The sequence below is a fragment of the Apus apus genome, chromosome 2 (genome assembly GCF_020740795.1).
Source record: "Apus apus isolate bApuApu2 chromosome 2, bApuApu2.pri.cur, whole genome shotgun sequence".
In the NCBI taxonomy this organism is placed as follows: Eukaryota; Metazoa; Chordata; class Aves; order Apodiformes; family Apodidae; genus Apus; species Apus apus.
Genome location: NC_067283.1, coordinates 94,933,998 through 95,076,019, shown reverse-complemented (window position 1 = coordinate 95,076,019; position 142,022 = coordinate 94,933,998). Strand labels below are relative to the sequence as shown.

Sequence of the window (142,022 nt, the reverse complement as noted above, 5' to 3'; positions counted from 1 at the left end):
GCTCTGATCCAGCTCTGAAGAGAGCCCTGATCACATGGCTGATGATGACCAAGTTTGTTCAGAAAATGAAGTGATGCAGAGCAGGTATGAGAAGACAAGGCTATGATCAGAATATGAAAGTACTTTAACCAAAATCTCCAGTTCTCCTGCCTTTCACACTGGTGCCATTCCCATTCCTGCCTGTACACTCCAGTGCATTTACACATAGCCTAGCCAAAAGGAGCTCCACTTGAGACCAGAGTCGTATCACATAATTTCAACATTTTTAGTTTCCTGAGCTTGGGCTAGGAAACAGTAAAGTTGTACCTTACACAAGCAGTGCTCAGTCAAATTTAAGAACAAAACAAGCAGTGACCATGATCAGATGGCAGAAAATGAAAGGACAAAGTTAAACTTACTTCTGCTTACAAGCATTTCTTGTCTAGTCTATCATTAACCTTGGGTTTGGGTGAAGGTTGTAGCAACAGGTAAATTGTTGATCTCTAGATTATGCTGTGATAAAAAAAAAAACAATTAGGTTTTGCTTTCTGGTTATTGCAGGTCTGCTAAAAACTAACGTGAGCGGGCACTCCTATTGCACTGTAGGTGAAGTAAAAGCCTTTTTTGGTGTTTGCAGCATAAGCAGCTTCAGCATGCAGTATTTTCTGTTAAATGGAAGCTGTGGTGTAAAAATAGGCATTGGTATTTATTGGAAAGCTTGTAAGTTTGAGGAAGATCTACAGATTTAGAAAGCTTGCTAATCACTATCAGTTAAAAAGGCTGCCTCATTCTTGTATAAATTAATCAGAATTATGTCCTCCACTTCAGAGTCTGCTCAAAACGTTTATTTTGAAAAAGCATTATCAGATTTAGTCCAAGAATGGTACTTATAGTAACAGTCAAGTCTTCTAAACTGCTACAATTACAAGACTTTGAATAAAATTCTTATAAAACTTGGCAAGACAGTGTTATCAGAGTCTTAGCATCTCGTAACTATCAAGCAGGTTCTGAAAGGCAAGAACAGAAAAACAATACTTAAAGCTTCTTATGATTGCTCAGAAAACTGGAAGTGTATGACATTCCCATGAGACTTTCTTACATTAAAGATAATGATTGAGAACAAAAGTATTAATTCCACATTACTGCGAGAGAGAGTAACACAGCTCTTACCCAGTACACTGTTCCTGCAAATGCTTGAACATAAGAACCATCTCCTGGGTTGAATTCCTGTCTAGATTTATGCCAATGGAAAGGCTTCTCTTTTGTTATGCATAATCAGATTTTCATATATTGAATGTATGAAGTATATATCCAGAATATTTTCAGGAAGATAAGCTGCGTGTTTTAGTTCTGTACAGGTGACAGTGGTTTCATACAGAGCACTTCAGAGGTTTGTGCAACTTCAAGTCCATAATGTCTGACTTTGTGGGTTCCCATAACTCATTACTGCAAACCCTTCCCAAAAACTGCTGAAAGCAGGGGCCCTATGTGCCCATCCTAGTGCAGCGTGTAAAAGCAGAGACAGTGCACTAAGACTTAACAGCTGGTCTAATTAAAGTCAGAACTGATTGTCTTTTCTTGGAGATTTATCTAAAGCAATCTTTTGAGGATGGAAGTGAAAGATTGTGGTGCTACCTTCACTTGCAGCACTGAGTCAAACTAGGAAATCTGGATACTGCTGTTTCCTTACTCTTCCACTACAAGTATCCTGACCCCCCTCAAATGGCTCTTTGAGGGAAAATAGAATTGGCAGATACATTCAGCAAAGATAGTTAATGACCAATGAAGGCTGTCTATTAGAAAATATCCTGCAACGTATACATATAGATAAGAAGGTCTTTTTATGACACAAAACCACACAAGAAACAAGAATGTTTCAAAAATTTTGTTCATAGAAGGTATCATAGAAATATCCAACAATTTTCCCTGAGAACTTGAGAAACTTTCCTCTGTAAAGTACATTGAGAAATATATGTAGCAAATCTACCTGTCCTTTAATGAACATAACCTAAACTTTTCTTACGTGCATCACAGTTTCCTGCCTTGCTTTACAAGGGCACAGAATCTTTTGTAGTAACTGTATTATAGCAGGAAAGGAAACTAACAGACATGAGGCATCAAGTAAGAACATTTCACCATCTCCATATAGGGCTTGTAATTAATTTCTGTAAATGTGGGGAATGGAATCCATTTGACCAAAAATACATTTATGACATCTGAAAGACTATTTATTTTTTTATTTTATTCTGGGGATGTGCTGTATTGCGTAACCTCTCTTAAGTTACTGCAGTTCCCTCAGTCTTTTCAATGACTTCAGAGGCATTTGGCAATCATTGCCTCAAACAGACACAACCTTAGTTTTCTTAAGGCTGAAATCTTATAATAGATTCAGGATTAGTAACATACATAATACTGGTTGTTGTTTCGCAGAGGTTTGTTTAGTTTCATTCAATCTCTCCATTATTTGTGCAATAATCCAGTTCTTCTTTTACCAACTTTTTCAAAAGTAATTAAAGCAATGTATGTCTCCTTCAGCTGCCATAAAATGTAGCTTCATTTAATCTGAAGGCAACATTGTTGTAATTTCTAAAGAGATGCATTCTGCAAAACCAGTTTTATAGTAGTGCACTGAAAGAATTCTGAATGAATGTAATAAAAATGTGGTTACTTTAGGACTAGGCTAGAGGATTTGATAATATAATTCATGCTACTATTCCATGAGGAAGTTAATTTTTTTCTCCCCACTTTAGATTTTTAAGTAGTATTGTAGTATTTGTAGTATTCTTCCAAGAACTAGACAACAACCAAGCCAAAACTGCTGTCTTGTGTGTACAGATCTTCACCTTGCACACACTAAGGTGAGGATATATGAATTTCAGAACACTGAAAGGAAGTAAAATATCTCTGCTCTGCAGGTCTAGGGTGCGGAAAAATAGGAGATCGCTGATTAACACATTGCAAGCTAACAGCTGGTAGAGAAAGTTTGTTATTCTTTCACAGCCAGCAGTTTTCTTTGATCAAATTAACCCCGAAATGTCTGTAATAAAGTAGCAACACCCTACAAGACCTTACAAAAGGATGCACAGTAAATCTTTCAGTCAAGCTTCAACAACAATGACACAAGGTACTAGCAGATTCTTCTTCAGAAGAAGGAAAGGTAAGTTTTGATACAGCCATTTCTTAAAACCTTCTGAGTGTGTAACTTAGTCTTATGAGAAAGTTCAAGTTATGGATTACCTGGAAAAAGAAAAAGGGAGATTAACATCAAAGGTGTTTCATGGCTATAAGCAAATAATATGTGAGTGCATTTTACTAAGAGCCCAAACAGGACCAGGAATTCAAAGTGCCCCTGGCTCACCAACATATACATATATCATTGGTCTGGTGTAATGAAGAGAACCTGATAAAAATCACACGGTGACCGTTTTTCCTTTGCATTGGCTGCCGAATGGACAGAAACTGTTCCCTGCAGCCAGGCAACTATTGATCCAGCTCCCTCCTGCCAGCGGTGCAGTTAATGAGAATTCCACAAGCAAATCAAAGCTGCATTTGTCTTCATTTTCATCTGAAATACGGGTTGGTCTTTTGTACTGTAGACGGTCATTTACTACTCATTTTCCTTTATTGACGTTTATGAGCTGAAGCATACAATTATTCTCAAATGTAGTTTAACTGAGGCAACAGCTGACATTGTGACCATGACTACTGCTGCAACCATAGCTGCATTAAGTCTGATAAGCTGAACAAGGTTTGCTTTTTATTCATCTTTTAGGCAGCATACAGTAGCAAGTATCCTTAAAATGCATCTGTGCTGTAATTGAAGAAATTTATCGATTGGTCAGCGTAGGGACTAAGGGGGAAATATTGCTCAAAGTCCTTAGCCAACAGCAACAGAGCAGTAAAGTGTTTCTTACTACTTTTCATTTAAGGGCTTTTCCCACACTGTGTCTTCGAAATAATTTGCAAAATGGTCTTTCTTATATGTTTTTTAATATTTTAATCAGTGAATTATTAGTAACAAAATTAGTAGAAGGAAGAGCTGCCATACACAGTGAGAGGGAAAAGCCAAGGTGCTTGATTAATTTTTAAAATGGTAAAGGACAATTGATACTGTGGGCAAGTATTTTTTTGTTTGCAGTTATTAACTCATAAGCTACAGTATATCTCTTCTCATTTCAACAAGAGCTGATGACTCCATTTCCCCCTGGGAACACCTGAAGGTCCCATTATAAGAATCATAAATAATACGTGTTAATAAGATACGGATTGATTATGTTGGAAAAGGTGACATTTTCATCCATCACTCTAAATGATCTTTAACAATGGACTACCAGCTAGTAATATCTCTAACATGAGTTTAAATAAAGTAGCAGCCTGTTTCTTCAGGGTAGTCCAAGGAGATGGCAATAAATCTGCTCAATAATTGTATTTCCAATCCAGTTTTCACTGCTAAAGATATCATTATTTCATTTAGATTTGTTCGTGCATTGTATGCTATTTTATTTCAGTCAATGGGTGAAACTGCAGTATTTTATTTTCAGAGCTGCAAAGAAATGAGCTTTGAGAAAGTACATCAGATACAGCTTAGCGGCCTCAAGAAGAGACAAAAAAGTTACCCAGCTCCTATTAGGACAAAAATACACTGTGAAAACCAAATTTTTTAAAGTAGCATTTTGTTTTCAACCTAGCTTACTTATCTGAAAAGTCTCCACTGAAGATACTGCCTAAGAAGCTGAATCAGAATTATTAGGTCCTCTGTGATTTGTACTTCACCTTGGTCCTGTGGTATCTTGAGAACTAAGCTATTCAGATTATCTTTTGGTCTGGCAAATTAGATTGCAAGTACCTGTAACAAAAGTTTTCCCTGCCTCAGGCTCGGGAGGAGAGAAAGCATGCAAAGTTTATTAACAAAAGACTGTCAGAGAAAGTAATTTTCTTTGCCTGTCTGACTTTACAGTCCTGAATAACTCCCCTTCCATGCAATGAAATAAAAAACATTGCACTTTACTCAGTGCCCATGTTCTCCACAGAATTTTTTGTAACAGCAGATATGACTACAATATGGAGCATATCTAGTGCCCAGCTAAGCCACCCGGATGTGGGGGAGCTCCCAGATAGATGTGTAAGTTTTACCCATCTATCCCAGTCTGCAAATCAGTGGAGCAGGTGGTCTGTGGAAAACACATCACACATATCAGTGTGAATGACCCCTGTTATTTCACAGGTTACTTTCCTGTAAAAGAAAGAAAGATGAGAATAATGGTTCCCCCAGTCTCCAAACACCAGAAGGGCAACAGCCTTGCAGTGGCAAGTTGTAATCCATTCCTTGCTTCTGCAGAAGCATTATGCATTACAACTTGCCACTGCAAAGCTGCCCAATTGGAAATTTCTCCGGCCCTGATCCAAAACCTGCTTCCCAGATTTTTATAAACCTGACCTTTTCCCTGTGCTCATGGGCATCCCTAAAAGAAAGATATCAATAAGGTAGGATTTTCCTCAAGAACAAAAACACAAGATCACTTGTATTCTGCTTGTGGAAACTCACTGTAGCTAAATGAAGAGATGTATGGCATATATGAGTTTATTTCTTCCCTAGTCTTATCACTCTGGGGTCAGTCAAGAAGGGAATGCTGCTGAGGCACTATGGAAAATTTGTTCCAGTAAAATGTTTCCTCCCTGTCTTGTTCTTGTTTCTCAGCCCAACAGACAAGCTTTTATCTGACATAACAAAACAAGGACATGTTGCAGAATGGTGCCCCTGTGGAATCATAGCCTAAGTATCTATGCAGTGCTGGAATAACTTAACACTAATATGGGATTGTCAGTGTGGATAGGTCTTAGGAAAAAATGTTAGTTTGATTCTCATAATTGGCCAAAAAGGCAAAGAGAATTGTTACAAGTTATTGGAACAGGAGTTGAAGTAAATTAAAAATGTCATTATGTCACTGCATTGGCTAACATCAGCCGTGCAAAAAGGGTATAGCAGAATTAGAGAATGAAGTGAAATCAAGGGTGGAGCCAGACCTAACCTATGGAATAAATATTTTAAAAACTTCATCACCAGCAGGGCCAGATTCCAGCTGCTGCTAAGACATTAACAATTTCCTCCTGTTAACAGACCAGCAGCTAACTGCTCATTTTAAAAAGACAATAAACGTGTCACAGATGTCTCACTTCAAGGGTGCAGAGCACTGCAGACTTTCATTTTGTGCACCTTGACAGTGTTTACCCTGTACAGTTTTCTAAATGTATTCACGTTACTGATCTCCTAGAGGTTCACAGCCAAAATATTCACTCTAAACTCTGAAGATAACCACAAAAGTCAGATAACTCAGTTAAAGGAAAAACTCCACATGCCATATCCAAAGCCATGTACAGAAACCCTACACACACCTGAGTGTATTTATGATGAGGTTGCATTGAGGGCACAGAAACCCAAAGCTGTCCTTGGCCAGTCTTGTGGTTTAAAATCTCTGCGACTCCTGGCACAAGGAGCACAGCACCTGAAGACATTGCATCCTGCTGACTACCATGAAGAGAGGGAACAGGATTTTTGCCACCATGCTGTGCCTTGCTTGCCAAAAGAGCTTTGTCTGGAAGCTGCATAATGGAGTACATCAGCACAGACCTAAGAGCAGAGCCATGTAATTGCTGTGGCAGAATGAGCAGAAGGTATGAAAATATTGTAATATACGCAATAAACAGTAGATACTTAATTAAAGTTATCAGCAAAAAATGGTTCCAAGATGTTTATATTTTCCTAATCTGTACAACAATATATATATATATATATTCACAGTGTTATTGGTACTGCACTCACCAAATGAAGGCAGAAGTGTGTTCAATTGCAATCACTCTTAGAAGGGGGACCAATAAAATAAGTCTCACTTCACTGATGATCTTGTCATGGAGTCTGGAGTCAGCCAAGGTGTTACTGGCAAAGGTCCAGTCTGTCTAGGAGATATCATAGAAAAGGGTTTGCACACATAAAGTTCTTAGAAAGACAGGCTCCACTTTGTGTAAAAATTAAGTAGTTTTTATGTTGCAAAGACATAAGGGGGCATAGGACATCATCACCTGAAACAGGTGATGGGCACTGTTTATTTTCATTTTTCACCACTAGTTAAGGATGGTTTCTATTTTCTCAGACCAAATTCATAGAATCATAGAATCATAGAATCATAGAATCATAGGGGTTGGAAGGGACCTCGAAAGATCATCTAGTCCAACCCCCCCTGCCAGAGCAGGGTCACCTAGAGCACATCACACAAGAACGCATCCAGGTGGGTTTTGAATGTCTCCAGTGAAGGAGACTCCACAACCTCCCTGGGCAGCCTGTTCCAGTGCTCTGTCACTCTCACAGTAAAAAATTTTTTTCGTATATTCACCTTGAACCTCCTATGCTCCAATTTCCACCCATTACCCCTTGTCCTATCACTGGTCATCACTGAAAAAACCCTAACTCCATCTCCCTGACACTCACCCCTTACGTATTTGTAAACATTAATGAGGTCACCCCTCAGTCTCCTTTTCTCCAAGCTAAAGAGACCCAGCTCCCTCAGCCTCTCCTCATAAGGGAGATGTTCTACTCCCTTAATCATCTTTGTAGCTCTGTGCTGGACTCTCTCAAGCAGATCCCTGTCCTTCTTGAACTGAGGGGCCCAGAACTGGACACAATACTCCAGATGCTGCCTCACCAATGCAGAATAAAGAGGTAGGAGAACCTCTCTTGACCTACTAACCACACCCTTTCTAATGCACCCCAGGATGCCGTTGGCCTTCTTGGCCACAAGGGCACATTGCTGGCTCATGGTCATCCTCCTGTCTATCAGGATTCCCAGGTCCCTTTCTCCTACACTGCTCTCCAGCAGGTCAGCCCCCAACCTGTACTGGTGCATGGTGTTTTTCTTCCCCAAATGCAGAACTCTACACTTGCCCTTGTTGAACTTCATCATGTTTCTCCCCGCCCAACTCTCCAGCCTGTCTAAGTCCCTCTGAATGGCAGCACAGCCTTCTGGTGTGTCAGCCACTCCTCCCAGCTTAGTGTCATCAGCAAACTTGCTGAGGGTACATTCTATACCCTCATCCAGGTCGTTGATGAAGATGTTGAACAACACCGGTCCCAGTACCGACAATTCTATTTTTCCAAACTATTTTTCTTTCTTCCAGGTAGAACAGCCAATAGCAGTTGCAAATTCCTACCTTCTCAGGATGTTCCCTCCCTTTTCCAGACTATTTTTCACCTTTCCAGATGATAACCTGCTGCTACAGTTCCTCAGTTTTTTGCTTATTGATGGTATCTCAGGACACCTCTAGCTTGTTGGTTCTCAGCCACACACCAAAGATGCCAGCTGTGTTTCTCAAGGATGCTCCTAGTTCCCAGGCTGGCAAGCATTTTCCCTGTCAGTATTTGAGCAGGCATTTCTTCTGTATTTTTCCCCTTATAACCCGGTCAACTTTATGGCTACTCCCACCAACTGCTGAGTTCTGCTCAGTCTTTATTGACAATGTTTGGCTCAGGAGAGTGGTATTTTGCAGACGTTACAGGATGCATGAGAAAAAAAGATCTAAAAATGTCATCTCTTCATCACACAACTTTTTACTTCCTCTTTTCAGTTTCCTTCTGATTCCCACCTTACAGATGTTTTTAACAGTAGGCTGTATGACATTCCCTGAAGCTACTTAAATCTCCCTTGGGATGAGGAGCCAGTAATTCATGTTCTTGCTCTCTACAGCAAGGATTTCAATCTCTGAACTTTAATGCTGAATTGCTTGTGGATATATATGAAGGCGGAAGGAACTGTCTGATTGCATTTTTTTAAACTACTTTTTGGTGCTATGTTGTTATGTCAATTTTGATTCCTCTGTTTCTATGATTTCCATGTTTAGGCCAGACCCATGGAGGCTGAACTCTGCTCATTTGATGTAAAAGCAATTATTCTAATAAGAACACAAAAGGATCAATGAGAATATTATGGTTTTTCTGATGTTGACCAGATTGCTTGGCTTTGGAGAGGAAGTGTGCATGGAGAGAGGAAGCCTGGCTATTTTTCCTTTGGGAGGCAGCCCCACTTCTCATGCTTTGCAGCCTTCCTGTCAGCACCGGGGGTTGATTAACAGACCTGGTGGGGGAAGATGATTGTCTTCCAGTGCTTTGTATGGTTATGAGTTTCTAATTGTACTGACTGTAAAAGCACCAGACATAGCTGCACTATTTTTTAAATTCCTTCTGCAGGAAAGAATATTCATGGGTACAGTCAACGCTAGTGCTTTTTGAACCATCTGTGCAAGTATGCAAAAGACTCCTTTAGTGCACTGAAGGCTTAGGGGGAAAAGCTCTCTTCCTGTCAGGAGGTACCTCCCACCATCTTAGTGAAAGAAGGGGGAAAGGATGAAAGCAGCAGGTGTCCCTGTTTGCTTTCTCTGCACAGCAGTGGCTGGTCCAGTACCTTTGATTTTCTTGCACAGAGACTTCCTTCTTTGCTGAATGAACAGGATGCAGCCACTCCCATGCAAACACAAAAGCGTCAGAGCAAACAGCTCCTATTGACTCCTCAGAGCCTGTAAACTCCTGAAACGTTATGAAATAGACAGCAGCATTACCACAGACAGCTGAGACGGCATTTCCTTGCTGAGCCAATTCTTGCCTTTCATAACACTGATGAGCTGTGTTCAGGCTTAACACTGGTTAAATAATAGGCTGAGTGTGCTGTAATGCTATCTAAAGACCACTAAAGCTTCAAAATGTAGCCCACTAGGCTAATATTGATCTGGTTACCTCCAGCTCCTTTCCACAGCAGGTGCATTCAGCTGGTCAGACAATAGTCCTGTGATGCTGTCATCAGCCAGGACAGCTAACCCACTGCCAGACATCAAAGGCACTTGGATACCTGACAAGCACCTCCCCCATCACCACCAAATGGCCTCTCTGCTACCCACTTGGTGCTGGTGGCAGGGAAGCCCTGACTTGAGGCGTGGCATTACTGCATGTGCAGGAGGTTCCTCCCCTTGCAGGGGGCTGGCACAACCCCCAAGTGCCCTGCGCCCTGCTCTCCCTCCTGGCAGCCTGACCTTTGCTATCCCTCCCCTGCTAACCTAGCTTGTTTGCAACTCAGCCAGCTTTTTTGCATTATTTCACATGACATTTGTTCTAAATGAATGAGGTCTGGGAGATACACTAGGTTGGTTACCTTTGTGTTGTGCTTTTCCCAAAATAACCTTTTTCCTCACCTCCCAACTTAAATGGGTAAAAATCTTGATCTGTTCCAGTTCAAGGAAGTGTCTGCCAGTGCTGGAAAAAAGGATTGTATTCACCTCCAGGGCATCTGAGATTTATTTTCTTCCTAATTCTGTAATAATTGAAAGAATTTTTAAAAGCCAGAATGAGGTGAGTTCCCTTTTTTTGGCCATATTTGTCCAACATTGTCAGTAGCGCTTGCACATAACATCTACTACCACTTCCAGGTAAAGCTTCTGCCTCAACAAGTGATTTCTGAGTACATTTTAATTAGCTTCTCTGCCCCACCAGTAACAGTATTCAGAAACAGAATAGTGCAAAAGGTTGGAATGACATGGTGTAATCCTTTCCTTCTGTCACTGAAGTATGTTATCCTCCCTCAAGGCAGACAAATACTCTTACCCTTTTCCTTGGGCAAAATCATAGTTCTACTTTGTTTCCTTGTGTTAGTAGGCCACTACAAAATGTGACAACACAATCTTTGTGGAGTTTTTTAACCATGCTGAGTTGGTACAACTGAAAACTGTGCCATTTGCTCATCAAAACACAGCACATCTCTTTCTGTGTAATTATTCTCAGCTTTTGTTTTGTACAGCAACCATAACAATAGGCTCTGCAGGAGCTGCCATAATACAGGCTTTCATGTTTGCATTTTGAGCTAGTAATTTTGGATATGTGCTGTCTATTCTTGTATGAAATTGACTTCCAAACCTGTATACCATGTGTGATATTTATAGCTTTAATCTTCCACACACTTTCTCTTAATAAAACAAATTATTGAGTTACAATTTCAGATTACTTCTTGCAGTAAAAACATACATATTCTATAGGTATATACTTTCAGTCATCATAATGGAGTTTTCTGCTTTTACTATGGTTTTGCCTGCAACTATTTTTCTATTTTTTTTAATTCATCTATTTATTATTCCTCCCACAATGTTTAACATTTTGTTATTTTATTCTATGTATATCTCTGCTCTTTATTAAGTAAATTCAAGCTCTTTTGATGTAGAAATGTTTAAGAATGACTGGATCCTCAGAAGAAATTGCTTCTCTTCATACCTGAATCAAACTATTAATAAAATAATGATTCCCATAGTACATGATTTCCACAAGGCCCATTATTGATGTTGATTATTAACAGGAGAGAATTGCTGCATTTTTTTCACATTCACGTGTTTGTACAAATCCTTTGGGATGTATAGATACTGTGATTTTATGTTACTAATCAGGAAAACAAATCAAATTACAAGTGGTAGGCTAAGAAATCTTTTGCTTGGTTTGTTGTTTCTATCCCTTTTAGTTGCTGTATTCAGCAGATACTTTACCTTTTACATCACTGATTAAATTAAGAGGCAAATTAATTTAAGGGCTCTGGCTGCTCTTGATTGCCAGCAATTTGGTTACTTATTAAGTGGTTTAAGTATTATTTAACTAAAGATGTATTCTTTCACATCCAATAATGAGGAAAACATTTAGCATTTATTTCTTCTTAAATTTATTTAAGTATTATCACTTCCATAGTTCAAGAGGAGTTTTAAGGGCTCTAAACAACATTTCCTCATTCGGAAAGAATTACTAACCACTAATTGCACTGAATATAGTCTCCTTTTGCCTATGTTTTATATGTAGAAAAATGAATTGGCTCTTACAAAGTGTTATGTCATTGCTTGTTCCTAATAAAATTACTATGTTCCCACTCACTATCTATTTCAAAGGTCAAGAAAAACTGCTGATGAGAGGAGGGGTTAGTAAATGCTAGAAATGGGTCTAGAGTTTAGGTATCGAGCTAAATGACACACTGCTCTGAATCTTTGTTTTTTTCCCCTGTTGCTTCTTTCCCAAATTAAATACCTATTCTAGAGCAGCAGAAATCAGCCTTTTCTAATATACCTTCTAAAAAAATCCAGAAGCAGCAGCCATAACACAGAGGGCCACATAAACAAAAGCAGCCCTAATACAGAAGGCCACATAAACTGTTGTTTCTTGTGGCAACTAATGAGTTCATTGCGCTTTCCCCAACACCACACCTTTAGTAAAGTTAAACCATTATCTCCTGCATCCATCTTCCCCACAATCTTCCGCCTATTAACTATTGGGTAGGGGAAGGAGGTGTAGCTGGTGAAAACAAACCCTGTGACATATCTTATAAGGCTCTTGTTGAGGAGGAATAGAGCATGCAGCAACTCAGGTGAGACTGCATCACCCCATTTTAAACCTGGAAGGAAAATCCTGGCAGTTGTGAACATTTTTCAGTTGTTTATAGAACTATTTATTTAGGAATAGAACGAAGAGATCACAGTGCATGTTCCCTCCTTGTTTTTGAAGCTGAGTAATTACAAAATAATGGAATAATAATAATACTAATAATGCTAAGTGTGATCAGGACACCTTTTCCAAAACAGGACAGTCTCTTTTACTTTTAGTAAAAGGAATTTGATGTTTAAAGAAACAAAAGCAGAACTGGAGATTTCTGCAGCTGATTTCTGCAGAGATTAATTAACCTCCTGCAGATTATTTGGTTGTTTAGTAAGGTCACCTAGGCCTCCTGTGTAGTCAATGGAAAAGCAGATCTACCTCAGGCCTCCCTGTTCCTGGGACAAGAAGGAGCTGGTTGATGATCCTGACTATTTCAGGGTGGGCTCAACAAATTGTCTTCTCCTGCCTGGTAGTGCACCGAGTCCCACTTGCTGTGTTTTCAGGATGCATGACACTGGCAGGAAGGGCAATATTTGGACATATTTCTTCCCCTGTGCTTGGCTGGTCAGAGCATGTAGGCAAACATGTTACCCTAAGCAGTAACAGTGGAGTCTTCCTCGCTGGGCAGGAAGTACTGCAGGGGTGTGCCACCACTGTTTTCCCCACGTGAGATGCTTTTCTGTTTTTTTAAAGTTGCAGTGGGTGCAGGTGCCCGAGTGCTGGTAGCTGGGGCTGTGGGGCAGGAGGGGGCTGCCCCATACCAGACACAGCCAGTTCCAGCTAACCCACTGCAGGGCATAGCTGTCCCCTGCAGATAAGGTAGTGGCACCTCTGGGAAAGTGTGTAAGAAAGGGAAGAAAATGCTGGGCAGAAAAGGAAGGAAAAAAGAAGAGTTGAGCAACAACAGAGGAAACACCAAGGTCAAGGAGGAGGTGCTCCATACCAGAGCACATCCTGGTTGCACCCATGGAGGACCCACCCTGAGTACAGGAGAAGCAGGAGAGGGAAGGCATGGCCATGAGAAACATGTGTGCCAACCATAATCCCCTTCTGCCACTTCTGATCTTGCTGAAAGGACAGAGTGTGACCTGAGGCAGTAACAAGCATGAGAGGAGCCTGGAGCGACACTGAGCCAAGGAAAGGGGAAAGAAAAAGTGTGTTGCTTCCCAATACCCGAATCAGTAATTAAATACCTATATTAATTGCCTATAAACTAATTTCCCCAAATCAAGTCTGTTTTGCCCATGAGGGTAATTGCTAAGTGATGCCCCTGTCTTTATCTCAACCTATGAGCTCTCTTGTTCCTGTTTTTCCTGTTTCCTCCTCCTGTGTCACTGGGGAAAGCAGGACTGAGTGAGTGGCTGGGTGGGTGCTTGGCTGTCAGACAGGGCCAACCCACCCCATCAAAACACAAGTTGTTTGTAAGTTTTGGGCCTAAGACCAAAGCAAACAACAACAACAACAAATAAATAAAAGAATTGAGGCTGTCAGTCTCTGTATTCACTTTACATCATTGATATGGGTTGTTTATGATTTCTCTCATGCCCATGCACTGAACTTCACATCAGAAAGTCAGGATACTTAATTTTCAATCAGCTTAGTACTTTGCACATCTGTAAAACAGAAGCTTCTACGAGACTGATTACACAGTTCTTTTGAGTAAGAAGGCCTGTTTGAACTTTTGCAAAGTCAGGAAGACCTTGAGCTGCTCAGGCTTTGCACAGCAGTTTATAATAGCATGTTCCTAGAAGTTTGCTGGAAAGATAACACGTTTGAAACTGCAATTAGATTAATAAACACAAATTAAGGTATACATCATCCCAAGAAAAAAACTTCCATGCATCTGCCTATGTCCTTTTCTTGTTGAATAGAAGGCATATCGTTCTTAAACCTGTACAATATTAGTTTAGTTCTTGTTTAAGAAACCTTTATTCTGTGAGAATCTAGTAGTTCTTTCCTCAGCTCCTATACTGCCTTGCTTAAAGGCATACATAGGTACAGCACAAACTCCAGAAACTAATACAAATCACCCTACAAAAGACAAAGTTGCAAAGGATGGCGGAAATTATTACAAAAGAAACAAAGCAGGTATAATAAAAGTATTCTTAAAATTAAAAAGCAGCTTTTATTACGAGATTATAATACATACCAAAAATAAAAGTGTATTTTAAGACATTGAACACGATTATGAATTGTATTTACATGTTTTTCTTCCTGTTTTTAAAACTATATTTTGAGTATTTGCATACTTTGTTAAAAATAAGTATTTTAAAATGTGATTCCAGAACAGATGCATACAATAAGGAAGAGGCAACCATGGCTTGAAATGAAGCTCTTCCAGCATAAGTCAAGAGCAGGGAATGCATTAGGGTTGAAAATTTAAATATGTCCTTCTTATAGTGAGAGGGTAACATTTTTTTAAAAGAACAGATCACCTAAAAACTAACAATGCAAGCCTTTTTTTTTTTTATAATATCACATCAAAGTTACACAGAAGACCCCAGTGATCACTAGGGAATCTGCCACAGTCTAGTTTTTCCAATCCAATTAAGTCCATCTTTCGTGGAATAATATGTCCCTCGCCTGCTGCTGGCCGAAAGTAAATGCGGTCAAACCTCATCTTGCACTTGTACCCTGCATCCAGGTTGGTATTGGAGTGGGTGTCCCAAGTGTAGCGGCAGTGTTGAGGTTTACCCAAAAACTCCCAAATATCCATGATGTTGTTAGGTAAGTTACCTAGTTTAGTAACCTGAAAGCAGAAGTGGGAAAAAAATCTGTAAGATGCTGAATTCACAAATTTTACTGTCAAAACCCACAACTGGGTTGTCACAGTATCACTCTTTTTCTGCAGAACGTGGGTTCCTAAAAACACAGATACTGCAGATATTTCTTAATTGTGGTACTTCTCAGGATGCTTGAAAGCATGACCAAGTAGTACTTTCTAAATCCAAAACGTGTTACAAAATAAACATTCGGCTGTGAAAGTTTGAGGTATGGCAGTCAACAGTGTTCTCTGAAACAATGTCATTCCAGTTCACTGCAATGAAACTTCACAACAGGGAAAGATGAAATACTGACCTTCAAGTAATAACGCACAATTTTCACTTTTAATATCAACAGCCAAAAATAACTTCTGATTTTGAATGTCTGTGTGATGGGGAATTAATTTTAAACTCCCAAGATGTATTTCTCCAGAGCACCCTCTTCTTCCATTGATTCTTCAAGTATTAATTCTCTGAGAATCGGAGAGTTGAGCACATAAAGACCAGGTTCTCAACATGAGAAGGTGCATTTTGAGTCAAAACTTCATTGACTATCCCTGCATCTTCTCAATTATAAATACTGGCAATAAAGCATTTGGGGGGTGGCCTTTCATACACATCACCTCAGCTATAACAACACCTCAGCACAGCAATGCCACAGCTTCTACTCACTCACCCTTCCGCTTTTTAAGACTAACTGCTGCATATCTTTTTATGCCTAAGCAGGTAATTTCTCATAAGGACAAAAGAAAAGCATGAGAAGATTTTGTCAGAATATCTTCTCAAAATAACAAGTTGCTTATTTCTATCTACCTCACTGTCTCTCAGGTTTGTATCCCCTCCAAATATAACAGTGGTGGACTCAGACTCCTTCTGCATTTTGTTGAAGACCGTTCGCAGTTGCTTCACACGCTCCTTAGTGTGATTTTTAGTGCTCTCCAGATGAGAGGTCATAAGGCAGAGTGCATTACCAGATATGCTCACCTGTGCATGAAACACAAGCAATGTTACTATCCACACCATGATAAGAAGTTCAAAGAAAAATCTAATCACAAAGTAAACTACTGAATGACAGAGCTCTGGTTAATATTAGTTTTACATTGAAGAAAAGTGGCTTGTATGAAGATAACAGGCTTTTAATTTTGTTTTCAGAGGTTATGAGACTTGAAAGCCAGGTATAGCCATTAACTTGCACAAAAGCTTTAAGTTGGCTCGTACCAAATGCTACCAGGTTTGTATGGTTGGAAAACAAGTTTTTCTGCTGTTTGAGACTGTCATGGAGTAAAGCCTGTCCAGCCCTTCCTGGCATTTTTTTGTTTGAGGGCAGAAACACAGCTGTTTTAGAGTACATAATGACTCACTCACATGTACAACCAAAAGGTTTCTCATCATGGAGGTTGTTGGAAAAGGTATTATCTCATATTTCAGTAGCTTCACTCTTGTTTTCTTTAACATTATGGCAGTGAAATAGCCATCTGTGTTACCTGAAGTGGAACAGAGAAAGAAATGGTCAAATACACCTTCCACCATGCCATAAAGAAGTTAAGGTTCCGAAAGAGACCTTTTAACCACGATTTGGGAGCATCATGTTGATTTGGAAGATGTAAAAAATCATTAGTTAAAAGTTTCGTAATAATGCTGAGAATTTTTCAGATTCTTTTAAATGCAAATATTTAAGAAATTACTTATCTATCTATGGCACTTCTTCAGCTACCCTTGCTATCAGTCTTCAAAATGCAGAAAAAAAAAATACATGCAAGCCACCATGCAAGCAAGCTTTTCACATGCCTAATTTGTGTCAAAACTATATCCTAATATCAAAACAAGTAAAGTAATTTAAGTGCTCCCATCTTCACTTTACTCTTTTCATTCCTACAGGCAGTGATTTTGGCAAGGGAAAGTAAAACCAAAGTTACTTTTTCTGGTATCTGTCTTGAGAGATTGAGGGTTATTTCTTACCTGGAATAATATCGTAAATGCCTGATGTCGCCTGCAGGAGATGGAAATGGGGTGGGATGACTTCTTGTAAAAACACGACATCTGGACTGTATCTGAAATTGAGATAATGGAGAGTGTGACAAATAAGTTTCTTGCTAGTTTAGCCTTTTCTCCTGTACAGGTTGGAAGCATGAAGTATGCTTTTGATATATGACAGCAACTGAACAACACTGTTCATTATAATAAAGCTTTTTAAAATAGCGATCACAAAATACTTAGCTTTTGGGATCTGCATAGGTACACACCTCTTCCAACCAGTATATCAGCTTTCATTTAGCTATTTTGGATTGAAAAGCGGTCGTATTGTTGCATCTAATGTTAAGATAATTTTGGCATGAAGATTTCTAAATATCTAAACGAAGAAGCTTGCTTTTTCCTTTAAAGCTGGGTAGATGACAAGACAAATATGAAGCTATACTTACAATGTTAGGTAAGAGCAGACTCCTTTAGCTCGTTCTCTTAGATTTCTTAGATCCAGCCCATCAATGTTCCAGGTTAACAGTGAGAAGCTGCTGTCATCTTCTTGTTGCCTTGAGTCTGCACTATTGCCACTTGCATTACTAGTAGTTGCATCTGCTGTGAGGTCAATACTAAAGACAGAATTTACTTGTCTATCAACATGCATAATACTGTTCTTCCTGCAATTACTCCCCTATCTTCTAAAGGAAAATGTTTTAGACCCATCTTAGAGAGGCCACCTAAAACTTTCCCAACAAATAAGTTAGTATGTACTGATCTCAACATAATTTAAAAGCACTAGAATTGAAACATACAGACCTCTGTCATACAGAGCCTTAGTACACAGATGAAGTTTTTTCTCCCTCCTTATAGACACAAGATAACATTTACCATTCTGATTTAAGTTTATCATACAACAACCAATGTAATTGAAGGCACTTGAGTAATTCAACTCTTTCCCCATGCTTCAGGCAGGCTGTGTATATCAATTTTTCAAACACTTTCCACCATATTAGAAACAAAGAACTGCAGCCAGGACTTGCTTTTAAGTGCCCATCTGAGATGCTTTCAATTGCTGACCCCCCCTCCAGAGCAGTATCTGTGCAGTCTTCCTCTGTGACAAATTCAGAGTCCTTTTCTTTTGGAACATACACCCCAAATGCCTTCTCAAAAACACAGGCCCTGTCTACCCTGTTGATCTGATAAAGGCTGAACAACACTGTCAAAGTTTGATTGCCCAAAGTTTGACTGCCCAGTCTAAAAAAATGTCTGGGAATGAGAGAACCAAACCTCTACCTGTTAACACATGGTGGTGTTGGGTTTGGCTGGGACAGACTTATTCTCTTCATAGCAGCTCATATGGTGCTGTGTTTTGACTTGTGACCAAAACAGTGTTGATATCACAGTGTTAGCTGTTGTGAGTAGTGCTAACACCACACCAAGGCCCTCTCTGCTTTTCCTACTACCTTGCCAGCAAGTGGGCTGGGAGCAGGCAGGAGGCTGGGAGCCGACACAGGCAGGAGAGCCGACCCTAACTGGATATCCCCTTGTGCTGGTTTTGTCTGGTGGGTTTTTTGGTAGCGGGGAAAGGGCCACAGGGGTGGCTCCAGTAAGAAGCTGAGAAGCTTGAAGGAGCTGGGAATGTTTAGTCTGAGGAAGAGGAGGCTGAGGGGAGACCTCATCAGTCTCTACAACTACCTGAAAGGTCATTGTAGAGAAGTTGGTGCTGGTCTCTTTTCACAAGTAATTAGCGACAGAACAAGAGGGAATGGCTTCAAGCTGCAACAGGGCAGGTTTGGACTGGACATTAGGAAAAATTTTAGACACTGATTGACACTGGAATAGGCTGCCCATGGAGGTGGCTGAGTCACCATTCCTGGATGTGGTGTTGGTGGACATGGTTTAGGGGAGAACTTTGTAGAGTAGGGATGATGGTTGGACTTGGTGATCCCAAGGGTTTTTTCCAACCTGAATAGTTCTATGATTCTATGAAAAAAAAAATAGGTATGCTGTTATGAAATAGAGCTTATGAATAACTACGAAGATCACAAGAACTCTTCTATATAACATGCAGGTTTGTAATAAATAAATCTACAGGGAAAAAAAACCTATATAAATACACACGTATCTAGTATATTACATACATGTACAGTTTCCGCATATACAAATGTGTGTGTGTGCACAATAAAGTCTACATTTGTATTCCTGTACCAGACTATACCATGAAAAACAAAATTACTGTATCCCTTCTCCAAAAGGCTCACTATCCACTAGCCCAGAGGAAGGTGGCTCAAGCATCCACAGCGGGAACGCACAGCCTGCAAGCCTGGCAGCCTCGCAAGAGGAGCAGCCTTGGGAAGCAAAGAGAACTAGAATGGAACCATACAGGTGAGGAAGAGAAAGGACTCGCCTCCCATCTCAGCAGAGCTCCCAAGTCGGGCGGGGGAAGGGCCGCTACGACCCCGAGGGCGGCTCTCCCGGCAGCGGATGCCCCGCACCTGCCGGCCCTCTGGGATATACGGAGAGGGGGGAGGCAGCGCTCCCCCGACCCCCGCCCCGCCGAGCCGGGCGCCCCGATCCACCCCCTCCCCCGGGGCTCACCCACCAGCTCCCGGTCTCCGCGCCGGCCGGCGGCACCCCGCACGCTGCCTTCTTCTCCTCCTCCTCCATCCCCGCGCCCTCCGCCTCCTTCTCCAGCGGCGGATCGATATAGGCGTTCAGTGCCCTCTGGAACACAAGAGGCAGGCAGCAGGGAGCGAAACGTGCCGCCGAGGCCGGGGCAGCCCCGCGCCCCCGCCCTGCAGCCCGGGAGGTACCTCCACCTGCCAGTCGTTGCCGCTCAAGAAGCTGCGCGCCGTGGCCGCGTCGCTGCGGGTGATGCCGATGAACTCGGAGCACAGCACCTTCCTCCGCTTGGCGAGGTGGAACTCCTCCTCCTCCTCCTCCTCCTCCTGCCCCACCTGCGGCGACTGCCCTACCTGCGGCGACTGCCCCACCTGCGGGCACCGCCCGTCCTCGCCCTCCTCCTCCCGCCGCCCCTCCGCCGCCGCCTCCATGGCTTCGCTGCGGGGCGCTGCGGGCGGAAGGCGGGGAGAAGCCCCGCCCGCTGGGGTTGCCGTTCCGGGGCGCGGGAGAGCGGGCGGGCGGGACGCCGGCGGCAGGGCGGGCAGGCAGCATGGGATTCACCTTGGAGAGCCTGCGGGAGGCTATGAAGTACATGGTGGAGTCGCAGGGCTTCGACCGGGTGCTCCGCAAGGTAGGGGCGGGAGAGGGGCGGGAGAGGGGCGTGCGGGAGGGCCCTGGGCAGCCCGGCGGTGCGGGCCTGCCGTGGCTCTGCCCGGCTGCCGGAGCTCCCAGCGAGGGGGGCTGTGTGGCCGTGATGGGAACACGGGGTGGAAAAAACAGTCGTTCAATAGCGCTTTTAACATGCTGAAGCTGCCTTCCAGAACCTCTCTGAAGACGAGGATTTTGTGGAAGAACCTTCCATGAGTTATTTAGTAACTAGTATTCTTCCCTTCTGCCTGTGACTAAGGTAACTTTCAGGACTGCTAATTATTAAATAAATTGCTACTTTTCTCTGTTTAAAAATTAAAAAAAAAAACCTCGTTTTAGCCTCTCAAACATCACCTTTCAGCAGACTGAATGGACAGGCACCTCAGAGCTCTGTGAGGTTCGACACAAGACCTAGTATAAAGAAGTGTGTTTGGCTGGTGTGGCTCAACTGTAATGCTATGTTATCATCAAAAAGTTGAAATTAAGTGACTGTGTTGCCTTAAATTTTGTAGTGTGCAGTAGTGTAGCAGATGTGCTCTTGAGCTTCTGTGGAGCGTGGTCCTGTAAGGCAGTTTCAGTGTTCTCATTAAATTCCACAACACTAGAATTCACCATTTAATTTCTACTTATCTGTGTAAGTGTGACATGGAGCGAGGTAGTAAATACAACTAAGAAAACCAACTATGTCAAAATTTGTATTGTTTTGCATTATAGAGAAGCAGATGTAATCTCAGAAGCAGTGCTTTCCTTGACAGCACCATGATCCAATACATTTAATAGAAACCTATTTGCAAAACAACACTTACTGTCTTGTTTCCTCAAGACATTTTGGACTTTTATATAAAGCTTTAAGAAACTCATTTCTTTATAAAGAGTCCGGTTAGTTCTTAGGCACCTGTTCACTGTGATAGCTGTACTCTCTTTTACCTTTAAATCCTACCAAGTGGAGAGCAAATGCAATATTTCAGAGCATAAAGGTAACTGGCTGGAAGCGAGCCTTGGGAGACAGACTCCTTACCTTGCTCTGGAATGTTTTTAGGTTTTTTCTGCATTCTCCTTCTAGGGTGATGATGCCATCAACATAATCATAATAACAATAAAATATGGTTTTGTTTGAATTTTAAGTATCTGCTGCTTTTCTGGGAGATACCTGAACGTTTCTTACCATAACTAAATATGACTCAAGATTTTTCCTTTTCTGGAGAATACAGATTTTTAGCCTGAAACCTTTCGGCTCCAGCATCAGACTTAGGTTCTGGTTTCATTCCAGTGTGGTATCTACATAGATGGTGGGTGTTAAAGCCCTTTCTCCAAAGAAGTAGTGCATCACAGTAGTGACTGGAAGCCAAAGCAGCCTAGTGCTCCCTGAGGCAGGCGTGTCTGTTGGAGGACGGGCACAGAAGGGCTGTGAGAAGTGCAAACCAGCAGGCCTGGCTGTGTAAGACCTGGGAAGTGTTCAAATACTGAACTATTTTTGTCAAGGAGAGCAGGCAGCTAGTGCCAGATCAGAGCAATGACAAATGAAAGTTGATGTTTTCCTTGCCTCGTGGATGGATCCGGAACACTCCTTGACTGGCACTGGAAAGCCATCTGCTCCCGGTGTCAACTTTCAGTGAAGTCCTCATTAGAAATTCTGTCAGAAACTTAGGCCTCTGGTCAGTGCAGCTATTTCTGTATTAGGACAATGCCTCAGTGAGTGCCCCTCCGCTTAATTCCAGTTTTTCCCATTAGTAGATGGACTGTGTACTACATTATCTGTCTTAGTATCATTTCACTGCAAAATTTGGATTAACTTTAGCCTGTCAGAAAGGGGCACTGGCTGAAACTGAGCTTTTACACTGCATTATGAATAAGGAATAGTGAAACTGGGAATATTTCATTCTTAATTCCTTTTAAGATTAGAAAGATTCAACTCAACTCAGCTGATACAGTATGAAAACATGGAAGCTTAAAAAAAAAAACAAAACAACTTTGTAAAAACCCCAGAATATTAGTAGGATTTGTCATAAATATGCTCATGTTTCATTTGTGACAGTGTAAAAGTACTTTGAAGTCTTAGTTATAAATATGCTGAACTTAACCCAGTTGTGCATCTGCTTTCAAATTTTGAATGTATTTCAGATTTTTAACAAAGTGCTACTAACTGAAGAAACTATAAAGAAGATTTTGAAATACTGAATTGCAGTAACATCTTGGTCTGAAAAATCCAGCTTCTTCTGTTGGTTAAAGGGGGAAGCGTGGTATCATACGTGTACTGTAATTTTAACACCTATGGGCTGGAATAAAAGTGTATATGCAAGTCATGGTGCTGTACTACAGTGTGGTACAGCCTTGGATACTTCTACCCAAGAGTGTGAATTTTAGTTCAGGGAGGCCATCTGCATTAGCATTTCCAGTGCTTATTTCAAATCCTGATTTTTACAGGGGTTGCTTTAGTATGATGATTAATGAGTTACTGTCAGTCCCATTTCCATTTTGTGAGCTAACATTCGCCTTCACAGCTATGGTACACACAGAGCAGTTTTGTGTTCCCTCTAATCTGCTTTTCAGTCACAGATTAAAGCAAAAGGAAAATTGAAGAAGAATGTTGCAATTCCTGAGAGCACAGCAAGTATTGAAGTTTTGTTAAGCTGTCAGTTTAAGTACTTATCTGCATTAGAAATACAAATTTTTCTAAGGCAACAATCCTCTGCTCAAAAATTATGGAAGTACCTAATGTGACAGTTGAATTACTATGTTTTCCCTTTCTTAATTTGTCTCAGGAGTCCTAAATTAAACAAGATTTACTTAGTTTGATTCAGGGCAGCATTGGGTGTTGGTACTGTTGTCAGAAAGCTTTTTATTCCTTTTTTGGTTATACAGATGAAACTTGTTTCTGCAACTCCTGGAAAAATTGTTTGTGAAATGAAAGTAGAGGAGGAGCATACAAACAGAGGTGGCACATTACACGGAGGTCTGACAGCCACACTTGTGGATGTGGTGTCAACAGCAGCCTTGCTGTACACAGAAAGAGCATTGCCTGGGGTCAGTGTGGACATGAACATCACGTAGGTATCATCCACCATGTGTACCAGAACATACTAACTTTTCTTCTCCTGAAATGTTACTGACTCCATTGTATGTCATTTCTGTGCTGCAGTGCTCAAAAAAGGTGGGTTTTTTTCAGAAGTCTTGTATTGATAAACTGGGGGGGGGGGTGGGGGTGGTCTGTGTGGGGGAATATTGCCATTTGGTTGCAAAATTTGAGTTGGACTTTCCTTTATTGGTTATACACATTTAAGAGATGGTACCCATTCATTCATAGAATGTAAAGGGATCTTAATAGGTGATAAATTTTAGTCTTACAAAATGGCTGAACTTCTGTCTCCAATTGTCAGCATATGTTAGAGTGTGTCCTCAAAACACCAAAATCCAGGGTGAGCAGCTTTCTGTAAACCCTCTTTTATTATTAGTCTGTGAAATGTTAAATCAGGAAAAATATGAAAGCAGGAAAAATATTAAAGCAGGAAACAGTTTAGCTCTGTTGTGTGCTCATATAGAGGGTGAATTACAGATTGAATCACAATTTCTCACTGGAAGAAGATTCCTGTGTGCTAGGTCATTTTAAAGGTAGTTTTATATTGAGAATAGTTCTTTCTGTACTGCAAATTTAAAGCACAGTGTCTTGAAGAAAACCCAAGTTATTCTCAAACCTTTGATCGTGCTTTTATAGCTTGTCAGCTTTGCTTTATTACTTTTAATTAGGAGATTATGACTGGAACTGAAGTAATTCTACTTGGAATAACTAACACAGAGCATTAAAAATATTGGAAAAGTGACCCCTCATTAAAACTGCAACACTGTCTTATACATAGAAAAAAAAAAAAGCTTTAGAAGTGTGTTGGCAGTCATCTGTATTAAGTTCCCTCCTTTCCCCCCCAGCACCCTCTGAATTCTCCACTGAGCAGGTGGGACTGGAGCATCTACTTAAGCTTTATACTGCCACTGTGATGACCAGAAAATTACTGGAAATGAAAACCTGGAATTCTCCTATATTATGTTTTTTCCCCTGCAGTGGTATAACAAGAGGACAATACCTCAATATTTTACAGTATTAAGTATGTCTACCCCATTACACAAGGGCTAAAATCTTACAGAAGTGCTCTATCTGGAGGTGATCCAAAATGATTGAGTAGCATAACCTTTAGGAAATGTCTGAAGTAATATTAATAGCTTTGTTTAACCCAGACTGCTGCTTCCATTGAACAAGTTATATTGAATATCAAATATTGCTATAATAGAACTTTTTCCTTTTTTGGGAAGGAGATTTTTAAAGGGCTGTCACAAGGAAGCAGTTTCAGTAACGGAAAGAACAGGGAATCAGAGAAACTTTTTTGTTTTTTTAATCACAAGAGACTCAGCAGCAGACTGAGAATGAAACAAGACTGAAATCCTTTCCTCAGGAGACTAATGGGGCTTGTGCTACATCAGTATTAGGTGTGACTGACATACTTTTCACATGGTGTCATGTGTAAAAATGGACTGGTTGATGAACTTTATGTCAGTAAGATTTATACTCAGCAATTATACATTCTCCAACATTTGAACATTGTTCCCTTACCACAGATCATGGCTGCATCATGTTCCTCCTAATTCTTTCCAGCAATTTTATGAGGGATTTTCTTCCTATTCCCTGCAGAGTGTGTTTTAAAAGCACATACTCCTTCTCATGTAAATAAATGGAAAGAGTTCTCTATTTAATGGAAATGAGTTAAATCTGAGACATTTGAAGGCCTCCCAGATTTCCATGCTCTTACCAGGGTATGGGAAGCAGTTAACCTATGCTTAGGTTCCATACAGAAATGACCTTCTGGAGACTTCATGACAGAGACATTTTGCAGTGGAACTAGCCAGACTGGTTTAGAAAGCCTGCAAGGAGCCAGAAGTGATTGGAGTAGGACTTGAAGCTGAACTTTTAACTGAGATCTTTGATACCCAAGTGTTTCTGTCCCTAAGTGGAACAGAACTTGGTTCCTTAGAACTTGGGGACTTTTGAGAAATGGGGATTTGCAAGCAGGCAGTTAGAATACGTCTGTATTACCCACTTCTGCTAATTCCCCTCACGAGAGTCTAAAATGCAGGCATATTTCTGGATTTGTGCTCTGTACAGCCTCTTACCTGTTCATTTTGTTCTTCATTGAAGATACACTTCTGCTGCTAAGATTGGAGAAGATGTACTGATTACAGCTGAGATTTTGAAGCAAGGAAGAAATATTGCATTTGCCAGCGTGGATTTAACAAATAAGGCAACAGGAAAGTTAATTGCACAAGGTAGACATACAAAGTATCTAGGAAATTAATATAAGTAATTTAAAAAATAATAAAGTTGGACTTAGGAATCTCATACAGAATGATTTCTTCATTTATGTAATAAGATAGCATCTGCACAAAGTTGTGATAGTCTATATAAAGTGAATTAGTTTCACTCCCATAATAAACGAACAAATTTCTTAATTACCACCAGAGTTGCTACAAGCCTAAAATCAGTGCCTATTTGGGGATGAACAACAGAGTGTGATACCATGGGGATGCATCTGACCTTTTTTGGTGAAGACAGCAGGAGGACCAGAGCCTTTGGGCTAGCCATATGGCTTATCAGTATGACTTTTCTAAGAGATCTCAGTTTTCTTTGCCTGTGGTGGTGGTGTGTGACAAAGCAACCCTGTCTTCACAGCTATCACAGTCACATTCTAGCAACGCTATATATGCTTATAAACTAAGCTACTTGTTCTGTAAGATGGTAGTAGAGTTCCTATAACACAGTGTGAAACTGGTTTGAAAGTGTAAAGTAGGTTAATACAGAATGTTGTTTATTGATGCTGTAATAAATTCAAAAGTATTCAATAAAGCTTTCTGAAACTACCTTTCCATAGATTATGTAATGGTTTTGTAATCTGTTTGCACTGTGTAAAAGCTTGCCAGCATGGAGTGGTTGAGAGGGGGTATGGTGGAACCCTTGTACACAAACTCACCTGGTGTACCATCATCTCCCAGGGATTCTTGAATGTGAAAATGCTGCTCCATCATCAGGGCCTTTCAATTCTACCTACCTAAAGTCCTAGTTGTATTTGCTTAAAAATCATCAGCTGAGAGTTGGAGATGTATCAAAATAAACTTGGTGAGCTTTTCATCAGGCTAAGGCTGTGGATTGTCTGCAGGTTTAATTTGGTAGTTAAGCTGCTGTTCATCAGCTGAAGACTTGTCTCCTCATGCACTGTCATGGACAGGTTTAACTGCTTTCTTGATGACACACAATGCTTGGCAAGGTCATCACACTATAATAAAAACAGTGATGCTACATACACAGTGCAAGTTTACATAAACCACGGCCTTTGTTTTTCTTCTCTAGTAGATTTGAAAAAGTTTCTCTATGGGACATCATTCTTTTTGTCATGGAAATGGACTCATTGTCTTTAGTGATTTGAACTTTATGATGAAATGTACAGTTAAGGTGTTTTTTGTGCATTTCCAATCATTTAAGTGATCTGTTCATGTAGACTGGTTATCAATATGAAGTTGAACAAGTTCCTAATGTATCAGAAATGCTTCCAAAATTACTTTCAAGCAAGTGATATAGCTGGTAGCTTATTCTTCAGTGGAAATTCTCTAAAAAAATACCTACAGTGTGCTGAGGCTATTGGCATGTATTTTTGCTGGAAGTTTAGAACATTTTGTTCATGGTACGTATGTTCTTGGCAAAAGCTTTTTCTCTGAGGCTCTCTTACAAGCGTACATGGCTTACATGCCTGTGGCTAGTTGAATTTCTAATAGTAGCATCCCCTTCAGCGGTACAGTCATAATGATTTTTTTCCCCGGTACTTGCACTTATGCTGAGAATCATCCCCAAAGCCCATTTATAGCAATACTATGCTTTGCAAAAGCTGCCGTGTGAAAGCATTTATCCTTGTGTAACTGTCCACTGCAACTTACCGTGACTTCCCTCAATCAAAGCTGGCTGCCTCAGGAACCCACCACAGTAAAGTGGTCTCATTCTATCACTGAGCATTCATCATATCTACATAATTACAACTGAGAAGTGTCCAGGCAAATTAATAATGGCAAACTTCCAACCCGGAAACTACAGTATCATCCCTGTTCCCATTTGAGCCTGGCAAGACCTGTTGCAGGCTGAGAGGGAAAGAGAAAAAAACCAGACCCCTTCCTTAAGAAATAAGTGAATTCACTTATCCTTTGTAACAGACTTCTCAACACAGTATTTTACTGCTGCCTCGTTAATAAGAGGGCAGCATTAATATTCAGGACAGTTATTTTAGAAGCAGTTCATTAAACTCATTATTTTAAGACAACCCTGTCATCCCTCCACCAGCAACAGCATGCTGACCTCATAATTTATTTCACAACTTAACTTCAGCTCAGAGATTATCTTAGAAGGAATTATAAACTTGTTTAGCTTTGGGAGGAAACTGTCAAACATCAGACTTGATATTTGGAAATGTTATTTACTGATTTCACCCTAACCTACTGAAAAATCTGTATCTTGCCTTAGCCGAGTCCAAAAGGAAGTAACAAAATGAGTCACTGTAGTAAGGACAAATGGCCCATGGTTCCACCTGGCATCAAAACAGAGCTCCTGTGGGGTTGACCTAGTTCCATCACTGCAGATTCAGGCATAATTCCCTTGCAAACAAGTGAGTTAAGTCTTATTAGTGTGCCAGATTTGGTACCAAATAGTTGACAAACATCTGTAAGCTCCGTATCTTAACAGCTGAAAATCAAACTATCCCTCTCATACTGTGCTGGTTGTTTGCGGTTTTTTTTAAACATACCAAACACCCACACCATACTCTTGGATGTCTAGGGGTCTGGCCATGTGGAAAGCCACACTTTTCACATCAAAGTATGTGACACAAGATGGAACAGCTTGTCTCTACCAGTCAAAGGAACTTGCAGCTTTCCACTTCATGCAATATATTGGTCAGCCAAGCATTTTGTGCTGGTGTCGCATCACTAGCATTGCACAAATGCATTCAGGCTGACACGACAACCAGGTATGCACACCATAACTGAATTGCAGATCCCTTGAGAAAATGAGGAATCAGAACAGAAGCCCACTGGTGTTTAAAATCAAGAGTCCAGATTAATCAGGGCACACACCGATCTCAGATGAAGGTACTGTGATGAGGGATTTAGTCATTAAGGATTCCAGCTCTTGGGAAGAAGCAACTTGTGAGGGACAAACAGGGAGGAAAGGGAAGGTAAGAAAGGCATCTTCCAGGTTGAGCCACCTGTCACGGGTCTCATGGCTGAGCTGCTTCACCTAGGTTACTCTGCCAGTCTGATCATGAGCTAGTTAGTTGACAATTCTCACACTGGCAAGCATTACCACCTAGAGGGGATGGGGGGCAGGGAGAACAGGCTGTTAAGTAACTGTTCTGAACAGCAGTTCAATTCTGCTCAGCTTCATTGATTGGCTCTGAGCCACTGCCAGGGCATACAAGAATTTCCAACTGCGTTTTATCACTGACCATTTTAGAATTCTCTATCTGCAGAAACCATTTAGCCAGTAGAAAGAAACCTCAAACCCTCTCTTCATTCATGGGAATGAAGAAAAAAGCTCTCATTCCTATTTTATTACTGAAGGAGTCCAAGGACAACACAATGACAGTTATTACCTTTGTGATTGTGTAATGCATTCACTGAATGCCTGCTGTTACCAGATCTGGTCCTAAGCTGCCATGGTTGTAGGACACTGGAGCATATACAGGTCTTGCCTAAACCACAACAAATTACCTGCAAGCACTAATCAAACAAGACACATAGGTTATTGTCCAGAAAAGACAAACCAAAAAAACCAACAAACTGCCTTTGTCCACCAGAAGAGTACCCATGGCTGAAAGATTCTGGATCCTTCACTTCTTGTGCTTAAAAGCAGTAGGTGCTTGAATAGTTTTTCAAGACCGCAGAAAAGCAGCTTGCAGAGTGGGTGCTCTAGCATACAGTAATTGTGCTCAAATTAAGTGACCTTTCCATACGTAAATCCTTTCCAAGCAGAAGTAGGTCACAGATATCTTCAGCCCTAAAAAGCATTTCAGTCACTCATGCAAAAGAGAAATTACACTCATCACTTAGCTTGCTTCAGTTAACCTGTGGAGCTGATGCATCCCTTCACAGCACCAGTGTTGTACAGTCAACCTTGGGAACTCCCAGCTGTGGTACCCCAAATCTTTTCAAGCTGTGCCAACTACTGGAGGTGGAACTGCAGCTTCCTCATTATTCACCTCTACTCCACCACAAGAAAGATTTAAACACCAAGCTAATACAAAGCATCCAGCCCCTATGAGATACAGCAGGGAAAGAGCTAAGGGGACCTCCAGTTGTAGTGTGACAGGAGGCTCTCAAGGCCTGAACCTTGTAACTCAGTGATGCTGACCTGCATTGAAGTGGAAATAACCTAACGGGTATGGAAGACTCCTACCAGCTGAGGCTTTGTCTGGCACCACCAGCATGGCATCAAGGAGTTCAGATGCAAAGGCCACAGAAACTTATTTTGTTTGCTAATAATCATAGAATGGTTTGAATTGGAAAGGACCCTAAAGATCATCTAGTTCCAACTAGATGAGCAGGGACACCTCCCACTAGACCAGGTTGCTCAGAGTCCCATTCAACCAACCCTTGAACACTTCTGGGGAGGGGGCATCCACAGCTTCCCTGGGCAACCTGGGCAAGTGCTTCATCACCCTCACACTAAAAAAATTCTTAATGCCTAACCTTAAATCTACCTTCTTCCAGTTAAAATATTCCCCCTTGTTCTGTAATACCAATACACAAGTAACACTGGCCTTTTGGTTTGGGAAAGAGTGTTTTTTATGTAAAGATGACTAAAATGAAAATGTAGATTTGTTCCACAAAAGGAATTCTAGAATGAACACCCCTCAGGCTAGTACCATCCCTCAAACATGCATGCTAAACTTTTTTCCTGTTGTAAAACACTACTAAACCCCTTTTATCTCATTATTTCATTCCAGAAAGCTGTTCCAGAATCTGTAGCCTTATACAGCTTCTGAATTTGCTGCTGCAGTAAATGCAAAATAAAAAATGGGAGCAGCTTTTCCCAGCTAACAGAAGAAAAATAATGATTCAGTAAACTTGTACCACACATCTATCTGCTTAGTGGATATAAATGTAGTCCAGTAATTCTGGACTCCAACACCTTTCATGCTAGTGCCAGGAACCTTGATGTAATCTTAATCTCATAGCAGTCCATTAGAATAATCTCACATCTAAGGAGCAAAATACCCTTAAGTGCCCATTGTCACTGTTCAACCCCCAAGATCCAGATGTTATGCAGTTGCATTCATTAACTGCAAGTAATCTAATGACTCAGCAGATGACAAGTGCAAGAAAAAGGCAATGGTCTCCTGGGAGCAAACCAGAAAGGGGCAGTGAAAGACATTTGTAGACCTCACAGAGTATGTGCAAGAAGCAGGACTTTATGGCACTTTTATTAGGTTTTAAAGTAATTTTAAAACGAATCCATTATGCCTTATCATGTCAACAAAGATGGTCACTCACAAGGACCAGAGGACCTACTGTAGTGAACAGATCCTCTGCTTTTGTATTTTTTAACTGCAGATCAAGTTAGTCTTTCAGAGACTTATTATTACGTCTAGCAAATTGAAACTGACAAAATTAGTGTCTTTCCACTCACTTTTGCTTCTAACAGGCTTATTTTTTGCTATGCAAAAAAATAATCTTGCTGCAAGACCTCAGTAGCTTCATCTAAAGCTTTCAGTGCTCAAAGAGTAGTTCCAGTTTCAGTAACTATTTCTTCTTTAAGAAAAACACTGAATAAGCTCAGTGTTTCTAGTCCCTGACAAATCACTTAATATGGCCATTTTATTGTAATGAACTATCTTTCAAGAAGCATTGTATGCTTTAAGACACATGTAACAAAGGGCATCGACTCCAAATTAGCTACAGGCCTATTATGTTTGGGCAATGCTCATCCAAGCCATTCTGTCCACCTTTACGCATTTTTTATAATGTGTGCAGCTGAAGAAGCTTGAAAAGTGAAGAGAAACAATATACAGCCATGTACAGGCTGCGACACTTAAGAAGTTTCTTCTTGTCATCTGGGAAGCACCTGACAAGCTTCCATTTGCTAGACACTTCTACGAGATGCAAGAGATTTAACAGGCCTCTGTCTACCTCATTTTGCTGCCTCCACATTTATCCCTGCTTCATTTGTACTTGACAAGTTTGCATGAAAAATCCTCAAGCAATAGCCTGGTAAAACTGCCATACTCGGGTGAGTTGACTGTACTTTGATTCTTGGTATCAGCATGCACAAAGGAGGCACACAAGCAGCTGACAGCAGGTAGCAATCAAAATTCATCTTGTCAGGGAGGCCTTTGTTTTTTACACATAGCTCCACTGAACAAACTAAGTTTACAGTAGCAAACTGTGCTTTGCAAACACCAGTGGAGACAAAACCTACACCTTGAAGGTAAGCAAGCCTTCCCAAAAGTCACACAGCTGATACAAAGATCTTGAAACCAAGTCCTACATACTGTCAACTGCCTTTCACTTAAACACATTTTGCTGAAGAATATTTTGAGATTGAACTAGAAGCTTCAATGAAAAAGAGTGGGACAACTCCCAGTTTAATTTCCTCCCTCAAAAGTCACCCTGCTGAAGTGGAGAAAGATAAACCTTTCAAAGGCATCAAATGATTTAAGAACTCTCATACACTCCCTGTGATTCTCATGCTCTGAAGCCTGTTGAACTCCCTAGTATTTTTTTCCACAACTTACATAATGCAGATGGCTATAAATTCCACCTGATAGCACAGCAAAACCATAGCATTTGTTAGCTGGGCAGAATAGAGCACATTTAAAAATACTATGTTCTCCCAAGGAAGCACAGTATTACTCTGGGATCACTGCCACGAAGAAAAAACGAGTAGCCTGTGCATCTTACATACCCCATTCAGAACTTAAAAGGTGATTAAACTGAACACATTGTTCTCTGTAACGCAGAGAATGAAAGCCAGGGACCATGCCAATGCTGACACTTAAAATGCACTGTACATAGCCACTGAGGCCAACATGTCAGACTGTCAAGAATGAAGAAAAACAATTTGCTTTGCTAACCAAGGTAACTACAGCCATACTCTCACTGCTGTGAGATGATATCCAAAATGACAAATTAAGAAGAAAACAGAGATTGCACTTGCAAATCAAAATCCAAACACATAGAAATTGAACTTTCAGGACAAAGCCTTTCTCAAGCTTTGAGCAGACGCTTGGTATTGTGTCTTACATGTTATTCAAAGAATGGGCAATTAAAGCTGGGAAATTTTAGGTATGGTGGTTACTAAATATTCTAGAAAGTCTCTGCATTCTGTAGAGCAGCATTTTCAACATTTTTCTTTGTCACTTAAGGCATTCATTAGCTGCATTCATGCAGCTCAGGTGGTGTTCTTCTAGGATGCTCCAGTTTAACCTGTAGGACCTAATGACCAGAAAACTAAAAATACCCCTGTAGCAATCCGATAGTATGCTAGTAATCTGATTATTTCTGACAGCTAACTTTCAAAACAAACGTACTACCCACATATGTAACAAAACTTTTGTCACTAATCTTTTGTTAAAAGCATTTTACAGTCTGTGCATTTTCTGTGTTTTCAGTGGGTGACACCGTCAACATCTGAAAATACCAAAATTCAATTCATAGGACCTCCATAAATACAGCCAGTCATTTGTCAGCTAATTTATTTAAGTTCCAATTTTTTCCAATTCCAAACAAAAGCTAAATACAAGTTTTAAACAGGTAAGCACTAGTTTTATCCAAAGGGAGCAGGTTTATGCAGTTTTACTCCAGTAAAGTACTTAACCCTTAAGCAGAGCCTTGTCATCAAAACTTTACAGTAGTCTTCCTTTTATCATTGCACAATCTTAAATGTTGTCAGAACCAACTTTTGACACTGCAAACACTATTTTACATTGTTTTATAATGTCTATTCCAAACGAAAAAACCTCAATGGGTTTTCCATAAGAAATGTTTTAGAAGCCAGTATTTCCTGCACAGTTCACCTGCAAGTTTAAAAGTCTCAACTCTCAAGAAAAAAAATAATCCTCTACCAACATTGTTTCTGCAGCTATTATTTTCCTTTATTTTTAGCTGCTTAAGCTACTTCAGACTCCAGGTCTGCCTCATCTGTATAAATGTATCCAACTCAAAAGAATACTTTCACACAGTAATACAGCAACTTGGGGAAAGAGATCTAAGACAAAAGTGCCAGTAAACAAACATGGCCCAGCAAAATAAAAGAGGCAAAAAATGCCTACACATTAAATGAGATGCTTTTTTTTTTTGAAGAAAGATTTCTTTCCCACATTTACTTCCTATTGTAATAGCCACTTTTCTGTTCATTAAAATGAATGATAGTGCTCTTTGATACAATCTCTTAACAGCAAAGCTGTAAGGCTTTTATACCTGTTACATTCACTTCTCACCCTTCAAATACTGATGGTTAACATTAATAGATGTTAGAGGGCATGACCAGCACAAATGGGAACACCACCACAAATGATCACCTTGTGCTTTCAGATACATTTGTTTCAGTGTACAGTCCCTTCATTTCTCATTTTAGTAAGATGCTGATGCAGTGCAGAAACGTGCAGAGCATCCTCTCTTTCACAAGGTCCATGCAGAAAACATCTAAAAAAATTGTAAAGTTCTGAGAAACAAATGATTAAAAAAAAATCCAGGATGATCAAGTTTCACAATGTATAGTGTTCTGAACATGAGTCCATTTTCTTCTGAATTCTGAAAGAATGAAGTGGTGAGGAAAGTGAAAATCCACTGCTGCTTTCTGTGATCTTCCCTGTTTTGCTGGCCAGTACCTTACTCTGGCATGTAAGGACAGAGGTGATCCTCTATGGTACCAACCGTCCAGTGAGTGAGCTGCTCCTGTGGCAGGTACAGGCAGATGCTGCATAACTTGAAGATTGTAGCTTTGTTTTTTGGAGTCTAGAGGGAAAAAATAAAATGACAAACAAAAAACCACACAAAAATCCCAAAGAAAAAACTATTAAAAGTGAAAGTTAACTCAAGGCTAATAGGCAGACCTCCAGGAGACCAGGCTCATTCATTTGGTTTGCTGCTGGTGTGGAGGAACAACGCAGACATTTAAAAACCACTATATTTTGTCCATATCACAGCCTGAACTCAAAATTAGTCTGCAGCCTCAAATAACTAAAATATTTTCACTATTATGTTCATTCTTCACTTGAATGACTTTTGTAGTATCATCCAAATTACACCAATGTGTTTTTTCCAAAACACTGTTAAGTCTATTTTAGAATTTAATACAAAACATTAATTCTGTGTACACACATGCATGCACATGTGAATCCTATTCATAGTTTAAGTTTTCTCTTAAACTGCTGAAATGTAAGCATGAACGAATAGCAAATTTTTCTACTTGAGTACTTTGCAATAAAATCACTCATTCCTGAGAAGAAAAAGCTTTTTACAAGTCAAACACACTTGTGAAAATGAGCAATAAAATAAGCTTACCTGCAAGTGCTGTCTGTCAATGAAGAGAAACACTGACTGGTTAGGGTTGTTGACAACAATTCCAGTCTTGTCCTTTCGGCTCAGAACATGCAGAAACTGTTTTTCATAGTCACCATGATGAAATTCAAACTTGGCCTACATTGTGTGAAGAAGGGAAATAAACTATTAAGCTAAAGCTCACACTTAACCAATTAATTTCCTCAATGTGAAGCTTTACAATCACTTTGTTTCTTTTCTTATCTATGAAAAGCAGAAGTTGGGAATCACAGCAACATACTTGAGTGTGCACAATTTTTAAAGAACTCCCCAGTTTCATTCTGCCAACACAAACATTAGTCATTGCAATCATGTACTAACAATTCAAAGGTACAACTAACTGCATATATAAAATGAGATTTAGCTTGTTCTGTCAGAACATCCCTACACATCAACAATATAGCACATTTCTTCTAGTAACTAATTACTGCAGAACCAGCACAGAAAATACGTATTATGTTCAGATTTTTTTTGAACATTAACAGCTAAAGCTGGCTACCAAAAAAAGTCTAGACATCTGAAATGTATTTCAATGTAAAATTTCTCAGTTACATGCAGAAATTGCATCCATCTCAGACCCTCTTCCATCTAACAAAATACAGCAACTTGAGATACTCACAGCAACTTTACAACACCATCAAGTTTAGACAAAGATTCAATTGTACTAAGAGCCACATCTACAAATACTAACATATGTATCTATAAATACATGTAATTTACAAAGGGTCCTTCAGATGCTTAAATTTTTAAGGGCTAATATAACAGGGCATAAAGATAGGAAGGAGAATTTGGCATTCTAAAGACTGAATGCTTTATAAATCAAAACAGCCCAGCACACTAACATCCACAGAAGTCACACATTTTATTAAGAGAGAACTTATCTTCCCCTCCAGCTATAAATTAGTTAAATAAACAAATACCTGAACAGGCCTAAAGGGTTCCTCAGATCCCTTCCATCGGGAAAACAGGAGACAGACTATCTTCTCAATATCATTACGAGGCCAAAGAATGAAGTCCATCTCCTGGGTACAGCCGATCACATCCTGTAAGTAGTAAAGTTCTGTACTTATGTTCCTTCCATTAGCCAAAGATACAGATAAGCAACTTATCTACACAGGCACATAATTAAAAGGTGGTACTTACTACCATGTTTGTGTAATTTTCCATTTGTATTACTCTAAGCACAACTAAAGACTAAAGCCTTGCCTTCTACTGAGTTTTAGTATCACTACCCAGTTAATATAAATTCCAGCTTTAAGAAAACATTAGAAAAGGCTGTCTGCCCTCCAATATTTATAAAGCAAAAGAACTTTGTTGTACAGCAAGAGCTGTTGAAAGAATCAACATATGCCTACTAAACAACAAGGCAAGAAGATAAAATTCCCAAGGCGTATTTGAATGAGACAGATGAAAGCTAAAGCTTAAGCACTAAATATTTAAACAATTTCAGAATACATATGCCGCTACCCTTCAAACTAGGCCCCATAAACACATGCCCTCAGAATCTTCCTGCAGCAGAACAGCTGAGAAACTAAGAACACCAACATTAGCCTCAACACTTGGAAAAAGCACAAGTGTTGAAAAAACAAACTAAAATCCAGCAAGTATAAAGAAGAACTTTACCCTGCGCATTGACTGGTAGCGGGGTGCATGAAGCTGTACTACATCCTTCTGCAGAAGCTCTAAAGAACTTTCCAAAGAATAGCTGGAATCCCGTACACCTTTCAGGATATTTTCTTCGTAATTATTGGTCATGACTGGTATCACTTCAGACACTTCAAAAAGCGCTGACTTTTTCTTCTAAAAAAAAAAAAGCACAGGACATTCAGATTACCATCCTTTCTAAGGAATTATAGATTAACAGTCGATATCAGAATTTGTGATTTTCTGTTAGCATTCATGTATAAAGTACACATCATTTAAGTCAGAATCTTGACACAATCCACGCTAAAATTAAGTTAAATAAATCCACATTAAAATCAATTAAATAAACAGAATCAGTCCAACAACTTTTTTTACAAAAAGTTGAACACATTTTTGCAGTCCCAAAGACGCTGATTTAAACGCCAACCTCGCATTCATTGAAGCTGTACCTAAACATTAAGAGAACTGCCCTTTCATCATGTAGAATATATGGTTTTGGGCTGCCCAAGAATCCTCTGAAAGCTCCTCTTGCAAATCAGGTCACACATTTTGTTCTGTTCTTAGCAGTTCTTTAAAGCCAGCCTTTTATGAAAAGGTCTTCCAATGCCACACTTCGTAACTGTGGGCTAAAAAGATCCAATCTTAAATTACCTACAAGTCAACCTTCTCAAAGAAAGACTATATTAAATTGCTAAATAACTTTGATACTCACTACAAATATTTCAGTATCTCTCAAGCAAGGTCAAAACACTATGGGGAATTTGGAAGAACAGTGACACGACAGACAAAGCGTATTTTATCAAATAATGCTTCACAGCCCCAAGTCAGAACACACACAAGTTTGCTGATCAAGCTAGGCTGAGCTAAACTCCTACTCAGAACTAACTGGTACTGGATGGGCATCTTCAGTTCACTGTGATTTAAGTAAATTTTATAGGATGTTAAAGAGGTATTTGCAACAGATTTCTACAGAGCAATCAAAAAGTATGAATGCTCCAACTGAAACCATTAGGGTGTTAAACTTACTAACACACCCATATCCATCTCTGTACTAGACCAAAAACTATACATTTCAGAGGACTGAACAATTTCAGTGCTCACATAGGAGCGTATCTCCTACATTGTGTATACTATGTGTTTCTATTTTTTCATCCTCATCATTGGTTCAGCACATTCATGTGCTTATATATAAAGCACCTACTTTTCTTCTCCTTCTGTAGACAGAAACTGTCCTACAATTTTGGGTCTCTAGTTAACTTTAGAAATACCACTTCCCAGACTGGCACAGATGCACAGCATTCAACAGTTGCAAAGGAGACACCCAAGCAAATGAAGACTTCCCTGCTTCCTTGTAAAATGGTAGCAGCAGTTTCACAGAGGCCTTTGTGCTCGGGCCACGGCAAATATCGCCTTTTGCAACTCCTCCCTTCAACTTCCAGGTTCTCCCCTCTGCTTTAAACAGATAAACGCTGTGACTTTAGCAATCACTCCAAGCCAGGTCTCCCTTTCCAACTCAACTGTTGATAGCCAACAACTGGCCATTTCAGACACAAATTGAGCTTTACGAATTACAGTAGTAACAGCAAAAATCATCTACCCAATACAGAAGCTACCAAGCCATTTAATAAGGCACTAGCACCATCTGAGTCACAAAACTACGAACATATGAAAAGACAAAATTACAAAGTAAATATTTTAGCAATTAGCAATTTTTTAAAAGCTTAAAAGTCAATGAAGTCTCTTATGATGCAATCGGGCAGCAAAGTTCTGCACGGTGTAGTTAACACACATTACAACAGAAAACAAAGTAAAAAACAAACATTAAAACCCAGTTACCTTGTCTTTGAAGACAAAGGCAATGTACATCTTGAAGTCAAACTGGTCAGCTAAAGATTCTTTTTTCTTTCTAAGCTGAGCACGAAGTCTGTTCAGAGCTTGTTTCTTCCGGGAGTTTGGGTCCCCCATTTTGTAATAGAGGTGGTACTAAAGCCTTTGGAAACTGTCGCTAAACTATGGGCACCTTTTCATAAGACTCAAGTACAACAGAAACAAGTCGCTTTATTCCTGCCAATACGACTGAACAGATAAAACGCGAATGTAACCCAAAACCACACCTCAGGCAGTGTTTTAAGAGAATGTCGTATCAGAGGGGCCAAGAATCAAAGTAAGTAGCTGCCCAGCCATGGCTGGAAAAGACCTTTTACAATAAACCAAGGAAAAAAAAAAAAAAAAAAAGAATTTTGAAGAAAAAAATTTGAGCAGTTTAGTCGCAGGAATAAGTGGGCAAGAATGAAAAAACAAAACAAAAACACCAAACAAAAAAACCCCAACAAATCTTATCACAATTTATGTGTACAACAAAAAGCAACTGGCAAAAGCCCAATCCATGGGGGGGGGGGGGAGGGGTATTTTTGCTCTGCTTACAAAAAAAAAGCTGAAATCACAAATTGCATTTTACCCCAGCCAAATTCATGACTCTACTGATTATTAATCTCAGCTTTCCACTATTGCTATGTTGCCCGTCTTTTTTCTCTTCAAAATAATTACACTTGGTGGAGAGCAGAGAAAATGGTGCAAAGGAGTGCACGTCCTGGGAGATAGATTTCTCTGCCAACAACAAAATCAACCACAGACAACACAGTGCTGGTCTGAAGGGGAGCAAAGAGAAAAAACAGCAGAGTCATTTCTATCTTCATCCTGCTCATCATCAGGCACATCATTGCTCTGAGGCTACTGCTGCCAAAGAGAAGACGGATCATGATGGCCATAGACGAAGGACAGACAGGGGTTCAAGGGACCGTATTAACTCGCCTAGAGACTAAAACCCAAACCAGCGCCCCAACCCCGGGCTCCTTTCGAGTCGGAGAGCCCTACATCTCCCAACACCTCACACGCTCCCTGGGCCGCTGATCCCCCAGGAATCCTTCTCTCTCTGCCGCTGCTGTGCTGCACAGCGAGCCCGGTTAGCCGAGGCTGCGCATGGCCAATGCTTTTCGCTTTTCCTCGGGCCTCTCTCTGCCCGCGCCGGCAGAGGCTGCAGCGGGCGGGCAGCCTGTGCCCAGCGCAGCGGGACACCCGCACTCGCACGGCCTCTCCCCTCTCACTTCATGGTCACGACTTGGGAAACATGGAGAGCTTTGCTCCTGCTTCTCTCGCAAAACAGGTTTTCGGTGTCAAAAATTTTGCGAGTTTGGGGTGTTTTGGTTTTTTTTTTAATTTGCAAGCCTAGGCTGCAGTTTTAAACCTCTAGAACACCCTCCCCCCCAAAAAAGCAAATCCCCAGTTATCAGGTTATTTTTTTCCTCTCTCCAGACATTTTCCCGCCTAGGTGGTTTTTATCAGTCGGGGTTAAAAGTTTTTTAGATTAGCAAATTTGTCGGACCTGGTTAAGAAGAGGGGGAAAACTATTTCCCCCCCCCTCCCTTCCTCTTTTGACAAAAAGAAAAAAAAAAAAATAAACGAACGGGAAACAAACAAAAAAGAAGCAAACAAAAGAAGAGGAACCCCTCCCAGAACTTCCCCCAAACCGAAGCAAGAGTCGGAGAGACTCAGACGAGAGCCCGAGGCCGTGGCGCGCTCGCTACCCGCAGCCGGCGGGCGCAGGAGGAGCAGTGGAGGCGGCGGCGCTGCTAGCAGCACGGAGAGGAGCCATGTCAAGAGAAAGCCACGAAGCCACCGAGCCCCCCCATCCCTGCCGCAGTGGACACGCTGGCCGGGCCGCCCACTCTGCCGCTGCTCAGCCCCAACCTGGTCCCCATAGTCTAGCTCAGCGCCCCGGTGCCGGGGAGCGGGGAAATGGTGGCGGAGAGAGGAAGAGGAAAAGAAGGAAGAGGCGACGGCGGTAGCAGCGAAGGAAGGAGGAGGAGGCGGCGGCGGCGAGTCCCTGCGCTAGCGGCTCCTACGGAGGACGGCGGGCGTGGAGATCCCGGAGCCGCGTCGGAGGGCGGGGACGGCCAGGAGAAGGATGAAAAGGCTGAGGAGAGCCTCTCTCTCCACCCGGGACGCCCTGGAAGGAGACGGCAGGAGCGAGCGGGAGCGCCCCAGTCTGTGCCCGGGCAGGGGAGCGAGCGCCAACGGCTGCTGCTGCTGCGCGCTCCGCAACGGCCCCTCAAAATGGCAGCGCCTGAGTCACGCAGGCGCCGCCCGGCCCGCGCCGCGCACGCGCGCTCCCGGCGCGTACCAAGGGCTCGGGTCCCGGCGGGGGGAGAGCATCCTCTTGTGCCCCAGGGAGGAAGGCTGGGAAAGCAGGAAAAGCCGTAATCTCGCTAGACACAGCTTTGCTTTGTCGTTGTGTTTGCCAAACAAAGAGCAGAACAGCGGCAGAGCATTCCAGAGCCGCCGCCGCGTCCAGAACCCAGGTCTCAGTGCCCTGCTCCTTTCCGCCCCCCGCGCTGTCACGCCCCGTCTCCCCGCCCTCGGGCCCCACGCGACGCCGCGCCTGGCCGGGCTGGCGGGGCCAGGACCCGGATGGAGGTGCTGGGCGCGCCGGCCCGAGGGGGGGGCAGGAGGGGCGGGGCGGGACGGGGCGGCCAAGGGGGGGCCGGGAGCTGCTCCCCATTGCCCCCACATCCCCCCACGCCAGCTGCTACCTGCCCGCGGCAGTTCCCTGCCCGTCCCCGCCCCCTCCTCCCTGAGAAACGTCTCCTTCCCAAAGCCCGCCCTTCCGTCCCCTGCCGGGGGTCCCGCCGCGGGTGAAGGGAGCGCTTCACACTTGCTCCATCCTGAAGCGTGGTGATGGATGTTACTGCTGTGTGCGGATGTGAAGCCGTGTCATAGCGCGGCTCGCTCGGTTTCCTGCGTTGGGGTTTGGCTTCCGCCCAGCACACGTATGTGAAGTAAACTGTACATAAATAATAATAAAAAAATACCCCCCAAAAAAATGGAAATCCTGCGACCGACTGCGAGATGACAGGGTAGCGTTCTCCAATCCTGATCCTGCAACAGAAGCCAGAGCGCAGGCTGCGTGTAGCCGTGTCTGTTCCTCCCTTCCCAAGGAGGCTGGCTAATTAATTAATTGCTATTCCAGAGGCACGAGCCTAATCGTTGCAGAAAAGCAAGCGTTTGTCTATCTATATTCCAAGGAAAGGATGATGCCTGCCTCCTTTCCCCTTCCCCGCAGAGGAAGCAAGTTGGCTTTCAGCTGGGTGCGTCATAGTGGGCGGCCGAGGGGGGTAGGAGGAATCGCCATCTTCCCCCTCAGGCCCAGGCAACCCATGGCCGCAACCCTCAGGTGTGCCAGGGAAAGCCTTGACATCCAAAATGGCCCAGGCTGGGTGCACCCAGCGCTGCAGGTCTGGGCTGCGCTACATCCCCGTGCACGGAGGGGATGGGGAGTTACCTCTCCCACCCTTCCCCTGGACGCTGCAACTCGCCAGAACAGCAAGGATACTAAGAAGATGACAAAGGGAAGGCAAGCGCCCATCTCACGGGATTGCATTTCGAAGGCCACACAGCATGGCAATGGCACTCTACAACAAACTCCAGTAGATTTCCATCTTTTTTTTTTTTTTTCCCCCCCTGATCTCTGCTCCTACAGGTTTCCCTGTTTTCCTGCTGAGCTTCATATTAGTTATTCCCTCATAGCACACTTTTCCATTACACACTTTCCCTTGGGCACCATGTCTGCTTTCCTCCTGCCTGTCTCATGGTAGGCAGCTGCCGTGCTGCAGCCCTTGCACCTCACTGCCGTCACCCAGTGCCAGGCCCTCCAACACAACCACTCTCATCTTGCCTTCCTTGTCACGGGCATCGCATGGAATACTTGTTTGTACTGGAACAGAGCCGAAGAATAATTTTTACCCACTTGCAGACTGCTTTTTACTCCTAATGGCGACGCCTGTTGAAAATAACCTTGCATGTGGAGGTAAAAACCAAGGCATCTCAACAGGAGTATCACATTAGCTCCGCACGGCTGGGACTATTTCAAAATGCCAACATCTTTGAAGTATAGTACCAGTCAAGCCTTAAGGAGAGCTGTGTTCGGACACCCGCTTTTTCAGTCAAAGCGGGTTTGTTTGCCGTGCCGCCCTGCACGGCGTTTTGTGCTGCAGTCTGAAATTCCCCCTCGCACCCGCTGCTATTTTAAGCCGTGAGTCACTCAGGCTTGGCCCGTGACCCGCTTTGTGCCGGCACAGCCCAGGCGAAGGCGGCCCGGCACAGCAGCGCGGCGTGACGCAGGGATTGCCCCAGCACACAAGGCCCTCCCAGGGAGCTGGCACCTTGCCTGCCTGCAGAGGAGAAAGGAAGGAGATTTCTTCCAGGCTACGTACTCCATCTGCCCTCTCCAGCACGGGGAGGGAGGGATACAGCCACAGCCGCTGCCGTTTGTCGCAAGGGATCAGGCAGCTGCCCAGCCCCAGGCTGAGGAATGCATCCAAAAAAATGTTGTCAAATATAGTGCTGGCACCAGAACCGTTTTTCTTCTGGAGGACTTTCTAGAAGAGCTATGAGGAGAGGAATATGTATACTTAGAGGAAGTGTATCTATATACTTAGAGGAAACAGGAGATCGGGTACATGCTAAGCAGCCACCAGCTGTCTTCTGCAAACTCAGGCTGCTCAAATCCTTTCACAACATTTCAGCAGGGGAGGGGGAACTGAAACCCCTTCAGGTTCCTGTGTGTATAGACTGCTGCTCCTCCTTATACAGGCAGCTACCTCCCTTACCAAACTCAGAGAAGATCTTTTCCTTTCTGCTCATTGGTTTGTAAGGTTATCCTGACATTTACACAAATGAGCAGATGAACCAAACTATGTTTATTAAACATAGATATACAGAAATATCTGCACTGTTAAAGTAATGAGTAATAGCTGAGTCTTGTCCTACTTGTATGCAATTGTGTTTCTTTTCCTCCACATTGCACAGTGATGAAGCTCATACAGTAGAAAAATATATACATCAGCATCTTGGTTAAAATATGTATTAAGTAGCATCTCTAACTGAGTGAAGGGGGAGTTAAGAGTTAGCAAAATAAATATTTCTGTGCTACCGACTGAAAATTCTCTTGACCACATAATTGTATACTATTTTTAGGCTTCCTACTGGTTATGCAATGTGGTATCATTTATGAGAGAGGCTTGTATGCCTCAAAGTTTGGTGTGTGTTTTACAGTTGTATTGCTTAGTCTAATGACAGACTGCCTGTCTTCAAACCTAGTTTAAATTGGTATTAACTTTATCATTAAGGAGAGAGAAAAGTGGGTGGTATATGAAACAAACCTGACAAGTAGCTTGTGTCAGTATATGTAAAAATATATCATAGTTCTTTTTGTTATCCCATTAGCCCAGCAAAAACAGTGTTTCTTGTGCATGTTACATCCAAGCTGAGCAAAAGTCAGTAGAGTGGGTGAGTTTCTGCTTCATTAACATAACACAAATAATCTGGTGTCCTTTTGTCTTTCTCCCACTCAAAGTGAGGAGGACTTAGTTACCATGTAGCTCTAGTCCTGTTATCTCTGGGGAATCAAATGCATGCACATCCCCAGGGACTTTGGTCTTTGCAGTGAGGGGAGGGGGGTGACACTCTTCAGCTGTTGTCTGACAGAAATACAGAATCAGGCAGCCTGGGCAATAGCCCATGTGAAGTCACACAAAAACATTCCTTGGGAGATAAAGTGTTCAAGTGATTAGGTTTTGAGAAGCACTACAAGTTTAATGTCTGGTTGCTTGTGTATTCTTTTCCTTTTCTGCTCTGAAAAACTTGTATTTTCTATTCCCCATCATGTTGTTTCCTTGCTGTTTTCAGTAAAACTAAGCACTGTAGAGTTGTGGGTTTTTTTCACATTTCAGTTGCATAAGTTGTGGGGGTTTTTTCTGAAAATTAAAAAATATTGATAACTTTATAGAAACAACTTGTTGGGTTATTTCCCTAAAATTTATTATTTCACAGTCCAACTCCTGTGTTCATAATTAAACGTTTACTCCTAAGATTGTGGGAAAGACTGTACTCTAATGCCTCTGTCTGTAATTTCCATCTTAATAATTAGTTACTTAAAACTTCAAAATTTCTAGTTAGTAGTTGCTTTTTTAACAGATTGTAGCAAACTGATATATATATATATATGGTATAGACATAGTTATGAACAGATGAGATGGATTCTGTTATCTTTCTGCTTTTACTTTCCATGCATACTGTACTGGCTGTATGTGTTCACTTGATTCTGTCTCACTTTCTGCTTGCTTGTCCAGTTTGTGCTTTCCTGACACATTTAGGAGTACTGAGTATGTGCACTTCTCATGTCAAAAGTAACTAGAGGTTCTCAGTGCCTTTGCTGAGATGACAGCTTCCTCAAACACTATCAATTGCCTCTGAGTATGGTAGTTATGATTTTTTTTAACAGCTTGGCTTTTGTTTTATATAACAAATGCACCTGCTGTCTCTAAAACTTTGCATTTATTTTGAAAATGTCTGAAATACACAAGAAAAACAAGGATCCCTGGCTGCCATTTGTACATATATCTGCAACTCAAAGCGTTGTGCTATCTGAGAGACTACTGACCCTCTGTTACCCCCGTGTCATCTTTAACTGCTGTTCTCTGTTAATGATGTGCAAATGCATTTGTCTTTATCAGCCTAGTTTGCTCTAATCAAAACCAAAGACAGTCATGTTCCATTGTAGGTTTTGTGTTTGCTCAGAGGTGCTTGCAAGAATAAGAGTAAAATTTTGAAAGAACTTATTTTATTTATTCAGTCAGTAAATAATATTCTAAATACGTGTATTCAGCAGAATTGGAAGTAGCTTTAGATTAATAATTCTTAGCCTTTATAGAGAATGTTTCATTTTTAAATCTTAAAGAACTACACAAATTATGTTTCTTTCAAGATAAATCCATAGCTGAGAAAGTTAGAACCTAACAGTGTATTAAGGGATGTCTAAGCAACTCACACAGTATTTAACTAGAGAAAAATTCAAAAAGTGAGATGTAAATTTTTCTTTTAACCTTTACTCTCTGAATAACTAAGGCTTACTATTCACAGGATGATCATTTATTCTAATACACGAAATTGCAGACGCTTTAGAAAGATTTAATTAATAGCACTGGCCATCATAGAAAACCAACTTTCATTATGAATTATACCTGGATTGTGTTGTGTATATAATCCTTTCTTTGGACAGACTTTCATTAGCATGCAGGCTTTCGTGCTGATCAACCTAGGGAAAAGAAGACAGATAATTAACTTCTTGTCAGGAACACAGGGAGCAGTCTCCTATAGGACGTAATACCCCAGAAACAAGAGGCCGAGGGAGGAGAAGCACTAGGCAACGTGATGCCACGCTGCCACCTAGTGTCACCCGAAGGATTGCGGGGAGCCGTCTTACCCCTTGCACAAATGGTCTTGTTCCTGGACAGAAAGCCAAAGGAACAGCAGCAAGGGACCCCGAGAGCCACAGTTCCTGTTTATTGACTCAGAGACCCCAAAGCCACCCTCCGGGCTTCCTTTCCGGGACCCTTTTGCAAGGCGTGCACCCAGAGCAGAGCTGAGATGAGACATTCTCAGGCACCGAGGTACAACACTGCGGTGAGCCCTCTCTCTCCACAGTAGTTCTCTGCATCTAAACCAGTTACAGGAGTTCCTTACACTAAACACTAATAAACGGGAAAGCATTTATGATGTTTATATAATCATGACATTTTAAAAATCTGAAATAACAATGTACCTTCCATGCATTTACTATGGCAGGTAGAAATGAAGAGTCCTTTAGGCACCACAGAGCCAGATCATTCTCTGTGGAATACAATAAAGGCCTTGGCAAAAGGCATGATGTCCCTGTCAAGAAGAAATATAATGTTGTCAGCACTTAAGACAGACAGCCGTGTCCAAAATCCCTCTGTATAATGCTTAGGAATTTTCCATACCCAGGAGTCTAAGCAAGGCTGGACCCCAGAGTCACTGGAGATGGGCCTTCCCACCCATGTTCCCAGGAACCTGAAGTCCTCAAAAGAAGCCTTTTACTGTTGTCATTTGCTGTAAATACTGATAAGATTTATCAATAGTATTGGAGTATAAAAGCATTGAAAAGGGCACATTCTCTACTACCATGAATAATCTAACAAGTTGGCTTCGCTCTGTGGGAAAGCTCAATGTGTTTGCTTAGGCTCACTTGAAGTGCAAATAGTCAGAAGTATTCATGACAGAGAGGTTGGTTTTTTTTTATGAAACAAACAAGCTGAAATGCATTACATTGCACTCAATCTAAAGAAATATATTCTACTAGTATTGGGTTGACAGATTTTTCCATGTAAAAATGCCATAACCCCTATTTAAATTTACCCTTCAGCAACAAAACTGGGAATTATTAAAATAGAGTAACCTGAAACCTTTTAATGAGATTTTTATATAATTATACTGGTTTCCCACAGTTAAGATTCCGAATAAGCTTCTGATAGTAAGCTCTCAGTGTTCTTTCTGATACGATGAAGGGATTCTTTACAAACCTTTCAAACTGAAGAAACTGAACTGAAGGAAAACTCTGAGACACAGTGTAACATGTCCTCATAACAGGACATGTTCTTCAGCCAGATAAATTGAAGGAGAGGCACCTTTGTAAGGAACCTCCAGATCCTATGCCTTCAGCAAGGAACAAATTAAAAGGGAAAACAAACAGAACTGCCACATCAGAACCATCTCCCATTACCTGGGGCCATTTCCAATTATCAACATTTCCAAAAGCAGTTCTTCCACTTCTGAACTGTAAATCTACCTGAAAACTTTTTATAAATTAAAACTGAATTTTGAAAAGGTGATTTTTGAGGAAGTATCTCTTGAAAATGTTAGTATTAAAAAAAAAAAAATCACAGCCATAAAAGACACATACGACCTTTTATCTGTATAAATTATGTATGCAAATAATTTAAATGTTTCAAGGTGTTTTATACTGCATATTTATATTGCTGTATAACAGTACATAAACCATTAAAATAGGAATATGCTGATATTGTGTTTATGTACACATTACCTGAATCCAGATCTTTCTGAAAGGGATTTAATACTGCTAAGATTAATGCATATGTTTGATCAGAGTTTAGCATATCTCTTAGTGTTATAGAATATGGAAATTTCATTTTTTCCTCTAGAATCAACAAGAATTAAATTAACTTAAAAGCATTTTGACTACTGTAACAGAGGAATAGTGATTTATATAGACATTTCTGCTTGTGCTATTTTTATTTTCTTGATAGAAGATAAAGCTTACTGAGGTGACAGCTTGCTGATGACACTATATTGCTCTAGATAATAAGAAATGAGATGACTGAAAAACTGTGGAAGGGCATTATGGAATTGAGTAACTGGCAAATACAGCAAACAGTGAAATTCAATGTAGATAAATGTAGAAAAACACACATAGGAAAAAAAAATAATTTCACATATTAATAACAGACTTTGAACTAACCATCATTCCAGAGTAAGATCAGAGTTATGACAGACATTTCCACAACAATGTCAACCCGACATTTGGCAGTGGCTAAAAAGGCAAATCAAAAAGGCATTCAGTTCACAGAAGAATAGAGATGGAACAGCTTTCATTTAAGGGATGGCTAAGTAGACCTGGCAGAGAGAACTGGAGGGGAATCTGTGTAACAGTGGCCTAGATGTTGATCAATTGTGTGTTGTCTCTTCCACTACACAGAGGGGGGACATCCAATGAAGCCATAGGAACTGGGTTCAAAATTTAAAAAGAAAGCAGGAGGTTCCTCAGACAATGGCTATTTGAGCTCAAGAACTACTTGCCAAAGGATGTTACGGACAATGGAAGTTTAAATGGGTCAATGGGAGACTGAACAAGTTTATGCAAGAGAGATCAGCTTTATTTCCTTATCCTTGTTTAAAGATTTCCTAATTAATCCTTTTTAATGTTCTGCCTTCTTCTCTTTCATCTGACCATGACACTCCCCTTAAGACATTGTCATTATGTGCCATACAGTTTATTTCCAAACAGAAGACTGATGGAGGGGCATGCTGAATAAATAATTATTTCTGTAATTACCCTAATTTCTAATAGCTCTGTCATACTGCCTGGAAAAAGTGCTGACAGCTGTAGCAGGCTAGCTCTGAGACCTTGATGGCAAGGAATGTGTCCGTAACTCTATAAATATTTACTCACAATCCAGCAGAAGATACTATTACCACAAATAAAAGATAAACATACAAATATTTGCAAGAACATAATTGTAAAGTGGCCTCTAACAAACTTAACAGCATGCCTTATGGATAATTAATGGCAAGTTGTAGTCTGTATCATACGTCAAATGATTGCTGTAAATCAGCCGCTGTGGCTTAACCATGTGTTTTCTGCTCATTTTGCAGATTGTACCGTATTGAGATAGGAGTGATGACAATACAGCGGACACATGATTTATCTGGGTACAAGGTCTCTTTAAAATGCAACAAACAATGGGAGTAGGAGAGCAGTCAAGAGAGACTTCATGTCTAGTTTCAGGCTACAGGGAGATTTGTAATAGGGAACTAATAAACTACCAGCCCAAGGCTGCAATAGCCACGATGAGCACCGGGCAGTCAATGCTTGTGTGTTAGATTTCCGACAGCCTCAGCGCGGGCGACTCCAGCTTGGGGGCAGATTGCACCAGACGTGCCTGTGCCTGCCTCGGGGTACAGGCAGGGACAGCATGTGCAGTTCACAGCTTCATAGAATCATTTTGGTTGGAAAAGGCCTTTAAGATCCTCAAGCCCAACCATTAACCCGGCACTGCCAAGTCCATCACCAACTCATGTCCCTCAGCACCACCTCTACACGTCTTTTAAAAAACGTCCAAGGATGGTGGCTCTACCACCTGCCTGGGCAGCCCGTTCTAATGCTTGACAACCCTTTTGGTGAGTAATTTTTTCCTCATATCCCATCTAAACCTCCCCTGGCGCAGCCTGAGCCCATTTACTCTTGTTCCATTGCTTGTCACTTGGGAGAAGAGACCGACGCCCAGCTGGCTTCAACCTCCTTTCCTAGCTGCGGTGTCTCACACCCCAGCGCTGCCCTCTGGAGCTTTCCTCTCACCTTTCTCAGAACGGAAACCTCTCCCAGGACCCTCCGCCCTACGTCCTGTGGGTGCCGGTCCCCTCGGCTGCCCCCTCAGCCCCCCTGAGCTCCCCCCTCAGCCCCCCCCTTAGACCCCCGGAGCTCCCCCTTTAGCCCCGCTCAGCGCCCCCCTCAGCCCCCCCAGCTCCCCCTTTAGCCTCCCTTCAGCCCCCCCTAGCTCCCCCTTTAGCCCCCCTCAGCTCCCCCCTCAGCTCCCCCTTTAGCCACCCCCTCAGCCCCCCTGAGCTCCCCCCTTACCCCCCCTCAGCTCCCCCTTTAGCCCCCCTCAGCTCCCCCCTCAGATCCCCCTTTAGCCCCCCTGAGCTACCCCCTTAGCCCCCCTGAGCTCCCCCCTCAGCCCCCCTGAGCTCCCCCTTTAGCCCCCCTCAGCCCCCCCTTTAGCCCCCCTGAGCTCCCCCTTTAGCTCCCCCCCCCCCGCTCAGCACTCCCACCCCGCCCCGCCCCGAGTCCTCCCGCTCGCGGCGGGACGGCGGGAGGGCGGCCCCGCCATTGGCGGGGAGAGCGGCCGGGGGGGGTGTCACGTGACACACACCCCCCTCCCGCCCGCGCCTTATAAGCCGCCCTCGTGGCGGGGGCGCGTGGCCGGGCGATCGGTGCGGCGGTCGGTGAGCGGGGCGGGCTGGAGCGGGGCGGGCTGGAGCGGGGCGGGCGGGAGCGGGGCGGCGGGAGGGAGGGAGAGGGAGGGCTCCGTCTCGTTTGAGCCGCTGCGGGCGAGGGCAGCCGCAGGCTTTGGTGCTCGCAGGCTCCCACGGCCGCGTTCGGGTCTTGGCGGGCTGCTGCCCGGCTTCCCCATTGGCCGCGGCGGCGGGCGAGGAGGGGCGCAGCCGCTGGGCTGGCGGGAGCGGGAGGGGACCCCTCCCCCGCCATCTTGGGGGTGCGTGTGTGAAACCCCCCCCCCCTTCCCACCCCGGGCCGTTCCTGTGGAGGGGCTTCACGGGGTTGGGGTCCCCGTGGCGCCGGGGGGGCGGCGCGGCGCGGCTGGGCGGAAGCCTGTGCGGGCTCCGGCGGGGGGTGAAGTGAGGAGGCTTGGTGTGTCGGGGTGAAGAGAGCTTGACTGGTAAAGAAGGAGCCAGGTAAGGGAAGGGGAACGAGGAATGATCTCACTGTTTGCCACGGGCAGGCTGGTGTTCGGCCATCCCCGGGAAGGGAGGGCTGCCTCACCCCTGACGGTGACTTGGGAAGACAAATGCCAGCACTGCGGGCGTCCCCCCCGCTTCCTTCGTTCTCCCCCAGCTTTGCTGAGCATGATGTCGTACGGAGCGGGATATAACCTTTGGTCAGCTGTCCCGGCTGTGCCGTCTCCCAGCTTCTTGTGCCCCCCCAGCCTCCCCTCTGGTGGGATGGTGTGGGAAGCAGAAGAGGCCTTGGCTCTGGGGGAGAGCTGTAACTAAAACATCTCTGTATTATCAACTGTTTTCAGCACAAATCCAAACCCCAGCCCTGTACCAGCTACTGTAAAGAGAATTAACTCCATCCCAGCCAAAGCCAGCAGATAGCCTCAGGGGATATCCCCTCAGGGCTTTATTTCTGGCACCCTTGCACCTCCTGTCTCAAGGAGGAACCCCAAGAGGAGCATTGGGGCCTCCTGAAGAGCCTGCTGATCAGATGATTCATAACTGAATTCTTAACGTGGTCATAAAAGTTAGTAAACTGAAATTGTAATACCGTGTAACTAGTATTACACAGTAAAACAAATCACTAGCCCTGAACTTCAGTTGCAACCAAATGACTAACTTTTTACTTTTTTTACAGTGGTCCTATGAATTCCAAAATGAAACAAAAAACGGATGCAGACAGATCGTCAGGATCTTTGCAGGTGGTATAAGCTTTGAAGTTTTGAAGCTAGAATATAGGAGCAAATAAGGGACAGAAAAGAGAAACTGAAATTTATTAAGAGTATCTCAAACACTGAATTTGTTTTGTTGAGAGGTTTGTGTTGAGTTCTCTGGGAAAGAGTTCCTCTCTCTCACACAAGATCTGTTCTACTGTGCTTCCACCTGGTTAATGTCCTGTTGGCTTGAGTAACCTCCTGGCAGGCAGAGTGGCTTGGGAACACTGTGTTCTGCTTGGGCATATGTACTTAGGACTACTCTTTTCTTTTTTTTCCCCCTTATTGCTCAGCAAGTCCTTTTTAGTTTGACACTGAGCTTGCTGTCTTTCCTTGTGATTTTTCTTTTTAGGTGCTGGCTACCTGCCTTAGTTCAGCTACTGAATCAGTCTGACAGCTTAAGAGTTTGTAGAGTAGGTTGTGTAGTCTGCCCTTTGTAGTGATGAACTTACTAAGAATTAAATCTGTCTTGACTTGAGCATGTTTAACTGAATGACTTGTTAAGGCAGTTCTATTTCTAAAGCCACTCTCATGAACTGTAGTTGCCTCAGCTTTGGTGAAAGTGCTTAAAGGATTTAGGCTTTTAAGAGATGACTGATTAAAAGTTAAGAAAGTTTATACCTATTCTAATCCTCTTAAAAGACTCTTGTTAAATCTTTTAATGTAGGCCCTAATCAGAATTGTACAAATATCATATTAAATTGAGGCTAATACACCTCTGTCATGTGGGATAAAGTGGTTGCAGTAAGAATTTCTGGTATTAATGAAAATTGCCTATTGATAAGCCTAGCTTACACATGTGGTCATCCTGTCCTATAATAGCTCTAGGATGTAAATTCCTCAGGGTGGCTTTTTGCACTTTCTGATACTTAGATGTAATGGGTTAACTCAAGTATTAGTCAATAATTTCTTGGCAGAGTGTACTTAACTCTAACCTTCAATAGCAGCAAGCAGTGTCTGACACACGGCGTGATTCTTGTTCCCACAGCAGTTAGTGTTTGTCCTTCAGTTCAACAGGAGGGTAATTGGTGGCAGGAACTACCGTGGGAAACGCGAACTCTTGTCATATGAAGTAGAGTGTGAATCAGTAACTTTCTCACGCTGGTGTGGCATTATATTCTGGCTATTCTTGCTTGGTTGTCTGCCATTGTTTGCTGTCCCATGGTGGCAGTGTGGCCAACCGAATCAGAAAGCTTTAATGCAGGAAATGGGTATTTATGTGTGACAGGGAAGGTGATAAACACGTGAAACAATAGCCTGTCTGAAGCAGGGAAGCTTTAGGTCCATTTTAATGGTAATTGAGGAACACATTTAAATGAAAACCACTTGAAGGGTGCGTTCACAGGTAACAAAAATGGGTGCTGCCTAAAGTGATATGACTTTACCAAGTAAACTTGCAATTCCAGTCACTTTTGTCTCCTCTGGAGTTTAATACTGCTGTTGCCAAACAACTTTGGGGCTTTGGCTGAAGTGTACTGGGTCACTGTGCTACAATTGGCCTTGAAATCTAGTCAGAATATTTCTGCGCTAAGACTTATTAAATCCCTTTATGAAGAGTAAGGGTTTTCTAAGAGACAGGGGCTGAGCATAGCTTTACGTGATGAAGGTCCAACTCTGATAGAATTCACTAGATTCCCTTATTTGCACAAGCCTTAACATAGATTAAAGTATCATAATTTTGTCTTGACAAGATGAATCATTGATTACTTTAAAGGAAGCATGACAAATTCCTGAGCTTCTGTTTATGTAGAGAAATGTGACAATGGTCTGAAGCCATATTTGTCTTTTTAGAAGTACCTCACAGATACCACATGCAGTGCTGCCCCAAGACGGACTCTTAAAATGATTCAGCCTTCAGCAACAGGTTGCCTGGTTGGCAGACGAAATGAGGTATGAATGAAAAGATAACCTTTAGATGTGTAATTACTTTTAATCATAGTGAAATGCTTTGGAGCTTTTAACTGAAAGCCAGTATATTTTTTTTTGGAAACTCATACTTCCCTAACAAGTGTGCCAACTTCAGCTTAATATTATTTTAGTTATAAACGATATTAAAACCTAGCTATTTGAGTACTTCAAGAAAATGTTTAAGACTTGTATTCAACCTGTGGGTATCAAGGATCATGTCTGTAAGCTAGAACTATAGTGTGAAGAAGTCTTATTTGCAGTCATTGGTAAGCAGGTGTTACAAGCTTGTATTGGAAAAAAAAGAAACAACTGAAACATTGCTCTGAAGTTAAACCTGTGTTGTATGCAGAAGAAATCTTCAGTCAAAAGGAAACTCTGGAATAACAAGTTCACCTCAAAGGCTTGTAAAGCTGAGGTGTCTGTGGACAAGGAGCAAGAAAATGATAATATGAAAGATGTAATTCAAGCAGTAGATCTCATGATGAAAGGTATGTGGTAATTCCTGATACACTTTCTTGCATTTGAAATTCCAAGCTCCCATTGGAATATAACTTGAAACATGGTTCCTTTGTCAGTTAGATAAGGGTTTAGGGTTTGTTATAATGTCTATCAGGAATTAGTGATACTTACCCTCTGTAATGCAGTGAATGCAGTAAATGCAGTATAGTTATCTTAATGTTTCAGGATGATTCTCAGGTACTACTTGCTGTATCCTCAGTGTTAAGAAGTACTATAGTTTATTACTTTGGTTTAGCTACAGGCTTTCAAGTGACTAGTAATGAAGTTGAAATTAAAGTCTGTTTTGGCATAGTATGCTGCTGTGCATGCAGCTTCTCAGAACCGGTTTGAAAGCATCTGAAGTTGAGTGAGAGACTGATGAAGCCCAGTGTGTGGATAGTGATTTGAAAATAAGACTTCTGTCTTCCACGAAACATGGACTGAGGATTGCAAATGTGACCATCTTGAAAAGCCTGCTCTGCTGCCAGGTTTGAGGCAGCTTCTTGAAGACCCTGCCTGTATAGCCATTAATACAGTGTAGGATCCATTTTCTGTCAAATTATGTCACTAGTTGTAAATTTATAACTGATCTCTGGGAAAATAATACATAGATTGAGTTCTTATTATCACACTTTATAGAACATTTGTATACAAGTTAAAGATATTTAAATTATGATCTCAAGAATTCAGTCTTTGCACAGACTTACAGTAGCTTCTTACTTCAGGAAGCCCTTCACCTCAGTATTGGAAAGAAGTGGCTGAAGAAAGGAGGAAGGCTCTCTATGAAGTGCTTCAAGAAAATGAAAAGGTAGCTAGTGAAAGCTCATTAACTTCCTTACTGCTGATTATTTTTTTCCTCTTTTAACATTTTGTTATTTGAACTCAGCTACACAAAGAAATTGAACAGAAAGATGGTGAAATTGCCCGTCTAAAAGAAGAAAATGAAGAACTAATGGCCCTTGCTGAACATGTGCATTATATGACCAGCATGATTGAGGTACTTGAATTTTCAGTTAATGGTGTAGAATGAAAAATTGAGAAAGCAGCACAAATATTTTAATGAAATCATTACTTCTGTCTGTTCATCCAACTCATAAAGGTTGGACCATATGATACTTGAGGTCCCTTCCAACCTGGCATTATGTGATCCTCTTCATTCTTAAATTGCTGTCTAGCCTGTTCTGTGGGATTGCTCTAGTCCAGAGGCACAGAACCTCTTCTAGGGGATGATTTTTTCCAGTTCAGAATCCAAAGGAATAATGAGAAAGTACTTAAGATGGGTGTTTTCTGAAGGGAAGATTCAACCTATTGTCTTAGCAGAACAGGCTTTGCATGTTAGAGATGGTGACAGGGGAAGGAAAGGTTCATTTTCACTTTTATGAGATGACTTAAATACAAATGCTTAATGGGTTGTATGGGGCTGCAGACTGAATAAAGTGCTTGTACTGACTGTGTCTTTTAAACAGCAGGAGCACTCAGAGGAGCAGTGGGAGGAAAAAGGGAGCATCTATGCTCTTTAAAGTCAGTCTCACTGAGGACTTGCCAAATTCATGGCCCAAAAAGGCCTAGTGCACTTAATCTGTAGGAATTAATACACTTGTAAATTTCTAAACAGCTAATAATAATTCCTTTGGGACAGGTAGTTGTTCTGGTGATTCTATGACTCCTCCACCAGGGGTAGGTTGTCTGTAACAGCCTCTGAAGGTGTGATAAATTTATAGCCATGGAACCTTGATCATAAATTTTATCAGGAAGTTTTTGTAGGGATTGATCTCTCAGCCAGGATAGGAAGCTGGGTGTCTGGCAAATATTTCGATTTCTCTGATTAGACTGGGAAGGTAGAAACAAAATGGAAGATAATTGCAAGCGACTTGATTAATCAGGAAGTGAACTTGATCAAATTAATTTTCAGTTAGTGCAGTTATTTAGATCAGTCTTTAAAATCTCCACTAACTAGCTGTGCTTGCATTTTTCTGTATTCATGAGGTACTGCTTGTTAGTGATAAACCCACAGGCAGAAATTAAGGACTTAAAAGTAATTTTGGAAACCCCTCTGCAGTTCCTCAACAGTTAAGTGAACGTAGTTGTAAGTCGTTCAATTCTGAGGCATTAATGAGCTTTACATGATATATCAGACAACCAGAAGCTTCAAAGCAGCCTCTTGTGGTCCTGTTTTTCTTTTATAAATCAGGCTAGGTGAGGAACTTCTTGTTTGATCATCAGGTGCTAGAAACTGCTGGGTCTTCTAGTTCACCTGGATTTAATGTACCTTCATTATTTCTGAATTACAATTATGAACTTAACCTGTTGTATATTATTTTTTCTAAAACTAAATCTATAAGTAATACTTAACTTGGGGAGCTGCTTCACATATTTAATGTTGCCAAAGATAAAACCTGTCCTACTGAAGAACCTGAGGAAGGCTGAACAGTCAACAAAGCAGATGTGGTCTGTGAGTTAGAGGTAGCAATTTGAGTTGAACACAAGTGTTGCTAAGGGTTTTGTGATGGAGGAATGTTTTAATTATATCAATGATCTGTAAGTGAAGATAATTAGTTTTCTTAATTCAATATGCACAGTCTTATTTCACCGGCTATTAAGGAGAAGTTGTATTAAGTTCACACCATCTTCTGTTTCTTTCTAGAGGCTAACTGGGCAAGCACCTGACAATCTAGCTCTAGAGGAATCTGAACTAGAAAATGAAGAGTTTAACTGTGGAGACAATGCAGACAGCACTTCTGAAGAAGGGCCATCACAAGAATCACGTGGCTTAAGGGAGAGTACGTCAGATCTTGCTTCAAAGGAAGAAAATAATTTGCAACTGGAATGACAACCTTAAATAGCCTTATGTATGTGGGTTTTAATTGCAGGCTTCCTCTTGAAAGGATATACTAAAACTTCTCGGGTATAGAAACTCTTGTGGAAGCATTACAGGTGTTGGTTTTAAACTGGAATTATGAAGCAGTGGGAGTATCTGGATACTGCATAGAAAACGTACTACAGGCTGCACATAGTCGCTTGTATACGATGCAAATACTGTGTATTTCAAACTGTTGTGTAAATATCCTCTCAGTTGGTCTGACATGATACATGAAAATTAATAAATCTTTGCCTTACCGAAGCAGTCTCTTATTTGAGTGGGGAATGGCTAGTTCTAGGCTTGTAAGTCAGTTGTGACTACTGTAGATGGAAGCTTTAAAGTTTTTTTAGAGTGTACCTGGGCAGTTTTTAACTCCTTAGAGTTGCAGAATTTTGGAGAACAGAGTGGCTTTTGGTTGATAGGGAAAGCAAAATAAAACTTGTGGTGTTGCAGAGGCTTCAGAAAGTCAAAAATGGGTAATAAGACTCAAGATGTAAAGTTCAGTTAGATTTGTGCTTTTCAGGGGTTTCAAAATTGCCTCTTGTCTCAAGGCAGCCTTGTCTGAGATGCATAGGTAAGAGCCTAAGTAAGCAGGAAGTATTAGACAGTCTCTTATAAATACATTAATTGCTTATAAAGAAAAGGTGGGATGTTCTTGCTCCTAATAGCAACTGTACTGAAAATTAGATGGAGACAAAGCAGCCTACACTTGTGAGGTATTCTGAAAGAAAACTCCCATGTGTTTCAAAGTACTGCTCTGGTATTTACTGATATGTGAGGCACCTTTTTACCAAAATAGTAATGTTTTGAAGGGTTTACAGGAATAAAAAAAGCCACCACTTTTAAAACTATGTTGTCTGTATGGGGGAAAAAGTGGTTGCAGTTGAAAGCACTGAGGTAGAGAGTTAAGTTGCATATAGGTTTTCCAGCCCCGAGTGAACTCAGCAATTGTTCTGCCAAGTAACAAGGTGTCCCAAGGGTAGGCATTAAAAGTTGATGGCCATTGTGGTATCTTGTGAAGAGCTTAAAGTTGAGCAGAGATAGAAGGCAGAGATAATCAGGGATTCTACTTTATGGTTTTCTTGGGCCTTGCCAAAATTACTTCTTCGGGGTATGTGTGAACACATCTGTGGAGCTATCGGGTTAGCACCTCTAGATTCCTTCTGTATCTTACCTCCCTGGGTGTCAGTAAGTTAATAGATGTTTCACAGCTGATTTCAGCTGTGACATTCAGGGAACATCGGAACCATTGTAGGAAGTAATACTCCTGGCTTCCATTTCATTTTCTATCTGGTACTCACAAGGTGAGTCATCCCTTTCCTGGGAACTGTGTAAACAAAAGATTACACCCTCCAGTTTGTTCTCTAGAGAGTGTTTAGACATAATCCTTTCCTTCACAGCGCAGAAATAGTGACAAAGGTTTGTTGTTTTAACTTGTACTGATGCTGTATTTAATAGATAATACTGTCAGGGGACTCAAGCATTTCCTATCTCAGCTTTGAAGCAATATTCATGTGCAAGTAGATCTTCAATAATAGTAAGTAAGGAAACAAAAAAATGATTCGTTGTAATAGTCTTAATGCAGTGCAATGTGAAGTTATAGTAGAGTCATTTTTCAAAAGGTGGCTTTATTTCTAAACATCAGGAGTATTTTGAACTCTACAGTGCAGAGACTGTAGAAGGGAAGAAAGCACCTGCATAATTAGCTTCCCAAGCAGACCAGTCTGAGACCACCTTCTCTGTGAAAGGCTGTAATACAGGTGGTGTTGTTAGAACAAAGAACTGCCAGAAAGGAACAAATCCAGAATTTGCATGCATTACCTGCACCTGGCTCTTCCTTTTTTCATCAAGATGGTCAAGGAAGGTTTATTAAATTAGATAATGTGATTTTGTTTTATTTTAAATAACAAAGTCCCTTAATTAGCTGGATCCTTCTGTGAAATGGATTGTGTACCAAATAAATCATGGAAGTTCTTCTTGCCCACCTGTATAAACTTATTACATCAAAACAACATGGGCCACTTAATACATACTTACACCAGTAGTCTTCAAACCAAGGCTATTCTGGTTTAGTTAACTTCAGTTCACTAGCAGAGAGAGTAATTTGCTGTATGAAGTTCTTGAGAAACATGCTGCAGAAGACCAGGTATGGGAGCTGAACTAGTGTAGAAGTAAGCCCCATATACATGCTCTTATCTCTGTCATGGCTGCATTGGACCTTGATCAAATAATCTCCCTATGTTTATTTTATCAGAAATACTGATGTATGGAAGTGTCAGAAGGTTTGTGCTGCTGCATTAATTGCTGTTTAAAAATGCTCTAAGAGTCAAGTTTCATTTATTATGCTGAAAATTCTTGATTTTTTTAAAAACACAGATGCAGTAGAACTTGTAAGTATCAGAACTTAGTGCACATGTGTGAAAGGCTCATAAAATGTCTAGAAATTATGTAATGATTTGTGTAATTGGTTCTTATACAACCATCTGACCTTTTACTTCTGTTGTTGTAGTGACTAGCAGGGGCAAGCAAACTGTGGGGTGGAGGGGATGGTTTGTGTGTGGAAGGGCTTTTGTTTAGCAAAATAAAAACTTAACATAAATGCCAATTGTATTTAAGGCAATGCGTGGATAAGTTAATTAGACCATAATAACTACTTGGCTGGGCAACTGAAACTCACTCAGTGTTTGGTGTTGCATCGCTTACATGGATACCTGCAGTGTTGTCATGTGTTGCAGCTTATTTTGCAGCCTGTGTGTAAGTAATGAAGTTGGTGATCTATTTTTGCCAGGAAGCAGGCTGCATAATAATTTACTTTTCCTTCAGGGTCATCTGAGGTTGTTTTCAGAGCTGGGTTGGAGATTTTGAACAGAAGGTTTGCAAATCTGCCGAGGCCTTGTGTTTCCAATGCTCTGCTCTTCCTTGAGACTGAATTTCCTTGTTATCATCAACATTTTCTTCAGCAAAAATGCTTGTTTGCTGTTAATTTCTCTGTCCATTCTTGTAATAACACGAAGTGGTTCAGCAGATGATAATGCTGTTCTGAGAAACTTGAATTTGCTGCTGCTTTGTCAATCTGCCGAGAATTGCTTGTAATGAAATGTAATAGGTCATGTTGAAGGTCAAACCCTTGGGTACAAAGATACCTCTGTCATACCCTTGGGGACACTGCAGCCATTTGAAGGAGGGTGTTGTGGATCCCATCATCAGGATGATTCCATTGCCAATCAGCAAAGCTGGGGCCCCTACTTAAGATAAAAAGTATGTTCATTTTTTTTAAGGGTTTGTTACTCTGAGGATAGAAACTTGGCAGATTTGTTTGGTTTCTTAAATGAAGACTGATTTTTTTCTTAAATGTTGTCATGAATAGGGTTAGAACATGATTCTTTGTTTTAGTTTGTTAAAAAGGTGAAATTTGGCCTCTATATGCTGGCTTCAAGCTGGTCAGTCTCAGGTACAATAGAACTAAATTGAGTGTAAGTTTCCACAAAAATTCCTGAGAATTTCCTTACTTTATTGAAAGCAGGATTGGCTTCTACATGGCTTGTATGAGCTTGTATACATGTTTTTAATGGTTATAATAATAGAATCATTTAGGTTGGAAAAGACCTTTTAAGATCAGGTCCAACCATTAACTCCACATGGCCCAGTATACCACTAAACGATGTCCCTGAACACATCTGCATGTCTTCCAAATACCTCCAGGGATGGTAACTCCACCTCGTTGGTGTAGCAAGTCAGCCTTAGGTTAATAAATTTCTCAAAAGGTGAATTTAATCTACAATGAGATGAAAGTAGCTGCAAAGCTCCATGTGGCATGGAACCTGCATATGTGAGCAGCCTTATGCTCTGCAGCTTTGGCTCTCTGCTGGATAGGCAGTTCCCCAGGTCTATACCATAAGCCTGATGTAAAAGGAAAGGAGTGTCTTCTGTCTGAGATGAGTCTGTCTTCACAGAAGGCAAGAAGTGATCAGCTGCAAGTAGGTGGATCTTACTAAGCCACCTGTGGTCCTGGGAGATGACTTCCATGATGTTTGAAGGTTGTATGAGCCTCACAGTGGAGAGGCTGCTGATTGACTATACATATAGACTGGTGTGCTTAGTAATTAAAAAATAATCTTTATTATAACTTAAATGTGATAGGAAATACGGTGAGTACAAATGCCACAAAACAAAGCAAAGAAAAAACAAATTAAAAAAAAAAGCAGAAGTCAGTACAAAAGGACACCTGGGAAGAATTCAGCTCATGGAACAGACATGGTATAAAAACCATAACATGGTTATTTCACCTTCTGCAAAAAGTCTATATCCTTCAGTAAGCAAGTAAGCATTTTGAACTGTACAAAATGTACTTTTTTAATTAAAGGAAGAATATATATATTTATAAATATACATATATGTACATTGTTGTAACATTCACAATAAAAAATGCAAAGCAAAATGACCCCTGCCTGCCAATGTGTTTGGTCAGGAGGCTTTCTTTTGATGTGAATTGTTTGCAATCTTTTCTATGTAGTCTATGCAAATTTGGATACTTTAAGTGACATCTAAATAGCATTTCATGCATAATGAACACAGTCCAGGAACACTCTTCTGTTAAATTCTATTCACCACCTCTGTTAACTTAAGGCTTGTAATCAACAGCTTGAAGCACTTGCTGTCTTTCATCCTTGCAGGGAGGGGGGGATGCATTCACTTCACCCTCTCTTTATGGCTGCCTCCGAGGTCCACTTTAGTTTGTTCTAGTTCTTTATATTGCAATAACTCTATAGAAACTATGATCTGCTAATTAGAGTGTATGAAATCCAATCCTGCCTGCAGCTTCCAGGACCAAATGGCTTTGGGGGTTGGTGCAATTAGCTGTATTCACTCCTTCTCAGAATAAATAAGTGTGCTTTACCTTCTCATTTAGTTTTTGGAAACCTACGTGCTTGTTTGATCCCCCTCACAAATTTCTGGATTAATGATGGCTCGTTGCTGGAGGGCAGGAAAAAGGAAATAAAAGACCAGCGGAGGCATTTAGAATGAGTCACCAAAGTGACACCTCCCAGGGTTTACATCATGCTGTTTGTGGAGGCAAAACTTGAAGAAACTTGCTCTATATTTCATTACTGAGACAAAACTGAAGAAGCCAAGTGGCATTCCCTGCTGCTGGAGTGTTGCTGAGGACTCCTTGGTAGCAGACACAGCTCCAGGTGGAAGAGAGCTTCTTTGCAGTCCTGCTCAGGTTGCCTCCTGCTTGTCCTCATTAGATACAGTATCACATGTCTCAAGCTTTCAGGACAACTTCAAGGAAGTAAATGTAATACTCAATAAAATATATGAAGATGCCAGAGTCTAAAAATCACTGAAGTTTGTTGCCGCTGAATAACTGCAGTTACATTACTTGTTAGAAATCAGTCAATGAAGTATTTTTCTTCAACATCCAGCTGTTCCATCATGAGCTGCAAAGAGGAGCCAATAGGAACTCTTTAAGCTGGATTTTAGAATTCGCTTTTCCTTAAGAAGTCTGCTAATTGCTACATTTTTGGGACATTCTCATAGAATTCGTCAAACTCCCCCTTCTGCTCCCCACACTGAAGTGCAGCTCCATCCCTCTTTAATGAAGGTTACATGTAGGCAGGTTCTTTTCCATCTAAAAAGCTGTGGCAGCTTCAGCTCCACGGCGGCTTCCAGCTTTAACAAATTCCCGAGGAAACTTGTCCAGCTGTTCATATGCCAGTCTCCCATCTTCACCTAAATGCAAAATGTTAAAGCATGATATAACATTGCCTTACAATATTTAAAATGCTGGATTCTCTGCTGTTAGAAAGTACTGATTTGCCAGTAACAACTTCTGAAATTACTTGGAAAAATTAAGCATGCTTTAAATGCTGAAAATATTTATTTATTTATTTTTCTCATGTATGTTGCTGGTTTTATTTAGAGCAAAACAGAAGCTGATGTGGCTTGTGTGATTAGATGACAGGATCTGTACACTTGTCATACTAAATGACCTATGGTGCCTGCCAAGGTCTCAGCTGCAGCTGTGATACACTCCAGGAAGATGATGTTTGTCTGCTTCTACTTTGGTGAATATAAAATTTACCCACTTCTCACTTCCTTGCACTTTAAAGAAGTGACTCCAGCCACATCTTTACTTATATAGCACTGAAAAAGAGGAAGCAGTATGTTTGCCTAATTAAACTATTTGTAGCTGTTAAACCCTTTTCTCTCAGATACTGTCATCTCTAGGTACCTGAGGATAGCATTGAAATTTGCCATTCAGAATCAATATGGTTTCTGTATGTCCCCTGGAAGAATAGCAGTACAATTTCCCAGAGTTTACAAAACTGTCCCTGTACTAGTTGTTTCATAACCCAAGAAATAACATGTCCAGCAGCAAAGTGAATTCTGCTGAGCTGGTGAGTGAAAGAGTACATTTGATGAGTTTGGGTAACTAGTATCACGGATGGAAGCACCCCCATGGAGCAGAAATCCATGCCTAGTCTAAAGGCTGGAAAAATACTATTTTTCTGGGCCATGGAAGTACTGGTGCCCTGAAACTGTGTAGCCACACTTCCAGTCACATAGTGCTATGCAGCTAGATTACAGGTTAATGAACAGGGTATCTGTTGGCTCAAAGACAAATGAGGGTCAATGCACAGTGCCTGAGGTACTGTGTGAAGGAGGACTTGCAGGCCAGGGTCTGTCCAAATAAGATAGCTTAGATTAAATGAACACTTAGCACTGTTAGTGGCACTTGAGAGTGTGATACTGGCACTACAGGGGTGGTAGGAGGGGATCCCCAAGAGGAGGGATTATGGAATGCAGAAGACAGTATGCTGGTCCTGCCTCCTGAAAGCTGCTTGGCTTTCAAATTCATGATGTATTATTTCTGTTGTCACCTCTCCTTTGCTGTTTTTCCTTTTCCACTTCCCCCTTCAGACACACAATTCAATTTCTGTTTTTGGCTCATTTTCATTATTTTAAAAATGAGTGAGTTTTAAGAATATATATTTGCTAACCTGTCCAAGACTCTAGGCAAAGTTTTGTTTCAGTTTAGAGCCTGCGTCTGTATAACTCAGGTGTCTTACATGCTGCTAAGAAAGAAAATCACATACTTCTCTAGAACAGGCAACTCACCAAGTGAGAGCAGGGTTTCAGATGCCACTTTTCTGATCTCTTCATTGTCAGACTGGCAGAGCGTGACCAGCATTTTAATACTCTCAGTAGCCTGGGAAGTGTAAAAAGAACTGCATTAGCATTGTATAGGGCTTTTATTTCACAGCTTTGCATGGAAAATGTGACCAGCCCCTGCACTGCCCTTCCTACTCCAAGGGAAAGGCCTTGGTAGGGACACAAGGAGTGTGGTTTTCCTGCAGGGGGAGCACCTAGGAAAGGGTGGACCCTTTCTAAAGTTTCTACCTCAAGTGTTACTTGCATAAATCTGGCTGACCAGCCACGTCTGCCACTTGTGACTGTAGCTGGGTGATGTGCTATGGGACGAGGCCATAAAAATAACAAGGTATGGATACAGCAGGAAGACAAACCCAAGACAGGCATCAAGGGAATGTTTCACACTAAACCTGGCAAACCTGCTAGCTGTGAGAAGGCTGTTCTTGCCAGCCCAACTGTGTCTACAGGGGCACATTGGCTGGCCAGCCCATGCACCTCCCCACAGGCTCCTCACCAACACCTGAACTCACCAACATTTCCCCATTTTTGCCTCACTTCTGCTATTTTTGGGAGAAAGTCAGGAATAATCCTGTTTTCTGCTACAAAAATATAAGGTCTTTGGGGAGAGCAGCTGGCACAGTGTCTCTGGCAGGCTATTTAATATGACGAGAAGAGAGATGCGTGGAAGGAAAGGTAGTACTGCCCAGAGATGACACATAGAAGAGGCATGGAGCCACAGAATCAGTATTTGTATGAGCCCTGTTGACCTGAGGAGCACACAACTGGTCTATGATGCTCTGAATGACAGCTTAGCTACCAGAGCCATTAAAGCGCCCCATCTTCAATGTAGTTGCTTGTGGGCAAGGGCAAGTCTGCACAGGGTGGTGCATACTGGTGACTACAGCTCAAATGCTTCTAAGTGGTGGGATCACAGCAACGCTGAGCTTGCTGCCATCTACACAACCTCTCAGAGCTTCACAGTGAGGTTGATGTGATTTGATGTGGATGAGACTGCCATGAGGGTAGCTCATCCACAGCCCCCTATCCATTATATCATTCCCATCTCTGAAATAGTACCTTCCAGAAAGGCTTCAGCTTTTTATCTGAGGATCTCAAATGATGATACCTCCTCTCGGTAGGTTTTGTTTCCCCCCAGCAATTGCCTTTCTCACTATTCAAGATGCATTGGAGCTACATTGCTCACATTGAATGTGTCTAGCTCCATTGCCCACCACTGATTTCTAGTCTGCCTTTTCCACAGAGATCAAAAACCCCTCCATGCCCTGCATACAGCAGAGGTATAATGCCCCTCACCGTTTCATCTCCAGGATGCCAGCTAGCATCTAGTTTAAAGGAAAACAGTCTTTTTGTATTTAAACAATATTGGATTATATACTGGATGGTATCAGTTGTAGCTGGGATTAAGTTACATCTTAGAACTATCTTCTCCAGGAGATAGTTATGAGGGATAATTAGTTAGTCCCTGGTGAGTCTGTCTCATGGGATACGTTTTTTGCCTTTACTACTCAGGCTTGGAAGTTGCTGCTTCCCATGGCTCTCTACACCCAAAACAAAACTGTATTTTTCCTTCCTGTTATGGGAGGGAGTGCAGAACTGGTACCAGATACCAGCTGAAGCTCTAGTGCCCAGATGTACCAGTTATTTGTCACAAAATGAGCTGTGACCTGTCTCTCCCTTTCTCTTCTACTGCTGCAACCCACATGCATTACAGCTAATTTTATCCCAGGAAACTATGGGGTTTTCTCCACTCTCATTACTACAGATGAGTAATTTTTTTCTCTGTGACATGGAAGTAAGTCTCCTAAAGTAAATAGGAGAGGGAGGAAAAGATGGTATGCAAAAGATAAACTCTGTAATCATTGCAGAGCGTGGCTGTTTTTGCAATGAAACTTCTCAACTGTTCCCAAACAGCACAGTATCTATAAAAGGATGCAGTGCAGCAATGCAAAACAAAAACCCTACTGCTCCTGCTATTGTAGTTCATATTTTGTTGTTTATACCTATCAGATGACCTTCCTTTAAAGTCAAGCCAAGTACCACAGTGAACTCCTTGTCTCTTACCTTGAGGTATCTTAAAGCCAAGCAAGCTGCTTTCTGCAGCTGAAGGTTGGGCTGGGTTAGTGCTTCACAGTAATAAATCAAGGCCTGAAACCAGACAAAGAAAAGTAGCGATGAAAACGTCTGTGCTTGTGTGGCGCAGAAGGGTGGGGTGTGGAGGCATTGCTGTCCTAGTAAAGGGAGAGGGATTGCAGCCTACCTGCCTGATGGTGAGTGTGTGGGACAGAGATGCACAGCCCTTGCTGCAGGTAACGAGGTGGGAACATTCCCTGCAGCAGATCTGTCCCAGGCCACTAGTTATAGCCTAGTAGTTTCAGGTCAGCTTTTGTTGAGGACAAGTTCACGTTGAAGTGCTAAGCACAACTGGGCACCCTTGAGGACCTTTCTGCATAAATTGCCAGCTTTAAAGGGGCCTTGGAGTCTAAATAGCTCAAGAGCTGACTCTTAAGATGGTCTCTCTAATGCAGAGATATGAAGAATGGGCTGGGATGGACCCCAGGGGGATTGCAAATAGCTATGACAAGGTTAGCATGAGCTGCTAGACCAGTTTACTTCTTGGTCCTAGAAATTAGTAGCTACTGCTGAGCAAACAAAGCCAGCATGAGCAGCAGATCCCAGTGGCAGTCAGCTGAGGAATGAGCCCATCTGCAGCATAAGGCTGCAAAATGCCCTCACACAAGGCACCTTGTGGTCCTCCACACAGGCAGTGAACCAGGTATCAGCTACACATGCCTGCTCCAGGAGAAGTTATGTTTTCCCTGAGATGCTGCCTCAAGGAAGCTGGAGAGTGAGAAGGATGGTATGACATACCAGAAGGATGCAAAAATGAAAGATGAAGTGGGAGGGCAAGCAAAGAGGGAACTGGACCTCCAGTGAAGACCAGCAAAGAGTGAACTCCTATTTCTCCTCCCTTGCTTTCCTTTCACCACTCTTCCAACTGCCCTTTCTTTCACTGTCTCCTGACAGGGAACAAGAAGAATAGCAGGGAAAGGTATGCCATGAAAGGGGAGAAGCCAACCCCTAATTCTTCCTCTTCTCTCTAATTTCTGAGTTTAATCTGGCTCTGCTTATTGCTTTCAGTATCTGTGATAGACTCAAATCTTAGATCTCACAGCTGAGTTGTGTTCACCCAAGGCAGCCCATCCCCTCCAGAAATGGCAGGAGGTGCCACAGATGCCAGCCTCCTTTGGGAAAAAGAATAAAAATCTCAGACCTGCATCTTTGCACGTTGATGATGGTGGGGACTTATTGCCTTGAAACCTCAGACTGAAGCCAAGTCTGAGACAGGCCAGCAGAAATGCTGAAATGTGGAAGACAGCTGGACAGCACAGAACTCAGTAAGTAGTTGTGGAGTTTAGGTTAGTACCTGTTTAGTGTAGTGACAGATAGAAGCAGACTGGTATAAGGACAGAAACAGACCTGGATATTTGGAGATAAATTAGACAGGAAATCCTACTGGATCCATTTAAATCAGGCTTAGAGCAATTATTTTATACACATAGACATTTGAGACACACAGGCAGAAAAAATGTCATGATGATACAGGTCTCTTTTGCAATCAGTGATTTTCTGCCACTTACCTTCTCCCTGAAGTGCCTGTTTTCAGCAGTAGCTGTCAAAAGTGATGCCACAGTCTCACTGACTTCATTTTTATTTTCATTGAGAAGTAAAGCCAAAGCTCTCAAAACTTCTTGCTGTGGTGGAAGGTTATTGGAGTTTATTTTGGCCACGTTTTGCTGCAGTTTTCCATCTTTCACTAACTGCAACACCTGAATCACAGAGGCTAGAAGTGGAAGAGGAAAGTCCTTGTTACTTATTTTGTCCTCTTGATATTTCAGGTTGCTCCCTTCCCCACTAGAAATCCTCAGATTTTCTATACACACAAAGGACATGAAAAATACCCATCTGAGCAATTGCCATGAATCCATATTGCAGTGTGCCTGCATGGGGAACTGTCTGGACTTTATGTTCGGCCAGTTTCTCAGACATTCTTCCAAAGCATGAGATGAGTAGCTGAGCTATGTGTGATGCTGCAGCACTTGTGCCTACCCAGAGCTAAGGGCCTTTCTGTCAAATTTTCACTCTCTGTTGGAAGATGTAAACTGAAACCAAATATTGTCAGTGTACTGACTTCCAGAGCATCTTTGTGAGAGCTTTTCCAAGGTAGACTGATGTATGCCACCAAGAGCCAGCTGAAATGTCTTTTTCCTTCCAGGTTTTTTGAGCAAAAACTACCCAGTACGGCCAAATAAAAGTGAAAACTAGGCAAGGATCCTCAAACTCCCTCTAAAATAGAGGAGAAGAAAACTCAGCTTGCCAAGGACTGCAGTCTAGCATGCTCTGTGGAGTATCTGCTTCTTTTTTTAGCTCTTGGTGACAGAGCTTGGTCAAACACTGAATTGCTGTGATCCCTTAGCTCCTGAAAAGAGCTCAGCACTTCAGAAGGTCTCTCCATAATGGATGGTGAAAGACCAGAATGTCATCCAAGCTGCAGGCACAGAAAACTTCGCAGACCCTGGGCCCAGCCCACCACCACCAGCCACTTCCTAAAAGCTAATTCTTTCAACATATTTTTTTCCCATTAATATATGGAAATAGAAATGATCAAGGGTCTATCAGCATCAGCTCCTTTCCCTTGATATGTACAACTATTCAAGCGTGTTCAGACTTAGTATCCAAGGCAGTTGTCTCCTTTTGCCCCTTATTTTGTAAAATTAGCCTCAGGGCTGAACTGCTTTGTGCTGAGCTCAGGACACAGACGTACCCACCCATTAGCCACCAGAATTTGTATACCCTACCTTCTTTTGCGAGCTGCAGCAAATAGCTTCCAAGGTCATTGACACTGTGGCTGGCAAAATAGTTGTAATACTGAAAGACGGTGATGATCTCTGAGGACATGCTGGAGTAGAGGACAGGCTCTGTCCGGTCCAGGATCTGAGACACCAGGATCCTAAAGACTACAAACAGCCACGGAAAAAGGGATGTGTTAGTGAGAGCAAAAGCTACTGGAAAAATCCTGCAGTTCACTTCAAAGCCCCAAAGAGAGAACCATATTTGCAAAGCCAGATACTTTCCAAAGTTCTTTTCACCTCAATTGTAATTAGGTAAGAAGCTAGACAGACCTTCTCCCTGTCTAGCTGTCATCACCAGAGGTTATCTTTGTAAGGATGAACCTCTGCCAGTTTCCAGACAGCTAGTGCAGCTTCCTATCCAATACAGCATCCTTTCTACCCAAATAGTATTCTGAAGTGCTAACACATATCCACAGGCACTGCCAGTTACATCTCTGCAATGCCACTGAGGTAGGGGAGATGCACACAAAAGTAGGATTTGCCTTTGCTTGTTTTTACATTCCTGGATGAGCATGTGGTGTGCAGAAAGCTAGTTTGAGGCACTGTCTCTGAGAGCTGTAGCACGGAACAGGAAGGAAACCACTGCCCTGGATAGGCGACTGCAATGCAGGTGCCCACATCTGAGCAAGTCAACCTACTCCTCCATTCTAGACCAGGGAGAGCTAGTCATTGTGGTACATCTTACTCCAAATAGGAACATATATTCCGATAGACTCACTTGGATGCATATTAATTCCATCCCAGTGAACTGTAATGGGACATGGACATTATACAGACACATAAAATTCATGGAGAGGATTCCTACTTCACTGAATCACTTACAAAGTTGTATTTGGGAATAGACTTTCCAATTAGCTCACCTTTAAACAGTATTTTCTGCTGACCTCACCTTTTTCTCCTATTCTGACCTGACTATTTTGGGCCAAAACTTTTTCAAGAGTTCTAGCATTAGTTTTCAAATGAGATCTTGGAGCTGTGGCAAAACACACCTTGTGGGGGTTGGAAAACATAGCAATGAAGGTTCAGTGACACTCAGTACACAGCTCTTCTCCATCTTGATGACCAACACATTTTTTTTTCAGCAGCTCATACCTGTTTCTGCAAGTCCTGGACACTCCTCATTCACAGTGGCAGCAAAATTGATATCCAACTGCTTCATCATCTTATCTGCAGATGTGTGATATACTCCTGAAGGGCCTGTACACTTCATCCAGAATGCCAGCAGTGACAGCTTCTTGTGGAACTCTGGAATTGCTGGTGGAGGAGACAAAATGAACAATGAAACTAAGCCATGCTGGAAGCACTGACTTCCAGAAGAGAAAAGATGGTAAGAGTGGAGGAAATCTCACCCCAGCCCACTGATGGACTGTTACTGTTTGGTAGATTGCCCTGTGCCATTACCTTCACAGAGCATGAAGGTGTGCTCACCCCAAATTTGTTATGTGTTTTTTTCCATTTCCCACGTTAAGATGTGAGAAAATTTACTCCTGATCCAGTTCTGGGCAATGATGTCTCATCCTTTTACACATCATGAAATACTAGGAGAATACTAGAAATGGTCTGCACAAGACTGGTCCCTGTCCTAGCACTCCTCTGTGCCCTTGGTAAGTCAATCAGTTTGGCCTCAGTTTTCTGGTAAGAGTGTTCACAAGGGTGAACGACAGTTTGTCAAACTCTTCTGGGATATTAAAATAGATGCAAACCCAAGAAAAATAATTAAATATTTATCCACAGAAAATTCTCCATAGAGATTACTAAAAATAAACCAGATAAAATGTTTAAAGGGCTGTATTATGCCTCTGACAGTATAAGGTAGATCCTGCCTTTTCCCAGGATTGAGAGGTGGCAGCATCTCCACATCACCATGGCAATGACCTCTGTCCATCTTGTGCTTGTCAAGCAGGCTAAGAAGTCTGTTCTCACTTGCTTATTTCTGGATATTAGTGCTGAAGATTAAATAAGGCCCCTGACCTGCTGTGGTGACTGCTACATCGGCTGGTAACTGCAACTCAGCCCTCACTACAGTGGCAGCTCCTGCAGTGATGGTGAGCTCTCCACAGGGATTATTTCAGCAGGCACATGTGCCCAAACAAACCCTTTTTGGAAGGAAACCCCCTAACTTGTCTCTTACCATCAGTAAGGGAGGTGATGTTTCCCAAGTTCTCAGTGCTGATCTCTGCAATGTTCTCCATCACGAGGATCTGCCTGGACAGCTTATCCAGGAGGTCTTTTGCCACAAATGGTGTTTTACTGGATAAAACAATTTGCTGGTGAAGACAAACGGAAGGGAAGAAAAGGAGTCATTGAACCAGAAAAAAAACCTCAGAAGACAAAGAAAACCTCCAAAACAACTGGCACCTGAAGAAATGCAATGGCAAATTAATTGCTTGGGACACTGAGATCTCCTTAACTTGAAAAGCTTTTTGTCTCTGTGATATTTTGTGGTCCTGGTTGATACATATTTTTGCTTTTATCTTTAAAATCTGCACCCAGATCCAGGCACTCCAGTAACCAAGCAGCCATTTGCATAAGTAATTTCTGATTTATACACACTGTGAAGCTAAAAGAATCTATCATCATAAGCCTTAAAGCCAGGAAAGAATTTTAGTCTGACTTTCGCATGACACAGGCCATGGAGTTTTAGGACACAGCCGCCTGGCAGCAGACCACAGGTCACCCTTTCTCCATTCTGTTTCAGCTCTGATCAACTACCTAGATGCCTGTAACAATTTGGTTCCTACTGCTCCCTGCTGCTGACATCCACAATTTCTTCAGCAGTCCATGTAGATATTGTTCATATCAAATCTGCTCAGTGTGTGGACAGAATTCAAGCTTGACTCCTCCAACTGCGTATTTACTGTGTACTCTTATATTTCAGCCAAAAACTATCTTTTTTTTTTTCATCCTTGTGAGTCAGCAGAGTGTCCAGCTTGGCACTCAGGGTGCTGGAATCAGGGTGGTTCTGCATTGCTTCAGTGGGCCTTTGGGAAAATAAAGCTAATTGTATCTAAGATGGAAGAGCCAAATAATTGTAAAGAGGATGTTGCAATACATTTTCATTTGTCAGGAAAACCGATGCCCTTGTTTGCTTGTGGTTTAAAATCACATTTGCTGTGCTTGAGCTCTATAAAAAACCCTCTAAATTTTTATGCTAGATAGTTGTGAGCACAAACAGACAATTTCAACGTCCCAGAGGGGCTGTCAGGTGCTGCCTTCACTGTGTCTCTTGCAGAAAATCTCTCCACCCCCCATGCAGAAATTAATCCTCTTGAACACTGCAGCCTCAGCAGGGGCTCGGTTAAACAGTGGGGCCATGGGCTTCTGTTTTACCTCTGGAGAGATGGGCTGCCTTAACCGGGGACTGATTTCACTGAGGACCTCACAGCTAAGACAGCAAAGGTTTCTAACTCAGAAGGGGGGCTGCCCCTGTCATGTGCTGCTCTGCCTGTCAGCCTTGCTGAATGGCACCTGCAAAACGCCCTGTAGTTTGCATATCAGGTCTGCTCTGAAATGGGCCAGGATGGACACGATGGAGGCTTTTCTGGTGTCACCTTCACCCCAGCATGGTGTCTGTCCCAGCCCTGCTCTCCCGCTGCCTCCCTCAGGCAGTGCTGACTTTGCTGGCCTCCTGGTACCCCACACTCCCCGGCACACCAATGCCTTGCAGGAAACAATTTGAAATATATGTCCCAACTGAGCTGGGCCCGGTACCTGAACGAGCTGCGTGCAATACTGCAAGTGCTTAACTATGGTGATATCGAGGCTGTCGTTCCCTGTGGTGAGGGGCAGAGGGCTGCCGGCCACACTGGTGCCCACGCCCGTGTCCTCCGTGAGAGCTTCGCTCAGGTGGCCTCTGGCTTCTGGGTGCTCTGTCCTGTAACTGGGGAGGGATGAGGCAGGGAGGTCAGTGCAGGGCCAACCACCAGCATGGCACACACACACACACACACACACACACACACACACACACACGCTCACGCAGGGCAACAAGCAGCGAGCACGGCAGAAGAGCTGAAAGCAGCCAGAAACTTGGCGATGAACACATCATATCGCAACGGAGCAGTGCTGCCCTGGCCAGGCACAGAGAGGCTGTACCCACTGCCCGGTTTGCCTGGAGCAATGCCATGCCCCCATCAGCAGGTCTTTTTAGCCCCCAGTTACTGTCACTTGGTGGTGACAGTGTTTTTCCCATCTTCCCAGTCGCTCTGGGTTAAGCACCATTACAACTTGTGCCACCCCAAGCACCAAGCTGCTAAGAACAGCTCTGTGCTTTTCAATGCCCTCCTGCTGCTCAATTTAATGCAGAAGGAAAGGAAACCCACTGCTGGAGTAAGAGACATGATGTTTTCATACGCTGTTTTAGGCACAATGTGTACAGCGTACTTTGCCAACCATTTCTGAAAGAGCATAAAGCTAGTCTCACTGTGTTTTAAATCATTATTTCCAACATTGACTTCTTGTCCAAAAGGTCCTCCCTGTGTTTAAATGCAAAACCTGAGGTCAGGCCCCAGAGGGCAAGTGTATTTGGCTGCAAATCCAGAAGTTTCAACACTTGCCATCTTTACACTGAGTCACACACTTACACATCTAAAAATGGAAGCGGGAATCTACACTGTTCAGGGTTGAGCCAGAGGGGAAAAAATGGAATTGTAACTAACTTCTACTTCAACTTAAAAGCATAATAGAACAATAGCATCATAGAATGGTTTGGGTTGGAAGGGATTTTAAAGATCATCTAGTTCCAACCCCCCTGCATGGGCAGGGACACCTCCCACTAGACCAGGTTGCTTAAAGCCCCATCCAACCTGGCCTTGAACACTTTGAGGGATGAGGCATCCACAACCTCCCTGGGCAACCTGTGCCAGTCCTCACACTAAGGAATGTCGTCCTATATTAAAGATTTTATATAAAAAGATTTTACCTGATTTCTAAGTTAGCCTATAACTAACTTAATTTTTGCTGCTTAAATTTAATTTATGCTCAAGTGCCTGGTTAAAGCCAGATCCTTAACTTTTACAGAGACTGAACTGAGCTCAGAGTACCAGGTTAGCAAGTAACACATTCTTCCGAATTCTTCTTCCCACCAAGTTTTATTCTGGAAAGAGAATATGCAGTGAGATGATGGGAAGTGAATGGTGGCTCCTTGTTTGTATTCAAAATTGTTTTAAACAGGCCACAATCAGCAGTAAGAAGTATAGCTCCCTGGCTGGAAAGCATGGAGTCCTAAGGAACCATGTTCTTTTCTTTGTTCCCAGCACTTACGTGCCTGCTGGGCATCATGTCAGCTCTGACGATGCAAACATGCCTTTAGGATGTAATGATTGAAACACAGCATCTTAAGGTCACACAACAATGGCAGACCACAGCACAAACACACAGCTTTTTTTTTTTTTTGCTTTTTTGCTTATTTTTTTTTTCCCTCTCAGAAAGACCAAAAGTGATGAAAGAAGTGCAGGTAACACGCAGGGCCATGAACGGAGTACCAATCATCACTCTTACATTCCAAAGGAAACCTACACCATGCTGCTTAAATCTGGCCCTGTGTTACTGTTACTGACAAGCTTAATCCACTGCAAAGACTCATTCGGCTAGAGAGAAAAGACAAAGGGAGGGGGGGAAAAACCACAGAGGAATTAGTAATTACATTCAAGGAAAGCCAGGTCCAAACCTATGTCAAGGAAGAGTCTCTGCCAGTATTGATGTCAGCATAATTTAATTTACCCTTCTCCTTTGGAGGACAGATTATGTATATTTGAACAGGAAAAAGAAATTATCCTGGAAGCTAAAGATTTTATATGCAGCAGCCATGGGGAACCCTCTGACCTCATAAAGTCATCAAGGATTAGTCATTCTTCCTTGAACAACGTGTGCACCAGGGTCCCCTGTTCGTGACAAAGAGCTAGGGTATCAGTTTGGCGAAAGCACAGCTGGCAGTTACTGCAAACTTACCTATTCTTCTCAATCTCAGTATCTGAAAACACTGAGTCTGCACCTCCTCCACCATTACAAACCTCCACACCACCACCATCCTCATCATCAAAGTCAGAGGTGTTCAGGAAATCAAAGCTTTCTAAAGCACTTTCAACTGTTAGACTTAAACTGGAGGACCTGCTTCGGCTGACTGCTGGCTTGCACTGCAAAGGCAGAACAAACCAATGAAAACCCCAGATATTAGCTACTACTGAAAGAAAGAAAAAAAAAAAAAGGATAAAGCTTAAAACTTTCAAATTCTTAAATTTTATTTTTGAAACTTCATTTTATTGGCTGTTTCATTTCAAACCTTCATATTCATAGCATATACAATCAAAGCCTGAGAACTGGAAAAACCCTTCCCTTCCTCCTCCCTTCCCCATGCTACTCCCTCTCTTCCCCAAAGCAAAACCCTCAAAGGCAAAATTTGATTGTTTTAGAGAAATGAGAAGCACATCTTGAATCCAAGTGATGCAGCCTTCGGTATCCTCCAAGAGAAAGATGGCAATTAATGCACTGGAAGCAGAAAGGGAAAGGCATGTTCCGTAACTACAGAAGCCCATTTATGTATATCCAATGGCACTATTGGATTTATTCCAGATATAACTTCAACAGACCTTAGTCAGGAATGAATTTCGTTCTGTATCTGCAGATTTATTCATGGGATGAGAGGGCTTTTGTGGCCTTTAAAGCCACATGGCTTATCAAGGAAAAGCCAGACATTCCTATGTGACAGAGCAAGGCAGTATTGTAACTTGTAAATTAACAGTGCTAGAGAGCGGAGAAGCCATCCTGTCTCACTGCTGGGAAGAAATGCAACTGAAGCCCTGCCTATTGCTGTAGGAAGTACCAAAGGCCCTGGTCCCATGAGGCAATTTGTCCAGATATGCCCACAATGTTGCTTCCAGGGTCACCTTGCAGAATTAGATGTAACTTGAGGGATCATCTCTGCAGGTTTGTCCAATGACTTCAACACCTTTAGCACTACATCATTATTTGACTAGAAACAGGCAGGAGCCACTGGTGCTGTTCCACAAGCAACATCTTCCAGTCCCAGACAGAAGCCAGGACTTCGTCTCAGTTTGGTGAAAGAGATGTGTTAGCCTCCATGTTCAGATGCAGCACCAGCTCCTCTAGAGCTGAGGAGGTTTGGAGTTTTGTTTCCAATTCATTTGCACACAGTCTTAATGCTGTAATTGTCATATGTTAGTGCTTACGATGCTCGACACCTCGAACTGACTATACAGTCATTAGCTGATCAAACATCTTCCCAACATCTCTCTGACACAGATGAGTGGGTGCTGTATCCCACTTCCTCTGCAGCTGTGATGCTTTTAGCTACAATTTCCTTCAGGGCCGGCACTGCAGCTTCTTCAGGCAAAAGCAAACTGCAACATGTGGGTTTCTCCTCAACTCTGCTCATCTGCTATGGCCAAGAGAGCCTTTCTTCTGCCACAGCTGGATTCCAGCTCAACCTTCTTGCATGGGGAGTCCAGCATGGCTGCTGGTGATGCTGAGTGTGTTGGTCTGCAAGCTGATTATCCAGACATAAAGCAGCTCTGGAAAAGGCACCCTTCTCCAGCGTGCAGGAATCCTGTCTGCACATGTCCATCCTCTCTCTTCCCCCTCATCCCATCTCTGTCCCCTTGTAACTTCTGATAAAAGGAGCATAAATAAACAGTCTGAATTGTCCGCCTGCTGTTTGGATAGTTGACCTCTTCGCACAAGCTGCAGAGCAGCCACAAAGTTAAAAAATTAGTAGCAATGGTAGCTTTGCCTGCTTGAACCTCCTTGGGAAATAGTGCAAGAAACAGAGGCTGTAGGCTGTCAAAAAAGCACTTAACTTGGAAAAGTACCATGCAGCTGCAAACAGCAATGGAAACAAAGATGTTAACAAAGTTTATTTGTAAAAAGATAATGCTGCAGGATAAATGCTTTCCTCCTTTCTCCTTGGCCATGCTTTTAATTGATGAGGCTTAAATGACTAACAGACCAGCTTGCATATGAATATGAAGCATTTGAAATTATTTCCCTCTTTGCATGGTAATGTGTCATGAATTCATGGGAGAGATAAAAGTAATGGTGATTGTCAGTAAACATATGGACAACATACATGCAAAAACCTTTTCTTCTAATTTTCAACATGTTCATCCATCCTGGTGTAATGACTGGATGCCTCTCATTTAAAAAATGGATGGGGAGAAAAAAGGAAAAGGCTTGGAAAAAGCATAGGTGATGTGGTGATGGCAACCTTCAGCGAGCCCTGTGCTTCTAAATCCCTTTGGCAACTTAGAAAATTCACCTTCTATGGCTACAAGGTGCAGATTTTTTTCTATGGTAGCTGCTGTAGTTTTGCACAGCCCTGCTGAGCTTAGGGGTAGTATGCTAAAGTACACCAAATAAGGCTGTGACCCATGGATTTTAAAGGCAGAAGGTTGGCTATAATCTCATCTCCAGCATGGCACTAGCAATGGGTTCACAGGTGGTTTCAGAGAAGGGTATAATTTAATTACCCCCCTGCCATCACACCTTTTTCTCTTTCCCCCAGGTTTTGTGTAGATTAAAAAATCCCATAGCTTAAGGATATAAGGTATGGTAAGTGCGCTGCAGACAAGTTTAAAAATGCAGCGCTGTGAAAGGATGCTCCAAGCAGGAGCAAATCTACTGTTACTGAGGAATTTTAGGAATTTAGATCAAGTTTACTTTGATCTTTGTGAGGAAGGGGAAGAGATTCTACCTGCTCAGATTTTCTTTAGGGTAGTATTTTCTGAAAATGTACTCACTTTTAGGACGTCATCCAGATGCATCACTTCTTGATCCAGGTCCTGAAACTCTTTATACTGCTCTTTATGTGGCTCAAGAGCTAAGAGAAGCCCTTGCAAAGCTTCTTCAATGCTTCCATCAAGGTAAGACTTATATCCTTCTGACTCCCCACTAATTGATCCTTCACATGGCATCCTCTCTGGGGTCATGGGTGCCTCTGCTGACGTAAGCCTTTTTACCAGCTGCTTTGTGATGTTGCCTTCATAGGTGTCCAGCTCCACGGGCTTGAGCTCTGAACCTTCATCTGTGTCCTGCAGGAGAGACACTGGGACACTTGACTCTATAAAGACATGATCACTTCCAGTATCGGAGGATTTTTGGCAAACTTCAGGAGCTGCCCTTGGGGTGGTCTCATCCTCAATCACTGCTCTCTCCTGCTGGGATGGCAGGTCCTTTGGCTCAGTGACAGAGTCTCTGCGGGAGTCACTGCTGCTACAGTCCAGGCTGGAGCTCTTGGAGGATGTGAGAGCTTGGTGCTGGCTGGGGGTGGCAGTGATATCAGGGCTGGAGCTGATGTGAGCAGAAGAGGACTCTGCCGAGTTGGCAGGGGGCACATGATCTTCATAAGGCAGGTCACCAAAAGTGAAAGAAAGAGGCCGCTTGTCGGTGGTTGCTGTTCCATTTTCAAAGATGTCATCTGGTAAATTTGTCTGAAAAAAACATAGAGAAAGAGAGAAAATTATTTTCATGTAGCACTGGAAAAGGAAAAAAAATACAGTACGTGCCTGAGAAAGAAAAGTGCAAGGAAAAAGATTAAAGAAACCTTCAAGACTTGAGAGATTAGAAAAATATTTCAAATCCAACTTCTGCTTTTTTCAGGCATGGCTCCTGATTTTGGCAGGAAAGCTGCTAAAGAACCTGGGCTCAGCATCTCTCTGGTAAGCTGAAAGCTCCAGGAAGTGAGTCCCAGAACAGAAACCCGAATTCTGCTTATCCTACCAGATTGCCTCAGACAGCATATCCAGTGCATTGCTCTAGTTCCTGCTGCATGTCTTGCTTTAATGGGGTTGCACTTAAGCCACTTTGGCTGCATTTTTGTGCCTGCTATAAATTTCAATTGTGTTTATTTTCTGACTTCTAAGTAGCAATCCCTAAAAGTTAATACAGTTGGTGTATTGACCAGAACATTGATCATTCAGGAAGCAAAAACAGTGTATAGAGACCCAAAAATCATCTCAGCATATATGTATGTTTATCTCTCTGACTGACCTGTGGGGGAAAAATCACCACAGGAGTCACAACCTGCCTAGCTGACCTACAAATTTTGCTTTGTTATGTGGCAAACTCATGCAAATATAAAGCAGAGATGACAGGCAACCACTATTTTGCTGACGATTTGCTGGAAAGAACTGTGGACATTCATGTATTGGTAAGCTGTATAAGGTCAAAGTGCCCAAAACTCATGTCTTTTTCCCAGCATTACTAGTAGCTTTTTTCCCTAAACATAATTACACTCAAAGGTTCATTTCTTCCTTCCCCTAAAATGGGTAATCTTTTAGCATCTGGAAGTCAAGTTATCAGGCAAATGTCTACCATCAATCACTGTAGCAGGCTATTTTTAACAATACCATCTTGGTTTGTATACCTGCCTGCTCTCCACCCACAGATAGTTGGCTTCTGATCATTATCCCTGTAGAAACCAAGAGGAACTTTGATTTAATCTGAGCAGCATGGGCTCACCATCATGTTCTCCCCTCTAATCAGCCAGCAAAATGAGTGAGTTGCAACAGAGAGCAACACATGAAGCATGCGTGGGAATGGAGATGCCACACGGGGACTGAAAGGCTCCTTCACCAAAGGAAAACCAGGACTCACATATAGCTCTAGCCCTGCTTTTGGGCTCAGCCTGAGTGATGGCAGGTCACTAAAAGAGCGACTGCGTCGAAGCTTGTCAAAGAAAGTGTCTTGCAGAGCATCTAAGATTGTCAACTTTGGCCTGTCTTGCAGGGGATGCAGCCATTTCTTCAACGGTTAAAGCAAAGAGGGTGTGAGGAAGGGCAAGTTAAATGGATGCTTTGTAGCAGAGTACTAAATTACAAGCGTGGGATGCAGCACTTGTAAAATTCATATCTGTACAGACGGCCTATTCAGTTTACACACAGCACTGATTAAGCATTCAGAATTCGATTCATGAAAAATGTAGGAGCACCTTGCAAATTTCTTTGGTACAGGGGCAAATCTTTCTGTGGGATGCATTAAAAATACTGGTGCTGTAACAGTTGTTTAACTACTGTTACAAAATGAACACACATCTTATAAAGATTATTCAGGTATTATAACAGTCAGGCAAGAAGAATAGGTATGCAATAATTTGTCATATCATCTGAAGATGCCAGAATCTTGGTCACCTTTTAGGATTAGCAGCAAGGAATGTACTTGCTTTATACGTATTTGAAAGGGTACCCTGCTAGAACGAGCTAAAATAGCTTAGATAAATTAAAGCAACAAAGTGTGTGCAATGTTTGAACAGGGCTTCTCATTGCATAAATATGAAGCTGAACAGAGCTTACAAAGAATGAGTGGTCCTTGAAGGTTGGTGTTTCGGGAGTGCCTTGGCTGTACATGGACATTCTCCTTTGGAGAGCAGATGCCTTGCTCACATTTCCTGTGGACGGGGTCAAGTCTTCAACATCAAAGGGGCTATGGACACACAAGGAGTGAAAAATAGTTGTTAGGCTGAGTGAGAAAGAATTTCAGGTCCATGGAAAGGATTTTTGAAAAGGTGGTTTATTAGCACATCAAGACCCAGAAGTAGCAAGTTTTTTAACAGAAGTGTTTAAAAGAAAACGTTAATTAGACAGCAGGCTCAGAAGTGTGGTTTTCAGTTCTGATAAAAGTGTTCTACTCTCAGAACTCATTTATGCAGTGTAGTCTGTTATTCTTCTCACATGACAAGTATTCTTGGATTTGAGCTGACAAGCAACACACATACTAATGAGAAAGGTGCTCTACTATTAATAGACCTGTTGCATTATAAAGGCAACCAGTAGCTGTTTCTGCTGGCTTCATGGTTATTGCAGTACAAGAAACAGCATATATGACTGTAAAAGCATCAGTGCTTCTTTAGAAAGGACAGTTACCACTTCAATAAAAGTGCCGTGAGAACTGGGTTTGAATCCTAACACCATCAGCTTGCCTATGCTGATCAATGCAGTCAGAATAATGAAATCATTTAGGTTGGAAAAGACACTTAAGATCATTGAGTCCAACCGTAAACCTAACTCTGCCAAGTCCACTGCTAAACCACGTCCCCAAGGGCCATGTCTACAATGGACAACGCTAGATTTCCCACCACTCTCATGGTGTATGAAGCCCTTAAAAGCCAGCTTTTAAAGATGGGGCAGCTTGTGACCTTGCCTATGCTAGCACAGACCCAGAGCAACCCCAGTTAACTTTACACTAATATTAATATTTTAATGAATATACAACAACCCAGTTATGCCCCTTTCTTAAGCTTAGGGAAGAATTCAGGCAATTCTATGACTACTCACCTATTTCATATGCCTCATAATGTCAGTACTCACCACACCTACTGTAACAGCTGAAACAAGGCATCACTTAAAATGTAGGCACAAACCCATTTGCCCCAGGTAACACAGGGAACCTGTGGCTGACTATGAACTATTTCTTATCTCCCAAACTTGGGCCACAACTCCTTCCCCATCTGTGTCAGCAAGGGAGTGAAAAAGAGAGATCACAAGGACCTTTATTTCTTTGGTTGAACTTTTACAACTGCTTGACCCAGTGACACACCAGCCAGCTCTACTTACTACCAGATGATTTCCAGGTTCAGCTTTATTGTGCCAAGGTCATTAATGTCTACAGCAACCACCTGAGGCCGAGCTGCAAACAGGTCTTTTGTCTCACAGGTGACACTTCCCACAAGGATGTGAGTAGCAAGTCCTTTAACTTCTGTGACCTGTAAGAGACAAGAACAAGATATTGAGGACCATGCTAGGCATTGCAATCCTTAATTACAAAGTGACAGTTTTGATTTTCTGATGTGGACCCCTTCCTAAAAGGCTTCCAAATTATGTTTGTTGCGTCTTCATTACTTAATGGAAAAATAAGATTAAGTTGGTTATGATCATGCTTCTATGTTTTCTTTACATTTTTATGGCTTTACATGATAATGGCTCACACCAAGGGGTTACCCAGCATTGTTGTCACAGTTTAACTCAGGAACAGCAGTTAAACCAATTACAACAATGCTGTCTGTATCCTCCCCTCCCACCCAGATAGGAAAAGGAGAGTCAGATTAAGGAGAGAGGCTTCTGGATTGAAAACTAAACTAGAGAGAAATTTGGCTTCGTTCTGGCTCAAACCAGGACATTTGGTATTTGGTCTTTTTGCAGTGATCATAAGCAGAGCACAAGGGAAGAGTAAGAACAGGGAGAGTACACTGGATGTTTTCCCATCTAATACTCGCAGCAACTAAGAATTTTCATGACAGGCAATCTCCTGATATACCTGGCTTACTTAATTCCTAAGGGAGCCCTCTTCTATGTATTCATGCCCTGTAACTCTGAAGCCACTTAATTGTTTGCATTTATGGCAGCCTTTGGTGAGGACTTCCACAGACACACTGGTGAGGAACCACCTCCATGCATATTTTTATATTAAGAGTGAAGTACTATTTGAACTTACATATAGATTTGCTTCAAAATTCAGGACAGTTATATATGCAGTTCCTACTCAAACCAACCTTTGGCCATTTCCTTGAAAGTAATTTATTGAAACTTTTATGTTAAGGGTGAGAATACACCCATTAAACTGAATAGTACTGAGACTCTCATTTGTCACCTTCATGTATGGTAAGAAAGGGCCACCCTAAACCTGGGTTGTTAGATTGAGGAGAGTGACTCACCGTGTGCCACAGCTTGACTGTCTATGAAAACCTACTGTCTCACACATTTGGGATGATTTGGATCGTGGTTTTGTAATCCTTGCCTTTTTTTCATTATGTTTTTGCAGTGTCTAAATGGGACATTTCCCCTGAGATTTTCAAATGCTCCTCTGTTTAAGCTGCCTACCCAGAGCCACCTGGAATCCTTATAAGCAGCAGTTTCTAGACAGGGGTGAGGGAATGGGTATCTCTAGGTTGGAGATCTGTGAGAAGGAAAGCAAGTAGGCTTTCAGCCAGCGGAGAACTGTGTGGGGAGGCCTGGGGCAATGAGGGAGATGGAGAAGTGGTGGAAAGCCTCTGGTCTGGGAGGAGTCATTGCCAAATGCTAGGAGTTACAAATGTTGTTCTTTCCCTGGGGGATGGGGCATAGAATCAGAGGGCAGCAAAAGCTGCAGCCATTAGGAAATGTTGGGAATTGCTGTGCCCTGGGAACACTGCCAAAAAGTTGTTTTTTTCTACAGGCCCTCATCTCACTATGAGCAGAAACCTAACAGCACTAACCTAACCCGTGTAGCACTTCTGTTCTGTGCAGAGTGATGGGACTGGACCTCAGGACTGTTCCAGCTTATGCCCAGCTGGCTCCTATGGGTGTTCATAGGAGGGACCTGTGCGTTTTTCCAGACCAACAGATGCTGCTCTCTTATCTGAGTAGCATTAACAAACTCAGCAGTAGTGAGACTTTTTGGATTTGGGTTTTTCATTCTTAAATGCTGTTAGCAAACAGGTTTCTAGTGTTCCCTTGCTTTGGTGCAAATAACAAGTTGCTAAAGAGTGATGTGAGGCAAGGGTTGTGCTAGTATGGCTATGACAGCAGTCTGGGGAGAGTTAGGACAACCTCTGCCACAGGACTTGGAAACCAATTACAGAATTGTAGCATTATATTGTACAACACTACAGCACTTCATTCTAGTAGGTGTGTTGGAAATACTAATAATGGCTCATTTCCCAAGAGTTTAATGATCTGCTGCTGTGTTTTTGTTGGTGGTGCCTGAGAAGACAGCTTCTTGACTCCTGCCTTGCTTGCAAGCAAGGCAGTCAGCATGTGTACCTTAATGGAGATCAGTCCAACAATGAGAGGGAGGAAAACCATTTCTTCTCCATCCCAGCTCTGCTTGCCATTCACTTCTATTTTGCCTTTCAGTTTCCATCGCTGGCGACCATAACGCATGAAAATCTGAAAAAGAGAAATCCTCTTATTTTCTTGAGAAATCTGCTCTCTTGATGCATAAATATCAGAAACAGAACTGGGGAAAGGGTCTGAAGCAGGTTGGAAGAGTTAGTGGTGTAGGTGTTCCCCTTCTGTTTCCCATTGAGGCAGAAGAAAAAGGTCTATCCTGCAGGATCTCTGCCTCTCAGCTCTCCTAATAACTCCTTTCAGTAATGCACCCCTTGCCCCAACTTTCACCTTCATGTGACTGGATGACTCATAACAAAGAAGCTGCAGGAGTTTTTACTCTCTTTACAGGGAAAGCAGCAGTGAGGGGAAAGATTTGGCAGGGCAGGAGGAAAGTCCTCATGGCCTTTCCTAACACCTGCAGCCATCAGAAGGCCCCACAGCTGCAAGACCTTGGCTGCCTGGTGATGGAAATGAATGAGACGCACAGTGCAGTAACACAATTTGAAGAGCAGCAAGCCCCTTTTGGGCTGTGGGGCTGGCTGGAAGAGACCTGCCCCAACTAAACAGTCCCACAGAGGAAGACAAGCTGCTTGCATATGTGGGAGAAGCAGGAGAGGTTTGTCATGGGGAATGAGAGTGGGAACAGATGAATTGATGATCAAGACAGATGGGAAGTACAGGCTGGGGGGGGGATTCCTTAACAAGCTACTGTGAATTTCTTGCAGGGTTAGCTCTGTTCTGGATAGAGCTGCAGGCTTTTATTTTAATCCTTCTCTAATTAACCTGCTCTTGAAGTTCTCTACTGGAACACTGCAGTGACCAGAGATCCTGACACAGCCTCAGCACACAACATCTCGGTCTGAAGAAATGGTTATCCTGTGTCTTTCTGCTACTGTGCTTTATGATGAAGTCTAAATAACCAGTTAAGCATGCTTGCAAAGACTTGTTCAGCTTGCTCTGGGTGCATGGGATAGGGCATACGCTTTTCTCTAGGGGAATTAGAAATGTTTGTCACAAATATGACAGTGAGAGCATGTCCTTGTTCTGGGAGATGCTGAAAAAATAAGGGAATTTTGCTTGTGGGTTTGTTGGGATTTTTTTAATTTAAATTTTTAAAATAAATTTAAAAAAAGAAAAATAAATATAAAAGAGAATTAAAGAGGAGAAAAGAGAGTAGGAGGAGAAAAGAGATGAAAAGAGAAAAGGTCTTCTGACAGATGCCAGACATAGGCAAGCATAAAGAGAACTGCAAGGTTTTTCAGAGCATATACAGGAAAAATAATAGCTGTTTCTTGGGGTGCTGATGTGAAAAGGTTTTATTCACTGCGAAGTAAAGAGCAGCAGGAACATGCCTTCCTTTTGATGCCTTCGCTATTAAACAAACCTTAAACCAACGCAGACCTACCTCGTATTGATCTCCTGGGCAGAGCCGAGCGAAGCCAGCCAGACCTGAGAAGGAAAGAGACAGAGGGGCTGTGGGAGGGTCTGGGCAGCCAAGTGCAGCAGTGCCAGGGGTGCAGGGGGTACCCGGGGTGCAGGGGATACCTGGGATGCAGGGGAGCACAATCAGGTGGCTGGGGCCACCACTGCTGGGCTCAGGCAGGAGATAGAGGCAGCTCCCTGGCTGCTGCTCTGCCAGATGGGGTTGGTAATCCCCCTCTTACTGCTGCCTTTGTACTTCTCAGTTGTTTGGTTTTCTTTCCCCTACAACATCTCAAATTATTCTATAATAATTATACAAAGAGAAGAAACAGCTTCCTGATGTCATCTGGCTTCAGCAAGCCAGCTTAACACCCTTACTATCGTGAGGCATTGGCAAGCTGCTGATTACCATGTATACTTGCTGCTTATCTCTAATCAGACTGAGCTATACATTATAATATAGAATCCTTTTAATATAGAATCTCTTTTAGTATATCTTAGTAGAAACATGAGAGGGGCTCCTTCTGTTTGGTGTTTCTGTAACATTCCCATTCCCATATTAGCTGAGTATCTTTCAATAGTAAGTACATCAAGAAACACGACTGACATCTGTCATAGGAAATTCATCCCATCTTTCCCCAGAGGGGGAGAAGTAGTGCAGCAAAGCACTTACAGTGTATGTTTGGTTGGGTTTTTTTAATTTTATTTTTAAAGGTAGGACATGATGATGTTATTGCTATATTGGCACTCTGCATATGAATTTAAAAGTCTCCTGAGGCTTGTGACCATCCTGAAATCTCCTGGCCTTGTTGATCTGCTCTTCTATAGGATGCAACTGGCTGTTTGTCACTAACCTAATCCTCTCCCTCTACAACCACTCCCTTCTCAGAGCTCTCCTCAGAAGGTAGCTATTGCACTTATGTTGGTATAAAAAAACAGTTCCACCACTTAGTCTTACCAAAGACATGCAGCACCTCATAACAGCTGCTGCAGTGCTACCAGCTCACAAGGCAGGTTTGCATAGTCCATACTCTAGCAGGTCCCAGCTTTGTCTGGATAAGCCCAAAAATATGCCTGCAGTGTTGCAATGCCCCAAAAAACAAGCTTGAAAACACATACGTATATTCCTTTCACTACCACATTGTCTGTGGCAGAGAAAAGAATAAAAACAAACTTAACCAAACTTTCGGGGGTCTTTGGGCTGCATTTATTCTGAAATGCCATGACTGAACATATACAGGTGTGTTAAAATCAAGGCAAGTATCATGAACCCTAGTGTTGGCTTTATTTACTGAGCTTAATTAGTCCTAGCTGGACTATAGGAGCAACTAGATCCCTATATGCAGTCATGGCCTGTCCCTGTGATCTGCTTATCATCCTCTTCCATTTCTTTAACCAGAAAAGAGTTTTCTTTGCTCATCTTACTGTTCAGCAGAACAGGGGCACCCTTGCACAGAGCTCATATTACCAATTCCTTTCTAATTTATTTACTGTTTATAAATAATTTAAGCTTACAAGCACTCCACTGCTGCTTCTCTTTCCCTAGGCATGCTTTTATATGTGAATTTGATCTCTGCTGGGACATCACTTAAAGTATCTGAGGAAAATAAAAGGTCTTTTCTTTGCCTAGTGGATGTGGTGAGCAGGGGAGCGCATCTCAAAACTGCACATGGATGCTCTCTGGAACCAAGGTCTGTGAGTGGTGACTGCTCCGACCAGGTGACCAGGCTGGTCAAGTCCCTTCACCCTGATGAAGAGAGGCTAAGCACTGCCTTGATTACAGGGGCTAAGTACTTTCATAAGAAACAACTTTTTGGTAACTGAGTGGCTTTTGGGGACTAACTGCATGGCAGGAGCCAATGGCTCTATTGTACCATTGCAAATGTCACACCTTTGTTAAAACACTGGGCTTGTAATGCAGATGGGACAGGAGGTTCCTCCTGGGGAATGGGTATAAGTAATTAGGGGATAAGGTCTCTGGACAGATACAGCACTGCCACCCTTTGCTGGCAGGGCCATCTGAGGGCGTCAGTTCACACAGTGTGTACAGCTTCTGCTTGTGTGCAGGATGCTCCATGTGTGGACCCTGGTGCTTGTGCTGGGCTTGGTGTTGCAGAGCCCCTGAAGTGTCAGGCCAGCATATTGCTTTCCTGCATGAAACAACTGGGCATTTCACCTTCTGCTGACCTGGCACTTCAAACAGGTACAGGAGCACTTTCTTATAAATCCTAACAGGACACATAGGTTCCATGCAGGCACTTCTAAATTTCTGCACTGGGTTTCCCAGTTTAATTTCAACAGCTGATTAATCCTGAGCAGTAATCTAAGCCTGCTGGCAACTTAATTAGCTTTATTTTGAAAAATGATAGTTTTTTGTTGTTTTTTTTTTAAATACTAGTCATAAAAACACAGAGCGGGTCCCCTGCTTCCTGACAGCACTGTGTGCAGATTGCCTTGCTTTCAGTGTAAGTGACAGAGGGCACAAAATAAAAGTAACTTTCAGTGGAATGGCTAGGAACAGGTAAGTTTTGGGGAGGGGAATGCTTTGATTTTAAATTAGATCCAAAGTTAGTTGGATGTGCTGCAGAATAACCTAATGGGGAAGCTTGCTGCATCATCTGCTAGTGTGAGCTTTAGCATCAGCAATGGCTGGATGGTCCTATTGGATCCCTGTTCCTAGGGAAAATTAGCTAGATAGAAATCTTAAATGTCCTAATTAGAGACTACTTAATGATACGACATTTCTCTTTGCTATTTTCTACTTTGGGCTTATTTATGTTATGAGAACTGTGTTCAGAAGTAGCTGTTGTTTGTGTCTTGTGCTCTGCTCCTGCAAATTAGCACAGCACTTGTCTTCTCAAGAGCGCTTGATCTTTATTGGAGGATTTGGGCACTCAAAAGAGAAGAAACCAGACCTTTTCAGCCATTTGGGATGCCATGACACCTTCTGCAACATGTCCTGCTGCCAGAAACTGCACAGTGCACTGCATTTACAGCAAATATGGCAATGGTCCTAGGAACCTGGCCTGATTCAATTCCCTTTCTGCACTGCTTGGCCTTCCGTTTGCTTCAGCATGTCCACACTGCAGCTCTGCTCTGGACTATTGCATAGAAATATCTGGCTCAGGCTCTGCATGTCCATCTTGTAACTTTACATCTCTGTACCTCTTACTGCCTTTCCAGTACTGAAGATTGTAGTCTAAGGTTTGGTGCTGTAGGGTGGAGCTAGGGGAACTTTAATAGCTGCTGTACTTGTTTTCTCTAGTATGGAAGCCTGGAATAACTATTTTAACTTGATGCAAGTTAGATCATGTCTCATGCACTGCAACCCCTGGACACAACTGACTCACAGCTGTGGCAGAGCAGGCAAAAGCAAAACCCTTTAAGATTTGTGCCCTCTAAAAACACCACCAGCAATACCATGTGGGTTTTTTTTTAAATGGGCAAGACTTCAAGTGAAGAATTAAGAGTGCACAAATGTTTACATTCTGATTTTGCTTTACAGAACTAATTCCATGCAAGCGAATGAAGATCCCAAAAAATATATCCCCCCACAATTTAGTCTTTAAGCAACAACAGCATTAACAATACCTAGTGATTCACTGAGGCTTCAGGTAAAACTGATTCTATTGTATTCAAAGCCATAAAGTCCCCTTTTGTTGTAAATGCAAGGAATAAAACTGAAAAGCGAATGCCACCACTGAGTTATCTAGGTGTTTAAATGGTAAACTACCCCTATGTCTTTGCTTTCTTACAGTTGTTCAAAAATAATAGTATTCAGAATCAGCAAAAATAAAAGACTGAGAAACAGCTAATGTCAAATTACAGAAGTATTTAGAACTTCAGCACCACGGGCATTATTTCCCAGTCATCTTCTTAAAGGATTATGGAAATAGAGGCAAAACGTACAGGAGCCTTCAAAATTGAATTGCTTTGGCTGGTGGGAGGAGCGTTTATGGGAGGGGATTAGTCTTGAAAACAAGAAGCAACATCTCAGAAAATCTCTCTGTAAGCTTTGATATTCCTGGTGCTGTGATCCTTTCCATTGGGCAGAGGTCTAAATTAGGGCAGTATGAAGGCTCAGCAATGGGGGAAAAACCACATCTATCACAGACGCAGGTCAAACTGGCATATCTTGATGCCCTCACTAATGTGCACAGAAACTGCTACTGTTCAAGGAGCAAAAAGGGACAGGTGAAAAGGCAATTACCTTTCATCTTGATGCAAAACTCCCCCAATAGGTTTTCCAGCTCTGCTTCTATGGTACACATGTTCTGGGTTGGAAAAGAGAATAGTGAGGTCAGACAAACCTTCTTTTCATTTTTTTTTTTTTAAAGGTTTATTTAGAAAGAAAAGCCTCAGTTATGCAGATTCAAGATATTTTGCAATAAAATCAATCTGCCAAAGCCATCCTTGCTTTTTAGCTAGGTCTGGCCCTAAAACCAGCAGCTGAGCTAGACCTGCTCATGCCGAAGCTGAACATAACCCCATGCTCTTCTTCTGTTGCCCTCTAATCCTCCTCTTGGCAGAGGGCATTTGAGGCCCTTGAAGCAAAAGCTCGTCACTGTCCCAGTTCTCTCCAGCCAGGACATGTGCCAGCAGCAGCTCCTTGTCAAAGTGGCTCCCAGCATGTTTCTAATCTCAAGAAACAGGGACTACATTAAGAAAAACAAACCCTCTCCAGTTCCTCCTTCAGATATTGGAAGGCTGTCACAGCTTGTGTGCTGGGATGGTTATGACATTATTAGACCCTCTTAATCTACTGCCTGTTTAAAAAAATAGGTGTTGATCACAGAAAGAAGCACAGCAGTTCCTGGCTGTAACCGTCCTCTCATGAAGCATAAACATTTTTATTTCAAGGAATTATTTGGGCTCATGTCACCCATCTCTGTAAGCCTTCAGGTATGTATCAGGGGATGAACAAAGAAACAGTAATTCTTCTTCACTGATTTTGCTTTTATTTTGATTTTTTTCTGGATTAAATTCTCCCTGAAATCAGTGGCAAAGTTCCCACTGCCTTCAAACAGTGTGAGAACAAAAGACTAAATAGATGAGGATGTACCTCTGTATACTCCTTGTGACTCCTGTTGATTTCGGTTAAACTCTCTCGAGCTGCTTTGCTGGCAGGAGACATGGCAAAGGCTTGCTTCATTTTGCTGGCACCATCACAGAGACGTCTTTGGATACAATAGGCTTCATAAAGCTCATCCACCTAGTGGGAAGAATGAGGGTGTATTGAAAAAAAACACCTGAGAAAACCCAACAAAATCAAGCCAACAAACAATGAAGTCATTTGCGTTACAAGGAAACTAAGCCAAACAAGTGGCAAACGGCTGGATCCATTGCAGGGGGTGAGCAGATGAAGCTGTGATACGGTTACAGTCTATGAAAAAGAAACACAAGATAAAAATAACTTCCACCGTAAAAATCTCATTACAGCTGCACTAGATGCTGCCAGAAATTCACCTGCTTGCCCTGCATGCCTTTAATCATTGCTCCTCCCTTTCCACCCTGTCTGGGCTATGTACAATCACAACAGAAGGGCAGGCATGCAGCTCAACTATACTGGTGCTGAAGAGTTCTTTCAAAGGCAACTGTGAAGTCCACAAGGGGATGGGACACATTAAATGGCACATTTAACAGGGCCAGCAATATTTTCTGTATGGCTAATGCCTGCTGTGGATTGAGACTGTTGGAATTGTTGACTCATAGGTAACAATGGAACAGGGAATGATTTTATTTTTTTTTTTTATTCTCACTGCCCATCCTCCAGAAACTGGGAGTCACAGTCAGAATTATCCCAAGTAAAGGGCTTAGAAATAGCTAATGTCACATTAAGGAAATATTTTGAGCTTCAGGCTACCAGGGATTCATACAATTTCCTTGTCATCTTCTTAAACTACTTTGGGATGACTTAGGCACTCAGTAGTAAACATTCTGCAAGTTTTGCAAAATCTGCGCACACAGAGTTTAATGTCTCGCCTAGATCTAGCTTCAGAGTGCAATGGATTTACACATATCTCATGCTTTGGTTTCCTTTTTCCCTCTGATCCCTGCACTGAATGTATGTGTTTGCTCCATGTGAGCTATTTGGTGGGAGTCTGCAGTGGTATAACTTCATTTATAGAAACTTAATCTGCCAGATACAGATGCAGGTTTTCTAACTTGACTTTATCAGGGTGAGAAGAAGAAAAAGAACAGAGGAAGCTGTGTCTTCTTTCTTCCTCTAATGTCCCTGCTAAGATAGGGTAATATTTGGGTTTTACCTAGAACAACTTCTCTTCTTTGTTATCTCTACCATCAAGCAGTCGCCCTGTGCCCTGTGGTGCTTGTTGCTCAGTAGTGGATTTTCACAGCAGAATTTTTCTCTATGAAAGCTTCCTGAGCTTTGGCTTCCTCAGTCTATGACTTTGTGTTGCTGCCTTAGAGACATGCCTGATATGGCCACCCAGGCATGTTCAAAATCCCATTTTCCAAGCCTGCTTAACCTCTAACAAAAAGTGCTGTTGGTTATTTGTTTGGAACAGGACTGGTTTTCCTGACAGCTTCAAAGCATTAGGTTGACTTTTCCAAGGCTATCTTGGATTCCTGATGGCCAGGACTCTTGGGGTTTGTGGGTCCTCTAACCAAAACAGGGACTGCTTTGCAGAGTGAAAGAGTTCAGCAAAGGGTCATCGAGGCATAGGTAGCATTTTGCCATTTCAAAGTTGCAAAAAAAGTTTCTTGGAGTCATATCCACTCCTATTTCTCTGGCAAGTCAGCAAGCTAAAGACAGCTCCTATAAATAGCTGTCATTTGGTATTTACTTCTGTCATCCAGGCAAACTGTTAGCTCAGGGCCGATGTCCGGCCCCTGCAGGCACAACTGGGGCATGCTCATCTGTCCCACCCCCTGCCAAATGTGGGGTTTGCTGCTGCACATCCTGTTTCCTTTGCTTTGCTTCCTCTGTGGAGCAGCAGCAAGAAGACAGCAGAAGGCATCGCTGCAGCCCTGCTTAAGTACAGCTAAAAAAGACCTTTTCTATCACTAGAAACAAAGATGTTTCTTTACCTTTCCAAACCTGTATGTTTCAATGCATCACAGCTCCCGTTACTGTGGGTTACGGAAAGGGAACTAATGCACTCGGCAAGCTTGGGTAATACTGACCAGTATTACCTCTTGTGTGTGGTGCTTTTCAGTCTTATTATAAGCCCTGAAACCATTAGCTCTGAGCAGGCTGGAGTGGGAAGGGCTTGAATGGAAATGTTTTTTAAGCACTAATTTTGCCATTCATGTTGCCAGCAAGAGAGAAGGTCGTTTGGGAAACAAAATTTCAGTCTATCGCCTGATGATTTTTTTTTCCAGCTTCAAGAGTAAGAGAAGACTGAAATTAAAAGGTTTGGATGGGTTGTCATAATGGGAGCACTTCAAGCTGTGCGAACACTTTTCAAATGACTCTCAAAAGACATTTCATCCATCAAAAATAATTCCTTCTTTTGTCAGGCTCAGAAAAGCAACTAATTGTTAGCAGATATGTTTATAAGTAAAAGAATACACGCCATGGATTTTGTCCAGCTCTAAAATGTATTAGGATAAATCACAAGTACCTCTACGGACTAGTTTCACTATTCTCACATGTAATCAAGTGGATGTGGGCCCCAAACCAGGCAGCAAAATCATTAGCAGTGAGATCCAGGAATAAATCCAATCTAGCTGCTGTAGAGACAATTGCTGAATTAAATCACTTTCAGATGTAACACTCTCTCTCTACCTACAGTTTAAGAATAAACATGCAAGGAGAGAGATGTTTCCCAGCGAGTGCCTGACCCTGTACCGAAAAGCTAGGCGGGAGTGTCTTGGAGCATGGCTGGACCTCAGGGGCTACAAACCAGGTGGAAGCCCTTTCTTTGGCTCCAAATACCAGCCCATCACAGCAAAAATACTGAATCTGGGAGAGGCTGTGTCAAGACTGCCTCCCCAGAGTGAAGAGGTAGCAGGAGGCCAAGGATTTGTTTTCCTAATAGCATAGGAGCAGATGCAGCAGAAAGATGATAGAAGCGCCCGTTACCTTGCTGATGTGGAACTCCAGCCTTCTCATGTATCTTTCGACTGCTTTGATTTGCTGAAGGAAAGGAAGAAGCAGAGGGTGAGGGACATTTAAATAAATCAGTAAGTCACCGGCACACTAGAGCTGCTTGGGTCTTCAGGTCCCCATAAGGCTGAGAATCTCCTCCTTAAAACCTGCAGGGTTTTGTTGCCTGTGAATCTGGAGTTAGGTGTCCCACCTTACTACCATTAATTTTCTGCTGACAGTGGAGCTCATGTACCTCCCTTACCTCATGTATTTTTGAATAAAATCAAGATTGTCTTCCATGGGATTTTCCTAGTTTTTTTAATTCTTAAAAAAATATTAAAGATCTCATCTTTTTTTTTTTTAGTTCAAAATACACTATTCTCACTTTGAAAACCTGTATTAAAATTGATTGGCTTTTGCATTTCAAAATCCATTATTTCTCAGCCAGCTGTTTTTGACAGCAAAACCAAGCTTGGCATTTTGATTGAAAATAATCCAGATTTGTTCAGGAAATGCTTTTGATAGCTTTCCTTTTGTTTCACCCAAATTTTCCTGCAGGGAAAAATATTTTCAGTTTTTCATTCCTCAGACCTGGCAGGAGCAGAGATAAGCAAGGGCTTGACCTGGCTCCCAGTGAAGCTGGCAGGGCCAACTTGCACAAGGTGATAGATTTAATGGCTGGCAGCTGACTGAAATTGGAGGTCTCACTCCTCCACCTCCCTCCTCCCCTGGCAGGAGTCTGCTTCCTTCTAGGTGCCTGTTCTGGAGCCGGTTTAACTCGACAGACCCTGAGGAAGGGCTTACGGGGTGAGTTTGATGCCCGGTTAGTGAGCATGACTGGTTGGCGGAGATGCCAGGCAATACCAGAGCCCTTGGGTAGAGGAGGGGAGCAGGAACTCTTCCTCCACAAGTGCAAACTGTCAGGTAACTTCTCCCTCCATGGTGTTGGCCTGAGCAGTAGATCTGGCTGAGAGAGGTTTCCCATGCCAGCTACGTACACCGTACAGATATTGATGCTTCCTTGCAAAACCAATGTCAAAGTGAGTAACATACCTTATCTAAATCGTACAGGACTCCCTGCAAGAGAGAAGATAAAACTGTGGTTAATTTTGCAACATACCACCACCACAAGAAAGTCATGTTTGTCAGTCAATAGCAATCACAGGCAAGACCAGGGCTGGAGGGGAGGAAGAGTATAAAGGCAAATTCCCTGTAGCCTGCTCCCACCCCACAGCTGCTCCAGCACCTCGAGGAGGTTACTGTGCATCCGCACGATGACGAAGTGTGACACGTACCAGGCGCGAGTTTCTTTTCATGTCTTTTAACTGAGTAGTCAACTTATCCAGCTCTGCCTGGTGAACTTCCAGATACTCGCTGTAAACACAAACCAGAGGAGGGATGTGTGAGCTCTGCAGCACATACCGAGCTGGCTGCTGACCATCCTAAATGGAAATCTGTGCAACAAATGGCTTTTCTCATTGGATCTGTTTTCAGATAAAAACTCATTTACATTGATCTGTCCTAAAAGCAGCTCCATGCTGCTGTTTTGGGAATAAATAGGAGCCACTTACTTAGCTGTACGTAAGGACACTGAATAACCAGTTTCAAGGAAGCTAATCTGCTGCTTAGTTTACTGGTAGGTGCATTCCAACCGGTGCTTCTGTATCCGGCTGGCAAAAGTCCTCTTATTGTCTGGGACGTTATCTTAAGGGCAATACAAGCCTCTGATAGGACTCTAGGAAATTCAGAATAAAAACATCTGATGTTGAAATCCCAGCTTTGAGTGCTTTCCTACCAATTGGAGTGGAAATGGGATTCCACCCGTTCAAATATTTCAGATCCTAAGTGTTACAATCCAGGCTCCTAGAGGTATGTTTTCTTCTCCTATGATTAAGGTTCCCTGTTCCAGTGATATAATTCTTTAGGCTCTAACATGTCATAGAAAGCTTCAATCAACAAGCAGGAAAAAGGCTCTTACTCCAGGCCATTCTTCAGGGCTCGGTAGACCTCTTCCATCCTTTTTGGCTGGGGCTCTTTGGGCGTGGTGCTGTTCTTATGGCCCAAATTATGTGCTTTCTTCACCTTTGCTTGGGGCTTCTTGAGTGCAGAGGAATTTTCAATGAAGGAGTTACACCTGCAAAATGAACGTTAACGAGGAGGAAACCCCTATAAATCATAACAATCTCAAAAGAGCGTAGCTTGAAGAAATCTTCTGATACTATCTCTGCTAGTAGAAACGGATGTGCTCCTGTGCCTGCCTGTTAAAGGACTGCATTTGTTTATGGGTTAAGAGGTTTGAGCCGCCTGGACATGTGTTGTCAGCTTTTGATGTGCCAGTTGCCTTGCTGAGATACAAACACTGGTCTGGAAATGCCAGGCTGAGTCTGGGGCTCATCAGATGTTTCTCTGTGTTAGACCATGCCTGTCCTGCCTCACGTTGCTCAGTCACAGACATAAAAGGGCTGAGCTACATCGAGGCGCTAAAAAACAAGAAGAGCCCAGATAATCTCAGGCATAAATCCTGGGGGCTCCTGAGGAGCATTTGGGCTTGGTTAAGAGCATGTCTGGAGGCCAGCATCACACTGCTGGGTCTTGAGCGTGAACCACAGGTAGCTCCGTACGGCAAAGGGACGATGGTCGTGCTGCACAGAGGTGCCTCTGGTGACTCGGCTGGGGGTAGGTCAGCATCTAACGACCGTCACTGACTTGGACTGATGATGGGAGGTCACCTCTTGCCTGCTGTTTCTCCTCGATTGCTAACTGGTGGTCTGGCACTTGGGAGACTTTACACAAGTTAAAATGAATTGTAAAGTAGCCTCTGGAGGCACCGGGAGCTGGATGCACTTGGTAAGTGTTTGACTCAAAGCCCTAAATCGTAGCTAAAGGGCAGTGAAAGGAAAGGCTCTGCAGCCAAGCTCTCCCCTATTTCCAGCAGGACATGAAGGCAGCCCTGCAATGGCAACAGTTGTTTTGAATTCATGGCAGTGTGGCAATGAGAAAACTCTTTTGGATAGCAACTGTCTTAAATTGAGGGTGGTGGGAAGTGTATCATTTTCCTGCGCATTTCACATGTTGAAAATATCACTGCATAAGTTAGTAAATTAAAATTATTCCCTGAAATTCTCTCACAGCTCTGAGGTATGTGAAGAAGCCAAGCCCTGCGTTAACAGGGGAGAGGCAAATACACACTTCGTAGCTAAGGCAGAGGGTAACAGCTTAGTTATGCAAACAGTAAACAGAGAGATTTTAGCCTAGGAGACTTTCTTCTGCAATCAGAGAGAAGGCAGTCCTCTCTGGCCTCTTTTCCACCTTCATCCTCCCTTAGAGCCTGGTTTGGAAATTCCCCCAAGAGAGCACAGCACTTGCCTGGAGCGTCTCTCCTGAAGCCCACTGAAGCCAGCGAAGGACTGGCTCCTAATAATCCCATTAGGACCTCCTGGAGATAATGAATGCGATCCTATTGACATGATTTCAGGGAGCCTGGAAGAGATTCCTGAAAAACAAAAGAAAGCAGGTCAGTGAAGATGGAGGGTAATAGGCCTGTGGTGAAACTGGGACTGTCTGGGGCCCACCAGACATGGTAAGGGGTAACTGAACCCCTTGAGGGGCCTGTGAGCCAGGGTACAGATCTGTTTGCACTACCAGTAGTCCCACCTCAAAAATAAAATGGTCCTATTTTCACTTCTGACTTACAGCCCAGGATCTACTGAAAATGTGCCAGAGAAGTGGGACCAGAAACCAGATGCTTCAGCGTGCTAATCCCAACGCCATCCCCAATTTCTGCCATGCCCAGCGTGCTTCTCCCCCAGTCCTGGTATCCCCATCTGCTGTATCGGGGTGTCCTGGAGATTATTTTGGGAGCATGCAGAGCTCTTAGGGGGCACTCAGCACCACCACAAAGTGTTATTACAGGTATTAAAATTAAAATAATAAAAAAGAGGGTTCATTCAGCATGAATCAAGTCTTGCAGCTCCCCTTTGATCCTTGGTAACTTTCTCCATGGCTATTCCTGCCTGGCTGCAGAGAAGGAAGATGCGGTGGGTATACATACAACCACGACATGCTGTGACGAGAGATGCTTTCCACCATGAGGAGAGGTGAGTAAACAAGCTCCAGGCACCATATGTTCTGCATTTCATGTGTCTTGCTCTATGTGTGCTCTTTCCCAATGCCCAGCTTGGCATCAGCACCAAACTAAAGTGGTTTCAATCTGCCCGCAAAGAAATAGCAAACAAATGCAATGGTTCACCACAGCTCCATCAGCTTGCTGCTGCCACGAGGGGAGAGGGGGATGTATCCTTTCCTCCTTGTTCCACTGTTTTCTGTGTCCCAACCCCAGCACTCACTGCCCACGGCAGACAATGAAGCAGATTTTTATGCTGCCTTGGTTTTGTGCTGCTCTTGTGAGATGAATGGCTTCACTGAGCCGTCCAAGGAGCGTCATGGCCAGCTGAGGCCAGGCAGCAGGGCAGGGAGTGGGAGGGGAAGGGGGATGCTGGAGAGGGGGAGACTGGTCCTCAGGTGCCGCCAGAGACCAGCTCTCCCATTTTGCAGGACCCTTCCTCTCACCACCTCCTTCCTTCCCAGGCTGCCAGCATGGCTGTTAATGCCATTGCACTGAGAAACTAGGCCAGTTTAAAAATAACCTGCCAGAAATGGAAAAGAGATTTTTAAATAATTTTTTCCCCATTTAGTTTAAAAGCTGGACCCAGCATACCTGACGTCCCCAGTTCATTTCACTCCAACCGCTGGGCTGGGGGGTGAGTTTGGTCCTGAGGCAGGACCATGTGGCAAGGGTTGGAGCTGCCCAGGCAGCAGAGTTGATGCTCTGTGACCTGTGGGGCCAAGGGGGTGACAGCAAGTCTGAGACAGCTTCTCATCCCCACAGATGAGGAATGATAGTGAGTGCCCAAAAAAGCAGCCACTTGTGAAGGCCACAGATTTACAACACAAGCCTTCTCAACCAAATGTATTTATTAAAGATAAGCACCAGAGCTTAATGGTGCCTGCACAGCAAACACTCGCTAGAGAAAGCAAATACCTGGGGAAATGTTGTGTGCCATCCAGTTATGTTTAATTTGTAGCACTAAGCTGGGCAAATACTCTTTGAGGTGATGCAAGGTGTCGTGGTGAGCTACTGCTTCTCCATAGAGAGGACTGCATTGCCTGAGGAGCTGCTTTGTCAGGAATATTTCTGCAAGAGCTTCAGAAAAATTTCTTCCAGTCCCAGCATTGCCCAGAGCTACTGGTAACACGGTTTTCTTTATTGCACAACCAAAACAGAGTAAATCTTTCTGTTTCAGAAGCAAGAGCTGCCCTCTGCGACTGGACAGTCCTCAGAGATACCACCTGGGTTGCATTTAAGGCCAGTTTTCTCCTCTGCTGTGGCCAGCAGTTATCTGCTGATAACGGTGCTCCACTGTTCAAGTCCCTGGCTGAGCCCAGATGCAGCATATCCAGCTCAGAGCCATGCCAGCTTATCCACTGCTCTGCCTGGAGCGACTTCTTTAGCCCAAGCATTAATCCTCTTTGTGGCAGAACCCCACATCCAGGAGAGATGGGGAAAAGGGAGAGGGAGGGAGCAGCTGCTCCTTGCAGGCTCAGGAAGAAACTGCAGTGAGGATGTACTTCGTTTACCTCACACAGGATAAACATGCTCCAGCCACAGCTGGATGTACTTGAGTCTCTGGTCAAGGAGAACCCAAATTTGGCTCTACACTCACCCCTAACTGCTTAAGGCTCTCAGCACACCACTGCAGGGCTGAGCTCTGCTCAGGTTTGCCAATACCTAGCACTTGGCAGAAGCCACTTTGCAGCTTCTGGGGTCAAGCCTTGCATCCCTGTGGATGGTACAGCATCTACCCGTGCCAGGTGGTATCTACAGCTCAAAACCCACCGGGAATCAGGTTCTGAGAGACAAAGCAGAAAACACACAATCACACTACTCTGGGGGTCTGCATTGCAAGTTCTCCTTGGTTATGCAAATAACCTTAAGACAGTTGGGCTACGTGCTGTATGCTGCCGTTTGCACTCCAGGATTTGCATTAGAAGTTGGGTCCAGAGTGCCAAGGAGCAGCAAATCCCTTGCAAGTGTTCAGCCCTTGCCTGGCTTGACAAGATGATTAACACCCCCACAGGCAGCATCTGGAGATACAGGAGGGTAGAAACTAAACAACACTGACAGAGGAGATCTAACTGCACAAACACCAGCCATTCCTTAGAAAATAGAAGGAATAAAATAAAAATTGAAGTTGGATGCTAGTCACACTCACATTGGCTATAAAAAAGTAATTACTTTAGATGCAAAATTCTTGTCAAAATACTGACATCTTCCACACAATGAATAACTTCTGCATTAATGTGAATAAAAGCCGAATGGGTTTTGTTCTGAACAAAACCTTTGTGTCCATATGTGACCAAGTGCAGACACACTGGAATTGTTTTGCTTTGGGGAAACTTAAAATAATACTTTTGGAAAAGGAATTCACTTATTTATTTTGCTTAAGCACTCAGATGGCTTTAGTAGCTCAGACTCTCCTCCAAATAGTCTTAGGACTAGGAAGTGTGGAAGATGTGCAATTGAAATGTAAATTGAAGACCTGCCAGAACCTACTTTGCTTTACTTTTGCATAAAACAGTCAGAACTCAGAGCCCAGATAGGCTTGTGCTCTCTCTATATATAATCTTGGTGATTAATGTATGTTTAATTTCTGTACAGAAGAAAACTGTGATAAAAGGAGGTAACAGTCAGAACTGATGGAATATCCCAGTTCTGTTCAGTTACTTTTCAGTTTGTCAGGTTAGACACAGACTCTATTGTACAAACACAATATTTTATTAAGATTTAAACTTAAATTGCTGACACATCAGATATTTCCATCTGACCTCACAAAACTGCACTGACCCTGCCTAGCAGCCACAGCCCCTTAGCCCAGATTCACGCAGACGGCGGCTGCACATGGGGCACCACGTAAATGGTTTATTTATGATACCTACATCCAACAAATACACTTTGAGTGATGAGCATTTGTCAAATTGCTGTAATATACTTTGTAAAGGGGGAGTTATTTTCCTGCCTCTTAAACCATTCACAGGCCTCTGTGCTATTGACTGAATAATCCTGCCTCTGAATTTACTAATACAGTTGCATTCTGATTATACACACAGATGTAGTCACCAGTAAAATTTCAGTGAGGCTCAGCCCACAAAGACTCACCCAGATCTCTTGTTGTCCTGACCAGTATCCCTACAGATGAACACTACTAAGGGGATTTTGGTGCTATTCCAGCCCAGTGATCAAGATTCTAAGCCTGCCTTTAGTAGTTACTTGATATAATGCTGCCATCTTCTAGATACAATATACATTTTGCTCTCATTATAAAGCATATTATGTATCTCAAATGCTATTAAATGCTTTTGAGAATTGAGAGTTTGACCTCAGCAGTGGATCCAAAGAGTATGCTTACATTTTTAAATCTATATAGCTGATGAACCTCTGATGTACCATTGTAAAAAGTCACCAGTCTGCTTACTGCTAATATAAGTATGTTCTGTGCAGGAGCATCATTAATATAATTACTATTGCCCCTTCTAAGTGCATAGCAGCTGAATGATGAGCCCATCAGTGGGTCAAGGGATAAGGTGAAATCCTATCAGTACTTTTTCTCTGCTCTATTCACTGACAGCTTGCAGCAGGGAATGGCAGATAATTGATGATGTCTTTCTCCCTGGGGAAATGAAAGTCCCCTCTCCCAGCTCTCCTTTCAGTCTGGCAACCAGGAAACAGCTGAGCCTGAGCTAATGAGAGGGGAAGGGACTGCCGAGCCCATCACTTCCACAGAACTGCCCTCTCTGCATCACCCTCAGAGTGGATTTCCACCCCCCCATAATGCCAAAATACTTGGTAAGCAGGATGGACTTCAATCCAAGCTAAGACGGGAAATTCAGGCAGAAACGCATTTGCTAAATCCAGGTAGACTTTTGCATGGTCCCTTTTTATTTGCTGTTTTTCCATGACCCATCTGGAGACAGTATTTTTTGCTCACCACATGACATGGGGAAGTTGTTTTTGCTACACATGGGCCTGCCAGCAACCATGTAAAGCTGCAATAAATATACCAGTGGTGATGGTACTCTTGATTTCTCCTCTCCTTGTGGCAGCTACAGTTATGGCTCTGGGGTTTGCTGCAAGGTGTTAGGGAGCTGTCTGCAGCTGAGGGTTTGTGAAACAGGGGCTTTGAGGATGCTCTGGGATTCTGTATAATATTTGATTAAATGGGAATGTGTGATAGGACTCAATGACTCATGGGACTCCTTGATAATCCTTTGTCCCTACATTATTTTTTTGTGTGTGACACAGGTTTCAAGGCCCATTCTGGATCTAAGAAGATTTAATCCCTACATTGAGATGGTTTGCATGGTGTTCCTTTTGCTGATCTGTGGCCTGCAGGCTTAAAAAATTGGAGAAACTATTCAGGTTAAGGTAAGCTGAGGGGATCCACTAACCTGATGCAAGTGGATGGCTACAGAAGTCAACTGATTCTGTTTTGCATGCTATGATCATTTCTTAACTGCAGACAGGGGATACATCTAACAAATTAACTGGTATATTTTTGAATAATGAAAGAAAATAATATGCTCCTCTCTCATCTATGTCATGTTCTGCTTATCAAACTTGCCAGCCAGCTTAAAAAGGTAACAACCTATTGCAGCAAGATCCCATTTAGGAGCATGCATCTCCAAAAGAATAAATCCAATAAGGGAAGAAACTGATTATCCCCTAGAATTCATGTCCTCCTCCCTGACAGCCAATTCTTTCTGCTTCGTGCTCATAAACCCAAACAGGACAATTCAATTCTAAACTTACTCAGGCTCAGTTCAATGCTAAGCTCATTCAGTATGTCTTCAGCTGGTGTCGCTTGCTTTTGTAGCCTAGGCATTTTTAATATTAATTTTCCATCTTCTTCCTCTGACTTAACTGAATCATCCCGGCAATATGAGGCCAGCATGGCTAGCAGCCAAAATAACCACCTGGAATTTATGGTTTCCATGTTCCCTAGACTCTTAGAAAGCACAGAGGTATCCATCTTGGGTGATAATGTAGACATTCTTGAGGGTGGTTTTTTAAATCTAAAAATTTTACAATAATATATGGGTGAGAGCACTCAGAAGCATCATAAAAACTGTCATGAGAAATTAAACTCTTTCACAAGACCTTTTACACTTTTATGACAAAAACTCTTAGTCATTAGGGCACAGACATAAAATTCCTAGATGTATCAAGCACATCCTGGTTACGTCTTGCTTTAGCAGGGGAGGTGAACTAGATGATCTTGAGAGGTCCCTTCCAACTCTGACAATTCCGTGATTTCTGTGGGATAGGATCTCCTGGAAGCACATGTAGAAGAGTGTCTTCTGTTGGTTGTTGGATTACAGGAATTAAGACTTTCATAGCACATTTTATGCTCCCAGTGGCTGAGCCGCTGCTTCCTTGTGCAGCGGAACATTTGCCAGAGTTGTACAGACATGTGAGCTCCATCTGAAGAACTATTCTTGGTTGCTAGAACAAAATCATGTGCATTTGTTCCATCAAAGTCCAAGGCTATGAGATATTCCTAAATAGCAGCATATGGCCACACTGACAAGTACATTTCCCAAACCTACATCAGCCAGGGAAAGGCCAGCAGATCTGTGAGCTTCAAATGTTAATTTTAGTGTGCAGAAAAAGAGCCACATGGGCTTACCAGCATGGCTGTGGAGATCAGTAATGCACAGAGAAGAAGCTACAGCTGAGGTGGCTCCCTCTCCTTCACGTGGCAGAAGTGGGAGCACCCAGGTCATGCTTGAGTGGGCATCAGAGCCCCAGGTACATGTTCCTGCCCCAGCACATGGAGGCAAATCTCTGCTCCACCTCATGCAGCAAGAGGAATCTTAGTTTAAACCAGCACAGCTCATCCTGCCCTCGCTGGCAGCCTGAGGTGGGTCCTTTCCCCTTCCATAGACATCCAGGCTGTGCCTCTCCTGCCACCATCTATCCAGTGGGATCCCTCTAAAGGCTCCTGCTTCACTGATGGCTTTATCTGTGTCAGCGATGCCTTCAGTGATTCTTTCTTTTATTAATCGTATTTCAATACCTTCAGTTTGGGTGGATTCAGTTTTTACAAGGCACAAAGAAGTGTTTACACAACTCATGCATCTTTCATAGCTTTGCCTAAGCCTGTAGCTGAGAGCTTTATTTTGTCATGCTGAAATCCCTGCAAGTGAGCACAAGGTGCTGTTACCTGTTTCTAATAAATGAAAATGTTAGCTTTGAGTACTTCGCTACGGAATTTTAGCTTTTGTTTCAAACAATACTCTTCCCGAGACTTGATACCAATAGCAAGACTTGTACTTTATGCTCTCATTTCCATATGAACATTTTTTTATGTTGTATGTAAGGACATTTTCAACTGAAATGTTGCACTATTTGCTAGCTCATCACTAGACACCCTGAGCAGAAATACAAATTGTCTTCCATCTGGAATAGCTCATGCTGTTTGTTCTGCTCCTCCTACCCTCCTACCCAAATTGGATGAAGTACATAAATCAAAAAGCAAATAGTAAGAAAAAATGCTAACAATCCAGGTCAACAGCAAAATGGTAAAGAATATGTGGCTGTAAATGTATATAGAACCTGATACCTGATGCTCCCACTGAAGTATAGTTCCATAAATAGTAAGCCTCAGCTGTCTTTCATACCATTCTAGGTGCCAAAGTCAGTGTGGAGACTTTTAACTTAAGCTTTTATTTTTACTGTAAATCATGCCTTTGGCTCTAACTCTTATCAGCTCACTAGCACAGAAATAATGACTTGGCGGTAGCTAAGGTAAAAGCAGCACCCTTCTGTCTTGTACCTCAATTAGCTTTCTCCCTAACCTTTCTATAGCAACTCTTTCACCAGAGCTCTTAGTACATGCCCTGTTTCCCTGGCTGAGGAGACACGAACTGCCTTCTCCTCTGCTTCGCCTCCCCTTGGAGAAACACCGACAGCACCTTACCTTCCTGTAGCACATGCCAAAAGCATAAGGAGAGGGAAATGCAAATGAGTTATTTCACTGTAATAAACCCAAGGAAAATAAATTTGATCCTAAATGGCTCCTGCACACAACAGATGGGTTCGTTGTAGCTGACCTCATTTTTTTCAGTTCCACCATTTGTTTTGGGCTGGCAGCTGGAGTGAGTGTGCGCACAAACCCCACGCCATGACCTCCTGGATGCCGTGCCCTCCCAGCACTAGGAACACAGAGCAATCATATTCAGCTGGTATTAGTGCAGATAAGCAAAATTTGGTCTGCAACAGTATGTACGAGTGTGGCTGAGGGATCAGAATCTGGCTGCGTAATTAGATGTGACGTTCATTCATTTCCTACCCACCCCGGCATGCAGAATGATCTTTGATTAGAAGTCAACTCCAGTTCTACTCATCATTGATTACTCTTTATGTCAATTAAAGATCTAATTTAATTCAAAGCTCTGCCACTGTTCCAACTGCTTTCAAATAATCTGAAGAAAAAGCATCTGTGAAAATCAACCGAGGATGATCTTCCTGTGCCTTAAACCGCCCTCGACAGCGGCTCAGCACACGTAACGAATGACGCTGTCGTTTCAGGGGTGCCACACAGGAGTGAAGGTGGAAGGCTTTGGGCTGCTCTGGTAGCTATCCCTATGCTAGGCGATAAACTACACAGAGTGATCTTGTGAGAAGTAGTAAGACTAGCAGGAAGCAAAATGGGCTGTGGGGATTACTCTGCCTAGCAGCAGGCTGGCTACTTCTCCACCTCTTTAGGCATATGCTGCTGAACGCCACCTGATCGACCACGTGTTGAGTGGAACTTCAATTTCTCAGCACAGACCTACCTACTCAGCACTTTTGCAGGCATTAGAAGTAGGGGAGACCAAGGAGACAACGAGTGGTGCTGGTGGTGTCTCTTGTCCCTTACTGACCAACAGTAACACATGGAAAAGCCCACGAGTGAGATCTGAGAACAAGTGGGGAAAGTCAGCCCTGATATGCAACTCTGGTAATTCTTTTGGCACAATCCCTGCTGACTGTGAGCAGTGACCTAAATTTGTATGTCAAGTATAAGCAGTAGAGTGGCCTCACTTTTTCAGACTGTAAGCTACGAACATAAAAACCTTCTCACTGGCAGAAGAGAAAAACAATGACAAAATAGTGCTTAATGTAAAATCATCCTTAAGAATGCTACTTGCTTTTTTTTTTTTTTTTTTTTTTTTTTTGCATGAGCATTTCTGCTGTTTACAAGCCTCATCTCATGCAGATGGCAGCAGCACGTGCAAAGACAGCAAGGTGAGGTTACTATCTCTTTGTATCTGCAGGAGAGTAAATGCATCAAGTAAACACATGTAGGATAGTCTAGGTAACCAGTGGGCTGCTCTAGAAATTAGCTGTTTTGCTTCAGCCAAAACAGACAAACTGTAGCTGTTCTGTATCCACTCCAGGTACACTCTAATATAAGCAAGAGAGAGCTAAATTAAACAAGTAAGACAGGCTTTTCATCCCTGAAAGAAAAGTAAAACATCGCTATTGTCAAATCCTTTCAGTTGCTAATGAGATACAAACACTTTGCTGCTCCACTTTAAATATGCGGGATTAGGGTGATTTAAAATGCCTTGCATGTTTATACCATCATTCTATTTCAAGAGGTGTCTTAATGGCACATCACTGCCTAAAATATTGTTGAAGACCATCACTACATGTTTTAGGACAGAACGTCTTTAAAGCTGGACTTTCTTGTCTCAGATACGAGTGTTGCAGCAACGGATTTATTTAATCTTTTTTGACACTTCACAAGTGTGGCCGTTTCAAGAGCATTGCCATAAAAGTCCTGGGTTACTTCATTTATATTTGGCCACAGCATGTGTCTGAAGCTTTCTTCTAGTACATCAAGCAGTTGAATTCACACTGTCCCTGAGCAACTGAGAGGAGGGGCTATGTTCACTGATGTAACTAATCTCTTGGCTTCAGTTCATTTAAATTTAAGACATGAATCTTTTTCTAGAGAAGATCTTACACATATGACTTTTAAAACTTTAAATACAAGTTATGGCAGAGGTTATTCTTTCAATTATAAAAATTCTCAGAGGCATAGGAGCCAACAGTGCATATCTAACACCACCAAATAGCCTCAACTTCTCCCAAACCACCACCATCTTCTTTAGCCTGGATCACTAAAGGACCTGTGAAAAGCAGCTGAAAGAGACTTGATGCAGCATAAAGGGGCAAGGGAGGGGTGTGCTAGATCAAGAGTATCTGTTGAAAAAGTTTGTTTATTATGCTGGTACTGGAGAAGAGATCTGATGACCAAAGGGACAGCTGAGCAAAACCAGGAGGGTAGATTTAGGTTAGACATTAGGAAGAAATTATTTAGTGTGAGGGTGGTGAGACACTGGCACAGGTTGCCCAGGGAAATTGTGGATACCCCATCCCTGGAAGTGTTCAAGGCCAGATTGGATGGGACTTGGAGCATCCTGGTCTAGTGGGAGGTGTCCCTGCCCAGGCAGGGGGTGTGGGAGTATATGATCTTTAAGGTCCCTTCCAACCCAAACCATTCTGTGATTCTATGATTCTGTGAATTGCTGTGTGTGGCCAGCTGGGAGGCACAGGTATCCAAGCTCCCTGTCCACACACTGCTGTTCTACATGGAGCAGTCGCAGCCCACCAGTGCAAAAGCAGAACAGCTTGACAGACACACAAATGTTTACAGGGACAGCTTGGAAAAATACCTAGAATTTTATGGAGAACTGCTGTCCTCACTGCCGCTTTCTGAAACCACATTTCATTTCAGTAGCTGTGAAGTTTCCTAGTATAGAAAAGCTGCTTTCCTCTTGAATCTGTAAGGATTTCTGCTCCTTGGGGCAAAGGAGGTTACACTGTTTGAGCAATCACTGGCACAGATTAGGCTTGTGCCAGTTAGCAGTCTTGCCACACAACTACCAGGCATGGTTTGGGAAGTGGCTTGGGCCCAGAACCATTCCCAAAGCAGTCTCCATGTGTTTCCCTCTTTCGGAGGACGGGGGAGTTCAATGCCATGGATACAGGCTGATCTGTGCCTGTTGCCATCAGTGCCTGAGAACAACCCCAAATGCCTGTAGTTAACTGTCACAGACACAGCCAAGGCAAACCTGATGAAACCCTTACAGATACAGTGAGTAGATCTAGTCAGGTTGAACTGATAGATTTAATCTGTAGCAAACGTTTAGAAAAGGTATCTTGAGTTTAAAACATCATACACCCCACCCATGCTATAGGATTAGTTACCATTTGAGTCTTTTGGACACACAGACATTAGAGATAAACTGAGCATGGATTAAATAGATCTGACAGCTTTTATTGTGCTGAACTACAAGGTAATTACCTTGTGTAACTTTTCACTGCACAAATTAAGGCTGTATGCATCTCGGAACAGCCCTGCTTTTCCACAGTCTGCCATTTGAAGGAAAAATCCACTGGGACCATCACAGGCTAATGAACAGCTTATGGAAATAACTTCTGCTGCCCTCCCACTCCCCTTTCCTTCTCTTGAGATTTCTGTATTTTCACATCATAGTCATGGATCACCATGCTAGGTATAAGAAAAGGAGGATATGATAGTTTCATATGTTGATGGAAAACTATTCTGTCTTTTCGCCAACGGAAGCAATTGTCTTTCTCACCTGGTGGCAGCGTGACATGCCCACAAGAAACACAGTGGCTGGAGAGTGCATGCATACAGCATTTGGTCACATAGGATTATTTATTTGCTAACATAGGAGCTGTTAGGCTGGATCCACCAGCACTGCCTTCTCTACCAGGAAGGAGGATTGTTTTCTTTCTCAGGGTAGAGCCAGGAAAGAATGGGGAAAAAGCAACCCCATGTCAGAGAACTGCAGATGAAAAGCCACCTAACCCTTGGGGATCTTTTGCTTTCAGCATAGGGCATGGAAATCACATATATTGCAAGCACTTCCAGTCCACCACCTGCATACATGGGAACAAGGCTTTGTGGTCCAGCTGCCATCTGGGGAGATGACGCCAGCGTTCCCCTCTGATTGCAAAGAAAGCGAAACCTTGGTTTTGCAAACAGAATTTTAAGCTGATTATTCTCCAGCCTCAGCTGAAGTCTTAGCATTTTTAATATAGCTTCCATTTAGTTTTGGGTAAAACACATGATGTACTGAGCATTTCCAGCTCTTGGTTTTATTAATCTGAGCATTTAATAAATAAACATTCCTCTCTGTTTACTTTAGCAGATATCTATTCTTATAATGAGGATTTTGTGTATATCTAAGTAGATGTTGCCTGTGACTGTTACGCTGAATTCAGAAAAATGCCTCATGGTTCAAACAGCACCTCACAGCCCATTGCTTCCTACTCCACAATCATGATTGTGCAAAAACCAAGGTCCTTCTTTGAACTAACAAACCAGTATTTTTGCGGATGTCCTGAACAAGACAAGAAAAGGGCAGTCATTCATGCAGGATTTGACACATTATACACTTAATTGAGCAGTGGCATTTTTCCAACAGCATCATCACCCACAGGCTTGCCTGTATCTTTGGGAAAGTACACAGGGTAGCTGTTGCTACCACAATACAGTGACACTAGCAGGGATGAGGGGACAAAAAGGTGTCTCCACAGTTGGGGAGACTCCCTGGCCAAAGACTGGTTGTGGGGATGTTATTGCTCAAAGCTGAAACATACACCCCTACTTCTGTACAACTACTACACTTTTAAAACCAAACATTTTTAAATAAATACCAACAGAGGATGTCAACTTGCTGAATTATGGAAAAGGCCTTTTCCCTCATGTTATATGATTAGAAAATGCTTGTTGGACTTTGAGCTGCACCCACCATCCTACCTGCACCAGTACCAGGGACCTGCACCACCGCCTTCACCCCAAGCATTAGCTCCTCTCCCCAAGACTTCTGAAGCATCCTACCCGGATGCATTCACTACAAACCACATTCTTCCTCTGTTTTGCCTCAGTCTTCTAGCAGATGTAAGATAAATTTGACAAAGAGGAAAGACACCTCACTGAGGGACAAAACTGTTTCAGCTGCTCAGACAGCAAGAAGATAATTTGGAGAAAGAGAAAGGAAGCTGTGGTGCTCAACCTTGCCCTGCCTGTTGAAACACAAACCTCCTGCAGCTACTTGCAGGTGCTTATTTGCCTGTCTCCAAGATTCCACCATAAATTAGTTCCTTCCTTTGGTCCGCTTGAATAGAAAGGTTTAAATAGTAATAGATAAGGTTGTTCTAGCCTGGTCTTTTATAGAGGTGAAGGCACAAGCTAAAACCAGAACCTCAGTGATGACTAGATGGATTTTCACTGCTGCAACTGCTTTTCAGAGTTGATGGATAGCTCGAAGCTTTCCTGTTGGTGATGTTTTTCAGGACAAAATCAAGTCTGACAAATCTCTGGGTGTTGCAGCTAAGTGGGTTTTTTAAAATGAAAATAAAATAAATGGTTTCTCAAGGGATTATCTGAAACAGAGCTGGTGTCACTGAAGGGTTACCAGCAGGCTGCCTGACCTGGGAAGCTCTAGCTGCTCCAGCTAATTGGCCTGTTTGAGGGCCAGGGGAGAGGGCAGGCTGTGAGCAGTGGGACAGCAGTAATGAGGTGGCTGGCTCTGCCAGCCAAGGTCAGCTTACTGAAGGCATCAGAGACTGGAGAGCTTCTGATGCTTTAAAAGGGCTGGAAGATAAAATGTATTATTGTGACTACTTCATGTGTTGTGCTGGTTCCAGAGAACTGTCAGCTTCAATTTGTTCCTCCCATTGAAAAGAAGAAAGATGCTCACATACTTCTATGCTAATCCTTCATTTCTTTTGTGCTGGTTGGGAGGTAAAAATTACAGGATACCCTTGTAACATAGAAACACAGCAGAAAAAGACAACTTTGGAAAAAAAAACACCACATTTCTTATGTCACACTGAGAAGACTCACTAGTTATTGAGGCCACTGAGTGCAGAGCTTGGATACAAAGACCAAGGCAAGGTCTCTGCCTGTGCCTACCAAAAAGAAATTTAAGAGCACCAAGGAACCTGCTCTTCTCTGCATCTTCCAGGGAGCAGGGCAGTGTGTACCAAACCTGCTTTCTGATCATGACTGGGATACATCTGGTTCCTGAAGCCTCACTGTAACTTCCTAAAAAATTTGGACCTGGTTGGAGAGGGGTGGTTTTCTTTCTTCCCCATAGCACCAGACCGAGAAGCAAAGATACCTCAAAGCTATAGTTGGAGAGCCAAAACTCAGGGGATTGAATCTGAATCCCCTGGATGCAGGCCTGTAGTGATGTGACAAGGGATAATGGTTTTAAACTGAAAGAGGGCAGATTTAGGCTAGATATAAGGAAGAAATTTTTTAAGATGAGGCTGGTGAAACACTGGAACAGACTGCCCAGAAGACCTGAAAACATTCAAAGTCATGTTTGACTGGATCACCTTTAAAAGTCCCTTCCAATCCAAACCATTTTATGAAAGCAGAGATAAAACTGCTGCCCACTTTCAATAAAACTGAAGCACAAAGTGCTCTGGGATCAAACAAGCAGCGCTTGCCCAAAGGAGGATGCTCAACCAGGTTTTGGCATGGCAGCTGTCTCTAAGTTGCCAAATGGGAGTAAAATCACCACTGGGAGAGGACGACCTGATACTTCCTGCTTTCTTCCCCCTTGAAATACCTGCCCAAAGCAGCAGCCAGAGCATCAGCTTTGTAGAACAGAAGGATGGAGCCATCCCCAGCCCAGCCTTGCAGCCCGCCCAGCACAGGTAAGCGAAGGCAAGTGCAGCATTAGCACTGAGGAGTGAGAATAAAGCTGCTGAGCAGCTTTGGCCAGTAAAATATTCAGTTTCTGCTTTGATTTGGGGTATGCAGGGAAGGACAGTCATAGGGCTCAGAGTGAGCTGTCTGCCCAGTCTTAGCTAAGCCATTCCTGACATTAGACAGAGATACAGAATATGATCTGCTTTACTGTATCCAGGGCTGGCTCCCGCTGTCACTCTCCTCCCAGTCCTCTCACGGGGAGTTTGCAAAGCCCATCCCACCATTCTTCTTCTGGCCACCCAGCTCTTCTGCCCACAGACTGCCCCCCTGCCTTGCTCTGACAAAACTAAATTCTGAAGGACAGTGAAAGAAACAAAGATGTTGTCAGCTTTGTTACAGGGAAGAAATAAAATTCTCATTTACACTGTCACAAATCGAAAGTGGAGCCACCACAGTTTGTGAAGACCCCTGAGCAAAACTGCTTCTGCTGTCAAAAGGCTTTAAATTTTATTTTAAATTCAGAGTGGGTCCAATTCTTTCTCTCTGCCTTCTAAAAGGGCAAGCACATCTTGGAGTCAGTGACACAAAAAAAAGTAGTCAGTGAGTGGTCTTGCTCATGACTGTTTTGAAAATCTCTTAACTGAGAAACTTCTTTAACACCTCCCACCCCCTGCCAGAAAAGCAGCAAGCACTGGAAGTTGAATGAACAAAACAGTGACCTTCAAGCTCCTGCTAAGTGGAAAAATAACCAGGTTCTTAAGAGTCATCCAGGAACCACATAGCTGGGAAGTGATGCCACAGGCCCCTAGCTGATACTAATTAAAGTCCTGGTCCTCTCTAATGAGCCCATACCAGGATCATGGTTCAGGCATCACTCTCCTCACTTCTTTCCCTGTCTGCTTTCAGCTCATGCTCTGTGCTGGTTGAACAGCCACAGCCGCAAGCTGCCCATCTCCTCCCGCTTGCAGCCCAGCTTGACTGATGAAAACTTCCCCAGTAAGCGGGTTGTCCATGAGCTGCTTGTCACTGCCACATGTATAGCGTGGGGGGGGTGGGGTGGGGAAGTCAGATCAGGCATCCCTTTTTTGGAAAAGGCCAATGCTGTCTTTAGTTCTCACTCCCCACTTCTTCCCAGTGGGAAAGTAAGGCAGCTTCCCCCAGAACCGGACCTTTCCCAGCAGTGTGTGCTTTGGCTGGAAGTTGTCTTTCTCGGGTTTAAAAATACTGAAGAGCAAAAATGTCACACTGCACAGCACGTGAACATGCTGCTGTGAGTTTTGAGACAGCGCTTTGTACTGTTCTTACCCTCATATCTGCGTTACACCTGTATCTGTAAGACAGGTGAATAAAATGGGCGTGTGCCTTGAAATCACCAGGAGCTAAAGCAACATTGTCACTTAAAGATGCTCCTTCACAGCCCACACACTTCTCCCCTTACACATGCCCAAGTGTTTAAAGAAATATTAATTCTGCTACAGAAAAACTTCTAAAATGTACTGCCATTCTGAAGAGGAATAGAGACATGGAAGAGCTAATTCCTCTCATCCTTAGGCAGGATCCTAGAAAGAAATTCAACCTGTTGCTTCTTAAAAAGAAAAACAAACAAAGCAACCCCCCAAAGCCCACACCTTGTCAAGGAAGTGCTGCTTGGATGTAAAAAGTTAAACTAACATAAGGTTGGGGTTTTAAAAGTCCACATTGCACAAGTGCTTATCTGCCCTTACAAGCAGCACAGACACCATCTTAAGTGACAGTCCTACTGATTTACTTACTGCCCGAGGGAATGCTGAATTTATGGAAGATCGATTTTGCTGCCTTTAGACTCCCACTATGTAATATACACCCACCCACACTTACTTCAATGTGGAGCAGTCTGTCATGTTTGCCCTTTATGGTTACAAAGCAGGGCTCCTAACCTGTCCCAGTGGATACCTTCCTTGAGTCTGGCCACAATAAACCAGATCTCATTATATGTTTTCCCAGTGTGTGAAGATCTTGGAGATGGCTAGACAGCAAGCACAGAAATCTTCCAGGAAGGACAACTTCCTCTTGCCTCCTTTCTCAAACCCCCTGTTTGGGTATGCTCCCACTTTTTGTTTATTCAGAAGGAGAGGGATGCCTGTGAAACCTAATTAGCCACTGGAGAAGATGAAGAGAATGTTTCTGTTTGGGAGTGTGTTCCCTGCCCCGGGCTCCAGCTGCGTGACAGCAACTCAAACATGGTAATTAAGATGAGCGTGGCAGAATGCACGGCCAGATTAATGAACGCAGAAATTACACTGAAAATACATTCAGCCCTTCCCAGCAAGATGTAGGAAGGGGTGCAGAGGCAGAATGGCCACAGGCGCACAAACACACACACGAGAGTTTCCAGAAAGCTTTTTGAAACTTTGAATGAGAGACAGACAAAATGTTCAGTTAACACAGCAATAGAAAGACCAGTCATAGGATTTAGGATGACCTTTTGTAACCAGGGCATTCAGAGGTAAACTGAAGTGCAATGCCAGTGTGTCATATGTTTGCATCACTTCTTGGGAATGAGCCAGTGACGGAAAGGAGAATTTAAGAGGGTCTAAGCTTTCCTCCAACTAGTAATACCATAAAAGCTCACTGGAAATAGAAAGACGAGACTTTCTTGGGGTTGGATGGAAACCAGGCTAAGCACTTCCACGCACCATGAGAACACATTAAACCATTCCCACACACAGCTCCTTGTACCCCTCAGCAAACACCCGCAACCAAGGTCTTCTCCACATTCCCAGCTTCAAACCAAACGCAGAAAGCCCCACACAAGCCCCTTCTCCCTCTTCAAAACCCGAGTCCACCTCACAGGTGGACAGAACCGAGGGGACCGAACCCGCTCCGGTGTCGGCGGCTCCTCAGCCCCGCAGCCCTCAGGCTCCGCTCGGCCACGCACAGCACCGGGCAGCCCCCCCTTCCATCCCACGCGGGTTTCCGTGTCCCTCCCCGCTCCCCCCGAGCCCGTACCTGTCCCTCCCCGCTCACAGCCCGCTCCGGGGCGCCGATCGCCCGTCGCTGCCCAGCGCTCCCCGGGCACCGCCGCGCCCCATCCCCGGCAGCGGCGCCCGCAGCCGGAAAGTAACAATAGCTAATAGTAATTGAAAAATAATAACTGAAAATAAAATTTAAAAAAATAATAACAATTAACAAGGAGGAAGAGGAGGACCGAGGGCAGCCCGTCTGGGATCGCAGCGCACCGCCGCTCTGGCAGCGAGCGCAGCTGCGGCCCCGCTTTTCCTTGCGGAGCTGCGGGCGGGAGGAGGAGGAGGCGGAGGAGGAGGCGGAGGCACCGCTGCGCGGCCGCGGCCCGCCCCCGCGGGGCGCGCAGGGGGGTGCGCGGCCGTGCGGGACCCCCCGCTGCCTGCGCGGCGCGGCGAGGCGCGGAGAAGTGCGCGGCCCCCCGCGGTGCGGTGCGGAGCGGTGCGCGGCAGTGCGCGGCTCCCCGCGGTGCGGTGCGGTGCGGTGCGGTGCGGTGCGGTGCGCGGCCCCTCGCGGTCGCCCCCCAGCTCGTCCCGGTGGGTGCGGCGGAGCCGGCGCCTGTGCACCTTTTATTTTTGGGAGTGGCGGCGGGGCTCTTCCCTTTTTCGTTCGGCTGTTGTTGCCTCTCGGGGGGCTGAGCAGAAGATGGGGCATCCGCAGAGCACCCCTGAGCCGTCCCCGTGGGAATGGTGCGGGGAAGGGGCCGCCGCTCCCCGTGGCCGGTGGGTTGCTCGCTGCAGCCTCCGTTGCCTTCAGTGGCATGTGGGAAAGCAGGCTCTGAATGTGGGTATCGGGAGGGCTGCAGACAGCGGTTAAAGATGAATATAAATGAAAGAACATCGCGATGAATGGAGTTTGTATTTCTTCCTTTGAGAATCTTTCCCGGATTATTACCCCAAGCGAGTTGAAAAGGCAGGAAAGCTGTATTTTCCCAGGGATTGTGGGGTATGTTCTTCAAATTCAGTCTTCCTTCCAAAATACATAGCCCTAGTTATTATAAATACATCTCTCTATACAGCCAAGGACTCTGGATATATCTATTCCTGGCCTTAGGACTTCTCCATTTCTCCTCTGCAGCCTTTTTTCACACTGGACTTCACTTTAGCCACCACTCAGGTTGTGATTTCTATACATTTTGCTGCCCCTTTTCCCACACTTAAAGCTCCTGTAACAAGCTCTACCTTGTGTCACTTAATCAGCTGAAAGTGCTGCTTATTTTATTTTTTTTTTAGGGGCAGGGGGAATCACTGGCAAATTATGGACTTGCTAAATGGATGCAATTTGGAAGGGGGCTTGAGGAGGCAATACTGATGCTCTCCCTGAATGCCTGTATCTTTCCCTGTTTGGGTCAGGATAGGAAGACTCATCTTTTCACAGATGTTTTTCCTGGAGCACAGAGGCCTGTCACACATAGGATGATACCCTATGGAGGAGCTTAGGAAATAAAAATGAAAAGTAAGAGTTGGGGTTTCACAGAGCATTGTGCATGGAAAAAAACCCAAACCCTTAATGAATAAAAAAATCCAAGCTGCCAATTCTAGCTGACCTATCATCTTAAGTAATTTTCAGCAGTAATAGTGAACATCTGTTAATTTATATTGTATGCTGAAAGTAAACAGCATCCTGTAGCCTTAAGAAGTAGGAATGAGAGTAAACTACTCCAGATTCAGTAACAGCAGAAAAGGATGCTCTTCATACTGACGTGCAGACCTCTGAGGCCTAAGGGCTGTTTCCAAGGTTTCTAGGTTCAGATGGGCTCTACAGCAACCACAGTGGTAGCTTTTCCAGGGACACCCACTTCTCCACTGGAAAAAGTGTAGGGGCTGCTGCTGACATGGTGCTAGTGCTGTAGCTGCAAGGTGAAATGTTTAGAGCTTTGTGTGTCTCTGACTGAATTGCCTGCACCCCCACTTTGTGTGTTTCACATAGGACGTGAACTCTGACGCCAAGGCAGAGAAGTTGCTTTCTGGGAAAATCAGCTGTGCACTTTGGGCTGTGGAATGCCAGGGGAAGAGGAGAGGGAATATTTGTGGCAATGCTGAAAGCTATAAATGTCTCATCATGCATACTTAATATGCTTTTGAGTCCATTTCAGCCTTTTAGGGGGTGGCAGGTCTCACTGTGGAAGCCTGGTTCATTTGTTAAAGGTTTTCAGTGCCATATACTAATCGCAGCATCTTACTCCAACCTTAAGCCTCCCACAGTAGTTCTTAGCAATTACTCTGTATGCCCCATGTTGCAAATTCCCTCTGGCCTTTTTGGTCTTATCTTGCAGAAGATTTTTTGAAGGTTGCAGATGCAAATACCTCATTTGCAGCCTCTGCTTCCAAGGAAATACTCGCTATCCTATGCAAATACATGTGCAAGAGATGTATGAGCTGTTTCTCTTGGTTTCTTAATACAGTTTTGCATAGCAAATGCAGAAAGCTAATTTCCTCCTCTCCATTGCCCCCAACTCTACACACATTCCCACTTCCCTGCTCCCAGTGCTGCAGCTTGCCAAAACTGCCTGGAGACCGAGTAGGTTTACGGATGCTCTAGATAAAATCTTTGTCCCACTTAGTCCTTTCGAACACGTATTCACCCTGACACACATGCTTTCCAAAGGCTCGGGTCAGTCATTCCACGTGTGTCTTGTTTTGCTTATTCAGTGGAAAATGCCAGAGATCTCTGCCTCCCTCCATAATTAGGCAGGAACTGAAGCTGCCATTGTATTGTGGCTGTGATCATGCTACTATTCCTATAAATTATTCACTGTATTGCAGTGTAATCTCCTGTTATGTTAAAAATAGGTCAGCATGAATGTCCCCAGTGAAATTTCTAAGTGACAATAGCCAATTCTAGCTTTGTCTCCAGAAAACTGTGACCCCTCCAAACTGGTAATTGCCAATTATGCTCCACTTTCACCTCCCTGCCAGCTCCAGCACACCTTCACAAACACTAATTCCCAGCAACACTAGCCCCACGTTATACTTGAGAGGACTAAGCCAGAGTTCCTAAATGACCTGCTGGGCTTTGCCAGAGCACTTTGCTTTCCATTAGCCTTTGCTCCCAGGCCAAAGAGCAAATCAGAATTATCAGACAAGAGATTATAGTCTGAGAATACCTAAATGCTCTGCTCCCCCAGGCACCCAGAAGGCTTCTCCCAAGGGCTGAGCAGGATTTTCTGGCTGATATGCATCAGTTACACATGGCTCTGGGGGGCATATATATGGAGAAGTACTTCACATTTCCCTTTGCCCCATGGGCCCTAGCCTGCTGAATCCCTCAAACCAGCAGAGCAGGAGGACCCCCTGGCTTTGAGGTTCATTGCAGATGTGTCACCTAGAGGAACCTGGAAAGGGGTAGCAGGATCTTGTAGTTTGAACAGAGGTCTGAGGGCAACCTTTCACCATAAGATACTGCTGTGAGGACCCCTATGAAAATGTGGGATATTGCTGCAATTTCTCTGCTTACTGTGGGGATGTATTTCTGATATGGAGGTACAAAGACAGCCCATTCCTGGGTGACTTCATTCACCTGAAAGTGAGGGTTGGTGGTGGGTGGCAATGCTCAGCAGACAAAGCAGACAGCAATTTGCATGGAGGTCTCTCATGAGCATGTTCAGATCAGCAAGAGCACAAAAGAAGCAGGGGGTGAGCGGGCAGATGGTGGCTTTGAACGTTAGGTGTCTGAGATAGAACAGGCCTGCCCTAGTCCTTAAGGAAGGCAATTTGTGCATGGGCTTCTTCTGTTGTAACTCCTCTTTGCTGTGTTTCTGTGGAAATGTCTTGCTCAGAAGGGGATACCTGGAAGCACATGGCATCTTCATATTGCTGATGGATGTCCCCACAGGACATCTCCAGCAGACGTCACATCCAGGTAAACCTCCTGTGGGAGCACAGGTGTCAAACCTGAGTGCTCTTGCCTGGGGATCTTGGTCCAAAAAAAAGAGGTGAATGATTATATTTGAGAGTGAGGAGCACAACAGGTGCCAGAACCAACACTTGGAAAGGCTTTTACTAGAGAGGCCTGACCCCTGCCATGAGTAGTCTGGGCAAGATGTGAGCTTTAATTTGCTGTCCGTACACGAGTCCACCATTATTCTTTCCAGCTAAACATATTAAAGTGTTGCCACAACTCTCCTGCTCTCCATACTTCACTCTGCCCATGCTGCTCTTTGGGTTGACTCCATTCCTATATTTATACCTCCTCTGTCAGACGAGCCTGTCCAGTACATCTGGCTGGCACTCATTGTCTTTCCTGTAACACTTCTTGCTCTCCTTCTAAAAGAGCCTGTACCCACTTGTTTTTCACTGCTGACATCCTCTAACCACTGTGCAACCATTTCCTCCCTTTTACTTCCCATCACTGTGTTGCTGCTCCACCCCTGAGTTCCTCATTTCTCTTGATGTTGCTTTTGCAAAGCTTTCCACCTGCAACTCTCAGGGCATTTTGTGGGAAAAAGTTACTTGACCTGATCTTCTGTCATGATTTAGGAACAGATACAATCTTCTGGGACTTCTGGCCAGAAGCTCAGCACCACTGGATCTTTGGGAATGACTGAAATGTAATGCAGTGGTTGTGCCCTGTGGCATGGTGGTCAGGATACACATGGTGTGAGGAGCAACAGAAAACTACAGGTGTGGAGAGAGAGGGCTAGGGACAGAAAGGGAAGATGCCTTTAGCTTTTAATGCACTGCAAGAAATAGGTAATCTTTCTCAAATCTTTTCTTTGTCCTACTGTGTTCCTTTTGTGATGATCCGAGGTAGTTGCCTTCAGAGCAAGAACACTTCCCATCAATGGCCTGTGCCTCTGCCACTGTTTGAAGTTTGCAAGTTAACTTTGGGAGGCGCATGCACAAGCATACACCCTGCCTGCCCTCACCTATATAACTTGGGGGAATAGGACAAAGAAGCCACTGACTGAATTTTTTTTTATCCCCAGACTATCCCGCTTTCAAAATCAGCCCCAATGCCACTGCTGGGCAGGTTTTGGGTGGCAATGGGGAGGAGTTTATGGAGGGTTGGAGGGAGCAGCACATTCCAGTTTCTGAGAGTGCTTAGCAACCAGGGCTGGCTGAGCAGCTCTTAAGTGCATGCCAAGTGTGTGGATGGCATGTCTAGTACTGCAGCTCTAGCCTTACTCCCTCCGCCCCCACTACCTTGTTTTTGAAAAGCACTCCTTGTTTTCTAATTAAGGCACATGAAAAACTGCTGAAAACTTATTTTTGCTTTCCTGGACAGCTGGAATTCAACTATGCAATGTGATGATCAAAGCTATAGGAGTGATCAGAGATCTGAAGCAACAGCAATGGCACTGTCAGTCTGCTTTTTGGGAGCATGGCTTTCAGATAATCTCTTCCGTGCTGTGGGTGTTGCACTGGCTTGAAGTCCTGCTGCTGGACAGCCTCAAAACCCTTGCTCCCACCTTGCCTGAAGGAGAACAGAGAGTGGGATGCAGTGCTTCCCACAAGTCTGCAGCCTGTGAGATACCTGCTCAGGGCTGCCATGCAGCTGAAGTGCCTTTCCCAGTCCAACAATATGTATAAGATCAAGAAGGCCCTCTTAGAGCATCTTTAGCAAAGGATTCAGCTTTGTAGACAGGAAGATGGTCTGAGTCAAGCTTCTTCATTGAGATCTTCTTGAATCTTTGACTAATCTCTTGACTATTTCCTGTTTCATGGCTCTCAAGTACCTAGACCTGGCTCCCTGCCACAAACTTCGTCTTCCATCATTAACAGGGGGCTGATGTCCCCACTGTGTTTGCTGGTCTCTTAGGCAATTGATACCATCTCTGCCCATGTTACCAGACAGTAGCATCTACTGCTGAAACTTGCTAGCTGCATCAGGACTGCAGTTAAAATGTGGGCCCAACCCATATTCACCTCTGGACTCCCCTTGCAGCCTTGCCTGCACCTGAGAGACAAATTTTGGGCAAGCTCTGAAGCACAGAGTGGGAAAAAGTCTTTCTTTGTACATGCCCAACACACTCTGCCTAGTAGTCCCAGGCATGGCTGGGCCACCCCATCCCTGTCCACCCCGTGCTATGAAGCAATTGGATAATGACAGGACCAAGGATCAGGAAGGATAGTTATTATATGGGGCAGACACTGTGAGACATGTTAGCAACCACCAGAGGTATCCTAGGTCCATGACTGAAAGAACAGGTTGGGAACTTTGGTGTGGCCTGCAAAAGCCTAGAGACATCCTCTGCTTTCCTCCTGCTCAGCATCTCCCACAGGTCATGGCAAGAACAGGAGGAGCTGCAGGGATGAAGAGCATGGTCTGGGGAGAACAATGGTGAGGTAGAAGAAGGACACAAGGGCTGGGTTGGAGGGAAAGGAGGAAATAATGCCAAACAAGTTTCAAAATCAAGCGCTGTGTAGGGACCCTGTGGTGCTGGACAGCCCTATTCCCACATGTTCCTAATGTGATCCTTTCATAATAGAAACCCAGGAAGAGTCCTCTGGGGCAGAGGCTCTGAGCAGTTTTCATCCTCAGTTATACTAGTATAAAACCAGAGTTATCCTGAAATAGTTTCCTGATGGACCGCAATATGGATGACCCAGCTGGGTTCTCAGTGCTGCCAGCGACCCGAGCTGACCACACTCCTCTTTCCTTCTCCTGGGCCACAGATCTGCACAGGGGATTGCAGCTTTGAGAAATTATTTGCATTCTCTTCCTGCCTCTGAGATACCACCACAGCCCTTTTTTCCTCATCAGCGCATATTTTATGTCTTAAATATAGCAAATACAAAACAAGTGCAGCGCACACGAAATGCCATTCGGGGGAGCGCAATGAACACGCTGCCTCTGAAATGTAATGAGCCCCAAGTGCATCTGCCAAATATTTGGACTAAGATTCCAAAGGAGAGTGGGGGATTCACAGTACAGAGAAGCTCGCAGCCAAACCCAAAGGCCAGTGCCTCTATGCATCCTCTGGGGGATAGAGGTTGCTTAGTTGGTCCAGCCTACCTTCACCTGGAGGTGTTTAACACTCACAGCAGTAATTTCCTCTAGGAAAGATGAAGAGCAGCTTTTTGTGCCATGTCACTGAGGCCATGAGTGGCTTTGAATTGAAAACATCACAAATAATATGTAAGGCAAAGCAAAGAAGTAGTGGTTCTTCAGGGGTGTGATCTGGCTTTGTGGCTGGGGTTAAATGACACCAGTTAAACCATGCCAGTTTTTCAACATCTGACCCTGGGTACTATTTTCAGCACAGTGATTTTTGAAGTGATTAATGACAACAGCTTGGCACTAATCAGTGGCTGGTGCTGCTGATTAAGCTAACTCTTCCTTGGCTCACAACAGGTATTAGGAATAGAAAGGGCAGGAAGCTCCCCAGAGTGACAGAAGAGGCAGAGCAGATCAGGACCTCCTGAGCTGCCTGCTTTGCCATAGGAAAATTAAAAAAAAAAAAAAAAAAAAAAGGTATAGCCATCCAACTCCACAGCTGAGCTCAGCAGTGCTGAAGGACTCTGCTCCTCCTCTGGCTTTGTTTCGAGAACATTTTTAAATGGACCCTTTTCAACATTCCCGCCCCTCTCAGTAATAATAATTAAAAAAAGCTTCTGTTGTTAAATGTATTGCTAATATTGCTAATGTGGCACTCCTTGCTTGTGTTTGTAGGAGGATCTCAGAGATGCTGTCTACCTCCAAAGCTACCTGCATCTATAAAATATCTCTTTTCTCCAAGATGTCCAAGAGAAGGAAATCTATTAGGTCTGTGTGAAAGTTGTATGTTATGACCTGATCCTTCAGTCCTGATGGAGCCTGAACTCCCCAAATCATTCAATCAGACAGGTTCTCCATATGCCACCCCAAAACTCAGAGGTTCTTGAGAAGAAGCAGGCTGTGCTTGCTCTGCTCTTTATGTCACCAACGTTAAGAAACTACAGTGACCTATGGTCTGCTGGTGATGTTTGTGACAGAAAAAGATCTCAATTGCTCTGCGCTACCTCTGTTAGCTCTGTGACATTACCTGGGCCCTGTCTTTTTCTTCTTCCTTCTCAAGTGAAAAGGTGCAGCAAGAGGGACTCCAAAACTTACAGGAAGCTCTCTATTGGCAAACTGCACTTCTACAGAGTCAAAAACACTCTGCTAAAATGAACGTGGTGGCTTGTAGCTTGTATCCACGTTCCCAGCAGAGCTTTTCCACTGCCCTGAGCTACCGCAAAGTGAGAAGGATGCAAATGAAGGTCTATGGTGTGAAGCCTGAACGCTGGCCAGCCTTGTTAGCCACCAGCATCTTAAGCATAAACTTCTGAGAGCTGCAGGGTGAAGATGTAAATTTTATAAGCTTATTTCCAAGGGGATCCTAGAGGAGTCCTTGAAAACTTAGTGTCTATGGTAATTAAAACATATATTCACAGACCTTTTAGCCATCCCGTTGAGCGTCTCAGAGAGGCCGTTTGTCTCTCTCCTGCTGCAGGTGGCTGAGACATCTCTCCCGGGAAGCCCCCAGATCACCACTCAGCCACTGCCATTCCCAAACCATAGGCACACTCCTCAGGGGAGCCCAGGGGGCTTTCCACTCTGGTATTGCATGGGGAGGTTCACTTGCTCAAAAGCCCATTGCTGTGTGACTTCCCCTTGGGCCAGGCACTGGTGGGCAGGAAGGCAAGGCTGGCCCAGGGAGCAGCCTGGCATGATGAAAGAAGAGGTGTTGCAAGTTTTGTGTGTGATGCTACACAGAGTTCTGTCTGAGCTTTTGGGGCAGTTTCAGGTTTTGTTTCCTAGGGCAGTCATCTTACCTGGGATTATGGGTTTGAGTATATGTGGGGCTGGGCTATTTTCAGTCTTTTCTTCACTGTGGGATGGATTTTCTTTTAATTATAGGCAGGCTCACGTGATGCTGAGGCATGGACAGTAAAGGCCTGGCATGGGTCTGGTGAGTGATGCTGCAAGAACAACCTGGGTACTGAGCACCATGGTGCCACAGGATAGCACCAAGTATAGGCAGTGGGGAGTAACTAAGAGCCCTGCTGTGCACTGGAGGAACCTAGCCAGAGGCCCATGTGGGCAGTACCTTATCTACTGAGTCCTGTTTAGAGGCATATATCAGTAGAGCATCGCTTCAATTGTAAGCAGTTGCTACAGGGCTTCCTAGCTGGGACCTCATCAAAAATGAGTCTACCTGGGTCCTGCAGTGGATCTGCCTCCTGAGGCCCTCCCTGTGGACCAGCCACCCCTATAAACATGCACGCTGCCCTACAGGCACCAGCCACACTTGTGCCCACTGTTGCCAGGCTAGCAGCATGGGACTGCCATGGGCAGGGCAAGAGACAGGGTTTTCCAGCAGTGATGGAACTCCATTTCCATGCTCCGAATTCAGAGGCATCTGGAGGGGCTTCTTGTTTAGATCGCTGCCCTCCCTCCTTCTCACACACAACAACACACACACATTCACTGTAAGGGAAGTGAGGGCTACCAGCTTGAAGAGTTAGGCCACTAAATATCTGAGAAGGTTGGAACAGAGATCGTTTGAACTGTCCCAATTTGAGTGCAGCTGGATGAGTTTGTCTCCTGCCATTTGTTCTGGCAGGGGCTGGGCTGCAGTGGTACTTTGCCCAAATTGCCACTTTTTTTTTTTTTCACTCTCTCTTTGGCTTGCTTTTTTTTTCTACCTCACTTTTTGTCTTTCCATCTTTCTACCAACTATTTGAACTCCAGGCATCATTTCCAGGCTCTGGGTCTCTGAACTTTCCAATTCCCAGACTATCTTCAATTTAATCAGAGTAAGCCAACATCTGCCCCTGTAAGTTACGCAGCATTAATCCTGTTGTGCTGAGAATTTCCACAGCTGCTTTGCTTCGCCTGTTTCCCAGTTGCCAAAGATAGAGGAGTATCAGTGGCTCTTCACAGCAGAAATGTTTTCCTCCACCTTCCCCACCCAATCTTTTTTGAGGTGTGCAAATGCACACATATATACACTCAACCCCCTTGGTAGGTCTGTAGATTGAGCTGTGAATTTCAGCTGTGAGGAAGGGTTGCTTTGGTGGCAGCCACAGCAGGACCCCTTTTTTCAAACCATTTCCCTGCACTCAGATGCCAGATGAAGACAATATTGCTTAAAATTCTATGAGGCCTGACAACACCCCTCACTACTCAATGCTGAGATACAGGTGAAATCCTACCATCAGAAAATCTTCCCACCATTGATTTTTTAATGTCTCTGTGCCATTGTCAAGTGCTTGACTACTCTCTCCTCTCTCTCTAATTCATGGTCTCAGGCTGTTTTCACTCCTCACCTTTTAACTCCACACTTCCTGACCCAGCTGTTTTCTGCCTGTCACACCCTTGATACACCAACCACAAGGCTTTGGTTTTAGCATCCAGGCAGGCGGAAGCTCATTTCAGAGGTGTCTGAGCTGTGCCTCAAATTGTTAAGGGGTTAAGTTGTTTATGTCACCAGCTCGTGCTAGCTCAGCCACCTTTATTTTGTGGCTTTAATGATGGAACTGGACAATAAAAAAGCTTGTGTTTTATGGAGCTTTGTAAAGACACTGTCTAAAAACAGGAAGGGGGGAAAGGGTGCAGAGGAGCAGTTTTGCTTCAGCCTTTGGTGAAAGACGTGTTTTGAAAGCCTTGAAGGTGGCTTGAGCACACCTAATCACTGGTTTCTCTCTGGCTTGTACACACCTTCCTCTTTTCTCTGAGGGCTGGTTAAATTACACTTGTTTATTTGACCTGTTTTTTCCCCTCACTGTTGTTATTATTAGTGATCTAGAAATATTGATGACAAATACAAACCAAAGGTGTTGCCCTCAAGACACGGAGAAAGAAGAACCAAAAAGATCAAAGATCTTTAACTAAAAAATAGTGACAGTAAAGCAGAAAATGTCTCTGGTCAATCTTTTTTTCATTTCAGGCTTTGTGGGCTCAATCACTTCTGCTTCAAGTACTGATCATGATGCCCTGTTAAAAATATCCCTCCAGCTGCCCAGGACAGCTGGAAGTGCCAGGGGGATGGAGTGCTGTGGGTGGGTCAGTGTGGGGGTGCCTGGGGTGGGGACAGATAGCTCACAATGCCTCCTCCCACCACAAAAAGCTCTCTCACCCATTGCATAACTCTGCATCTGCCCATGGACCACAACCAGAAAGAAGTAGCTGCGAGAAGCAGGTGAGCAAAGCATTTAGCCTAAATAGTAATAAGCAAAAATGCTCCTTAACAGAGCACCCTTTTTCCCGTCCATGCTCTTGGAGAAAGGTGCTTCCATCTGAATGTATAGGCCAAACATTTCCTACTGCAAACTATCTATCTGGTTGAAGCAGACACTGTTGCCTTGGTGATGAAGTGATGGGACTTCTCTTCCTCTGGGTTGCAGTGAGTATGGCACACACGTTCTCCATCTGCGGGAATGTGAGATAAACTGAAAGGACAAGCAGGGCTGGTGGGACCTGTAAATGTTTGCAGGACAATGACCCATAGTCTCCCAGGTCAGTGAGGAGACACTCCCATTCTTAATACATTGCAGGGCTGCCCATCTTGACTATAGCCTTTGCAGATATTAGGCACTTGTATGCTGGAAAATGTAGACTTGTTAAACTCTTATTTGGTATGAAAACATAGGAAAAACTGTCTCTCTGTGTATCTCTGAGGTAGACATCTGCTGGAATACCACACTGCTTTGTATACATGAATATCCTTGAAAGACATAATTTGCTTCAATTTGCATCAGTTTGACACTCTCTGCTTGGAGGGGACATGCCTGAGGTGGCTCCCACCAAAGTGGAGCTGGCAGCTAGCTATGGCATGGAAAGAAGCCTGGTCCAGTGGATAACAGACAAGCTGTGACATTGATTTCCCTGAGTGACTTTTAGACAAGTCACAGCAGATGTACATCTGAGGAAAGTACAAATGCCTTGTAGTGCTTTAGGGGAAGAGAAAGGTTGCTTAACCTTAATTATTGCTGAATAAAGAGCCTGTCCCAACTTTGAGTTTAAATTAACGTCCTAGACTTTATCCTCATTTCTCTCTAACATCATCAGTGATGTTACAATACACCAGGTGGTGCACATAGCCATGAACAGCAGCGACCTTTCTTTTCAGCTAAGCCTCAAAGCTGATCCAAAATCCCAGAGCTAAAACTCTTTTCTCTCTTAAAAAGGGCAGGCAGGCTTTACAAGGATGCAAAGGCATCTGATACATCTTTAAAGCATACCTTAAAAGTTTGATGCAGTTTCTGTTCTGCTGGGAGCCTTGATGGGCAGCAGTGCTGGCGCATGTCTGTGAGGCGTAGCAGCATGTCAGACCTGGGAGAGGAGAGAGCCCTGGGGCTCTGACACCGTGCAGTACACTGGCTAAAGTGGGGCTCTGGTCTACTGAACTAAAGCATGCAGACACTTACTGGACATTATGAAAAAAAACTAGCTTTGCTTTTCTTCCCTTTGGAAGCACAGATGGAATTTTGTTGTTGGCTGTGGCCTGAGAGGGCAGGTCACAGTTACTGTGGGTACAACCTGGGGGCTCATACAGGAGGTGGGAGGTAGAGATGTGATGAGAGGTCGGTGTGGAGCAGTTGTATGAAAAGATCTGCAATAAATCACTGTCTAATTTCTATTTTTCCTGTGCATTCTCAGTCTGGATATGTTGATCACTGCTAACAAAATGCATGGACCCACATACTTGCTGTGTTTGCTGAGAGTTTGCAACCCTCTGCATGGATGTGTTGGCATTGATTGAGGGGCTCCTGCTGTGCCAAGTTCTTGGCCCTGGTATGAGGCTGTTCTGGGGTGGTGGCGTCATGCCTCCCTGTGAGCACTCAGCTCTCTTCCCAGGATCTGCCAAGTGAGCTGACTTGTGCCCAAATATTCCTCCCTGCCTCCCCGGGCCTGGGAGCAACATGAACCTTCCTAGCTCCTCAGCTTACAGAGACCCATGGAAAATCCATGCCTGTTTGGCTGCAGTGATAAGAGGGAGCCTTGTGCTAGTGGAAGTGATTTCTTTTTAATGAAATACAAATTCAGAATCTCAGGTACTTAAGAGTCACTAAAAATTAAAAGGTGTTTTCCTCAAAGCAAGTGGTTTGACCATATGTAAGACTAACTGAATTCACTTGCCTGCAATTAACATAGCAAGGCCATAAAAGAAACAAAAGGTATTACTGCCTGTACTTTCAAGAGGCTGAAGTAGTTCCTTATCTAAATTTTTGCATACCACAGCTGTGCACTGCTAAATGATGGCTGTGTTGCAGAGAAGAGGGAGTTGCAATTCACTGAACCTCAGCACAGTCACTTGCAAAGTCTCTGCCGATCCTCCAAAGGAGATATCACAGTCTAAGTGCAAGGTTGTTATTAAAAAACAAGAAAATTAGGTAATAGGTTTTCTTGGTACTGTGTAAGATCTTGAGTAAGAAACTCGAAATAGAGAGCATCAATTTGGGACATGCTGAATGGAACCAAAACAAGTCCAAACGACAGAGAAAACCCAGCTGAAGAATCATCAGGGGTGCCAGTTTCTAGGGAGGACCTGCACAGATTAGTTCTTTCCCTATGGGATGTAACTCTTTTTATGTCAGTGACTTGAAAGGGAACTTCAAACAGTGACTGACTGAATATGCAGATACCATGATGTCTGGGGAAGTGGTGAATCCAAGAACAGACTACTTGAGAAAGTGAGCTGATTCATCAGGTTTTAGAGTGGGCATAGCTGAGGGCAAAGGAGATAAGCCATGATTATGGGATAGCGTTGATCCTGTCCTGAGAAAATTTGATGCTGAAGGACTTGAGTATTATAGAAGGAAAGCTGATGAAGGGGAGACTCTTAAGTGATGCTGTGACCCAAAAGGTCTCAAGGAGTCCATGTGCATATTAGCTGATCCTCTAACTGATCCTGATATATATAGATAGATAGATATTTATAAAGTAATTTATCGTGTAACTTTTGGGTTTGTCCCTGGTGCAAGAGTTTTGGAATGGTGGGCTCCATGCTGGTGTCCACATCTCCAAAGGGACAGTCAGAAGAAGAAACAAGAAAATGCTTAAACCCTGCACTTTATAAAGAAACAGTCATTGATAACAGTCTGCTTGGCAAAGGGTAAGAGCAAAATGTAGTCTGGGGATAGCTAGATGAGACCTTCACATGTGCAAGCAATAGTGAGTTCTTTGCCCTCCTGGTCAAGAAGGCAACAAATTAAAAAACTGACACTAGAAGAAATAAGATGTAGCTATCTTTAATGGTGACAGTAGCTAAGCATGGGGACAAGTTAAAGAGGTGGATGGGAGATCTACCACCACGCTTTCTGAATCAAGCCGGATGTGGAAAATGAAAAAAACAGCCCACACCCCGAGAGCTGTGGTCTGTGCCAAGCTGGGAGCAGAAGTTCAGCACCTGACAAACGCCTCCGTCCAGCCTGAAAAATCTGTGACTAAGTTTTGGCTGGCGCCTGGGTGTCCACAGCCTGAGCAGGGTGGGGGCTGCCCTCTGACCAGAGCAGGCACTGCTCCTTCCCGCCCACATCCCACCCAGCCCTGAGGAGTGTGCTGGGTTGCCCAGGGTCAATGGTGCTCCAGAAATAGCTGCCAAAATATTCATGTCTCCTTGCTAACCCCTTCCAGAGAGAAGAGAGGGGGCTGAAGAGGAAGGCTAGCACTGTGCCTGTGTTGTTTGGGCTTTGCAGCTGGCAGGTTTGGGAGCCAACAGACCTCCAGCTGGGGTAGATTTGTTCCCAATTACATGCAGATGACTGTCACCAAGTCATAGGCTTGTAGGATAGCTCAGGTGGGAAGGGACATCGGGAGGTCATCTAGTCCAACCTCCTTCTCCAAGCAGGATTATGGAAAGGTTTTTTAAATGTTCCCACCTTTGAAAAGCCAGCTTCCTCTAGCTGTTGCTGGGTCAAGCCTGCCAGAAACAACTTAGCTGAGAGGCTGGAAAGGATTTCTTAAGCACTTTATCTTTCCCTTCAGATAGCACAATATAAATGTCAAATAACCTGCACATATTCCTCTCCTTCCCTCCTACATTTCTGATTAAGAACATAGGCTAGATGTTTCAGAAGCAGCAATGAAGCCTAAATCCTACTGACTCTTCAGACCACTTGAAAATGTCCATATCGAGTTGGAGCACATGGCTGGTTATCCTGGAAAGCAGCATCTACCTGTGTGAGGGCAGGATGCACGGAATAAAACAAGGTACTTCCAATGCCAGTTGATTTCCCCAGTGGCATCAGGTCTTTCCTGGACTACCAGGATTTTTTTCCTGAACACAAATGCTCTGACCTCTCCTTTCTGCAAATCCATTCCCCTTCTGAGCCCAGACTGGGACACCGAGTGAGGAGTGGGGGCATATATACGTGAGAAATGTATTTGAGTACAAACAGTCCATCATTGAAATTGCTTTTCTTTCAGTGTTGATTCCTTTCACTGGGGCTCAAATAACTCGATTTGGCATTAGTCAATGCTAAGTTTTCCATACCAACCACAGCTGAGCTTTGTTTAAATGAGGTTTGCTGAAGCTGTGCTGAAAGTGAGTTTAAAGGTTCACAGCCTTTGGAGCGGATCCAGGCAGCTCTTTGTGCCTTCAACTCCCTTGGAAACTGCAGAGGGCTGGGGGCCGGGAAGAGATTTGCATGAGCAAGTTCTCCCCCGTGACCCCTGCTCAAGTGTAAAGGGGAGCGGAGAGCAGCACCAGAAACTAGACACTGTGGGCCAGATTATTCCTCCTCCTCTGGGTCTTCTTATCTGTGTCTCTGCTATTTTGACATGGTAGCACTTGGTACACATGTAAACAGAAGCACAGGGTTCAAGCAGTGAGGAATCCAGCTCCAGCAGAAGCAGTTTGAGGCATAAGAAACTATGGTGCTGGCTTTGTTCCCCCCTGTTGGGGAAGAGGAGGCTAATTTTGCTCAGATAATTTAAGTAGCAAGTTAACTTCAGCCCCTGTAAAGAGCCCCTACTGCTTTAATGACAGCTGCACCTGCAGTGTTGAATGCTCGAAGTGATGCTTTGCATAGTGCAGCCACTCTAGAAAACGCACTTGGTGTCCTTCCCAGCTGCCTTTTTCAGCAGTAACCTCCTTGCTGAGGAATCAAGCTGCTGAACCGGTGCGAAAGTTATTTTGATTGTATCTGGGGTGCTTTTGTTCTCCATTCTCTTAGGAGAAAAAGAAAGTCTGATCACCCTGTGACTTTGGAGCCCATAGACAACTTCAGATTTACCCAAGAAATACCCGCCAAGCTAGAAACCGGTCTCTAGTCTGAGTAGGAGAAGGGTAAGTTTAATTAAAGATGACTTTACCTTCCCCAAAGGCATCGTCTTCTTCTCCAGGTGCAGTCAGATCTTCTTGGGCGTGCTGCATCGTGGCAAGGACACAGCTCGGGGAGCAGCCAGAGCCGAGTGCTTGAACTGGTTCTTACACTACAGCTCGACTGTTTCCGTTCACCTGTTTCCTAAACATTTTGGTGGTAACAGCTTCCGCATCTGCACTTACGAAAATAGTCTTATTCATGTGAATAACACTTCTTGTTTTTATGGAGAGCCTTTGAGATGGTTTTTGAGGTGAGGTGTCCTTACTGCTGGGTGAAAAGTTGATTTTGAGAGCAGAGACAGGCAGGACTGGCTCCAAAGGCACCCTGCCCTGTTGCTGAATGTCACTGCGCTGCAGCAGCCCCGCCAGCCCGGGCTGGAGGGGTTTTGCATATGAATGTGAATCCCTTCTGGTGGCAGGGGTAGAGCCAGGGAACAATTCGCCCTGCTCTGTTTGCAGAGCAGCTCGCTTTCACCCCAGGGGCAGTTTAGCCCCAGTAACCCCTCCCAGGGGTCTCCCAGTACCGTGTCTACATGGGATTTTATTTTTTATTTAGCACGGCAGCAGTGACAGCACCTTCTCACCCACACTGGGGTGACCCATGGCGATGGACATGTGGACAAGCTGGAAAGCTGTAGGTGATGCCAGTTGTCTCATGGGTAGGTGCACTAGCAGGGATGTGATTTTTTGCAGTTAGGCATTCCTTAGTCACTGTCTTCAGTGTGTTACCAAGTCTAAGAACCTCCCTGATGACCAGGTGAACAGCAGAACATTGAAGTCAAACTTGCAGTCTGACAATAATAGGCACAGTATTTCAGTATCTCTGTCGCTGCAATTCTGCACCACACGGGTTCCTTAAATTGCTGTGTTCCCTGAACTTCATAAAGCAAGTTGATTGCTTCTTGCCAGGTCTCAGTTCATGAGAGGACCTTGCCTACTACTAACTTACTCTGAACTTGCAGAGAAACACATTTGGGCTTTGGGTCGTGGCTGAGCCTTGCCTAGTGCTGCTGACTTTATCAGGCCACTCAGGAATATTAATGTGCATGTGTGTGCAGGTACAGCTGTAGGGCCTGACACTGGCAGTCCCACACATCTCTGCTGTCGGAAGTTGGTGTGTAATGACAGTAAATGTGTACTGAGTTCTGATTACTCAATCTAGTAATTGCATGTGTTGCCACACCCTTGACAGTGAGACTCCCAGCACAGCAGTGGTGCTCACTACAGCTTCTGGTAGATGAGTCACAAGCAGATGTAATGAGCTCATCTCATCTTTAATTATTATGGCTTTTTTTTTTTTCTTTTCTTTTTAAATGGGTTTGTTCAAGGCTTAAAATGGAGACAGCTGGTCTCCTAGGCAGTCAGAGAGTTCACAACTTGAACAAGTACAGATGGAGAAGACACGACAGGAGATGGGACAGGTCCATTTGGATTGCCTGACCTAACCCCAGACCAGCCTTTAGAGCCATGTTTATCAGCTTCTGTAGAAAATACTGTGGCAGCATTTTGGTCATCACAAGAAGACCAAAATCCCTTTCCCAGCTTAACCACAGCCTTCCCCTGGGTGCAGGGTAAGGTGCATCTCAGTCCCTGGAAATTGGCACTGCATCCCATGGAGCTCATGCTTCTCCCTCCCTGCCACTGTGGGCATCTCAGCTGTGCAACCTATGGGCTACTGCCTTGCCAGAGCTGGGAAGCTGTGTTTTCCTGGATGAATGTGGCCAATGCCAAGAACCTCCTAGGACTGCTTTTGGTGGGGTACCATGACTTGACCTCCTGGTTGTTTTTTTTCCACAGCAGCAAGACTCCTTGAGGAACTCAGAGAAGCTCCTAGGAGGTCCCTCTCATGCTTTGCTTTGCTATAAAATTATTCTGTTTAAGCCCCTGTGGAGTAAATCAACAGTTTGGCCAAATGGGTAAGAGAAAGGACTTGTTTCTGATCACACTGGACAGGCTCGGGGAAATCCCTTCCCCTTTCTAGACTTCCTCTCTCACCCTTTTTCCTGCCATGTTTATTTGAAGTGATTTCTTCAGGCAAGGACCATCTCTGATTAGGTGGTAGCTGCACCCTGTTGTGCTCAACAAGAGCATCCCTCTGTGTTAGCAAGGCCCTTCTGCCATGGCGGTGAGAATCTGAAGATAGTGGTAAAAAGAGAGAAACACCATTACAGGGTGATGAGGGGAAACAGAGCAGAAGAGGGGTACAGTAAGAAAAAAGAGAGAGGTGTGAGAAGAGGAATAACAAGATGGAGATGTAAAAGCTTCAGAGCAGAAGCATCAATCTGGAGAGGGGGGATGCCAAGGCAGGGGGACGGCACCTCTGTGAGTGCACCTCTCCCGAGGTCAGAGCTGGAAGCTGCTGAGCTTGCAGAGCCTGCTGCGGCCAACATGTGAGAAGATTGCTGGGGATGAGGGAAAGGAGAAGTGCTGAAGGAAAGGTGGTCACGGGGTGTACCTTGCCTTAAACTTCCTGGCAAGACACACTCCTGGCAATGGGCAGTGGCTGCCATATCATTTCCTTGAAACAGCAGGAGGTGGGTAAGAGAAATCATGAGCCCCTGTAAAGTCAATGGCTAAACTGCCCCAGGATGCTGTGGAGCAAGTCAGTCCCTGAGGACTGGCATGGGTCAGAAGAGGCTTTGCTGTTCCTGCTAAGAAGGTTTATTTGGCTTGATTCGAGTAAGTTGCAAGATTAGCAATGCTACACACACAGATATGAATGACTCAAAACAGACAGACTAGCAGGAAGAAACCCAGAGAAAATACCCTGCAACAGCAATGATAACTTTCTTGTGTTGTCCTGCAACTGGAGCTCATTTGTAAAAGGAGCATGGGAAGTTTTAGCCATTTACTGCTTCCTTTAGGAACACGAAGGAGCAAGCTATGCTGTCCTGGTTATTGTGGCAGCTCCCTTTTGTGCTCCATTTCCCTGGGACTTAAAGTTACTTCCTTACCCACTGTTTTCAGTCAGCCTCTCCGGATGCCTGTTACCTTGACAGCCCTTTTCTCTTTTATTTTGGGGAATTAAAAGGCATCAAAAGCTGTGCGCTCTCCCAAAAACAACTGTCACCATAACGAACACACCAGCCGGGCTGGTGATGAATGGTAATGACTCAGCCTCCATTGCAGATACACAAAGAGGAGTCGCTTTGATTCGTTCCCGTTCAACACATCGTCCCTTGACAGCAGCCTCATCTGCATTGCCCACAGCACGAGATGTTCCTCCAGAAACCTGTTCCCCAGGGGAGCACAGTGCTCTCTGCCTCGAGAGGGGAAAAGTTAACATGGGGAAAAGTTAACATGGAGAAAACCCACCCACCTCACATGAGTAGCTGGGTCCCCCTTCTCTTTGCCCCAGCTTTGCATTTGGGGCAGCATAATTTTGCCCTGCCCTGCCCGTGCCTTTGCTGTTTACTGATCTCAACCAACCAGCCAAAGAAAGTGGTTTCCTCCTTGCTTTATTTTGTAGCATCTGAACTTTTTTTTTTTTTGGTCTCTGTACCCACAAGAAGTACTTTTCTCTTGTTCTTGTTGAGCTGTTCCAAAACACAATAACTTCTCTTCTTACCTGTTGGCTAATAAAGCCCCACTGCACACTAGAAAACCCCTCAAATCAATTTTGCAGTCACTGCAAAGCTCTCACGTGCATATTTTTCATGTAACCACATCTGATGCTGCTCTCAGAAAAAGTCACCACCCATCCTCTAAGAATCTGTCAACAAAAAGCAGGGGAAACTGAGGAAATGTCAAAAACATGGGTGGATCAAGCAAGAGGAGGCAGCTTTTAGAATAGCTCCTTTAAATCACTCCAACCTTAATCTTCTTCCCCTGGAACTTACTTTATAAGAATTTCTGACTCAGGAGAAAAATCAAGTGTTCTGATGTTTTATCTTCAGATACAAGACTAAAAGCCAAGACATTCTTAATGGAAAAGTATAAAAAACTGTGCCAATTAATAGTGTTGGATGGAGTTGTTTTAATTTATCCCTACCTTAAATTACCAACATCCTCATAAGCAGCAGAAGAGATGAGTTGGCCCTTTTCTGGCCCTGCTATGCAAGTAGAGAAGGGAGGTGTCTTAAACACCTCTGTCCTATTCATGTCTGTTCCTGCTTCAGTGCAAGGAGGATTCCCAAGATACAGAAAGTTGTGTCTCACAGGCTTAGTTACTCCCCTTCTTTGCTCTGGGGCTTTTTTGAGGGTGAAGATTACATTGCAAGGAATAACCTATATGGAAAAAAAAAAAAAAGGAGAAAAAAAGAGATGATAAAGGAAGGGCAGGTGACCCTAAGGTGGAGATAGTTTGAAGGAGCATGTAGGAAAAAGTGGTTGACACCAGTTACCAGCCAGTTTGGGAAAGGGAGTGTTCTTGTGGATTTAGAGTACTCATAAAAGTTCTGGTCTGGATATTGCTGGAGTTTCAGTTTTCCCAGTAAACATCTTTCTTAGAAACTTGAAGGACAGAGTTAAAATAACTTGTCTAGTTTTTAACCCATTTGCAAGTTATGGAGTCTCCAGGGACCTAGATTATGTTTAGGCAGCCTGTGTCCGTGACTGGCTGAGGTTAGTGTAATTTTTTCTTTGCCAAACTCTTGAAACATTTTGCACCTTCCCCTCCTCCCCCAGAAATAGGCTCATACAGATATTCATTTCCAGAGAAAACCTGTGAGAATTCTTTCTCTTGATATGCACAAGGAGAATCTGCAGAGCAGAGGTAAAAGTCATGGCTCACTCCACACATCTTCAAAGACCTGAGGAGCCCTGTGCACAAATCTTAGCAAGGCTATAAAATACACACTGTGTATTTTGAAGAAGTCAAAAAAGGGCAGGCTCCAGGAACCATTCACCCAGAAGAAAGGACAGTGATTCCTAAGGACCCCTGTACTGCATTAGATGGTGGAGATGAGCTGGGTGTATGAGCTGGCCTTTGAGAATACTGAACTCTTGTGCCAGGGGGGTTATGGTGCCAGCTGGGGATATAGCTTAATGCACCTGAGCTATGCAAAAGCCGCGGTGGCTGAAGAACCATAGGTTGGCTCCCTTAGCCCAGCTGGTGTCCATGTCCATCTCAGATACCTTGGTTTGGAGGTTGGGGGCATGTCTGTTCATAGTCATTTTTCATTCCAGTATCATTTGGCCAGTGAAAGTACATCGTTACCTTCTCATAGGAAAACACTATTGGATGAAACCTCTATGGAATTAATATGATCTGAAAAATTGTAATTAGTAGCTAGTTCCCAATGGTCCATTACAAAAAGAAAATAACACAGTCAAGTGTGATTTTGCAGTGCTCAGCCTTGGATCTGGTAATATCCAAGATATCCTTTAATACCCTAGATAGATATGATCACACTCATTACATTTGCAGATACCAGGCTGCCCAGAAGCGTACACACCCTGGAGGACAGAATCAAAATTCAAGGAATTATTGACAAACTGGGGAAGTCATCTGTGAAAAATTAAATGCAGTTCAAGAGAGCAAGCTGTGAAATACTGTGTTCAGGCAAGAATAATCAACCTAATAACTGTGGGCTGAGAGATGGCTGCTTAAGTAGCACTTTTTTTCAGAAAAGAGACTGGAGGCAGCCAAATGTGTCAGCAATAACACCTGAAAACAGCAGACAATGCACCATCAAGTGTGATCAAACATAGAGACACAAGGTACTTCTCTCACTGTGGTGGGGGTTAGCAAAGCCTCTGCCAAGGCAGGACATGGATTTCAGGCATCTCTCTTCCAGGAGGGTAGAGGCTGTTTGGTAACAGTCCTAAAAGAAGCAAGCAGACTGCTGAGAGGGTAGAAAATGGGGAATTAGGGAAGAGAGAGGAGGAACCAGAAGCACTTTGTTTGAGGGCGATAAGATGAAGACAGGAGATAAAAGCAGTCCTCAAACCCTTTTATCCAGCTCTATGGTGCACAAGGAGCAATGGATTTAGGTGGCAGAATGGAGGAATTAAACTAGGAAGCAAATTAAGAAGCAAACTGGCAGATACTAGGAAGAAGCAAGTTAGGAAAAACTTTCTAACAGTCAAGACGATGAAGCAGCAAAAGCGGGTGCTGGGGTGAGTGGGTGCTAAGTGACTCAGGCTGCTGCTTTAACTTACAAAGCATCTGTAGAGCTTTTGAAGAACAGAGTAGACAAGTAGCTATTGGGAATGATAAAAGAATACTTGATTCTGCCTTAGGGAAGGGCAGTGGGAGTAGGGGATCTCTTGAGGTTAGGCTCAATGCTGTTTTGCGGGAGCAGCTATTGAGTAATGCTGGATTTCTACATGTTGGATTTATTTCTCAGTGACAGCTGACTGCTAAATTGTTCCACTGCTTGAGGGGTTCAGCACATTCCAGTGCCTCTTGGCTGCGATAGGAATATCTTTGCTGTTTCCACCAATTTAACTATCTCTGCCATCCCTGTCCTTCTAGAAGAAATCTGAACATCTCGTTGGTTTTGCCTTCATTCTTTCTTCCTAGTTATTTTCACACCTGTTCTTCTGTGAACCAGTGAGGTCATTGTCATCAGCAAAGAATAAGATGGTGGATTTTTTATCCTTAGGTGATTAAATACCATTGGTTTTTCTCAGAAACATTTCAGGTTGTCTCCATAAATTGTTAAAGAGAAGCAGTCTGCATAGTAAAATACAAACTAGCTGATGCTATTCTCATCATAACCAACAAATATGTTCAATCCCACGAATCATCAAAAGCTTGTTATGTCTTACTAAGGATTACACAACAGCTACATAATATTTTTACCCTTTCAAAAATTGATGAATTAAAAAAAAATTTACAAATTCTAAAGTTGACCCAGGAGTTCTATACAATATTCTAATGTCTATGCCAAAGCCACAAGACCTTCCTAATTTTCTTTATTGTAGCATTTATTATCAAAGATTTCTGCCCTGCCCCCCACCCCCAATACCAATTTTCTTGGATGTTTGAGGAGATACAGGGAAGAAACTCATCTCATTGTGAAGCTATATGTCTTCCATCCCAGGCAAAGTACATTGCAAGTTGATTCATGGCAATATTTCACTAATATTTCCATAAACATACGAGTTCCCTTTCTTTCCTTCCAGGTAGTCTATTAGAAATGGAGTGGAAGTTCTGAGTCCCTTCCTTTAGACTCCCAGGTCACACTGCCAAACAAGTGGTGCCCGTTGAGGAATGCATCTCCTTTACATTCAATTAATTCTGCTTGTAGACTATTCCATTCCGGGGCCTTTACTGTTCTTCATTGTGTACACCACGTTTCCAGTTTCTCCAGCTCCCGGAAGGAGTTCAGAAATTGGCCTTCTCCCCATGTCTTCTCTGCTTCCAGCTCCAACCAGCAGTATTTGTTCTGCTTCTCTGTGATGGTCTTGACAGTATTGACCCCAGGCACTTTGTAAGTCAATGTTTGCATTTTTTTCTATCAGAGGAATTTTTTAAGACATTCTCCCATATTCCCGCAAACTGTGGGTAAGATGAGCAGCTTCAGTTGTGAGATGGCTCAGTCCTTGCCTGGGGGAGCAGCAATGGGTGCAGGCTTGCATTTCTCTAAGGCAGCCTGACTTGGCTGCTTCCATCACCAGGACACTGTCAAGTCTCAGCATTTTGCCCTCTCCACAATGCATTCTTTTCATCAGTGCCTTAAAAAGTTGTAAATTACTGTTTAGCACAATTCTGCAGCTCTCTTGCAGAGCACCACTTAGCAGGGTCTGTCAGACATAAGCAATCGCTGCCACAAATAACATTCCAAGCAGGACTATTAAATTCAGACCATACCTTTACCTTCCAAACTGTGTTACAGAGAGGATTCAAACACCACAGGTCCTCTCTGGCAGGGTTTTCTCTACCAGGCTCTGTACTTGCAAGAGCTGGAAGTGACACTGGCTTTATCCCAGGCTGGAGACACCAGCAAGGTAGTTTGGTTTCTAGCCCACTCTGGCTTCTTTGAAATGTTTGCTGATACTGGTCCTGACTTAGGTGCACTCTTGCAGGCCGTGTGTCACTTACACCTGATACTGAGGTCCCAGAGGGTCTGAGCATTTAAGTCCAAACTTTGTGGCAATGCCAGCTCTCAAGAGGCCATCCAGAGAGACTTCAATAGGCTTGAGAGGTGGGTCCATGTCAACCTCACAAAGTTCAACAAGGCCAAATGCAAGGTCCTGCACACAGGTGGGGGCAATCACAAGCATAATTACAGCTTGGGCAGTGAATGAATTCAGAAAAGCTCTGAGGAAAAACATTTGGGGGTGCTGGTTGGTGAGAAGCTCAACATGAGCTGGCAATGTGCACTTGCAGCACAGGAAGCCAACTGTGTCCTGGGCTGCATCAAAAGAAGTGTGGCCAGCAGGTCAAGGGAGGTGATCCTTCTCCTCTAATCCACTCTCATGAGACCCTAGGTGGAGCCCCCAACACAAGAAGGGCACAGAGCTGGTAGAGCAAGTCCAGAGGAGGGCCACAAAGATGATCAGAGGGCTGGAGCACCTCTCCTATGAAGACAGGCTGAGAGAGTTGGGGTTGTTCAGTCTGGAGAGGAGAAGGCTCAGAGGAAACTTTATAGCAGCCTTCCAGGACCTGAAGGGCCCTACAGAAAAGCTGGGGAGGGACATTTTCTAAGGGTATGTAGCAATAAGACAAGGGGGGACGGTTTTAAACTGGAAGAGGAGAGATTTAGGTTACATATTAGGAAGAAACTCTGTAATGTGAGGGTGGTGAGACACTGGAACAGGCTGCCCAGAGAAGTTGATGCGCCATCCCTGGAAGTGTTCAAGACCAGGTTGGATGGTCTTGAGCAACCTGATCTAGTGGGAGGTGTCCCTGCCCATGCAGGGGGCTTGGAACTAGATGAAATTAGGGTCCCTTCCAACCCAAACCATTCTATGATTCTATAAGTCTGCAGTTCCTTCTTCCACCTGGTCCACTGCAGGTGAGCATGGCACAGATAGTAGTGGGGTTGTATTAAAACCAAAGCATCTCGGTTTGAGAAAAATTAACAGTTTGGTGTAAAGGATGGAAAAGCTGTCTTCTATTGCCAGTTTTGCATGTGATACAGAGGAGAACTTTTTTTGTTAAGGATGCAGAGCTGAGATGGGCCTATTCTCTTCTAGCTTTCAGGTAACTTTCTGAGAACTTTTTCTGAAAAAATGTCCTCGCTTTATGTTTGCAACCTCTTGGTACATGGGTGCCACTCTGGGATCAAGTTCTCCAAATAATTGCAACAGCAGGATTTACTTCTCCTTTTTCTGAAGCCCTAGAATAAAAGCATAGCTGAGAACGGAACCTGTGGTAAAGGAAATCTCACCGCAAGGGATCCCCGCCCTGCTTGCCTTCCTCCTTGAGCAAGTGGGACAGGGCATGCACAGGGGTTGGATGTTCACAGAGCTGGTAATAGCTCTCCTGGAAGGATTGCTTCATTTTTGCTCCCATGAACTGGGGCAGAAAAGAGGATTTTTAATGGTTTTTATTCTTTTTTAAGCACAGTGTCTCACTTATTGCAATTTTATGAAGGGATTAGCAGCTCAGAACAGTGTAATGACTACAGCAGACCAATTTGGCATTTGTAGTTTTGGTTGCTTTTAACTGAAGAGTAGTGCTTCTCCATGCCCTGCAAAGCACAGAGTGTCAAAAGAAGGGACATGTGTAGGTAATTACAGACCCATTAGTCTTACTTCAGTCGTTGGGAAAGTCATGGAGTAAATCCTCCTCAGGACCTTCGCAAGTCAATTGAAGCACATGGTTGGGAAAAGCCAAGATGGATTTATCAGGGGTAAATCCTGCTTGACAAACCTGAACCCCTTCTACAACAAAGTATCCCACTTAGTTGATGCAGGGTGAGTCGTGGACGTTGTCTACCTAGACTTTTCCAAGGTTTTGATATGGTCCCCACAGTTGTCTCCTGGACAAACTGACTCATTACGGCCTTGACAAGTGGTCTGTGCAGTGGGTGGGGAACTGGCTGACAGACCATACCCAGAGAGTGATAGTAAAGAATTCCTCCTCAAACTGGCAACTAGTCACAAGTGGGGTCCCCAGGGGATTGATATTGGACTCAGTGCTGTTCAACATCTTCATAAGTGACCTGGATGTTGGGATCAAGAGCACCCTGATGAAGTTTGCTGATGACACCAAGATGAGTGGAGAGGTTGACACTCCAGAAGGTAGAGCCACCCTCCAGGATGACCTAGACTGGCTGGAGGAGTGGGCTAGCAGGAAACTTATGAAGTTCAACAGGTAGAAGTGTAAGGTCTTGCACCTGGGAACACATAACCCAGGGGTGGAGTTCAGACTGGGATCCACCTGGCTGGAGAGCAGCCCTGTGGAAAGGGATGTGGGAGTCTTGGTGGATAAGGGGTAATGGGCAGAAGTTGCTCCTGGGAAGATTCTGATTAGACACTACAGGTAAATTTTTCACCATGAAGACAATAAAACATTGGAATAGTCTCCCAAGGGAAGTGGTAGATTCCTCTACATTGGACAGTTTTAAGTCACAGCTTGACAGGGTGCTGAGCCCTCTCATATAAACTATAGTAATACCTAGAAAGGTTGGACCAGATGATCCTTGAGGTCCCTTCCAACCTATCCTTCTATGATTCTATGATTCTATGGTTTTGGGCCCATCAAAAGAAAGAATTGATGAGCCACAGTCATTTCTTCCAAGAAGAAATTCTGGCTGCTAGGTAGACAAGCAATGATAATATTTGTAGAGTATCTTCCAATAAGGAAATTCCTGCAAACATTTATGTGAGTCTGCAATTCTCTGCCCCACAAAGGTATAGTAGTTTAAGACAGGAAGTGAAGAACAGCTCTCCCACCTTCAAATGATGGATCAGCATGTACATAAACTGGCTGCTGTTTGCTGCACAGTATCCTGAACAAATTTCACTCATCAAATGTCCCTAAAGCCTTCCGCTGACTGTACATGGCAAGGATTTTGATTCCTTCCTGCTGCATTGCTGCACTAATACTTAGCTGGCTCAGGAAAAGATCACCACCCACTGCATCAGTGTTTCTTTAACAGCCTTGATTTTGTTAATCAGCCTGTCTTTCATCCTGGCCTTGTTTGCTGAGAGAGCTACTTCAGAGAGAGCCTAACAACACAGAACAATAAAAATAGCAACTAACGTTTCAGCAAAATGTGGCACTCTATGCTTTTTCTTTTTTTTCCTGTTTGTGTCTCATGAATTTTATTTTTCTAGCAAGTTTAACTCTTGTATACAGACCACTTTCCCCCCACACATACTGAGGTGAGAAGCTCTTCTAAACAGCAGTGGACCATGGAGTTAGCTTCTCAAAGTAAACAAAAAATGGCTCAGTCTGAAGTACAAGTGATAATGAGTTTTAGAATTTCACACAACAGGCAGTTCAGAAATAATACTAATGGCCAGCAGAAAATAACAAGAGATAGCCAGAAGGAAAATCAGAAACAAACTACTGTATCTCCATGGGTAGATGGGGATAGCTCTAGCATGGAATGGTGCTTAGGTTGATCTCACAGTCTCAGTACAGGCTTCGCTACTGGAAAAGGGACAAGAAATTGGTGATGGCCAAGTAATGACTTACAGTGAGCAACAAAGCAGCTATTGTGTAGGACGCACTGGCATGTCTACTTCATGCTGGCTGAATGGAGATTACTGCAGCCTGTGAAAAAGCTGGGGTGGGGGAGAGTATATTTTAGCTCAAATTGAGTTCAAGCTGCCCACCCAGTTCTGGAGACAGGGAGAGTGACGCTAGTGTTTGGGGAGGGTGGCAGGGATGGAGGAGGCCAGGCATGGGCTGGCTGGGTGGGCAGCACTGCCCAGTGCACAGCAGCTCAC

General features: G+C 43.5%; 5 protein-coding genes across 11 annotated transcripts; 2 read left to right on the top strand and 3 right to left on the bottom strand.

Moving 5' to 3' along the window:
- Positions 1-14,515: 14,515 nt before the first annotated feature.
- TDP2 (tyrosyl-DNA phosphodiesterase 2) lies at positions 14,516-20,189 on the bottom strand. Its single transcript, XM_051612054.1, has 7 exons — positions 19,950-20,189; positions 19,739-19,860; positions 17,598-17,765; positions 17,137-17,228; positions 16,543-16,661; positions 15,991-16,161; positions 14,516-15,164 (listed from the first exon to the last, which is right to left on the bottom strand). The coding sequence occupies exons 1-7, from the start codon at positions 20,187-20,189 to the stop codon at positions 14,883-14,885; spliced, it is 1,194 nt and encodes a 397-aa protein (XP_051468014.1). The 3' UTR covers positions 14,516-14,882.
- A 74-nt stretch (positions 20,190-20,263) lies between these two features.
- On the top strand, positions 20,264-26,307 carry ACOT13 (acyl-CoA thioesterase 13). 2 transcript variants are annotated; one of them, XM_051611762.1, is made up of 4 exons: positions 20,264-20,389; positions 23,269-23,453; positions 25,589-25,716; positions 25,910-26,307. In XM_051611762.1, exons 1-4 carry the CDS (start codon positions 20,309-20,311, stop codon positions 25,924-25,926), a joined length of 411 nt encoding a protein of 136 aa, XP_051467722.1. In that variant the 5' UTR covers positions 20,264-20,308; the 3' UTR covers positions 25,927-26,307. The 2 variants fall into 2 exon arrangements, with proteins under 2 accessions (XP_051467722.1, XP_051467721.1); XM_051611761.1 differs by having other exon boundaries at positions 25,589-26,307.
- Positions 26,308-33,162: 6,855 nt separating this feature from the next.
- C2H6orf62 (chromosome 2 C6orf62 homolog) lies at positions 33,163-40,418 on the bottom strand. Its single transcript, XM_051610912.1, has 5 exons — positions 38,506-40,418; positions 36,649-36,825; positions 35,946-36,068; positions 34,990-35,124; positions 33,163-34,440 (listed from the first exon to the last, which is right to left on the bottom strand). Exons 1-5 carry the CDS (start codon positions 38,632-38,634, stop codon positions 34,315-34,317), a joined length of 690 nt encoding a protein of 229 aa, XP_051466872.1. The 5' UTR covers positions 38,635-40,418; the 3' UTR covers positions 33,163-34,314.
- A 9,864-nt stretch (positions 40,419-50,282) lies between these two features.
- On the top strand, positions 50,283-57,075 carry GMNN (geminin DNA replication inhibitor). Of its 3 annotated transcripts, none has more exons than XM_051610109.1 (7): positions 50,283-50,325; positions 51,473-51,536; positions 53,340-53,438; positions 53,806-53,944; positions 54,680-54,762; positions 54,841-54,951; positions 56,599-57,075. In XM_051610109.1, exons 2-7 carry the CDS (start codon positions 51,480-51,482, stop codon positions 56,782-56,784), a joined length of 675 nt encoding a protein of 224 aa, XP_051466069.1. In that variant the 5' UTR covers positions 50,283-50,325; positions 51,473-51,479; the 3' UTR covers positions 56,785-57,075. The 3 variants fall into 3 exon arrangements, with proteins under 3 accessions (XP_051466069.1, XP_051466068.1, XP_051466067.1); XM_051610108.1 differs by having other exon boundaries at positions 50,308-50,325; positions 51,141-51,536; XM_051610107.1 differs by lacking the exon at positions 50,283-50,325 and adding an exon at positions 50,720-51,361.
- A 3,832-nt stretch (positions 57,076-60,907) lies between these two features.
- RIPOR2 (RHO family interacting cell polarization regulator 2) lies at positions 60,908-130,468 on the bottom strand. Of its 4 annotated transcripts, none has more exons than XM_051610103.1 (22): positions 130,220-130,468; positions 96,558-96,684; positions 95,170-95,325; positions 94,487-94,565; positions 94,245-94,268; positions 93,186-93,239; positions 90,201-90,350; positions 89,349-89,412; positions 85,122-85,165; positions 83,648-83,773; positions 81,464-81,612; positions 80,204-80,333; positions 77,654-78,343; positions 74,850-75,034; positions 72,612-72,780; positions 71,032-71,167; positions 69,993-70,154; positions 68,847-69,005; positions 67,629-67,831; positions 66,052-66,135; positions 63,937-64,027; positions 60,908-62,547 (listed from the first exon to the last, which is right to left on the bottom strand). In XM_051610103.1, exons 1-22 carry the CDS (start codon positions 130,278-130,280, stop codon positions 62,447-62,449), a joined length of 3,144 nt encoding a protein of 1,047 aa, XP_051466063.1. In that variant the 5' UTR covers positions 130,281-130,468; the 3' UTR covers positions 60,908-62,446. The 4 variants fall into 4 exon arrangements, with proteins under 4 accessions (XP_051466063.1, XP_051466064.1, XP_051466065.1 ...); XM_051610104.1 differs by lacking the exon at positions 74,850-75,034 and adding an exon at positions 74,418-74,488; XM_051610105.1 differs by lacking the exons at positions 60,908-62,547; positions 63,937-64,027; positions 66,052-66,135; ... (2 more) ...; positions 69,993-70,154; positions 74,850-75,034 and having other exon boundaries at positions 71,078-71,167.
- Positions 130,469-142,022: the final 11,554 nt, after the last annotated feature.

Excerpts from the sequence above, each read along its gene's own strand:
- C2H6orf62 (XM_051610912.1), bottom strand. The coding sequence starts at position 38,634 with ATGGGGGACCCAAACTCCCGGAAGAAACAAGCTCTGAACAGACTTCGT. Across the intron at positions 36,826-38,505 it reads CCTTTGTCTTCAAAGACAAG|AAGAAAAAGTCAGCGCTTTT; the intron begins GTAACTGGGTTT and ends TTTTTTTTTTAG. Across the intron at positions 36,069-36,648 it reads GCTACCAGTCAATGCGCAGG|GATGTGATCGGCTGTACCCA; the intron begins GTAAAGTTCTTC and ends TACTACTTACAG.
- GMNN (XM_051610109.1), top strand. The coding sequence starts at position 51,480 with ATGAATTCCAAAATGAAACAAAAAACGGATGCAGACAGATCGTCAGGA. Across the intron at positions 53,439-53,805 it reads TGGTTGGCAGACGAAATGAG|AAGAAATCTTCAGTCAAAAG; the intron begins GTATGAATGAAA and ends TGTTGTATGCAG. Across the intron at positions 54,763-54,840 it reads TGCTTCAAGAAAATGAAAAG|CTACACAAAGAAATTGAACA; the intron begins GTAGCTAGTGAA and ends ATTTGAACTCAG.
- ACOT13 (XM_051611761.1), top strand. The coding sequence starts at position 20,309 with ATGGGATTCACCTTGGAGAGCCTGCGGGAGGCTATGAAGTACATGGTG. Across the intron at positions 20,390-23,268 it reads TCGACCGGGTGCTCCGCAAG|ATGAAACTTGTTTCTGCAAC; the intron begins GTAGGGGCGGGA and ends TTGGTTATACAG. Across the intron at positions 23,454-25,588 it reads AGTGTGGACATGAACATCAC|ATACACTTCTGCTGCTAAGA; the intron begins GTAGGTATCATC and ends TCTTCATTGAAG.
- RIPOR2 (XM_051610103.1), bottom strand. The coding sequence starts at position 130,280 with ATGCAGCACGCCCAAGAAGATCTGACTGCACCTGGAGAAGAAGACGAT. Across the intron at positions 90,351-93,185 it reads TGGAGTTCCACATCAGCAAG|GTGGATGAGCTTTATGAAGC; the intron begins GTAACGGGCGCT and ends TCTTCCCACTAG. Across the intron at positions 83,774-85,121 it reads GCCCAGGAGATCAATACGAG|ATTTTCATGCGTTATGGTCG; the intron begins GTAGGTCTGCGT and ends TCTCTTTTTCAG.
- TDP2 (XM_051612054.1), bottom strand. The coding sequence starts at position 20,189 with ATGGAGGCGGCGGCGGAGGGGCGGCGGGAGGAGGAGGGCGAGGACGGG. Across the intron at positions 19,861-19,949 it reads GCAACGACTGGCAGGTGGAG|AGGGCACTGAACGCCTATAT; the intron begins GTACCTCCCGGG and ends CTTGTGTTCCAG. Across the intron at positions 16,162-16,542 it reads GAAACCTTTTGGTTGTACAT|GTGAGCATATCTGGTAATGC; the intron begins GTGAGTGAGTCA and ends TTTCATGCACAG.